General features: G+C 36.9%; 29 protein-coding genes, 1 long non-coding RNA gene and 1 pseudogene across 43 annotated transcripts in view; 14 read left to right on the top strand and 17 right to left on the bottom strand.

Annotated features, from left to right (window-relative positions):
• Positions 1 to 1824, top strand: part of LOC106407194 (L-ascorbate oxidase homolog) — a 2735-nt gene extending 911 nt beyond the window's left edge. The window contains exons 3-7 of the mRNA XM_013848013.3: positions 1 to 81; positions 180 to 285; positions 379 to 1105; positions 1215 to 1293; positions 1386 to 1824. The exon at positions 1 to 81 is cut by the window's left edge and continues 193 nt beyond it. Of these exons, the coding sequence (XP_013703467.1) occupies positions 1 to 81; positions 180 to 285; positions 379 to 1105; positions 1215 to 1293; positions 1386 to 1604 (1212 nt within the window). The 3' untranslated portion in view covers positions 1605 to 1824. The remainder of the gene's footprint in view (positions 82 to 179; positions 286 to 378; positions 1106 to 1214; positions 1294 to 1385) is intronic.
• Positions 1825 to 2417: 593 nt separating this feature from the next.
• LOC106410556 (probable hexosyltransferase MUCI70) lies at positions 2418 to 4818 on the top strand. Its single transcript, XM_022706076.2, has 7 exons — positions 2418 to 2618; positions 2710 to 2898; positions 3001 to 3072; positions 3151 to 3347; positions 3410 to 3825; positions 3961 to 4145; positions 4242 to 4818. Exons 1-7 carry the CDS (start codon positions 2543 to 2545, stop codon positions 4613 to 4615), a joined length of 1509 nt encoding a protein of 502 aa, XP_022561797.1. The 5' UTR covers positions 2418 to 2542; the 3' UTR covers positions 4616 to 4818.
• On the bottom strand, positions 4742 to 6970 carry LOC106410557 (probable protein phosphatase 2C 64). Of its 2 annotated transcripts, none has more exons than XM_022706078.2 (5): positions 6609 to 6970; positions 6106 to 6508; positions 5574 to 5950; positions 5265 to 5501; positions 4742 to 5183 (listed from the first exon to the last, which is right to left on the bottom strand). In XM_022706078.2, the coding sequence occupies exons 2-5, from the start codon at positions 6398 to 6400 to the stop codon at positions 4929 to 4931; spliced, it is 1164 nt and encodes a 387-aa protein (XP_022561799.2). In that variant the 5' UTR covers positions 6401 to 6508; positions 6609 to 6970; the 3' UTR covers positions 4742 to 4928. The 2 variants fall into 2 exon arrangements, with proteins under 2 accessions (XP_022561799.2, XP_022561798.2); XM_022706077.2 differs by having other exon boundaries at positions 6110 to 6508; positions 6609 to 6951.
• Positions 6971 to 17975: 11005 nt separating this feature from the next.
• Positions 17976 to 20411, top strand: LOC106411102 (phosphoinositide phospholipase C 3). Its single transcript, XM_013851787.3, has 7 exons — positions 17976 to 18333; positions 18430 to 18626; positions 18738 to 18873; positions 18971 to 19156; positions 19232 to 19461; positions 19535 to 19652; positions 19736 to 20411. The coding sequence occupies exons 1-7, from the start codon at positions 18025 to 18027 to the stop codon at positions 20273 to 20275; spliced, it is 1716 nt and encodes a 571-aa protein (XP_013707241.1). The 5' UTR covers positions 17976 to 18024; the 3' UTR covers positions 20276 to 20411.
• A 107-nt stretch (positions 20412 to 20518) lies between these two features.
• LOC106411104 (monooxygenase 2) lies at positions 20519 to 22381 on the top strand. 2 transcript variants are annotated; one of them, XM_013851789.3, is made up of 6 exons: positions 20519 to 20700; positions 20782 to 20928; positions 21025 to 21087; positions 21185 to 21347; positions 21431 to 21647; positions 21725 to 22381. In XM_013851789.3, the coding sequence occupies exons 1-6, from the start codon at positions 20621 to 20623 to the stop codon at positions 22255 to 22257; spliced, it is 1203 nt and encodes a 400-aa protein (XP_013707243.1). In that variant the 5' UTR covers positions 20519 to 20620; the 3' UTR covers positions 22258 to 22381. The 2 variants fall into 2 exon arrangements, with proteins under 2 accessions (XP_013707243.1, XP_013707242.1); XM_013851788.3 differs by having other exon boundaries at positions 21431 to 21659.
• LOC106411105 (trafficking protein particle complex subunit 2-like protein) lies at positions 22349 to 23310 on the bottom strand. The gene is made up of 5 exons (XM_013851790.3): positions 23164 to 23310; positions 22963 to 23059; positions 22794 to 22872; positions 22639 to 22720; positions 22349 to 22566 (listed from the first exon to the last, which is right to left on the bottom strand). The coding sequence occupies exons 1-5, from the start codon at positions 23194 to 23196 to the stop codon at positions 22435 to 22437; spliced, it is 423 nt and encodes a 140-aa protein (XP_013707244.1). The 5' UTR covers positions 23197 to 23310; the 3' UTR covers positions 22349 to 22434.
• A 214-nt stretch (positions 23311 to 23524) lies between these two features.
• LOC106407592 (heavy metal-associated isoprenylated plant protein 26-like) lies at positions 23525 to 25037 on the top strand. Its single transcript, XM_013848468.3, has 3 exons — positions 23525 to 23837; positions 24327 to 24496; positions 24679 to 25037. Exons 1-3 carry the CDS (start codon positions 23760 to 23762, stop codon positions 24890 to 24892), a joined length of 462 nt encoding a protein of 153 aa, XP_013703922.1. The 5' UTR covers positions 23525 to 23759; the 3' UTR covers positions 24893 to 25037.
• A 730-nt stretch (positions 25038 to 25767) lies between these two features.
• Positions 25768 to 30799, top strand: LOC106409655 (annotated as a pseudogene).
• Positions 30800 to 30897: 98 nt separating this feature from the next.
• Positions 30898 to 32814, bottom strand: LOC106409673 (E3 ubiquitin-protein ligase UPL3-like). 7 transcript variants are annotated; one of them, XR_002659843.2, is made up of 6 exons: positions 32466 to 32803; positions 32267 to 32386; positions 32043 to 32126; positions 31811 to 31973; positions 31109 to 31500; positions 30898 to 31015 (listed from the first exon to the last, which is right to left on the bottom strand). XR_002659843.2 is itself a non-coding variant. In XM_013850256.3 (6 exons), exons 2-6 carry the CDS (start codon positions 32357 to 32359, stop codon positions 30971 to 30973), a joined length of 597 nt encoding a protein of 198 aa, XP_013705710.1. In that variant the 5' UTR covers positions 32360 to 32386; positions 32466 to 32800; the 3' UTR covers positions 30898 to 30970. The 7 variants fall into 7 exon arrangements, 2 of the variants coding, with proteins under 2 accessions (XP_013705710.1, XP_022561502.1); XR_002659844.2 differs by having other exon boundaries at positions 31109 to 31348; positions 32043 to 32130; positions 32466 to 32800; XR_002659845.2 differs by having other exon boundaries at positions 31109 to 31348; positions 31811 to 31941; positions 32466 to 32800.
• Positions 32815 to 40376: 7562 nt separating this feature from the next.
• Positions 40377 to 42022, top strand: LOC106408957 (transcription repressor MYB4). Its single transcript, XM_013849650.3, has 2 exons — positions 40377 to 40680; positions 40810 to 42022. Exons 1-2 carry the CDS (start codon positions 40418 to 40420, stop codon positions 41429 to 41431), a joined length of 885 nt encoding a protein of 294 aa, XP_013705104.2. The 5' UTR covers positions 40377 to 40417; the 3' UTR covers positions 41432 to 42022.
• A 926-nt stretch (positions 42023 to 42948) lies between these two features.
• Positions 42949 to 43534, bottom strand: LOC125590195. Its single transcript, XR_007326399.1, has 2 exons — positions 43362 to 43534; positions 42949 to 43253 (listed from the first exon to the last, which is right to left on the bottom strand). It is a non-coding gene; the product is annotated as an uncharacterized LOC125590195 (long non-coding RNA).
• Positions 43535 to 59664: 16130 nt separating this feature from the next.
• Positions 59665 to 62221, bottom strand: LOC106410132 (26S proteasome non-ATPase regulatory subunit 4 homolog). Its single transcript, XM_013850619.3, has 10 exons — positions 61986 to 62221; positions 61787 to 61900; positions 61592 to 61697; positions 61395 to 61509; positions 61106 to 61318; positions 60686 to 60950; positions 60480 to 60576; positions 60272 to 60369; positions 60116 to 60184; positions 59665 to 60031 (listed from the first exon to the last, which is right to left on the bottom strand). Exons 1-10 carry the CDS (start codon positions 61995 to 61997, stop codon positions 59981 to 59983), a joined length of 1140 nt encoding a protein of 379 aa, XP_013706073.1. The 5' UTR covers positions 61998 to 62221; the 3' UTR covers positions 59665 to 59980.
• Positions 62222 to 62350: 129 nt separating this feature from the next.
• LOC106410133 (peptidyl-prolyl cis-trans isomerase CYP18-3-like) lies at positions 62351 to 63292 on the bottom strand. The gene has a single exon (XM_013850621.3). It carries the CDS (start codon positions 63062 to 63064, stop codon positions 62546 to 62548), a length of 519 nt encoding a protein of 172 aa, XP_013706075.1. The 5' UTR covers positions 63065 to 63292; the 3' UTR covers positions 62351 to 62545.
• Positions 63293 to 63413: 121 nt separating this feature from the next.
• On the bottom strand, positions 63414 to 73575 carry LOC106410131. The gene is made up of 32 exons (XM_013850618.3): positions 73347 to 73575; positions 73095 to 73268; positions 72909 to 73004; positions 72705 to 72774; positions 72492 to 72616; positions 72232 to 72372; positions 71996 to 72153; positions 71686 to 71854; positions 71506 to 71604; positions 71217 to 71294; positions 71077 to 71136; positions 70838 to 70995; positions 70433 to 70634; positions 70199 to 70318; positions 69876 to 69961; positions 69686 to 69790; positions 69419 to 69517; positions 69033 to 69121; positions 68770 to 68918; positions 68508 to 68651; positions 68312 to 68419; positions 67911 to 68021; positions 67727 to 67834; positions 67524 to 67634; positions 67269 to 67432; positions 66689 to 67160; positions 66445 to 66552; positions 66284 to 66342; positions 65764 to 66148; positions 64029 to 65567; positions 63726 to 63927; positions 63414 to 63622 (listed from the first exon to the last, which is right to left on the bottom strand). The coding sequence occupies exons 1-32, from the start codon at positions 73452 to 73454 to the stop codon at positions 63540 to 63542; spliced, it is 5880 nt and encodes a 1959-aa protein (XP_013706072.2). The 5' UTR covers positions 73455 to 73575; the 3' UTR covers positions 63414 to 63539.
• A 2048-nt stretch (positions 73576 to 75623) lies between these two features.
• LOC106410452 (ER lumen protein-retaining receptor erd-2.2) lies at positions 75624 to 77135 on the top strand. 2 transcript variants are annotated; one of them, XM_013850946.2, is made up of 6 exons: positions 75624 to 75915; positions 76020 to 76219; positions 76307 to 76447; positions 76532 to 76612; positions 76712 to 76836; positions 76923 to 77135. In XM_013850946.2, the coding sequence occupies exons 1-6, from the start codon at positions 75690 to 75692 to the stop codon at positions 76969 to 76971; spliced, it is 822 nt and encodes a 273-aa protein (XP_013706400.1). In that variant the 5' UTR covers positions 75624 to 75689; the 3' UTR covers positions 76972 to 77135. The 2 variants fall into 2 exon arrangements, with proteins under 2 accessions (XP_013706400.1, XP_013706399.1); XM_013850945.2 differs by having other exon boundaries at positions 76532 to 76836.
• A 90-nt stretch (positions 77136 to 77225) lies between these two features.
• On the bottom strand, positions 77226 to 78572 carry LOC106410453 (5'-methylthioadenosine nucleosidase). Its single transcript, XM_013850947.3, has 4 exons — positions 78053 to 78572; positions 77835 to 77957; positions 77621 to 77722; positions 77226 to 77521 (listed from the first exon to the last, which is right to left on the bottom strand). The coding sequence occupies exons 1-4, from the start codon at positions 78125 to 78127 to the stop codon at positions 77306 to 77308; spliced, it is 516 nt and encodes a 171-aa protein (XP_013706401.1). The 5' UTR covers positions 78128 to 78572; the 3' UTR covers positions 77226 to 77305.
• A 196-nt stretch (positions 78573 to 78768) lies between these two features.
• LOC106410451 lies at positions 78769 to 82892 on the bottom strand. The gene is made up of 5 exons (XM_013850944.3): positions 82392 to 82892; positions 80908 to 81207; positions 80461 to 80685; positions 80241 to 80369; positions 78769 to 79277 (listed from the first exon to the last, which is right to left on the bottom strand). Exons 1-5 carry the CDS (start codon positions 82638 to 82640, stop codon positions 79050 to 79052), a joined length of 1131 nt encoding a protein of 376 aa, XP_013706398.1. The 5' UTR covers positions 82641 to 82892; the 3' UTR covers positions 78769 to 79049.
• A 1336-nt stretch (positions 82893 to 84228) lies between these two features.
• LOC106407134 (cysteine-rich receptor-like protein kinase 26) lies at positions 84229 to 89321 on the top strand. Its single transcript, XM_013847935.3, is given in 8 exon segments — positions 84229 to 85873; positions 85992 to 86010; positions 86012 to 86139; positions 86317 to 86426; positions 86512 to 86722; positions 86812 to 87052; positions 87123 to 87279; positions 87282 to 89321. Coding segments are annotated over 8 exon segments (1998 nt in total). The 5' UTR covers positions 84229 to 85056; the 3' UTR covers positions 87597 to 89321.
• LOC106408637 (auxin-induced protein X15) lies at positions 87604 to 88103 on the bottom strand (the record flags this gene model as incomplete). Its single annotated transcript, XM_013849370.3, has 1 exon — positions 87604 to 88103. A coding segment is annotated over one exon (333 nt), but the record flags the coding sequence as incomplete, so codon positions are not given.
• Positions 88843 to 89321, top strand: LOC106409242 (auxin-responsive protein SAUR15). The gene is given in 2 exon segments (XM_013849900.3): positions 88843 to 89053; positions 89094 to 89321. Coding segments are annotated over 2 exon segments (279 nt in total). The 3' UTR covers positions 89162 to 89321.
• An 8701-nt stretch (positions 89322 to 98022) lies between these two features.
• LOC106408977 (auxin-responsive protein SAUR50-like) lies at positions 98023 to 98926 on the top strand. The gene has a single exon (XM_013849669.3). It carries the CDS (start codon positions 98303 to 98305, stop codon positions 98615 to 98617), a length of 315 nt encoding a protein of 104 aa, XP_013705123.1. The 5' UTR covers positions 98023 to 98302; the 3' UTR covers positions 98618 to 98926.
• A 1880-nt stretch (positions 98927 to 100806) lies between these two features.
• On the bottom strand, positions 100807 to 103191 carry LOC106411291 (bZIP transcription factor 29). 2 transcript variants are annotated; one of them, XM_013852032.3, is made up of 5 exons: positions 102934 to 103191; positions 101886 to 102856; positions 101676 to 101808; positions 101513 to 101597; positions 100807 to 101335 (listed from the first exon to the last, which is right to left on the bottom strand). In XM_013852032.3, exons 2-5 carry the CDS (start codon positions 102773 to 102775, stop codon positions 101118 to 101120), a joined length of 1326 nt encoding a protein of 441 aa, XP_013707486.2. In that variant the 5' UTR covers positions 102776 to 102856; positions 102934 to 103191; the 3' UTR covers positions 100807 to 101117. The 2 variants fall into 2 exon arrangements, with proteins under 2 accessions (XP_013707486.2, XP_013707485.2); XM_013852031.3 differs by having other exon boundaries at positions 101886 to 102860; positions 102934 to 103176.
• A 2732-nt stretch (positions 103192 to 105923) lies between these two features.
• LOC106410750 (protein BASIC PENTACYSTEINE5) lies at positions 105924 to 107806 on the bottom strand. Of its 4 annotated transcripts, none has more exons than XM_013851344.3 (3): positions 107596 to 107708; positions 107306 to 107458; positions 105924 to 107020 (listed from the first exon to the last, which is right to left on the bottom strand). In XM_013851344.3, exons 2-3 carry the CDS (start codon positions 107321 to 107323, stop codon positions 106190 to 106192), a joined length of 849 nt encoding a protein of 282 aa, XP_013706798.1. In that variant the 5' UTR covers positions 107324 to 107458; positions 107596 to 107708; the 3' UTR covers positions 105924 to 106189. The 4 variants fall into 4 exon arrangements, with proteins under 4 accessions (XP_013706798.1, XP_013706800.1, XP_048619425.1 ...); XM_013851346.3 differs by having other exon boundaries at positions 107280 to 107458; positions 107596 to 107701; XM_048763468.1 differs by having other exon boundaries at positions 107320 to 107458; positions 107596 to 107701.
• An 8-nt stretch (positions 107807 to 107814) lies between these two features.
• Positions 107815 to 109141, top strand: LOC106410751 (V-type proton ATPase subunit c1). Its single transcript, XM_013851347.3, has 3 exons — positions 107815 to 108030; positions 108381 to 108666; positions 108786 to 109141. Exons 1-3 carry the CDS (start codon positions 107955 to 107957, stop codon positions 108916 to 108918), a joined length of 495 nt encoding a protein of 164 aa, XP_013706801.1. The 5' UTR covers positions 107815 to 107954; the 3' UTR covers positions 108919 to 109141.
• Positions 109142 to 109147: 6 nt separating this feature from the next.
• LOC106410749 (F-box/kelch-repeat protein At4g38940) lies at positions 109148 to 110736 on the top strand. Its single transcript, XM_013851343.3, has one exon. The coding sequence runs from the start codon at positions 109363 to 109365 to the stop codon at positions 110542 to 110544; it is 1182 nt and encodes a 393-aa protein (XP_013706797.1). The 5' UTR covers positions 109148 to 109362; the 3' UTR covers positions 110545 to 110736.
• A 152-nt stretch (positions 110737 to 110888) lies between these two features.
• On the bottom strand, positions 110889 to 111530 carry LOC125590194 (defensin-like protein 90). The gene is made up of 2 exons (XM_048763470.1): positions 111238 to 111530; positions 110889 to 111115 (listed from the first exon to the last, which is right to left on the bottom strand). Exons 1-2 carry the CDS (start codon positions 111314 to 111316, stop codon positions 110922 to 110924), a joined length of 273 nt encoding a protein of 90 aa, XP_048619427.1. The 5' UTR covers positions 111317 to 111530; the 3' UTR covers positions 110889 to 110921.
• A 658-nt stretch (positions 111531 to 112188) lies between these two features.
• LOC125590193 (kinesin-like protein KIN-7F) lies at positions 112189 to 114765 on the bottom strand. The gene has a single exon (XM_048763469.1). It carries the CDS (start codon positions 112983 to 112985, stop codon positions 112392 to 112394), a length of 594 nt encoding a protein of 197 aa, XP_048619426.1. The 5' UTR covers positions 112986 to 114765; the 3' UTR covers positions 112189 to 112391.
• LOC106408636 (kinesin-like protein KIN-7F) lies at positions 113025 to 115015 on the bottom strand. The gene is made up of 9 exons (XM_048764383.1): positions 114844 to 115015; positions 114532 to 114621; positions 114348 to 114448; positions 114145 to 114258; positions 113971 to 114052; positions 113779 to 113846; positions 113600 to 113665; positions 113400 to 113515; positions 113025 to 113304 (listed from the first exon to the last, which is right to left on the bottom strand). The coding sequence occupies exons 1-9, from the start codon at positions 115013 to 115015 to the stop codon at positions 113025 to 113027; spliced, it is 1089 nt and encodes a 362-aa protein (XP_048620340.1).
• LOC106409900 (kinesin-like protein KIN-7F) lies at positions 114801 to 119266 on the bottom strand. Its single transcript, XM_013850444.3, has 6 exons — positions 117818 to 119266; positions 117594 to 117695; positions 117366 to 117467; positions 116728 to 117270; positions 116378 to 116646; positions 114801 to 116293 (listed from the first exon to the last, which is right to left on the bottom strand). Exons 2-6 carry the CDS (start codon positions 117657 to 117659, stop codon positions 115966 to 115968), a joined length of 1308 nt encoding a protein of 435 aa, XP_013705898.1. The 5' UTR covers positions 117660 to 117695; positions 117818 to 119266; the 3' UTR covers positions 114801 to 115965.
• Positions 119267 to 119462: 196 nt separating this feature from the next.
• On the top strand, positions 119463 to 121542 carry LOC106409082 (B-box zinc finger protein 19). The gene is made up of 6 exons (XM_013849765.3): positions 119463 to 120229; positions 120589 to 120685; positions 120759 to 120874; positions 120981 to 121139; positions 121213 to 121292; positions 121373 to 121542. The coding sequence occupies exons 1-5, from the start codon at positions 120137 to 120139 to the stop codon at positions 121285 to 121287; spliced, it is 540 nt and encodes a 179-aa protein (XP_013705219.1). The 5' UTR covers positions 119463 to 120136; the 3' UTR covers positions 121288 to 121292; positions 121373 to 121542.
• Positions 121543 to 122498: 956 nt separating this feature from the next.
• Positions 122499 to 124876, bottom strand: LOC106410387 (fructose-bisphosphate aldolase 2, chloroplastic-like). The gene is made up of 6 exons (XM_013850881.2): positions 124477 to 124876; positions 123792 to 124061; positions 123574 to 123683; positions 123402 to 123492; positions 123041 to 123310; positions 122499 to 122944 (listed from the first exon to the last, which is right to left on the bottom strand). The coding sequence occupies exons 1-6, from the start codon at positions 124651 to 124653 to the stop codon at positions 122666 to 122668; spliced, it is 1197 nt and encodes a 398-aa protein (XP_013706335.1). The 5' UTR covers positions 124654 to 124876; the 3' UTR covers positions 122499 to 122665.
• Positions 124877 to 133881: the final 9005 nt, after the last annotated feature.

Genomic DNA, 133881 nt, shown 5'->3' with positions numbered 1-133881 from the left:
CGCATCCCCGTCCCTTTCCCTGAACCCGCCGGAGATTTCACCTTCCTCATCGGCGATTGGTACTCTCACCATGACCACAAGGTATACATACATTCTCTTAACTTGTTATATATTGCATTACTTGTCATATATATGATGATATGATTCCCATAAATAAATATCAAATGCACACAATTCAGAATTTGAAGGCACTTTTGGATAGAGGTCACAGGCTACCCTTGCCTGATAAGGTTTTGATCAATGGGAATGGTGTCAACTTTTCTTCTTCTCTCACCGTTGACAAAGGTTCATCTTAATAAAATTAAATACACACAAATTAACTTTAATATGAAGAATTAATTCTCCATCTCATCACTTTTTGTGGACATATTTGATCAGGTAAAACGTACAGATTCAGAATATCGAATGTTGGGCTTCAACACTCGCTAAATTTCAAAATAGTAGACCATCAGATGAAGCTCGTTGAGGTTGAGGGAACCCACACGATCCAGTCCATGTATTCCTCACTCGACATTCACGTTGGTCAGTCTTACTCTGTCCTGGTCACCATGGACCAGCCTGAGAAAGACTATTCCATCGTAGTTGCCACTAGATTTGCCGCCAAGAAGATCCTGGTCGGATCTACTCTTCACTACTCCAACTCCAGACAAAGCCTCTCTTCTGCTTCTCTCTCTGCTATGGGGCCTGCCGATGAACTAGACTGGTCTATCAAACAAGCTCGATCCATTAGGACCAACCTGACAGCGTCCGGGCCAAGGCCCAACCCTCAGGGCTCGTACCATTATGGACTAATCAATATCTCTAGGACTTTAGTACTAGAAAGCTCAGCAGCCCTCGTGAAGAGGAAGCAACGCTATGCCATAAACGGCGTGTCGTTTGTGCATTCGGACACTCCGCTGAAGCTGGCGGATTACTTTAACATCAGAGGTGTTTTCAAAGTGGGAAGCATCCCTGACCAGCCGAGAAGAGGAGGAGGAGGGGGGATAAGGCTGGACACGGCAGTGATGGGAGCAAACCACAGGGAGTTTATTGAGATTGTCTTTCAAAACCGCGAGAAGATCGTTCAGAGTTACCACCTAGATGGATACAGCTTCTGGGTTGTTGGGTGAGAACTATAGCTAAATGATCATACTATATGATGTGGAGATTAATCATATACACATCTAATACTTATGTGAAAGTTGTCGAATATAACCTATGTGACTTGTCCACAGAATGGATAGAGGAACATGGTCACATGCGAGCAGACGAGAGTATAACCTCATGGATGCTGTTTCTCGCTCAACTACTCAGGTACCTAAACATTTTCTGTATATATATATATATATATATGAACCGCAAATCAAATTGAAATGTGTGTGTTTAATTTTTAAAATTTATTGTAGGTGTATCCAGAATCATGGACAGCCGTATATGTGGCATTGGATAATGTGGGGATGTGGAATCTAAGGAGCGAGTTCTGGGCGAGACAATACTTAGGTCAACAGTTGTATCTACGAGTTTACTCTTCGGTTCACTCTCTCAGAGATGAATATCTTGTGCCCAAGAATGCTTTATTGTGTGGTCGAGCCTCCAACATGCAGAGACCCATCATCACTCCGTAGATCACATTTATATTACGTACTTCATCCACACCAATCTATAATAGAGTTGATTAACCACTATCATTTAGATATATATTCTGTTTGGAAATAAATGACAAGTTATGCTTAATTCTTTACCAAATAGCTCTATTTGTATTATTTAAATAGTATATACTTGAAATTCATTCATTTCAAAATGTATTCTTACATCAAATAACACAAAACCTTATTAAGTTCAAAATATTGTACAAATTAATTTATTATCACATTTTTAAAAACGGGCAATTAGCCAAAATAACTTAAAACTAGTATTCGAGTGCAAATCTATAATCAAATACAAAATAACATAAAATGTAGTAAAATTACAATTGTCCTCTAATGACTAAACAAAAAAGTGCATATAATCCTGGGAAGTTTTGTCATGTATTTAATCTTAAATTTAACTTGTAAAATTTTGAGAGAATATTTTAAACATATTTGGATATGTAGATTTTAGTGAGTACTATATATCACACTTTATCAGAAGCTTTCTCAAACAAACTTTTCGAGCAACTTTCACCAATAAAATCTGCTAAACTAATATTTAAACGAGAAATTAAATGCTTCAATGAAATTTGACCGTGAAAGCAAATTTCTCTAATTTTTTTCTAATTTGTAGTCAAATTTCAATAAAATTTTAAAGTAGTTTTTACTTTTTGGAGTTGGTTTGAAATATTCGTATACCAAATTTTTAGATCTACTCTTGGTTCGGTAGAAGATGGGATTTGGTTTGGTTTTCCAATTTGGGATATTTTGGCGTGTATGTATGTGGGATTTATAACCGGCCCGGTTCGGTATTGCGAAATTAGTAAACCAAAGCTAAAGTCGGCAATAGAAAGAAAGAGTGCGAGATCCAGAGTGATGGATGAATCATCATCATCCGATTATTAGGAGAGGGAGATCTGGGGGCTGTGGTGAAGATGATGAGTGATTTTCAGAGATCACTTTCGGTGCGGTTGAGCCGCCGAGGAGAAAGGAGTAATCAATCTAATAAAGGTCTGCCCTTTCTTTTTTTTCTTATTGGAATATATACTACATTTACAAGAAGAGGAAGCTAAATGGGGGAAGTGGTTTGTGTGTGTAACAGAGGAGGGTGGAGGTGGTGCGTTGTTCTCTCCCAGTAGTAGATTGCATTCTGATTACGGAATAAAAACAATATGGAAGGCAGGGTTCCTTCGTCTGCTTCTAGTTGGAGGCATTCTGTGGATGCTTCTCATTCTTCTTGCCCTCCTCTTTCATGTTTGGTCTTGTCAATCTTCCCTTTCCTTCTTCTCTGGTATTATTATTGCTATGATCCTTTTCATTCTTTCTTGTTTCTTCTTTTGAAAAAAATTGGTTCAATTGATGAATGTTTTTGGGGTTATTATTCACTTGGCAGCCATTTGCAACAAAGAAGGTAGACTCTATGTCGTCTTAGACACCATTGGCTTTGTACCTAAACCCCAGCACCGTAAGTCACTTTTTCTTTTTCTTTTTCTTTTTTTACCTTCTGTAACACTCTCTCTCTCTCTCTCTCTTTATTTCTTAGGATGCCCCATTCCGGTAGCCTATGACCCTGATAAGGTGCTCCTTCCCACTTCTATAACCCCTGATTCTATTGTCACCAACCTGACCTACATTACAGAGGATGATCATCTTTCCTCCAACTCTCCCTTTCCTCTCTTTGGTGGCAACATTAGCTGGTCTCAACGTCAAGAAAGCTTTATACTCAAACCCCAGATGAAGGTCTGCCCTATCCATTCTTCCCACTATTTACTTCCAAGTTTTGATTATTAATTCCCTTTCAGGTCCATTGCGGTTTCATGCCAGGTGGTGGCGCTGAAATGTCGTCTCTGGACAAACACTACGTTCAGAAATGTAAATTTGTGGTTGCCACTGGGATTTTCGATGCTTATGATCAACCCCACCAGCCCTCTAACATTAGTGAGCGTTCCAAGAACCTCTTCTGTTTCCTTATGGTGGTTGACGAGCTCTCTCTCGTTTTCCTGAGGTCTAACGCTACTGTGAGGCAAGATTCCCAAGGAGGCGATTGGGTTGGCATTTGGCGTCTTATTCTACTGAAAACTCCTCCTTATGATGAACCTCGGAGGAACGGTAAAGTCCCCAAAATCTTAACTCACAGGTTGTTCCCTCAAGCTCGCTACAGCATTTGGATTGATGCCAAAATGGAGCTTATCGTTGATCCCTTGCTTATTTTAGAAAGGTTTAATAATTAACTACATCCAATTTTTTTTTTTTTAATTAGGAAGGAGTAGCTAGCAGACTAGGATGGATTGATATTCACTTTCACTTTACAATAAATTGCTAAAATATATATATGCATGTTCCGGATTTGCAGGTATTTGTGGCGTGGGAAGCATACCTTTGCCATTGCTCAACACAAACATCACCGAAACATATATGAGGAAGCTGATGCGTGCAAGAGGAGAAAGCGATATGCCCGACCTCTGGTTGATCTTCAGATGAAAATATATCGGTACGAGGGCTTAGAACCATGGAGCATCAAGAAGAGCACTGTTAGTGGTAATTTACATAAACAAAACAATGTCCTCATCAATGTCTCCTTATTGATAATAATAATAATACTAAGACCATTCCCTTGTTTTGCGTTACACACAGATGTTCCAGAGGGAGCGGTGATAATAAGAGAACACACTGCAATGAACAATCTGTTCAGCTGCCTGTGGTTCAACGAGGTACACCTGTTAACACCGAGGGACCAGCTTAGCTTTGGCTACGTAGTGGACAGACTAAAAGGAGCCTTCAAGGTGTTCATGTTTCAGAACTGTGAATACAACTCTCTGTTTGAACTGCACCCTCACATCAGAGAACATTCCTCAAAGATAGAGTGGGTCAAGAGTCTAAAGGAACTGAAAGGGAAAGGAGAGAGTATGAAGGAGAGCAGAGGAGGCTTTGGGCTGTGGACTCCATACCCTGGGGATCTGGATTCCGTTGAGCTGCCAAAGGTAGTAAGAACTTCTAAAGCTGGTTGAGGCAAGAAACGGTTGTGCTTCTCTGGGGATGGATGGGGTTTAGATTCCAAGTTTTACAACCTTGTCAAGCTAAGAATGCACTTACTTCTTTCTAAAACATTTTTGTAAAAGAAAACATGATCAGCATAGCTCAAGGGGTTTAATACATTAAGGCAAAAAAACAGATGTATATATATTTTTTAAGACTAACAAAACTACCACTAGATGATCCCTTCCCCAATCAACAACAATAAACAATAATTAAATATATATATATATAGATAAATAGTTTACAAAGCAGCACATCATCATCTTGTATGGAAATAATTGAGGGTCAGGAGGCGCCAGCGGTGGTGCAAGGCGCCAAGCTGTTGTGAGGAAGGTTCACTCCCGCTCCTCTCACTGACACCGCCGGCCCTCTCGCTCTGCTCACAACTAGGCTTGTGTCGAAGAAGACAACTATGACTGTTATGTCATCGTGGAAATGCCTTCGTACCCCCCTGTCTATCTTTTTGAGGTCTGAGTACCTCATCTCTCTCTTCTTCGCCGCTTCTTTAAGCGCCATTTTCACCAGCCTCTTTGCTATCCCCTGCCACAACCACAACAAGTGTTACTACTACCTTACAACATCAACATTGTAATAATGAGTGTTGTGTGTTCTTCTTCTCACGTTACGCGGATGAGTATGGACTATCTCTACAGCTTCTTGGTTGCTCATATGTTCCCATAGTCCATCGGAGGCACATATTATAAACTGGTCATGGGGCTGCAGTGCATGCACCGTGATCGACGGCTCTGCACTCAGCAACGGCCTGCTGAAGGGGGCCCTCAGTCTGAATTTTGCATACAGTGGCTCCCTGTTGAACTCGGACCGTTTCAGATACACATCCCCTATGGATCTTGAAACCTATTTGATTAACCAAACACCATCTCATCAGACCAAGTAAAAAACTATGATTATTTATTCATTATTATTCACCTGAATGATTCCTTTGACTCTCCAAACGTTATGTTTAAGAAGCACGATATCAGGATGGTCGGGATGCAGGGCGTGGAGTTCCCGTCGCACAGACTCAATGGAGGCATTGTGCTCAGCAGAGAGCTGAGTGGCGTGAACATCCCCCAAAGCAGGAGTTGACTTGAAGAATTGTCCGAGGACGGCACGTGAGTCGCCAGCATTGGCAACGTAGAGAGTGCCATCGGAGATGACGCAAACAAGGCAGCAAGAGCCAACGGTGGCTAGTTGAGGCGTGGTTTGGAATTGATTGGAAACTAAGGAAAGGAAACCTTCTTCAGTAGCTTGGAAGGCTTTCTTTATCACATCAGCCGACATACACTCTTGCTCCGCAGCAAATCCTAGTGGTGGTGGCCCAACCCAAAGTGACTTAAGACTTTATTTTCAAAATTCCTTTTGTAATAAACAACAAGTTGTAGCTATATTACCCTGTAATAACTAGTCTCCGAAAGGAAGGAAATGAGTAGAGCAAAGCAATATAGGGTTGATTACTAACTCACTCTTGAGATGGAGGAAGAGATGATGGTTGATGAAGCGGGAAGTCTCAGGGCCGCCGTGACCATCGTAGACGCCAAGAAAGGTGCCGTAAGGAGGAGCAGAGGAGGAGGAGGAAAGAGAACCAGACTCGAGCTGGCTCTGGTCCTCGAGCAAGTTGTTGGCTTGAACGACGGCCATGGAGAAGTCACCAAAGACGTGGTGACCCGAGTCTCGGAACCACAAGAGCCCATCTTGACGGCCTCCACCTCCATCTTGGTGGTGGTGGTCAGAGCGAGTAGGCCAGAGACAGGCATTGAGAAAGTTCATCAAGGCAGAGAGCATCTCTCATCTCTCATCTCTCATCTCATATCACAATAGGATATCCCACTCTACTCAACAACATAACAATGAAATGGGGCCAACTGCACAAGAATCAAATAATATCAGAAAGTCAAAGCCAATCGAGAGAAACAGTACAAACTACAAAGTGGCGCTGATTTCATTCAAAAATGGAAACTTTACCTTTTGGTAAGATGGGAATCTTGTCCAAGGAAGGAAGATGTGGGCTTGTGGAATTTCTCAGTTGCAGATCTACGGATGGATCACCCACACTAATCCAATAATAATAATAATATTACCTACCCTTTTTCTTAATAATAATAATAAAGCAAGTTATCTATGAGGAAGAAGAAGAAGACCAATTTAATATATTAACCAAAAAAAAAAAGAAGGGACTTGTCGTTGGCAAAGTAGAGAGAACTTTCTTCTATGTATGAGAACAGTGAGCGATGAAGAAAGGGAGATAAGATATAGATAGCATTTTGGTCAAGTCGCCGAACGATACGTCTCTCTCATCCCTTCTCTCTTCTATTAGCAACAACAGTAGAAAATATTTTTATCTTCCACTCCACTACTCTCTCTTTGGTAAATTCTCTACCAGACAAGACCCATAAAAGACCAACGAACCATTGCAAGGTCGGAGCCAGCACATGAAAGGTCCCCCCCACCCCCCTTAGCTTTTTGGGCTCCACAACTCTCGTCCTTTTGCCCCTTATTACAAACAGAAAGAGAGAGAGAGAAGCGATGGCCAAATCCCCCCCCCCCCCCCCCCTATAACAGTAAAAGAGAGAGAGAGACCAAGTATGACTTTTTTTTTCTGGGTCAAAAAACCAAATATGACTTTAGACACGATTATTAATTATTCATCCAGTCTCTCTCTCTCTCTCTCTCTCTTTGATATTCAAAGTTTTAGTTTGGACATTTTCACATAGTCTTGGGTCAATTTTCTTCTTCCCATAAACATAAATAATTGACAAAATCAAACAAGAGGAGAATGATCGGGGGGCCTTTAGACATATATATGGTCTTGTGTCCTGCCCCGGCGGAGGGGGTTGTTTATTAGACCATCCACAACGGCGATCCGTAGTGAATCCTTAGCACGAAAACATATGAGTTTTTGGTTTCAAAATTAAAAAAAAAGGAGAAAAGGTAAGGATCAATTCTTACATAAGGGTTTTAAGGACCGGGTCCGTATCGACGTGGCGCGCAACGATTGGAAGAGTGGGGACAAGTACCAATGAAGTCGATAATGAGGCGACCGTTTGAGAAACGGCCCGTGGGATGGTGGAAGAATGTGTCTCCGTATGGACGGAACGCAACGTGAGGAAGATCGTTAGGATCAGAGAGGTCGAGCAAGTTTCCTGTGTCGGCAATGGAGTCGCAGAAGCTGATGATCAACTTGAAACGCCGGCACTACGTTTCAGAGTTCGCGGTGGTGAGAAACAGAGTAGATAAGATGAAGGTCACGAGCTTCTTCATTAAGAGATGAGAAGAGGGAGACGCCATGTGAGAAGCTCCAAGGTCTCTGGTCTCCGTCGTCCCTTCCGATTTTGAATCTCATTTATTTGTGAATATAAGGACTCCTCAATGGAGTCCACCATTGGACTCACTTTTTGAGTTAAAGTCTTTAACTATTCGATTAAAAAAAAAATAGTAAAATAATGGCTAAGGACTCCTTAATGGAATCCACCATTGTGGATGCCCTTAGACGTCGTTTTACAGCTCTATATGTATGATATATATCCTATGTATGGCTCATGGAACCCACGAGAGTCTTTTGTTGGCTTATCATACTCTTATCCACCACCGACCCTTTGTTTCTACCAACTAAACTATACTCTCTCCTAACCATTTGCCTGACCCTTTGTTTCTACCAACTAAAATATACTCTCTCTTAACCATTTGCCTCCTGCATTACCAATAATTTTGCATATCTCTACTCACGATATATTTTTATTTCCGTATCAATATTGTATACTTGTAGAGTTTAGGAATAAACAGATACAATCAGCTCTTACTCGCTTTTGGTGGGATTCAAACCAGGACCAGCGGAAAATGTCTTGGATTTCTTGGGGGACGATGACAAAGACAAAGAGAGATGGCGGGTTAGGTTTCCGAGACATACAATGTTTCAACAACACTCTGCTTAGGAAACTCAGTTGGCGCCTGATGTCCAACCCGGATGGGTTGCTTGCAAGAATCCTAACATGAAAATATTGCAAGTACAACTCAATATATGAGGTACATGCGACATCAAACTGCTCCCATGGGTGGAGGAGCGTTCTCATAGGACGAGAACTAGTCACGAAGCACCTTGGTTGGGCAATAGGGAATGGAGAAGCGGTTAGAGTCAGGTCTGACCCATGGTTATCAACGACTCAGATGGAGCAACCCATGGGACCGGCGACAGAATCCACAAAGGATGCACTTGTTAAAGACTTGTTTTCAGGATAATATGTGTAGATGGAGCACGGAAAAGATAGAAGCACTGTTCCCAGAACTTGCGACACAAATCTTAAGCATCAAAACAAGTAGAGAGGGTGGACCTGATAAACGAATCTGGCTCAAGCACGTGTCTGGCGTGTACACTACGAAATCAGGCTATCACGCTGCATTGGAGGGTAGAGTAACCGGAGCGGAAAACAGAGAAAGACCTGAGTTCCAATGGGCGAAAAAGGTCTGGGAAGTAAACGCCGCTATGAAGATCAAGTTGCTGATTTGGAAAGCTATACATGGGGGTTTACATGTCAATGAGCGACTAGCGAGTAGAAAGATCATCCCAAGCCCAAATTGTGTAAGGTGCGAAGAGGTAGAAACAATCACGCAAGTCTTCTTCACCTGCCCTTTTGCACAAGAAACGTGGAGAAAAGTACCCTTTAAGAAGGAGCTGACGCTGGGTGGATTACACCAGTTCTCGGAAGGTTGGAGCCGTGTTCAAGCAGAGGTGTGCTTGCCACCGACGGGAGTTAACGCTGGTTCCCTAGCGGCATGGGTCATTTGGAGTCTGTGGATCACCAGAAACTATCGAATCTTTCAAGACAAAACGTTTGTGGAACAAGAAGTGGTAACTAAAGCGATAGTTGATGGCAAGGAATGGAGTGCAGCTCAGCCCCTGAAACCGGATCTGACGACTACAAGAGTAATGAAAGGGGAGGACTATCGTTCCGAGACAATCTGTCAATCTGATGCTGCTTGGAATAAAGAAAGTCTAACTGCAGGAGCAGCTTGGAAGTTTTCAAGACCTAGAGAGGTTCTCAATAGGTCGACATCGATGATTTTCACGTTTGTGAAATCACCCCTCGTGGCGGAGGGTCTAGCCTTGCGTTCAGCAATGGAGCAAGCAATTTTACTGGATTACAAACAAATCTCCTTTGAATCGGACACAAAGATATTGGTGACAGCAATACTTGAAGGTTCAGCCATATCAGATTTGCATGGAATCATGTTGGATATCAGGTCGTTGGCGGAGGATTTAATGCATAGTTGACAAAAAATATGGAGTTTTACGTTAAATGCTCTATATACTGAAACTTATACTTTTTATTGCTGTTCTAAATTTTCTAACAACATTATTATTAATGTATGTTAAACTCTCTTTTATGGTATATGAGAATCGTTCTAATTTTTTTTATCAATTAATTAGTAAAACTTCATAATACTATCTAAATCAGTGGAACGATTCTCATATACCATAAAAGTTTCCTAGCCTCTTTGACCATCATCTTATGTTAGTTTAGGATGCAATTATGTATTAAAACAATATTGTTATATTTTGATTTTTTTTCAAAATCTACGTATAAACCCATACGAAATATTGAGTTTTACGTTAAACGTTCAATATACTGAAGCCCAAATTTTTTAGTGTTGTTTTAAAATTCTAAATACATTCTACATTTGTATTAATGTATGTTAAACTCTCTTTCATGGTACATGAGTAACGTTCAATTTTTGTTTATAAATTAATTTAGTAAAACTTCATATATTTCTTAACAAAGGTTTCATACCTCTTTGACCATCATCATATATTAGTACACGAGGCAACTACACATTAAAGCAATATCTTTATATTTTTTGATTTTTTTCTCAAAATTACGAAAATATTGAGTTTTACGTTAAACGCTCTATATACTTAAACTTATACTTTTTATTGTTGTTCTAAATTTTCTAACGACATTCTAAATTTTTATTAATGTATGTTAAACTCTCTTTCAATGTATATGAGAATCGTTCTAATTTTTAATCAATTAATTAGTAAAATTTCATAGTACTATCTAAATAAGTGGAATAACCACTATAAAATCTTTATTCTCTTGGGTAACATAGACAACAAAGGTTCCAAACCTCTTTGAACATCATAATATGTTAGTGTAGGATGCAACTATCTATTAAAAAATATTGTCATATTTTTTGAATTTTTAACAAAATATATGTATAAATCGCTATGAATATATTGAGTTTTACGTTAAACGCTCTATATACTGAAGCTTATATTTTTAGTGTTGTTTTAAAATTTCTAACCACATTCTACATTTGTATTAATGTATTTTAAACTCTCTTTCATGGTACATGAACATTTTTCTAATTTTTTATCAATTAATTTAGTAAATTTCATATAATCCCTAAATTAGTGGACTAACCATTATAAAATCACTATTTTTTAGAGAAACATAGACAACAAAGGTTCCAAGCCTCTTTGATCATCATCATATGTTAGTTTAGGATGAAAATATGTATTAAAGCAATATTTTTATATTTTTTTAATTTTCTCAAAATCTACGTGTTAACCCTACGAAAGTATTGAGTTTTACGTTAATCGCTCTATATACTGCAACTTATACTTTTTACTGTTGTTCAAAATTTTATAACGACATTCTAAATTTTTATTAATGTATGTTAAACTCTCTTTCAAGGTATATGAGAATCGTTCTAATTTTTTATCAATTAATTAGTAAGACTTCATAATACTATCTAAATCAGTGGAATAACAACTACAAAATCGTTATTCTCTTGTGTAACAGAGACAACAAAGGTTCCAAACCTCTTTAAACATCATCATATGTTAGTGCAGGATGCAACTATCCATTAAAAAATATTGTCATATTTTTTGAATTTTTAACCAAATCTACGTACAAATCGCTATGAATATATTGAGTTTTACGTTAAACGCTCTATATACCGAAGCTTATATTTTTAGTGTTGTTTTAAAATATGTAACCACATTATACATTTGTATTAGTGTATTTTAAACTCTATTTCATGGTACATGAACATCTTTCTAATTTTTTATCAATTAATTTAGTAAATTTCATATAATCCATAAATTATTGGACTAACCATTATAAAATCACTATTTTCTAAGGAAACATAGACAACAAACGTTCCAAGCCTCTTTGACCATCATCATATGTTAGTTTAGGATGAAACTATGTATTAAAACAATATTGTTATATTTTTGATTCTTTTCAAAATCTATTTATAAACTCATACGAAATATTGAGTTTTACGTTAAACGCTCTATATACTGAAGCCCAAACTTTCTAGTGTTGTTTTAAAATTTCTAACAATATTCTACATCTGTATTAATATATGTTAAACTCTGTTTCATGGTTTATGGGAATTATTATAATTTTTTTATCAATCAATTTAGTAAAACTTCATAATACTCCATAAATCGGTGAAATAACCAACTATAAGATCGATATTTTCTTTAAAAAGGGAGACAACAAAGGCTTCAGACCTCTTTCAACATCATCATATGTTAGTGCAGGACGCAACTATGCATTAAAGCAATATTTTTATTTTTTTGAAATTTTCTCAAAATCTATGTGTTAAACCCCTACAAAAATATTGAAATTCGGTAAATGTTTTATATAGCAAAGTCTATAATATTTAGTGTTGTTTTAAAATTTCTAACCACATTCTACATTTGTATAAATGTATGCTAAACTCTCTTTCATGGTACATGCACATCGTTTAATTTTTTATAAATTAATTTAGTAAAACTTCATATACTCCCTAAATTAGTAGACTTAACCATTATAAAATCGCTATTCTCAAGATAAATGAAGACAACAAAAGTTCCAAACCTCTTTGACCATCATTATATATTAGTACAAGAGGCAACTACGCATTAAAGCAATATTTTTATATTTTTGGAATTTTTCTCAAAATCTATGTGTTAACCCCTACGAAATTATTGAGTTTAACGTTAAACTCTCTAGATACTGAAACTTATACTTTTAATTGTTGTTCTAAATTTTCTAACGACATTCTAAATTTTTATTAATGTATGTTAAACTTTTTTTCAATGTATATGAGAACCGTTCTAATTTTTTATCAATTAATTAGTAAAACTTCATAATACTATCTAAATCAGTGGAATAACCAATACAAAATCGTTATTCTCTTGGGTAACAGAAACAACAAAGGTTCCAAACCTCTTTGAATATCATCATATGTTAGTGCAGGATGAAACTATCCATCAAAAAATATTGTCATATTTTTTGAAGTTTTAACCAAATCTATGTATAAGTCGCTATGAATATATTGAGTTTTACGTTAAACGCTCTATATACTGAAGCTTATATTTTTAGTGTTATTTTAAAATTTCGAACCACATTATACATTTATATTAATGTATTTTAAACTATCTTTCATGGTACATGAACATCTTTCTAATTTTTTATCAATTAATTTAGTAAATTTCATATAATCCCTAAATTAGTGGACTAACTATTATAAAATCGCTATTTTCTGAAGAAACATAGACAACAAACGTTCCAAGCCTCTTTGACCATAATCATATGTTAGTTTAGGATGAAACTATGTATTAAAATAATATTTTTATATTTTTGATTCTTTTCAAAATCAATTTATAAACTCATACAAAATATTGAGTTTTACGTTAAACGCTCTACATACTGAAGCCCAAACTTTTTAGTGTTGTTTTAAAAATTTTAAATATATTCTACATTTGTATTAATGTATGTTAAACTCTCTTTCATGGTTTATGGAAATTGTTATAATTTTTTATCAATGAATTTAGTAAAATTCATAATACTCCCAAAATCTGTGAAATAACCAACTATAAGATCGCTATTTCTTTAAAAAAGAAGACAACAAAGGCTTCAAACATCTTTCAACATCATCATATGTTAGTGCAGGACGCAACAATGCATTAAAACAATACTGTCATATTTTTTGAAATTTTCTCAAAATCTATGTGTTCACCCCTACAAAAGATTGAATTTTGGTAAATGCTTTATATACTGAAGCCTATAATCTTTAGTGTTGTTTAAAATTTCTAACCACATTCTACATCTGTATTAATGTATGCTAAACCCTCTTTCATGATACATGAGCATCGTTCAATTTTTTTTTATAAATTAATTTAGTAAAACTTCATATACTCCTTAAATTAGTGGACAAACCATTATAAAATCGATATTCTCTAGAGAAATTGAGACAACAAAGGTTCCAAACATATTTGACCATCATCATATGTTAGTACATGAGGCAACTACGCATTAAAATAATTTTTTTATATTTTTTGAATTTTTCTCAAAATATGTGTGTTAACCCCGACGAAAGTTTTGAGTTTTACATTAAACGCTCTATATATTGAAACTTATATTTTTTATTGTCGTTCTAAATTTTCTAACGACATTCTAAATTTTTATTAATGTATCTTAAACTCTCTTTCAAGGTATATGAGAACTGTTCTAATTTTTTATCAATTAATTAGTAAAACTTCATAATACTATCTAAATCAGTGAAATAACCAATATAAAATTGTTATTCTCTTGGGTAACAGAGACAACAAAAGTTTCAAACCTCTTTGAACATCATCATGTGTTAGTGCAGGATGAAACAATCCATTAAAAAATATTGTCATATTTTTTGAATTTTTAACCAAATCTATGTATAAATTGCTATGAATATATTTAGTTTTACGTTAAACGCTCTATATACTGAAGTTTATATTTTTTAGTGTTCTTTTAAAATTTTGAACCACATTATACATTTGTATTAATGTATTTTAAACTATCTTTACATGGACATCTTTCTAATTTTATATCAATTAATTTAGTAAATTTCGTATAATTCCTAAATTAGTGGACTAACCATTATAAAATCGCTATTTTGTAAAGAAACATAAACAACAAATGTTCCAAGCCTCTTTGACCATCATTATATGTTAGTTTAGGATGAAACTATGTATTAAAACAATATTGTTATATTTTTGATTCTTTTCAAAATCTATTTATAAACTCATACGAAATATTGAGTTTTACGTTAAACGCTCTACATACTGAAGCTCAAACTTTTTAGTGTTGTTTTAAAATTTCTAACCATATTCTACATTTAGTAAATTTCATATAATCCCTAAATTAGTGGATTAACCATTATAAAATCGTTATTTTCTAGAGAAACATAGACAACAAAGGTTCCAAGCCTCTTTGACCATCATCATATGTTAGTTTAGGATGCAACTATGTATTAAAATAATATTGTTATATTTTTTCAAATCTATGTATAAACCTATACGGAATATTGAGTTTTACGTTAAACGCTTTATATACTGAAGCCCAAACTTTTTAGTGTTGTTTTAAAATTTCTAACCACATTCTAAATTTGTATTAATGTATGTTAAATTCTCTTTCATGGTTTATGGGAATCCTTATAATTTTTTATCAATTAATATAGTAAAACTTCATAATACTCCCTAAATCGGTGAAATAACCACTATAAAATCGTTATTTTCTTTAAATAGAAGACAACAAAGGCTCCAAACTTCTTTCAACATCATCATATGCTAGTTCAGGATGCAACTATGCATTAAAACAATATTGTCATATTTTTTGAAATTTTCTCAAAATTTATGTGTTTAACCCCTACAAAGATATTGAATTTTGGTAAATGTTTTATATATAGAAGCATATAATCTTTAGTGTTGTTTTAAAATTTATAACCACATTCTACATTTGTATTAATGTATGCTAAACTCTCTTTCATGGTACATGAGCATCGTGCAATTTTTTTTTATAAATTAATTTAGTGAAACTTCATATACTCCCTAAATTAGTGGACTAACCATTATAAAATCGTTATTCTCTAGAGAAATGGAGACAACAAAGATTTCAAACTTCTTTGACCATCATCATATATTAGTACATGAGGAAACTATGCATTAAAGCAATATTGTTATATTTTTTGAATTTTTCTCAAAATCTATGTGTTAACCCGTACGAAGATATTGAGTTCTACGTTAAACGCTCTATATACTGAAACTTATACTTTTTTATTTTTGTTCTAAATTTTCTAACGACATTCTAATTTTTTATTAATGTATGTTAAACTCTCTTTCAAGGTATATGGTAATCGTTATATTTTTTTATCAATTAATTAGTAAAATTTCATATATAATATTATCTAAATCAGTGGAATAACCACTATAAAATCGTTATTCTCTTGGGAAACAGAGACAACAAATGTTTCAAACCTTTTTCAACAGCATTACATGTTAGTGCATGATGAAACTATCCATTAAAAAATATTTTCATATTTTTTGAATTTTTAACCAAATTTATGTATAAATAGCTATGAATATATTGAGTTTTACGTTAAACGCTTTATATACTGAAGCTTATACTTGTTAGTGTTGTTTTAAAATTTCTAACCACATTCTACATTTGTATTAATGTATTTCAAACTCTCTTTCATGATACATGGACATCTTTCTAATTTTTTATTAATTAATTTAGCAAATTTCATATAATCCCTAAATTAGTGGACTAACCCTTATAAAATCGCTATTCTTTAGATAAATGGAGACAACAAAGGTTCCAAACTTCTTTGACCATCATCATATATTAGTACAAGAGGCAACTATGCATTAAAGCAATATTTTTATATTTTTTTAAAATTTTCCAAAATCTATGTATTAACCTATTCGAAAATATTGAATTTTATGTTAAACGCTCTATGTACTGAAACTTATATTTTTTATTGTTGTTCTAAATTTTCTAACGAAATTCTAAATTTTTATTAATGTATATTGGGACACGAAAGGGATTGGGATAAAGTGAGATATGTCACTTTACCTAACATTATTTAATTCTTATTATTAATATATGTGCCTCTAAATTTTGCCCCCATCGACTCTTTCTAGTTATTTATACCTTTGTAGTGCCAATAATAGAAGTAGAACAAGCAACTATAAAAACTTCAGCAAAAGAAAAGTAAAAGCAAACAAAACCTATTTTAATGAAATTGAACATTTTGTTTCTAAATCTATAACTTATGTGCAACTTATTCGATATATGGTTTCGTGTGAACTAATTAAGAGAGGTAGATGATAAATGGAGATCCATGATGGAGCTATACTAGCTGCATTGCAAATTTCAGAATCTAAAATGGGATAAATAAGCCATTTCTTAGCCAACAAATGAATGATTTTTTTTTTTTTTTTTATAATCTGGGGTATCCCAGATTCTCGGAGAGGCCCAGACTAATCCCCAAAGAGAGGTGCAGTCCACGGATATACCCTCTCTCCGGGTATTCAAATGGGCCCTAAAGCATAGACCCATATCCGTGTGGGTGATATGGATGGGCAGTTCGCCTCCGCCTAACGTCGAACCCGTGAGCATGACAATTGGCTCCCAATGTCCTAACCAAGCGGGCTACCTCACCCCGTCAACAAATGAATGATGCGAGAGCACAAGTACTTAGATTGTGAATAATCCCTTGGCCGATGCTCTCTGCATGTGAACTTATATAGCCAAGAGAAAATTAAGCGATGTACGTATACAGAGAGACAAATGAACGATAATAATGGGAAGTCATTTAGTTAATTTCTCACATAAATTAATCGATGTACGTATATTTTCTTTTTTTCAAACACATCTGAAAAAAAATGATTTGTGTAGAATATATTTGATGCTTCTGGTAGTGCTCTCTTTTTATTCGCACCTCGAAAAAGCTAGGCTGGCAGTATATATGCCCATCTAAATTAGAAGACGTAATTACAAGAGCCTTAACATCTATCATTAACCCCGGTCTCTTAACTTGGGTTTTTAGTTTCAGCTAAAAAATGGTTCTTAGATTTTAACTAAGAAAACGTAAAAATCGTTCCTTAAATAAGAAATATAAAAGTCGTCTCTTATCCGAAAAATGTAATAAAAAAAAGAATTTTTTTTTAATCAAATTGTGAGTTAAGAACTCCGCTAAGAGACCGGGTTAATCATCCTCTAACGGGGGTTCTTAGAGTGAGATTCTTATCGGTATATAAGAAATCGTCTTTTAATTTTTAACTAAAAAAACTAAGAGCCGGTTTTTAAATATTATTCATCCGACCCATGCATGAATATAATAAGGTTTTCATAACCACGAATAACATTACTTTTAAGAATGATAGTAGTAATTAATTAATGCGAATAGCGAGACACGTTCCTTTGAAGAGATGATAATTGATACGAGCATATATTCCTTTTTATCACTTTTAAATCAGTGCCTATCATAATATTCGTATATATATATGTGTCTATGTTGCTGAACAAGTAAGAAGTATAGCTAGTAAGAAGAAGAAGATATAATAAAAATGTCGGAGACTTTCAAAGTGTGCTTCTGTTGTAGCAGGAGCTTCAAGGAGAAAACGAGGCAGCCACCAGGAAGCATCAAGAGACTCTTCGAAGCTTACTCAAGAAACGGCAAGATGTCTTCGGATGACCTTTTAAGGTTTGTGAGTGAAGTCCAAGGAGAAGGGCACGCAGGGATGGACTACGTGCAGGGTATCTTCAACAGCGTTAAACACCACAACGTTTTCCATATACATGGTTTTGTTCATCTAAACGCCTTCTATCGCTACCTCTTTAGCGATACAAACTCTCCTCTTCCCTTGTCTCGCCAGGTACGTAAAAGATTAAAGATGTTCATCATTTACTTTTCTTTCACAACACATTAATTAACTGACAGTACTTGTGGGTTACTTTTTTTAAAAAAAAAGGTGCATCATGATATGAAGGCCCCGTTAGCGCATTACTTTGTGTACACGGGACACAACTCTTACTTGACTGGGAATCAAGTGAACAGCAGAAGCAGCGTAGAGCCGATCGTGCAGTCTCTGAGAAAAGGTGTAAAAGTGATCGAGCTTGATTTATGGCCTAATCCTTCTGGAAACGCTGCTGAAGTTCGTCATGGCGGGTTGGTACCCCACTAACACACTATTATTATGCTATTCAAAAAAAAAAATTATTTTCTTTAAAAAGAGTTGATATATATATATATATATATGTTTTTGGTGCTCATCATCAGGACGCTTACCTCGCATGAGGATTTGCAGAAATGTCTCAACGCCATAAAGGAAAATGCGTTTTATGTGTCTGATTATCCAGTCATAGTCACTCTCGAAGATCATTTGCCACCCAATCTTCAAGGGAAAGTTGCTAAGGTGAGACGTATCTTCTTCTCCTTTGCTCAGAACAGAGGAGCTTTACAAGTTTTAACTGATTTTTATTTTATTTTATTTGGGTAATGTGTTGTTGTAGATGTTAACTAGAACATTCAGAGGGATGCTGTTTCGTTCTGACTCAGAGAGTTGTAAGAACTTTCCATCACCAGAAGAGCTTAAGAAGAAGATTCTTATTTCTACAAAGCCTCCAAAGGAGTATCTTGAGAGCCAAGCTATTCAGTCCTCAAGAAGAACTCCAGTAGATAGAGCCACTTCCTGGAGCGTAAGAACTGATCATATGACGCAAATATTTTGAATTGACTTTGTAAACATTCTCAGCGTTTCTTCGTTGTCATAGGGCACTACTAATATGTCATGGAGAGGAGAAAACAAGATTCCTGAAGAAGATGAAGAAGACGAAGAGAGTGAAGCTGTTGGATATAGAGACTTGATAGCGATTCACGCTGGAAATTGCAAAAGTGGTTTGGAGGATTGCTTGAGAGATGATCCAGAGAAGCCTCGAAGGATAAGCGTGAATGAGCAGTGGGTAGAGAATGTGGTTAGAACCAGAGGAAGCGATGTTGTAAGGTAAATAAAATTATATATATATATATATATAGAGTGAGATGTGATGAACAAAACGTATTGAAGCATTGAACAGGTTTACACAGAGGAATCTAGTGAGGATATATCCAAAGGGAACAAGGGTGGACTCATCAAATTACGACCCTCATGTAGGATGGACACACGGTGCTCAAATGGTTGCTTTTAACATGCAAGTAAGTAGAGCTCTGTTCATTCATGGAATGGTGCAGATCTTGTTTTAATAATATAAATATTTTTTAAAAAATGGGTTGAAAAGGGACATGGGAAGCAACTATGGACAATGCAAGGAATGTTCAAAGCCAATGGTGGATGTGGCTACGTTAAAAAGCCTCGCATTTTGCTAGACGCGCAGAGACTCTTTGACCCATGCAAAAGGCTTCCCATCAAGACCACTCTTAAGGTGAAAATCTTCACAGGGGAAGGGTGGGATTTGGATTTCCCTCAGACACACTTCGATCAGTACTCTCCTCCTGATTTCTTCGTCAAGATTGGAATTGCAGGAGTTCCCAGGGACACGGTCTCTTACAGAACCGAGACAGCAGTTGATCAGTGGTTTCCTATATGGAAGCAAGAGTTCCTGTTTCAGCTCTCTGTACCAGAATTGGCACTTGTGTGGTTCAGAGTCCAAGATTACGACAATGACACCCACAATGATTTCGCAGGACAGACATGTCTTCCACTCCCGGAACTCAAGTCCGGAATCAGAGCCGTCCGGCTTCATGATCGAGCAGGAAAGCCTTACAAGAACTCTAGACTTCTCGTCAGCTTCTACTTTGACCCTCCTTACACGTTTTGACTTGTTCTTTCTTTCTTTCTTTCTTTCTTAAATCAATTTCTTCAAATAAGCAGCTAGCAGCTACTTGCATTTGTCTGTAATAAAGTTTAGAGAAATAATGTGATGGTTTCCTTTTATAATACGCGCTTGTCTCCTCCTTTCACTACTACGAATAAGTAGGGCTCTTCTTCATAATAATAATAATTTAATAGAGTATTAAAATTCGATTTTAATTATTGTATAGCCGCCTGCCTAGAACTGGGTGCCTTTGTTTGACTTGCCATCTTCCTCCACAATCTTGTATATAAAAATATAAACAACAGGGGAATAAACGCCGAGCTTCCTAAGATCATCAATCAGCGCACCATGGAAGTACTTGGCACCCTAGATATTGTCATCGTTGGCGCCGGAATCTCCGGCCTTTCAACCGCCGTTGGACTCCATAGGTTTGTGTTTGTGAAAGTAGCTCTTCCTTCCTTTGAGTTAGTTAGAAGCAGAGTAACGTTAATCAAAGTGGTGTCACACAGGCTTGGGATTAGAAGCATGGTGCTGGAATCTTCAGATAAGCTGAGAGCCACAGGATTCGCATTTACTACTTGGTTCAACGCTTGGAAGGCTATGGAAGCTCTCGGCGTTTCTCAGCATGTTCGTGATCTCCATGATCTCCTTCAAGGGTATCTATCGTCAGGCTAACAGTATTGTTCATATCAACTCTGTGACTAGACAACTTTATCTTTGATCTTCTTCTTCTTGAATCTTGATGCATGCAGATGGGTGGTGGGACACATCTCCCCAGGAAATCCTTCCAAGGAAATGCTCTTTCCAAAATCCGAGTATCTTTCTTCCTTCTTCTTCACAAAATATATGAATGCTATTTTTTTGTTGAAAAAAAGGAAGAAAACTTTAAAACCTGTTTAATTGTTTTGTCAGAGAATACGAGTCTCGATGCGTACAGAGGAAGGTCCTGTTAGAGGCTCTAGCGGATGAGTTGCCTCAAGGGACCATAAGGTTTTCGTCTAAGGTTGTTCATATCGAATTGTCTGGATACTACAAGATGGTTCATCTCTCTGATGGCACTATTCTCAAAACCAAGGTACACTTGTCCTCTCTGTAAATAATCCAAGGACAGGCTGGTCCTGTTGTGAAAATGTGGGGTTTCTGAACCACATTCTTCAGGTTTTGGTAGGGTGTGATGGTGTGAAGTCAGTGGTTGGTAAGTGGCTAGGCTTCAAGAATCCGGCTACAACTTCCCGGTTAGCAATCCGAGGGCTCACACATTTTCCACAAGGCCATGGATTTGGGAAAAAGTTCTTCCAGTTTTATGGCAACGGTGTTCGCTCGGGTTTTATCCCCTGTGACCACAACACTGTCTACTGGTTCCTAACCCACACTGGTATTGAATTAGGTAAACCGAACTCTTCCTGATATCCTCCTCTGCTGTCACTGACTCTTTTCCTTGCGCTTGGTTAGATGAGGAGACAAGTCCCGAAAACATCAAAGAATTTGTGCTGAACAAGATCAAAGACTTGCCTGAAAACATTAAGAGTGTGGTGGAGACCACCGATCTTGATAGCATGGTGATGTCTCGACTCAAGTACCGACCCCCATGGGAACTCTTATGGGCAAACATCGCAAAGGACAACGTATGCGTTGCAGGGGATGCACTTCACCCAATGACTCCAGATATAGGACAGGGCGGTTGCTCAGCCATGGAGGATGGAGTTATCCTGGCTCGTTGTCTCGGTGAAGCTATAAAAGCTAAAGGTGAAACAGAGGATGAAGGGGAGAGATATAAGCGGATTGAACAAGGTCTGAAGAAGTACGCAGGAGAAAGGAAATGGAGAAGCATAGATCTGATAACAACGTCATATACAGTAGGATTCATACAGCAGAGCACAGGGAAGTGGATGAACCTGTTGAGAGACAAGTTCTTGTCCTCTTTCCTTTCTTGGTTGCTGCTGAAAAAGTCTCATTTCGACTGCGGAAGCCTCGTCCCCACATGAGCAAGCAGAATGCTGGAGCTTTCAAGAGTAAAGATAACTGTGTGTTTTGTTTATATCCATTTTCAAATAGAATAATACTCGCAATAACTAATAAAGTCGCAAGGCAAGGTTCCCATTTCAGAAATAGAAAAGAGAAGACATTTATTTCAATGAAACAAAGACATATATATAAAACAATCAGTTGAAAGAGTAAGAGCTAACAATGTTGGTAACGGATTCGGAGAAGGTTCGGGAAGTGATCTTTTTGCCAGGAACATGGAAAGGGTTTGAGACGGCATCGACGTATGCGGCATGGAACTTCCTGAAGAACTGTAAGTGCACAAGAGAAATAAGAGGAAAACAAAAAAGAATTCACCAAATTTTGGAAGATAAAAAGCATACACTTCGGACATCGGTGTCTCGGACATCCAAATCAGAAGTGACCATGATGAACTTCACTTTTGTGTTAGTCAAGTAACCATACCTAATAGAGTTTTGGGCAATGAGAAAGGATGTTGAGTGAAAAAACAAAAAAAAAGGAATCTAAACTTACTTACACTTTGTAGTTGAGTGCTGGGTATAGCAGACCTAGAAATGCCTCGTTCATTGTCGTTCCTGACTTGCTCGGATTGTTCACTGTTAGCAACAACAAAAAAAAAATTGGAATTCAATAACAACAATCAATCAAAGTGAATTTCATTTCAGATAGATAGATAGAAGAAGAACCTCGCTCATCTATGACATCGAGGGAGCAGTGGACGATGTGGTGGAGCTTTAGCGCATCTTCAGCTTCCGTAAAGCTCTGAATGTAAAGCGGATTGTTCTGTTCCAAATTATAAGAAAATGGACGCAGAGTGAGAAAGGATCGAATCGGATCGGATCGAATCAGATCTGGATCAATATCAAATCAAAGCAAAATGGAAAAACCTGGTGGCCGACGACGGCGACGCAGACGATCATCTTTCTCCGAGATTGTTTTGGAGAATCCCGACGCGGTCTGTTGCCAGAAGAGTTGTTCAATCGCGTCAGTTGGGCTTGGATGGATTTTCATTAATTATCCTATGCTTTGGGCCTTTGCAAAAGTGGACCTAATAAGGATCCATTAGAGGCCCAATAGTCGATTGAGACCAAATAAACAAAGACTGGTCATGGTCGGTTACGTTGTCGGTGTGAGTTGTTGCGAGTCATCATCGGTTAATCCAAAAATATAACAATTACTCTGTTTCCCATTACGTCGACTGCATTGTGGACCAGGAGAGAAAGGACACCCATCATCCCTTCTTTTCATTTCTTTTTTTTTTTTTAAACAACTTTTAGTGAGTAGTATTTTACTAATTATTGTCTTTATATTCCTTCCTTCCCCCTCCCCTCATTTCATTGCTATCATTTAATTCCTCCCCATCACTGTGCTGTGTGCATCTCATTTAGACTCTCTCCTTCCTTCTCCCTAAAGTTTTCCTTCTAAAAGTCTTCTTCCTTTGATATCTCTCAGGTTTTTTTTCTAGTTTTGTTAAAAAGAAAATATGGGTGTTCTGGATCATGTCTCTGAAATGTTTGATTGCTCTCATGGACACAAGATTAAAAAGCGCAGACAGTTGCAGGTATCCCCCACACCTCCTTTCTTTTCTCAATCTATTCTATAAACTAGATTCGATGTGAAACAAAGTTTGAGTCCCGAGATGTGACTGTTACTTTTTGTAGATCTCCTCCTTGATTACAGCTCTATCAGTCTTCACTATGCTTTCCATTATTATTGTTGTTATAACTATTGTGAATTCTCTAGGACACTCAATTTCTGTTTTTTTTTGTTTTGAGTTAATTGTTTATAACTCCGACCAAATAGATTCGTTTTTATTAATCTGGAAATAAGTTGCAGCCATAGATTTTACACCGGGATACGTTGTACTTTTATTATATTCGCTGTCGGAATATATTGTTATTTCTTTTTATTTATTTTTCCTTAAAAATACAAATAAACTCGTAGAAATCACATGAATTTATTAACTCTTACTATATTTCTTAGATATTTTTTGTTTCTCGTGTTGTTCACATCCTAAATTAACTAATTAATTAATGAATGATGAGGATAGACGGTGGAGATCAAAGTGACGATGGACTGCGAAGGCTGCGAGCGTAAAGTGCGGCGGTCCGTGGAAGGAATGAAGGGTGTATCCTCTGTCTCGCTGGAGCCCAAAGCTCACAAAGTCACTGTGGTCGGCTACGTCGATCCCAACAAGGTGGTGTCCCATATGGCTCACAGGCAGGGCCGGCCCTGAAAGTTTGGAGGCCCAAGACCATTTAGTAAAGATTTAAAAAATTTGGGCGCCTAAAAATTTTTTTTTTACAAATTGATGACCTATTTACGTATAAAAATTTTCAAAAATTTTGGGGGCCAAAGCGAATGTTTCATTGGGCTTGGCCCAGGACCGGCCCTGTTCACAGGACCGGCAAGAAGGTCGAGCTCTGGCCCTATGTGCCTTACGACGTCGTGGCTCATCCTTACGCTGCTGGAGTCTACGACAAGAAGGCTCCCTCCGGTTATGTGCGAAGAGCCGATGACCCTGGAGTCTCGCAGCTAGCTCGTGCTAGCTCCACCGAGGTCCGCTACACTACCGCTTTTAGTGATGAGAATCCAGCAGCTTGTGTGCTCATGTGATATATGGACCGTTTCAGTTTGTTATTGATTATTGTTTCTGTATATTAATGTTACATATGGTAGGTTTCTTGTTCTGGTTTTACTGCTTTGCTACTCGTAACACTTTTGATGGTAAATTTGTAATATTTCTACTCCGTTTTTTTTTTTTGTTTGCTCCAATCCTATGTCGATCGACATTGAATCTTTTTTTTATCATAAACGTAAGTGTGACTTTTCAGCAAAGTGTTTTAAATATACATACAAAAGCCGAACAACTGGATAGCGAATCCATCTTGTTAAGCCTGCTGGTTACACGATTCCATTCCATCCATGCTGAACAAGGGTTTTAAATGGTTTTTGATTCGTAGATAGTTAAAGAAAGAGAATTTTGTCATTAAACCAAATGCTTTTTGTCCAGATTATAGAGTTAAAAGCAAATGTCTAAATTTCAAAGGAGGAGAAAACTGATGTTGAGCATAATCGTTGTGGTTACAAGAGGTTGTGCTCCAAGTTTTTTTTTTTTAACTCAAATTGTCAAAGCTTAGAACAATGAAATTTATATGTATAAATTAAACATAAGAATTCAAAAGGACTAGAAATAGACTACTGTACTTTATAAAGAGACACACACATATACTGCGATAATAATACTTTATTTAAGACTATTTTTTTGGTGAGTGAAGTAGTCCAAAAAATGCGGATTAATTAGCAGTTAAGAAAGAGCAGTAGTAATCAATTAAATGAGAGAGAGAGAGAGAGAGAGAGAGAGAGAGAGAGAGAGAGAGAGAGAGAGAGAGAGAGAGAGAGAGAGAGACTTGTTCAGCAAAGTTTCCGAGCTTCCCTCTATAACCATGGAAATCCTCCAAACATGAGAGCATTCCTATATTACGAGTTTCAATCTTCATTACACAAAACAAAAAGATTTTAAAAAAATAAATAATAAGAATGAAGTCAAGAACAATATATTTGATAGGGATTCTGCTTCTAATTTCGCTTTGTTTAAAGGCAGGCTATGCAAAAGAAGAAAAAGATGATGATGAGAATAATAAGAAGACGAATAAGAAAGGAGTAACATACGATGGAACTTCGTTAATTATAAATGGAAAAAGAGAGCTTCTGTACTCTGGCTCTGTTCATTACCCTCGAAGCACACCAGATGTAAGCAGAGAGCTAATCATATTTATGTCTTCTATTGCCCAACAGCACACTTTATATCATCGATCTGAATTTATTTTTGTTTCAGATGTGGCCCAGTATAATAGAAAAAGCTAGAGTTGGGAGACTAAACACCATCCAAACTTATGTTTTCTGGAATGTGCACGAGCCTGAACAAGGAAAGGTTATCATAAAAAATTATTAGTTATTTTTATGGTTGATTTTTTAAATCATTGTGCTTAAATGGGATAAGTTATAATGGGTTCCAGTGGGATTTCAAAGGGAGGTTCGATCTGGTGAAGTTCATCAAGCTGATCCATGAGAAAGGTCTCTATGTTACTATCAGACTTGGACCCTTTATCCAAGCCGAATGGAACCACGGGTGTGAAACAAGGATTCAAACCAAAAATGATACGTAATCTTTTCTTTCTTTCTTGAACTCATTTATTAAATTTTCAGAGGGTTGCCGGTTTGGCTACGCGAGGTTCCGGATGTTTACTTCCGTACATATAATGAACCTTTCAAGGTAAAAATATATTAACCATATATAAAGGCTTTAATGTAGTAATTTTTCTGAAATCTGATGATATTGAGTGGAAATGAAGGAGCACACAGAGAGATATGTGAGGAAAATACTTGGGATATTGAAAGAAGAGAAGCTGTTCGCTTCACAAGGAGGTCCCATCATCTTAGGACAGGTATATATAGAGCAAAAAAGTGATGTTAAGAAAAACATTGAGCAAACTCAAAGCGTCTCTATAAAATTAAATGGCAGATAGAGAACGAGTACAATGCGGTAAGGCTAGCATACAAGGAGAATGGAGAGAGATATATAAAATGGGCAGCGAATTTGGTGGAGTCGATGAATCTGGGAATCCCATGGGTTATGTGCAAACAAGACAATGCTCCTGGCAATATTATTAATGCTTGTAATGGAAGGCATTGCGGAGACACTTTCCCTGGACCAAAAAGACCCGATATGCCTTCCCTTTGGACCGAGAACTGGACTACTCAGTACGTATTCATGCATGCATGCATGCAATGCTCTTCAGTTCATCTCTCTCATCAACTCAAAACTATATAATCTGTTATATTTCTCCAGGTTTCGAGTTTTTGGGGATCCTACAACAAATAGAAGATCGGAGGATATTGCCTTTGCAGTTTCTAGATTCTTCTCTAAGAATGGATCTCATGTCAACTACTACATGGTACGTACGTTAACCTCACCTAAATATATACATGTGAGAGTGAGACACCTCTGTTTCTGTGTGCAGTACCATGGTGGAACCAACTTCGGACGCACGTCGGCTCATTTCGTTACCACTCGTTACTACGACCATGCCCCACTTGACGAATACGGTAAATTTTACAGACCCTCTCACTGAAAAACTTTAAGGCCAACCCCCAATAAAGCTCTTTTTGGTTAGGTATGGAGAAGGATCCCAAATACGGTCACCTGAAACATGTGCACAGAGCACTTGAACTGTGCAAGAAGGCACTCTTGTGGGGTCACCCTCGTTTCAAGAAACTTGGTCCCGACACCGAGGTCAGGTTACCCTTAACACCACCCCCCCCCCCCTCATTAAATCTCTCTCTATCCGGTTATCATGGGACCTTACCGGTCTGATTTTGGGTTTTGTGCAGGTTAGGTACTACGAGCAGCCAGGGACAAATGTGTGTGCGGCTTTCTTAGCAAACAACAACACAAGAGAACCCAATACTGTCAAATTCAAAGGTCAGAAGTTCGTTTTACCATCTCGTTCAATCAGCATCTTACCTGACTGTAAAACCGTCGTCTACAACACTGCGCAGGTAAGCTCCGGTCCAAGTTCGTTTTAATTAGGGACAACCAGAATATATTATATGGGGTGGGCGTTCGGTTCGGATTGGGTATTTCAGATTTTCGGGTATTTTGGTATAGGAGTATAGAATCCGTTCGGGTATTTCGATATTTCAGGTCGGGTTCGGATATTTTTAGGTCGGGTTTCAGTTATTTCGGGTCGGGATTTCGGATATTTAGATTTTGGAAAGAAAAAAAAAATTCTTCATTTCTCATGGTTTTTTGTATTTAAAAATATAACTTTCACTTAACTGATTTTTATTTTTATAGATTGAATGATTAATAGATTTGAAAATAACATTATAAAATAAAAGTCACTAATTTGATTATTGTTTTTAAATTTTAGATGTAACTTTTGTTAATGCATAAAACAAAAATTTTGACATGCATTTTAAGAATTTTAAGTGAGTAAAATTCACTTTTCTTGCAATTATACGTATATTATCTAATTTTCAACCATGTGCGTAATCAATATAAATATTTTGAACAAAATTAGAGAACTAAACTAGGAATATAGGATTAAGGATACATATGTTCGGTTATCTTCGGATATCTATTCGGGTTCGGGAATTACCCGTTCGGATTCAGATATCCAATCTCTCCTAATTCAATACCCATTCGGCTATTTTCCTACTTCTGTTCGAATTTCGGTTCGGGTTCGGATACGGGTTCAAATTATCGGGTAAAATATCCAGCCTATATTAAAGAAATACTGGTATTATAATTGTTCTGAAACAGATAGTGGCCCAGCACAGCTGGAGAAATTTTGTAAAGTCGGAGAAGAACAGCAAAGGTCTAAAGTTTGACATGTATAGTGAGAATGTTCCTTCCAAACTCGAAGGTAATACCTTGATTCCTGGGGAGCTTTATTACTTAACCAAGGACAAAACTGATTATGCTTGGTACACCACCAGGTAGGTAACTTTTTTCACAAGCAACATATTTTTCTTTTTATTTTATTTCATGCCTTTTGATTCCATGAATGAATGAATACAGCATAAAGATTAAAGAAGATGACTTGCCAGACAAGAAAGGTGTTAAGACTATACTGAGAGTAGCGAGTCTTGGTCACGCGGCTATCGTTTACGTTAATGGAGAATACGTAGGGAATAAGCATGGAAGCCATGAAATGAAGAGCTTCGTATTCAAAAAAACCGGTTAAACTTAAACCTGGAGATAACCACATTTCTATCTTGGGTGTACTAACCGGATTCCCTGTGAGTATTTATTTATAGGAAACATTATTCAAGATTGAGAGAGAGTATACATGTTGATGTTGGGACACCAAATATGGATTGTTAAAAAAAAAAAAAAATACAGGACAGCGGATCATACATGGAGAAGAGGTTTGCCGGTCCACGTGGTGCTTCCATCAAAGGTTTGAAGTCGGGAGAGCGTGATTTAACCGAGAACAATCACTGGGGACATCTGGTACGTACGTGTATGCATGATCAAAATGATAGTATTGTATTTGTGACAAAAGACAACGTCTTGGTTTTGATGATGTAATGAATACTTATATATATATGTTGAAGGCGGGTTTAGAAGGTGAAAAGAAAGAGGTGTACACAGAACAAGGATCCAAGAAAGTCAAATGGGTGAAAAACGGCGAACGCAAGCCTCTTACGTGGTACAAGGTAACACACACATGTCAACTTGGAAAACATTAATTGTCTTGTAACTAAACATTAATAATCCTTTATTATAAATAAATGGATTTATTATTGTTTACAGACTTACTTTGAGACACCAGAGGGAGAGAACACGGTTGCGATTAGGATGAACGGAATGGGAAAAGGATTGATTTGGGTGAACGGGATTGGGATAGGCAGATACTGGATGTCTTTCCTTTCTCCTACTGGACAGCCAACTCAATCCGAGTATGTTCTCTAGACCTGTTACTTTCTATAGAGAAAAGAAACACACCTATTTATCTGATGGAACTTAATTACTCTATATACAGGTATCATATACCAAGAACTTTCATGAAGAAAAAGGAGAAGAATATGCTTGTCATTTTCGAAGAAGAACCAGGGGTGAAACTTGAAGCTATTGATTTCGTGTTAGTGAATAGAGACACGATATGTAGTTTTGTGGAAGAGAATTATCCAGCGTCCGTTAAATATTGGAAGAGACAAGGGCCTAATATAGTTCCAAGAAACAAAGATATGAGGTTGAAGTCACTCATCAAGTGTCCACCTGGGAAACAGATTGTATCCATAGAATTTGCAAGTTTTGGAGATCCCACAGGAACTTGTGGAAATTTCACAATGGGAAAGTGCTCTGCATCCAAGTCCAAAGAAGTGGTGGAAAAGGTAACGTGGTGATTAACTGACTGAGTGAGTTTTAAGATATATATTTTTGGTTGATTAACTAAGTGAGTTTTTTTTTGTCACAGAAATGTTTGGGAAAGAGCCGTTGTTCAATAGTAGTAGAAAGAGAGACATTTGAAGACAAAAAGTGTCAAGATATAGTTAAGACGCTGGCAGTGCAAGTGAAGTGTGAGAAGAAACAGGGAAATGAGCAGAAACATAAGAGAGAAGATGCTGAAGAGGAAGACGATGATGAAGAAGAAGAAGAAGAAGAAGAAAAGGAAAGAGAGGGAAACAATCAAGATTTAAAAGATAGGGTAAAGCGAAAACAAGATCATTAAACAAGAGTTGGTATCTATCTAAATAAAATTTCACTTTGTGAAGCAAGCATGAAATGTTGAGTGTTGACATGGTATTGTGGTCCAATTTATTAGAAAGAATTGTTTTCTTCTATTTATATTTTATAGCTTGTGTTTTTGTTTCTTTTGTTGGCGTCTCTATTTTGTTTCTGCGTAGTGTGACTAGCTATTAGGTATAAGTCTTTTCGTTTTAAAGAATGAAGAGCCACAACTCTGAAATTGAAGACAACCATAATACCACAATTGTTTCTTGATTAGTCAATTTATGTTTTGCTTTTAACTTTACAGCCAAAGAGACTCTGATTTATGATGGGAGAGGAAGCAAATGATGAAGACACTGAAAAACATTGAAGCTAACTTTTATAACTCAATAGTTAAATGAAAATTAACATTTAGGGTGACGACCAAATGAAATCTAAAGGGGGAATGGAACTCAAGTATCCATAGTATTTGAACCATTGACGCTAGAACCATGAATCTATTGGAAAGAAAAAAAGAGAAAGAAAGGATAGTTAAACATACAACAGATAGTATGCATATTACTTTTTGTAGCAAATGCAACAAAAATTACCTGCACTAAAACTGGAAGAAGATCCAATCCAAATTGCTGCAGAAGTTCAGGTTGATCACTAAGCAAATTTTGTCTAGGTGAAACTTTGAGAGAATCTTCTCGTTTTCCTGAGGTACTTGGAGAAGGGTTTTTTTGGCCTGAACTTTTCACCAAAGTGTTTGTGCCAGCAGTAGGAAGGGAGATAACGCCTTGTGGCAATGGAGGGAGGAGCTCGTTCGCTAGGTAGACAATCTCAAAAATCTAAGATACAAAACAAAAGTTATAAAGCTCAAAACATTTCTGAAAAAAAAAGACCTCGCATCGTCATGTGTAAGAAGCAGCGAACCACGGGCTAGAAAAAACAAGTAAGCCAGAAAAAGAACATTGATGAACCGCTTCTCTGTATACCACCTCTAACATAAGACCAGAAAACAAGTATATGTAAATTGAGGCATCTGCTTCCACATAAATAAATTAAGCTCAAAAGACCTGTACATATATTATGATCTATACACTATTCAAAACACCTAAGCAAATTACGGCAAACAAATAAAAATGAAGAGACTAAAGCTGATATAGAGAGTTGATCCTAAACTCAAGTGATCGACTTGTAGGTGTTTCCCCTAACCATCTCACTGTATGCCAGTTATTTTAAAAGCTAACATTATTTAATAACGTATTCACAAAAGAAAATTTGTGATATCAATAAGTAAAATACAATACCTGATCAGCAGGCCTGCTCAGTGCTGGGGGATACAGATGCATAAGCAGAGACAGCAGAACCCAATAGAATATCCTTAAGAATGCTACTAATACCCAGAAGAAGTAATGTCCTGGATCCAAGAGGTGACCCGCTGGCACAGGTGGAAAGTAATAGGATTAAGCCCTGTGCAAATATGGTGAAAATGTCATCTTGCGAAAGGTAAAGAGAGAACACAAAAGAATTTACTCATACCGAGAGATGCTTGCCCACGTCCTGAATTGGTAGTGGAAAGAAGAGACGCAGCTTGAGTGACCAGGCCGTGGTTGCATAATTCATCTAACTTGACAGGGTATGATGCAAATGCTTCAGCAATCCGAGTAAGACAGATAGAGGCATATTCTAAAACAATGGAGGAAACTGGGAAAAAAGAGTGGAACTAGTCAGTGCCATATGATGACAAAGAGAAGGTCAATTACCTTGGAATCATGATACTGGAGAAGGTTTGTCAGTAAAGGTACAGCTCCCAATAACATAATCAGATGCATCAGAAGGTAATATTTCATGCACATATTTGCAGCAGTAGATAGTGCTAGACGCTACAAGAAGCCAAGTAAAAAGTGCATTAGATACCAGTGGAGAAGAAATCAAGAAATGAGAGGACAGCCATTAAAGCACCAGCTCGCAAACAGAAGAAGAGGGGTAAGAGCCCTGGCAGCGAGAAGCATAATGTCGGGATTGGATTCATGGTTAAGAAGAGAAAGAAGAAGGAATCAAGAGAGATGGTGGGTAAGGAGTGTTCGGAGGCAATGGATAACATGTGGCAGAGGTGGGGTGGGGGGGGTTAAAGCCTCGATCTCTTCACCTTGGGAGCGCAAGCCAGAGAGAATCTTCTTCTTCGTTTCAGTGACACGCCCATGCTTTCCTTTTATTTTTTGTTTTGTTTTGTTTTAACTACTAAGAGCAACTGCAACGGTGATTTTAGATGACTCCTTACACTTAATCCTTACCATTATTTCAATATAATATTATTATTTTGGCTTAATTAGCTAGGGATCAATCGTTCAAGTAGGGATCAATCCTTCAAGAGGGATTGGAAGGACTCAATCCTTAACACACGTGTCTCTCTCTATCTCTCCTCCCACGCTCTCTCTCGATCTCTCCTCGCTCCATCATCTCCCACCATGATCCTTATCGAAACCTTTTCGAAAAATCCTCTTCTCCCTTTTCGTTTTTTCCCCGTATGACTCAATCCTTAGGATTTTTAGCTACGCTATTGGGGATATCGTGTTTTGTGTGTGTTGAATTGGCAGGAGGGTACTCTGACTTTGGTTGAAATTTTCATATGTGGTCTTGTTTTGTTTTCTCTTCATAAAGTTTTGTCCTTTCTATGGTGAACGTGAAGCTCTTTTTCTGTTTTATCTGGATTCTGTTATCGGTCAAAAATCTCATGAAATGAAATTGCATAAATCTTATTAGTTGTTTGAAAAAGCTTGAATCTTTTATGTGTTGTTCCTTGGAGTTAGGTTGTTAAAGAAATTAGAATTTTTGCTAAGGTTTATTTTTTTTTTAAATGACTTGTTTGTGTCTGGCAGGGGAAGTGAAATGGCTCTTATCAATTTGGAAGCTCATGTGTTGCTGCTCAGTGGGGGATTCGTCGTCCTCATGTTGCAGTCAAAGCTTCTTTTTATCCAACCAGATTGGAATCTCACCATGACAAGTAAGAGTCTTTAACTTTACCATGCCTTAATTTGTTGAGATTGCTTCTTCCCATTGCATATAATTGCTGTAAAGTGTTTAGTCTTACTGCTTTGTAAAGTTTCATGTATCTGAGAGGCTAATGAAGTTGTCTTTATTTTGATATAACCTTCAGCAGTTGCATCAGCCAAATAAATTGTTTGGGAGCTTCACAGTCGAGTATGTTTTCACATGGCTCCTTGCCCTTCTTGTCACTTGTAATGGGACAGTCCCGTAATTCACATTCTCGTAGAGGAGCTCGCTTCACCGTTAGGCCTTAGGTTGAGTAAACAAAATATACTTTTGAGTTTATGTCGTGGATCCCAATAACTGTCGGAACGTTACAGATGCAGTGGAAGTGAATGGAGGGATTATTGTGTCGGTGGTGAAGGAGGAAGATTGGTTTAAGAAGCATAGGAGCCGAGTGAAAGTGATTGACTATGGCGAAGCTGTCATCATGCCTGGTCTTGTTGATGTGTAATTTTGATCTTAAACCACATCACCAAGGACTCGGTTCTGTGTAGTTTCTGCTTCCTTCTGGAACAATGGTTGCTGCTGCTGGTAATCAAATCATGTTTCAATTACTTTGAGTTTCGGTACTTAAACATTGGCTCTTTCTTTGAAAGTTAATTTCCTAGTAAAGTTGGCTCTTTCCTTGACCAATGAAACATGAACTCTCTCTTTTTTTTTTGAACTTCATGAATACAAAACGCTAATGACTCTAATTCAAGTAACACCAATGGACTTGATTCTTTTGATTAAGTCCTTAACTATTCAAAAAAAAAAAACCAAAAAAATTAATGTTTTAATAATGCTAAGGACTCTAATTAGAGTAACACCATTGCATATGCTATAAGGTATGTCGTCGGGCCCGTCCAGCAATTATAAAGATCTGCAAGAATGCATGGGTTTAACTAAAACCCCACTAAAATGTATAGGCCTTCCCTTTCTCACGAAAACATGTCACTACTAGCCAACTGACCCATGAAAAGAAAACTTCAGTACAAATAATTGAACTATCAATCATATAAACTGCATGCAGACCCTTGTAATTTGCTCCTATCTTTCCAAACTATTTGCTTATCCTAATATGGATTTCCTTCACATGTGTTGCCTCTTTTTGACATGAGGATACGATCATTTCGTTATAGAAAATGGACTTTTTTCAACAGTACTCTGTATATACATACAGATTGCACGGTGAGCAATTCTCCGCTATACTCAACAATCTCATCTCATCTCCTCCAAAACTTTGTCATAATTGATTTCCTGTGTATTTTCTAATCTTTTCTTTTCTGTAAAATAATGGTTTTTATTATATATTTTCATCACTGCCGTAGTAACTATAGATATAAGTAAATCTTAACATATTCTATAATTTCTATTTTATCTATTCTTATTTATATAAGTAGATGTGTGATTGCTGAGACCATTTTTTGTATCCTTTACCGTCACCAACTATCCAACTTATTTTCACGTCTTTGCAAGGGCATATCATAGTAACGTAGAACTTTTACCGGAAAAAAAAACACAGATCATAGTAGTATCTTACGCTGCTCAAAATAAAATCCCATATTAGTAGTTTACCGTGAGATAATGCAGCGTTGGAATTAAAACACTTTAAAACAAATAACAACAAAAAGTGGAAGGTGAACCAAATCCCACGTCCTCAGTCACAAATGAACCCTAAATAATACTAGTATTTAATAATTATCCAACTCATAGCCATATCACTTACGCTAAGAAAATGACAAATTAATTAGTAATAGTACTTTATATTATTATAGGGCATCTGTACTTCTGTAGTATGCTTGGCAAAAGGAAAATACAATTCTTATATCATCATCACACACCGCTATTTCATTCACGGCATCATTTACAATCTCATTAGATAAACAAACGTTAATTATTTATACAAATATAAAGAATAATTCAGCAGAACTTAGCTGTTTTTACTTAAATATATATTTCCATGATGTTTAAAACGCTCTTTATAAGTAGTGTTTTTTTGGTTAGTTAGTGGTTGTGCAATATTCTGGTTAGGCTCTTTTAGTAAATTACAAAGAAAGTAGAACAAGAAATCAATTAATTAGAGTATTTGGTGAATTTTAAAAAGTGATTTGAGGTTTGATTTGATCAAATGTAAATGAATATATCTTCTGTTGCTGATCTGAAGAATCTTGGGCTCTAGCTGAGAACCTGGCCTTCTAGAAGAGCGCCATCATCATGCATGAAATGAGTGGTTGTATACCAGTAGATTAAAAATTGAATTCAACAACTCTCTCTTTTTCGTTTTTTCCATCTTTTTCAATAAACCATTATTTATTCAAATGTTCTCAAATTTTCCACCTAACTTACCAAATTTCACAATTTAGTTCAACTTTATGTTTAAACGCATATATATATACAGGTACACAAACATACAAGATAACTAATGTATTCTTCTCCTACCTACTGCCAATGTTCAAGTATGTTTCTTGCATCATAATGAGGGCCGTCCCTGCCATAAGGCGTCTCTGCCATAAGGCCAGTGAGGCAACAATAGCTTTAGGTCACAAATTTTCTTACAATTTTAGAGGCCACATTTTTTTTTGAAAGTGATTATGGTCAAGTGGTTAAAAACATTATTTTCACTTTTTGTTTGAGTTGGAGTTTGCACCTTCAACGTTATGGTTTATGTTAGACTTGTAATTTTTTTTTTTTTTTGGTCACAAACTAAACTTCATTGAAAGATTAAATTGGGTTCATTACAAGGTTTCTTAACACCTGTTTGGCTATGCCATCCACGTTAGAAACTAAGGATCTACTGACCCAATAAAAGGAAACTGAAACGAAAGCTAAAGATAGAGAGTTGATGTCGCTGAGGATTCCGTGCAAATCTGAAACATTTGAGCCATCCTTGATTGCCGTCATCAGTTTACTTGAATCAGACTCGAAAGAGATATGTTTGAAATCCAACGAAATCGCTGCCTCCATCGCTGCCAGTAACGTCAACCCCTCCGCCACAAAGGGTGATTTAACATTTGCAAAAGTTTGGGACCCTGAACAGAGGTGTTCCTTCCCAATGCCTACAAACTCCCACGCCACACCCGCGTGGTGCCCTTCCCTGCTCCACGCCGCATCTGACCTACAGATAATCTCGTTTCTTGGTCCTTTCCAATCAGACTTGTAATGTTTCCTTCTTTTTTTTTACATGTGCATTCTTCTTTTAGTTTGATTTTTATTTTATTTTTGAAACAACCTCCTTTTAGTTGAAATAATTTATTTGTTATCTATGTGTTTCTATTTTTTTTTTGTTATTTAGGATTACAATAATAATAGTTCAAACAAACTAGTGGTTTTTATTTTACTAAAGTATCTACTAATTATCTGATATTAATCTGACATAACTAACCTACTATATCATTTTATATTTCAAACAGAAAATATAATACATATATATATATATTTATTTATTTATTTATATTGTATAAATATATGATATTGTATATAAATATGTTTTAGGCCACCAAATTTACCGGGACGGCGCTGATCATAATCACATCATTTGTTACAAAAATACGATGGAAACGAATACTCTTATCACTTTATCATATTTTACAGAAAAAATATACGTGACATATACGGTTAGCGCTATAATAACACTGTTATTATATCCCGTCCAGTTAAGAGGTTAAAACCCTTCCTAAAATATTTATTTGTAAGTCTTGGTTTCAAGTCTGGCTAGTTAAAATAATAATAGGAGTCTGGTTTAAGAAAACCATGCTAAGTCAAGGTTCTAGAAGGCACATTCTTATTATATCCAAAAGCTTTATTATATTATATACACGCATATCCTGTTTGGTGGTTCTTGTTGTATATTGGTTTTTGTATACATATAGAAGAAGCATGACCATTATCACAATGGCCATCATTTGACAGAGATATTTAAAACAATATATTTATGCAAGTTATACCATACCCACACATAATAATTAGTTATTTGGTAATGCTGTGTTTAGCGAGTGATTGTATGTATGATTATATTATGAATTAGAAGAGTTTACATAATATATTAGGGCTAAGACATATGTATTATTAATTTCAAACAATAATTAGCCTGATGCAGTCTATATACTAGAGAATAAGCTGTTGACCAGTATAAACCACGCCTATAGTTGACCTGCACTTGTACAAAATCACTCATTAGAACATGTTTATCTTTATGGGTTTCTTAGATTTTTTTTGTCTAAAAAAAAAATTAAAAAGCAAACCAATCGCGTGCCGCCACGAATCAGTGGGGCCTGCGAACAGTATAAGAAACTCACAAGAATCGATTCTTAATTAGTAATTTTTGCTTAAAGGTTTTACGTACTAAAAACATCACTAAAGACTCCGGATAAACATGATGTAACTTTACCACCAACCTCCCCAACTAAAATTTTCCCTTCTCTTCATTATTGATTCCAGTTTATATTATAATAATAGAGTAGATTAAGGCCAATTCTGGCAGTAAAAGCCATTAACAAACTTTTTTTTTACTTTCAGTTTACTGAATTTCAGATTTTCTATATATATAATTATTTCGTAGCATAAGATATGAAAATTGTTTTAAATGCAAATGAAAAATAAAAGAAAAAATTGTTCAGTCTTATTGAAAATATTTAAACGTATTATAAAGTAGAGAGTATGTACAAATAAGATACTTTTAAGTTTTATCTCTTTTAAATTGTTGTCATGTTTATTAAAAATAAAATAAATCAAAAGACCATGATGCCACCATATATGTCAACCTTCTCACTTATTGAACCAAAACGAAAGGCCACCATACACTACTACTCATTCAAATCCTTCCCACCAACTCACATCTAGAAGCAATTATAAGTTCAACTCTCCTTCTCTCTCTCTAACATCTAGAAGCAATTGTATATATGTGTATCTATGTGTATATATATACCTCTCTAGCTTTATGTCAAAACCTTATATAAAACTATGTATAAGTAGAGAATACGATAAAATGTAGAGAGAGAATTCTCTCTGCAGATCTTAGATCTAGATTCAAATTTTGAATTTTTTTCTCCTTGTTTTTTCATCTGAGCAATGTATGGAACACAAGAAGATCTCCTATCTTGAAGCCACCGTATGCGCTCGTCCGTCTTGTTACTCCATTCTAAGTCTCGTATGAAGCAGCTCAACCTTCTCATGGCTCCTTTGGTGATTTCGTCTTTTCAGTCGCAACTCCGCCCTCCGTCTCGACTCCGCACTCCGTCTCCTCCGTCCGTCTCGACTCCGCCCTCCGTGTCCTTTGTTTCCACTCCGCCCTCCGACTCGGAGTCGCGACTCCACCCTCCGACTCCTCTGTTTCGACTCCGCAATCTGTCTCCTCCGTCTCGACTCCGCCCTGCGTCTCATCTGTCTCGACTCCGCCTTACGCCTCCTCCGTCGCAACTCCAAGTCCGTCCTCCTCCGTCGCAACTCCAAGTCCGTCCTCCTCCTGATCCGCCACCGTGTACGTATCTCCCTGTGCTACCTGAAGCTTGCTCTCCGCCAAAACCACCGGATCCTCCTGACGTACCGTTCAATCTCGTGCTTCTTCTTCTGATGTTCGACACAGTCTCTTCTCAACTGGTTTCAAAAACTCCTGATTTGAAATCCCTTTTGCTGAATCTGGTGCTTGTGTTCAGTGATGGTGTTATTTCTCTGGTGTATGTTGATGACACATGTTTTGTCTCAAAGTGTTTGTCTCCTGCAGTATGCAGTGTGTTCCTTTACTGGTACGTTGATTGGAGTCTTCACCGTTTTTCTCCCATAGATTTCATATATCCTCCTCTCCAGTTCATTATGCTTGTCATAGTGTTTGTTGATTCAACAATGGGTTGCCCCATCCCCATCCCCATCCCCAACTCCATCTCCGTCTCTCTTCCTCTTCCATTAATCCAGGTGTTATCTCAGAGATTTTTTAACTTAATATTAGGTGATGAGTTGATATCATTGGTTTGGTATATTGAACTCTCCTTTGATCTATCTCTGTTTCTCGCCTTGGTGCGGCCCTTTACTGCAGTATGCAGTCCCTTTACTGCAGTATGCAGTTCTATCTTTGTGGTATTCGAGTCCTTATGTGCTCAGTTTCAGCTTAATGGATTGATGCCTCACATATCCACTCATCATGTGAATCGGATCGTTTACTGTCCGGTTTCCGCTTTTATGGAATTTGTTCTTCTCCCAATTTCATCATCTACTTTATGTGGTTTTGGTGTAGGGAATGTATTGTTGAAGATTAGAGATACTTCTAACACTGAAGTTCTAATCAACGGCTTTCTAGCCATGTTGAAGATTGTTGATTGTGCACTTGTTGCTGCTTCAATCTTGGGATTTATATCACTGATCGTGGTCACTAATTTCCAAGGCTTCATCTTACTTTACAGCTCGATAGTCGCTGAGATTAGAGGACTTCTCGACATCATTAGTTGTTTAAGTGTTTTGTATGCCCATATCTTTCTATGTTGCATTTGCTTCCTTGTAATAGCTGTTTGTTGTTTGCCATGGATGGCTTCGTCTTCGTGTACACACACTTTCTCCATTTATGGAGAGTAAGACTTTTATAAAAGTAAGGTTTGATCAAAAAAAAAAAATATAAAACTATGCAACGAAGCTTTGAACCTTCAACCTAAACCCAAAATCCAAGTGCCCCACCAAATGCTTCTATCTTCTTCCACTACACAAAAAAAAACAACTTACTCCCTTTATACCCTTTTAGCCTAAACCCTCGCTAAAAGCCAATCCTCAATATATATATAATAACAAGAACAGACTTGATTAATTCATATATCTTGTATATATATATGTAACATTTTCATATCAAGACATCAAGAAATAAAGATCTAACCCACAAAACATAAATAAGTAAAAAAGGCATGGGAAGGTCACCGTGTTGTGAGAAAGCTCACACAAACAAAGGAGCATGGACAAAAGAAGAGGACGAGAGGCTCATAGCTTACATTAAAGCTCATGGCGAAGGCTGCTGGAGATCTCTCCCCAAAGCCGCCGGCCTTCTCCGGTGTGGCAAAAGCTGCCGTCTCCGGTGGATCAACTATCTCCGGCCTGACCTTAAGCGTGGAAACTTCACTGAAGAAGAGGACGAGCTCATCATCAAGCTCCATAGCCTTCTTGGCAACAAGTGAGTACTTAACTAATATGCAGTCTCTAGAGATATATTGTAGTTCATGCAAAAAAATAAAATAATAATAATAACTTGGAATTTCGATGTCTAAGCTTGTAGATATATTATTTTTGTTGATATATATAGATGGTCGCTTATCGCTGGGAGATTACCGGGAAGAACAGATAACGAGATAAAGAACTATTGGAACACACATATACGAAGAAAACTTATAAACCGAGGGATTGATCCAACAACTCATAGACCAATCCAAGAATCGTCAGCTTCTCAGGATTCTAAACCTACACACCTAGAAGCAATCACGAGTAACACCATTAATATCTCCTTCGCTTCTTCCTCCTCTACTCCGAAGATGGAAATATTCCAGGAAAGCACAAGTTTTCCTGGAAAACAAGAGAAAATCTCAATGGTTACGTTCAAAGAAGAAAAAGACGAGTGTCCAGTTGAAGAGAACTTTCCAGATTTGAATCTTGAGCTCAGAATCAGTCTTCCTGATGTTGTTGATCATCGTCATCAAGGCTTGGTCGGAGAGGGAAAGACAACAACACCACGACGTTGTTTCAAGTGCAGTTTAGGGACGATAAACGGGATGGAGTGCAGATGCGGAAGAATGAGATGCGATGTTGTTGGAGGTAGCAACGGCAGTGGCAAGGGGAGTGACATGAGCAACGGGTTCGATTTTTTAGGGTTGGCAAAGAAAGAGACCAACACTTGTCTTTTTGGTTTTAGAAGCTTGGAGATGAAATAATAATGATTGTTAAATTTAGCTAAGGCGCGTAACTGTACAAACTCTTTTTGTGCCTAGAGAATTGATTCCATGGTAAATTCTTCATCCCTTTGTATGACAAATTTACTGTTGGATTTTATATATAGTCTTGCTGAACAATTTTTTGAGATCGTATAGTATAATTTGTAAACATTCAATGATTTGCAGATCAGATTTTCACAGAGAAATCAACTAGAATTTGAGTTTCATAGTTTGAGACGAGACGAATAGGGACTGTAGATCGATCTCTACTTTATATGAGAGTATAATTTCTTATGGTTGAGATTAGTTTATGTGGTACGTAAGAGGTTCGTTGCCCAAAAACAACTCATTATCCTATGTTGGAGATAAGCCAAATAAGGAGAAAAAGATTATTAGTAAAATGCTTTCATCACATAATAATTGGATTATAAAGAGATGATATTTTGTTAAGCTGTCTAATAAAAGATGAACGATACTTAGGTTTTACCTTTTGGTGAATGGTTAAATTCACCACACTCTTTATAACAAATTAAAGTGTCATATATGAGTAATTAAAAAAGATAATAAAAAAAAAAAAACTGAAAAAAAAAATACTGACATTAATTAACTCCGTCTGCAAAATTCTGAAAACCTAAACTCTAAAACCATGAATCCTAAATCCGAAACACTAAACCATAAATCTCAATCCTAAAATCTAAACCCTAAATCTTAAACTTTAAACCCAAACTCTAAACAATAAACCCTAAATCTTAAAATCTAAACCCTAAAGCCTAAACCCAAAACTCTAAACCATAAATCTTAAATCCTAAAATCTAAAATCTAAACCCTAAATCCTAAACCCTAAACTCTAAATCCTAAACTCTAAACCCAAAAATCCAAATCTTAAACCCTAAACTCTAAATCCTAAACCGTAAACCCAAACCTCTAGGTAATAAGATTAAGGTTTACGGTTTAGAGGTTTGGGTTTAGGGTTTTGGGTTTAGGATTTAGAGTTTGGATTTAAGATTCAGAGTTTTGGGTTTAGGGTAGAGGATTTAGAGTTTAGGGTCTGAGATTTAGAGTTTATGGTCGAGAGTTTTGGGTTTAGGCTTTAGGGTTTAGATTTTAGGGTTTATTGTTTAGAATTTGGGTTTACGGTTTAAGATTTAGAATTTAGATTTTAGGATTGGATTTTATGGTTTAGTGTTTTAGATTTAGGGTTTATGGTTTTAGAGTATAGTTTTTTAGAATTTAGAATTTTGGAGACGGCGTTAACTAATGTGGATGTTGTTTTTTTTTTTCAGTTATTTAATTTTTTATTTTTTATTGTTTTTTTAACTATTTTTACATGTCACTTTGGTTGACTATGAAGAGTGTGGTGAATTTAACCAATTACCATAAGAGTGAATCCAAGTATTGTTGGTAAAAGATTACGTCCGAAGAAAATGGAATGGAAATAAATCCAAGTGAGGTTTGCAGATAAGTTATAGGAGAAAAATTAATGTTAGATATAAAAGGAAAATAAATAAAAGTTATACTTTTTTTTTTTTTTGTCATCAAAAGCTTTATTTCAAACTTAAACCGGTCCTATCGTACTAGCCTCGTGAGCTAGCGGAATAGAGACCATACTGTCAACCAACATGTAGTGTAAATCACGTGATCGGGCCTCTTTTGCAAGAGCATCCGCACGGAAATTCAAAGAACGAGGTATAAAACTCAGCGAAAAGGAAATAAAAGAAGTTCTCAGTGCCTCAATGGCATCAAGCTCTGGATCAAGTGCTGGCCACTTCTTAGAGAAGTTGATGATGTGTACCAGCTGTTGACAGTCTGATTCCAAGCGTACCTGCTGGAACCCACGGCTACTAAGCTCCTCCATAGCCCACACTAAACTCTCCGCTTCCGCATGTAGTGGGGATGGGACGTTGATTAGTTTCCTTTGCCCTCGCATTACCTCCATGTCGCCATCGAACACAATAAAACTCAGCCCCACTCCAGTATCTTCTAGGACCCAAGACGCGTCGAGCTGGCATCTCCATCGTCCCACCCTTTCTTGTTCCTCCACTTCCGCTATCCTCTCATTCCCGTCGTCTGCTGCTTCCAAGATGTCCGGCAGGATCTGCGCTAGCTTCCATGTTGTAGCTTCCGAAACCGCTAGTTGCAGGGTATCCACAGGTGATGTATCCTTGTTATTAAAACATTTATCGTTTCGTGCCTTCCATAAGTACCAGATCAACCATGGAAAGAAGGCCGTGCTCTCAGCTCTGCTAGGATCTGTTTGCAAATTCAGTAGCATATCAAAGTTAACAAAGATTGAGGAACTCGGGAAGACCCCCGGAGACGTCGGGACTGTCGATAATGCCCAACTTTGAATCGCTGGCGGGCATTCAAAGATGATATGGTTAATCGTTTCATTCTCCGCACCACAGCGTTGACAGACCGAGTCGTTACCGCAATGTCTTTCTTTTAGCTTGCTCGCTGAGGCGACATATCCAGACAGAGCTTGCCACAGAAAATGCTTGATTTTCCGCGGCGCCTTAAGTCTCCAAACCTTCTTCTTTAAACCATTGCAACTCGGTCCCAGGCTTATGTCCCCACGCAGCTTTTTCCGTTGTTCAACTGCAATGGTGTACCCAGACCTCACTGTGTATACCCCCGACTTTGTATGCTTCCAGCTGTAGCCGTCCTTGCGTCCCGTTTTGCTGATCCTAAGTGTGAGAATACGAGATACATCATCGGCAGCAATAAATTCATTTATAACGCCAACATTCCATTCAGCCTTGTCGACATCAATAAGGTGGTGGACTTTAAGATCAGTATCCATGATCACTGTCTTTGGTTTCGCCGCGCGAGCAGGTTCCGTAGGGATCCATGCGTCTTCCCAAACTTTCGTGTCTGCCCCTGTTCCTATCGTCCTCTTGATTCCACCGATGAGAATCGGTCTAGCTGCCATCAAGCTGTTCCACCCAAAAGATGGGGAATTTGCTTTACCTATTACAAGTGGATTCGAGTGTCTGTAGTATCTACCTTTAAGAACTCTTGCTAGAAGGGACTCGGGATGTGTAAGCAGACGCCATACTTGTTTAGCGAGAAGGGCCAGGTTGAAATCTCGGAAATCTCGGAAGCCCAAGCCTCCTTCCTCTACTGGTACACAGATTTTGTCCCATGCCACCCAATGCATCCCCCGATTGTTATTGCTTGTACTCCACCAGAAACGCGCCACTGCGGCGGATAGTTTGTTACAGATCTCTAAAGGTATCAAGTAACACGACATCACATAAGTCGGTACTGACTGGGCCACTGATTTGATTTGCACCTCTTTACCACCCTTTGATAATAGTTTACCTGACCAAGAGTTGATCTTTCCATTCATCCTCTCTTGAACGAAAGAAAAAACTTGTTTCTTTGATCCACAAATCTTTTCCGGCATTCCCAGGTACATTCCCATTCCTCCTTCGTTGTTAATATTGAGTGATCTTTTCAGATCGGTTTTTGTGGACGCTATGACCTTAGAACCGAACAGAACTGAAGATTTAGACTTGTTCAGTTGTTGTCCTGAGGCTTTCCCATAGACGTCAATGATGCGAACCAGTTCCCTGCATTGAGATTGCTCCGCTTTGCAGAAGAAGAGGCTGTCATCGGCGAAGAGTAAATGAGAGATGGCGGGGCTCCCTCTAGCAATCTTGATACCCGTAATAGTTTGATCTCTCTCCGCTTGTTTTATATGCGAGATCAGAACTTCCGTGCATAAAATAAATAGGAACGGAGACAGCGGATCGCCCTGTCGGAGACCCCGGGACGGCACGATCCTCCCTTTGGCCTCTCCGTTTATCAAGACTTGGTACGAGACGGAGGTAATGCATTTCATTATCCTTGCCACCCATATATGATCGAAGCCAAATTTTAGAAGTAGGGCTTCCATAAACCTCCATTCTACGCGATCGTAAGCTTTACTCATATCAGTTTTGATCGCCACGAACTTCCCTTTGCAGCTAGGATTTGTACGAAGCGCGTGAAACATTTCTTGGGCCACAAGGATATTATCAGTGATGAGCCTCTCTGCCACAAACGCAGATTGCGTCTCTGAAATGATCTTCGGCAGGATACTTTTCAGCCTAGATGATAAGATTTTTGAGATGATCTTATATCCCACATTGCAGAGACTGATCGGCCTAAATTCAGTCATCGCCTCCGGTCTTTCAGTCTTTGGTATTAGACATATATTAGTCATGTTTAGTCTCTCATCAAGCTCCCCCGTATCAAAGAAACCCCTGACCATATTGCAGACATCCTTCCCAACCGAGCTCCAAAAGCGTTGGTAAAAGAGGCTAGTCATGCCGTCTGGACCAGGCGCCTTCTCCGGGTTAATCGCAAAAGTAGCATTTTTAATCTCCTCATCTTGAGGGATACGAAGTAGATTCTGATTCATGTCCTCTGAGACTGTCGCGGTAATAAACCGGAGGGATTCTTCAATGGTGTCTGGGTTTGTCGTAGTGAACAACGTCTGGAAATAGTCAACAGCGACTGCCTCTATATCGTCCTCTTTGTAAACCCATTGATTCATCGAGTTTCTCAGGCGAGTAATTCTGTTGCGTGCTCGTCTTTGTTTGGTCTTCGCATGAAAATATCTTGTGTTCCTATCTCCTTCTCGCAGCCATATAACTCGACTTTTCTGCTTCCAATAAAGCTCCTCTTCCCTATATGCTTCACAGAGTTTCCACTTCAATTCCAGTTCTTCTTCGCTTGAGATCATCTCGTCGTTTTGCACTTGATCTAGTTTTTGCTTTAAGCTTTCAATAAGCTTTGCGCTGTTGGTGGGATTCCGTTTCTTCCACCTTGAGATGGACCTGCGAGTCCTACAGATTTTGTCATAAAGCTCCAGGTCGGGTTCCATCTTTAGTGCCTCCCATTCTCCCTTAACAGTGTCGATGAAACCTTCTTTACCAAACCAGTTACGGTCGAAACGAAAGTTTCTTTTTCCGCGAGCCCCTCTGTTTTGAAACCTCGCTAAGATGGGCCGGTGGTCAGATCCCCAGCGCAACAAATACTCCACATAAGTGTGGGAAAATACATTATGCCAATCTTCATTTCCGACGGCTCTGTCCAGCCTACATTGCACCCGTCCTGCTCTGGTTCTTCCTGCCCATGAAAAAATGTTCCCTTTAGATGGAAACTCAATCATCCCGCACCCTGCAAGCATGTTTTTAAACGGCAGGAAAGAGCTTTCTGGTCGTTTTCGCCCCCCTCTTTTCTCCAAATTGCTTGTGATCTCATTGAAATCCCCCATCAAGAGCCATGCTCCTGTCCTGTTTGCACTCATCCGCAGCAACCTTTCCCATACATACTCACGGTATTCCACCACCGGATCTCCATACAAGAACGTGATAAACACTTCCTGTCCGTCTATCTGCGCTTTTATATCAATCATACGATCATTATAGAAAATAATATCCACCGCAGAGTCCTCCATGTAAAACAAAGCCAATCCACCGCCCCTACCAACAGGGTCCACGGTGAACAATTTATCATAACCAAATTCAAACTTAAAGTCTTGCATAAAAGAAAAATTGTTTTTTGTTTCTGAAAGAAAAAGAAAGCTAGGTTTAAAACAGCGATGCAACTCCCGGAGGTGTTGCTTGGTCAGGTAGGCTCCGGCCCCCTGACAGTTCCAGGCGATTGCACTCATATCTGAGTACTGGGTGGTTTCTGGGACCCCACCGAACCTGATGCAGCAGTAGATTTTCGGCCTTTGGTAACCGAAGGATACACCTCAACACGAGGGACCACCTTTGAGCCTGGGTCTTTCGTCATGAAGAGACGCCCCTGTTTGGCCAGCTTGCCTTTTGGTGATGCTCGACCTCTATTCGCAAGCTTCCTGGATGCAGCTAAACCTTTTGTGTCTGGGCTTCGCGTACCCCTGCGCTTATTTAAGTTTGCCGGGGGGAGAGGGTTCTTTTGCATCCTCCTGCCCTGTTCCGACATCCTTCTTGGAGGTAGGTTGTTCCTACTTTGTTCTCTTTTCTCTTTTCCCTCTCCTCCTAAGACTCTTCCATCTTCGTGTTGTTTCTCCAAGTTTTTAGTACCTGCGGTTTGATATTCTGGAGCCATCGTCTCTTCCACCATCGTCTCTTCCACCCTAGTTTCATCAAGCAGGTCATCATTGTCTAACATTTCCTCATCCATTTCAAGTTGTACGCTGGCATATTGTTCCTCAAATTCTTTCAACTCCTCCTCCGTCATCTCCTGCTCATTATCTGTTGGCTTGTCCAGTTCTTCTAGATTTGGCCTGTTAAGGGATGGAGCACCCGTCTCAATAGGACTTCGCAATGATATCACTCTTTCTGGAGAGGTCACAAATTCCTTTTCTTTCTCCGTAATCACCTGATTACCAGGGAACTCAGTTTGAACTGTATCAAAAATCTTCAAGATTCCACTTGCCGCACGGACTGTATCCAGATTTGTTTCTTTATCTCCTGCGTTCGCTTCAATAGCCTTCCCCTTAAGCATGCGTCTTCTTTCATCTTCGGTTTCCCTTGCTATCTCTCTCACATTCCTTTGGTTAGGGGAGAGAGCCATTTGTTCATCTCTCCTTTTCCCTGGCTCTCGAGTCGGTCGCCATTCCATTCGCGGCTGCTGTCTAGGCGAGTGGTATCGTCTTCCTGCGCCATCCCCTCTGTCATATCTATGACTTTCAGAGATAGTCCTCTGGGAATCTGGTGAGTTCCTAGTTGATTTTGATGAGAGATCCATTCTTCTGTGCTCATAATGCTGGTCTTTATTCGTTTGGTCCAGGTTGCGACCCCTGGTGTCAGGACTGGAACCTTTAATTCTCCAGCTCGAGGATGAGACCGAGTCACCGTGGTGGCCCCTCACAGAACGATTTCCAGAATCTCTGCTGCTGTGCTTCGACTCCTCATATTTATCCCTGTTGTAAGGATGATATCTCTCCCGATCACGGGGATTTCTTCCTCCATAGCTATGATCAATTCTATTCCAAACATTCTTTGCAATGTCTTCTCTTTTGCTTAGAATCTTTGATCTTAAATCACCATGCTCTGTCCTCTGTGCTTGTCCTGGTCTGGCTCGCTCCTCTCTTCTTTGTGGGTGTTCCTGACGTCTCTTATCTGATTCCATCTCACGGGAAAATCTAGGATGGTTGTCGGTGTTCCACGCGTGGTTCTCGAAACCCCTGTGCAGATCGCGGCCTCTAAATGGTGCAGAGAAAGCTTCTCTGGCCGCCAGCTCCTCTTTCTCCTTACTTTCCAAACGAACTAAACGGTTAGCTTCTCTTTGTTCTGGGGACAGCTCAGGGCATGTACCTTCTTCATGCGATATTCTTTTGCAGGTAAAGCAATATCGGTGTAGCTCTTCATAAGACAAAGATACTTTGATGATATCACCATTCGCATATCCAGCCTTCCTCTCAAATTGCAAAGGTTCATCAGCATTAACAACAACTCGAACCCTTCCATTTTCGACATCTACCGTATCCACCTCTCCCAAAGCCCGGCCAATGCTCCTATATGATTCATCTTTTTTGTAATGTGTCGGTACTCCGGTGATATTCACCCACAAGAGTAAGGAGTTTGGATAGTCCTCCTTTATCGTTGGTATCCACCTTTCTAAGGAGAAGGTCCACTTATTAAAATGACATGGTCTACGGAGAAGTACTTTTTGGAGATCCTCCTCCTTATCGAAATCAAATTGGAATTTGTTATTCCCAAGGTTTGTTCCTCGTACCCTGCCTTCCACGTCCCAGATACTTCGTTTCGGCATATGTTTGATTAAAGCATCAACACTTCTACCATCCCGATGGAACATCCTTCCAACAAGGGATAGTTTATACTTCTCGACAAGATCAGTGTAATCGAATTCTGGAACTTTTATGATCTCTTCCTTGTCTTGGCTACGTCTGCGGTCATGTCGAGTACTCCCGACTCTGGTTCGATCCTTCCTTTCCCGATACATCGAAACAGCGGGGACCGGTAAGGATGAGACAGCGCCCTATTAGAGGGGAATAGAACTATTAACGTAATGTCGTTTACTTGATGCTCACGAAACCGGGAACCAAGGTATTACGCTACGAAAACAGAAGATAAAACACTGCAAGGGGCAGGAAAATTTAGGAACGAGAGGAGTGTGGTGTAGTCTCCCTCTCTCCTAGACCGCCGGTAAGAAACTAGGTCCTCCGCCTGAGACGGGGTTCAGATCTCGAAATCGCCTTGTCGTCGCCAAAACCCTAGCCGCCTCGTTTAAATAGATAACTGTTTAAGGAAGAGTTGCTATTATATTTTTTTTAAGTTATGAAAAGGTAAATAAAAGTTATACGAACAAAGAAAAGAAACCATAAATGAAGCAACAACCAATGGAGACCCTTTCTTCTACCAAACTCTATTTATTTCTCACTACCCATCTGCTTACCAACCTATATACCAACCTTTCCTCATCTTTTGTCCACTTGCGATGCACATACACATACTGAACATACATATCCATATGCATGCATATGATATACACACAGGCAGTATATACACATACATGGATGCATGAATACGGAAAGGAATATACGAGTTTCATTGAATGTAGCCTCATGCTTGAAATTAGAAATTTAAGAATGGCTCGTAAAATAAAACTTCGATAGAACCCTCTACTACTATCTCCTCTCAGCTCCCAAAATAATAGACACTCCCTATATTGTTTTTTTGTTGTTGTTGTTGTTGTTTGTTATAAATATGGTTTACCGTTTACGTGATCGGTAAGTTGCTGACAAATACATATAACCATATTTGCTAGGGAATTAAAACGGATTAGCGATAGCTGCAATCTGTAGTTAATATTTTGGTGAAAATTGAAGTTGTACGGCACCAGATCCATTGTTCTACAAAAACAAATTGAGGTATGTGTTTAAGTTTGACCAATTGGCTGTAATTCTCTAGTCGTGTAATAGGTCAAATATCGGTATGATCTCAGCCAATAAGATATCTTTAAAAGTTATGTATGATTACCAATTACAAATTGTGATGACTTTACTTGCACTGGCGATTAAGCATGCATGCATGTGATATATCATTCTGGTGACGAGACGAACTTAACGCTGATGGTATAAATAAATACTAGGTTAAGACCCATCAACATTATATATTTAAATTATTTTATGTATTAAATATTTTTACATATTATGAAATAATAAATATATATTAAATAATTAAAAGTCAGCAACTATTAAATATATAATTAAATTGGTGCGAACATATAAATCAATTTTATTAATCTAAAAAATATTTTTTTTATATTTGATAGGATATATAATTAAATTTAAATGATAATAACATAGATAATATATTTTAGTATATTTTTAATATCAATGTCTATTAAATGATGATTTCTACTCATATAGCTTTTTTTTATCATTTGTATCTTTTATAGAAAAAAAATTACATTACTGATAACAAAATTTTCAATGTGAGATTAATGGTTTTAATAATTTATAATTTTTTTAAAAAAATAAGTTGTCAATGATCGTTCAAAACTTTTATCAAAAAAATTGTTCAAAGTAAATTTGAAACTAAAATATTGTATTTTATATGGTTTATAATTTAATTTAAAACGATATATATATTAATCTTAATAATTAATTAAATTAGACTTTTACTTATATAATTTTTGTAATCATTTGTATTTTGCCATAACAAAAATTTTAAACCATGGATCATAAAATTCGAGTATGAGACTTTTAACAGTTTTAGTAATTTATAGCCGTTTGTAAAAATTCAAAATATAACATATACATAAAAATCTAAATTTTTATTATATGGTTATTGTGGTTGTTTAATTTATTTAATAGTTTAAAATTAAACAAATACGATAGAAGATATACTATTTTTATCAAATCTTTATTATTTAAAATCATTAATTGCCATATATAATTTAGCCACATTAGGTAATTCCGTAAATTTTATTTAAGGAAATAATAAAGTACATTAATGATGAATTTATTGTTAGTTTAATAAAAAATTTATTATATAATTAGATGGACCAACATATTTCTCTAATGATTCTAAAAATCATTTTATTAATGACATGTGGCTACAAAAACAAGTTGTAATGCTTCTCAAATAATATATAGGGGATTCTCCGATTACAACAATAAATGAACCAAACCAAGTTTTGGTTGAGCGATTACATTTCTAAGTTACAATCATCAATCTATAACTCGATAGGAGATATTGAAAAAAAAAAAAAGATATTGAGAAATGAACGAAATGGAAGAGAGAAGTGGTGAGAATTGAGGATAAGGAAAAAGGGTAAAAGGACAAAACAAATGACCACACAAGTAGTGAAGAAGACCGCACCTGCCTCTTCTTCTTCTTTTTAAAAAAGCTTATATTTAATCATCTTTTTCAAAGGTGGTAGGTAGATGCAATAGAAGCTTCTATTAAATTATTTTATTTTATTAAATTAAAGAAGCTTTTATTAAATTATTTTATTTTTTATATATATGTCGATATAATTAAACAAAGTTCTGATCAAAAATAATTATTTTGAAAAAAACAACTCTATCTAATATATTTTTACATGGAAAATAATATGCATCTAATCTTAGTCAATTTTATTAATGAATTTACACAAATACTTTTGCTTTTAAATATATGGAGCAAGCTTAGACCTATGTTACATGAAAACGGAAGCGGGTACGCAGAAACGGGTACGTATATATTAACATCGGAACCCTATGCAAGCATAGAATCAAGATTTAAAAAAAATTTAGGAAGCGTCTGTATATCCAAATATATATATATATAAACATAAAAAATATTTTATAAAACTTAAGACTAAAGATATATGATTCAAAATAAAAAGTCACTTATTCAATTTTAATAATTTTCCATTTAGTTGACTTCATATTTTAATTATAAAAGTCCTAACAGATTAAGCTTATAAAAAATTATCAAACTAAATATTTTTAATAGTTCAAAAATATATGTCACAATATATTTGAATATATATATATGCACTATCTCTTATACAAATTATTATGCACAAAGATAATTTATAGTATTAGTTCTGATATTTGCATATTTTGTTTTTTATTTTAATACTATTAATTTTGGATTTTATATACAATAAAAACATAATTTTATATTTTATATTTATTCATGACACTGAATTTTAAAATGGAAGCATAATTCTTAAACAGAAAATGTAAGTTTTCAACGTGTTTTTAAAAAGATATTTTTGGAAGCGCGAATCTCACACTGTCAAAATTCTTTTGTAAAAACCAAAACATATTTATTTCTAAAACGAAGACTAACCAGTCTCAGCTATTCCAAGTTTTGCTATGGCTAGCTTCCGGCTCCCCAAAACTCTTCTCAAAAAACTAGCGAGCATCATGGCAAATTTCTGGTGGAGCTCAGACCCTAACCAAAGGAAAATCCATTGGGTATCATGGGAGAAGTTATGCCTACCAAAGAATCTGGGGGGAATGGGGTTCAGAGAGCTTGAATGTTTCAACCAGGCCATGTTAGCCAAACAGGGATGGAATATGATCACTCAACCGGAAGGACTCTTGCAGTCCTTTCTAAAGAGCAGGTACTTCCCAACTGGTGATTTTCTATATGCAGCAGAAGGGATTAGACCTTCTTTTGGCTGGCGTAGTCTATTACATGGAAGGGCCTTGCTGATCAAGGGATTGCAAAAGAGAATTGGCAACGGTGAGAACACTTGTGTATGGACGGACCGATGGGTGAATGACCCGGTTGAGGGGCTGAGAGCTCCTTGGATGATGAACAATCACTTTGAGGTTAATCATAAGGTAGCTTCTCTTATTGATAACACTTCGAAGAGGTGGAATGTGGAGGCTCTACTTCAGGTCTTTGCGATAGGAGACATAGAAATCCTTTTGAGGAACCAGCCGGCTGTAAACAGAGAGGATTTCTATGCTTGGAAATTCAATAAATCAGGAAAATTCTCTGTGAAATCAGCTTACTGGCTCGCATGTGATACCAAGACCAGGGAGAATTGCCCAGAGATGCTAGCTCTTCCCTCTTTGAACCCTCTCAAGGACTCTATATGGAAGGTACTCACTGCTCCGAAAATTAGGATCTTCATATGGAAATCCTTGAGTGATGCAATCTCAGTAGCGGATTTGCTCAGCTCGAGAGGGGTGAAGATGGATAGTCGATGTCAAATTTGTGGGAATGAGGGAGAATCGATTAATCACTTGTTGTTTCAGTGCACCCTTTCTCGTCAAGTGTGGGCTGAAGCAGGCATTCCACAACCTGAATTTGGCTTTCATGAAACGTCTATCTACCAGAACATCTCGTACCTGGTGGACTTGAAAAAGAGACGGTTGGGAGTGAATGAGAACAAAAGAGCTTGGCCTTGGATAATATGGAGGATTTGGAAGAGCAGGAATGAATTTCTATTCAAAGGGTATGAGTGGTCTGCAAAGGAGATAGCTCAAAAGGCCTTTGAGGATTCGGAAGAGTGGTTTTTGGCTCTGACTATGGAGGAAGAAATAACAAAAGCAGAACCTACTCAGGAGAAGAGAGAAAACTTGAAATGGAGTCCTCCACCAAAGGACTGGACCATGTGCAATATTGGATATGATTGGAACAAACATTCTCGAATCTTGGGTGTGGCCTGGGTAGTAAGGAACCACAGAGGGGTGGTTTTATTTCACAGTAGAAGTTCCTTTGCTCAAATCCCAAACAAGGAAGAGGCTAGACTTCAAGCCATTCTATGGGCAGTGGAGAGTATGGCTAGTCTCAAACTTAGCAAGGTGGTTTTTGCAGGTCAATTTAAGGAGGAATTTGAAGCGGTGATGAAACCTATGGACTGGCCATTGTATGCGTTTCAGAGCGGGGAGATCTCAAAGGCTTTACTGGCGGTGAAGGATGCTCAACTATTGGTAGTTTATCGAAATTCTAATAGATGTGCATCCCTCATTGCTACAAGTGTAACCAGAGAAAATCGTCACCAATCCTATGTGGCTTCGGGTCCTCCTTGTTGGCTTTTTGAGTTGTTCGTGAATGAGAGCAGGTTTTTGTAATCTTGATTGTCTTGGGGTTGAAGTTTGGAGAGATCAAGATTTCTAGTTGTTTTGGGATGGGGTTTGTTGGTGTTGTAGTTCGATGTTGTATCGTTCCCTTCCTTTGAGAGGGTCCATATCTGTGACTTTTTATATATAATCAAAACCAGTGTTAAAAAAAAAAAAAACGAAGACTAACCAGTCTACTAGGTTAATAGTCATATGACTCGTATCTAATAAATTTAAACAGTCACATCCATTTATTATTGAAAAAAAAGCAAAATAAAAGAATAACCTTCGATTGATAATTTATTTACGTATATGACATTTTGTATACGTGTCAACTTGACAGTTCACCTCAGCTGTCATTTAAATCTACCCTTTAGTATCTAGAATAATTACAATGAGATGCCATTGGATTTACTTCCATCCCTTATATATTATTTGAGAAATATTACAACTTCTTTTTGTAAACACATGTCATCACTAAAATGATTCTTAGAATTATTAGAGAAATTTATTGGTCTATCTAATTATATAATAATTTTTTTACTAAACTAACAATAAATTCATCATTAATGTACTTTATTATTTCCTTAAATAAAATTTACGGAATTGCCTAATGTGGCTAAAGTATATATGACAATTAATTATTTTGAATAATAAAGATTTGATTAAAAAAATAGTGTATCTTCTATCATATTTGTTTAATTTTAAACTATTAAATAAATTAAACAACCATAATAACCATATAATAAAAAAAACTAAATATGTATATGTTATATTTTGAATTTTTACAAACGGCTACAAATTACTAAAATTGTTAAAAGTCTCACATTCAAATTTTATGATCCATGGTTTAAAATTTTTGTTATGACAAAATACCAATGATTACAAAAATTGTGTAAGTAAAAAGTCTAATTTAATTAATTATTAAGATTAATATATATGTCGTTTTAAATTAAACTATAAACCATATAAAATATAATATTTTAGTTTCAAAATTTACTTTGAACAATTTTTTTGATAAAAGTTTTGAACGATCATTGGCAACTTATTTTTTTTTAAATTATAAATTACTAAAACTATTAATCCCACAATGAAAATTTTGTTATCAGTAATTTAATTTTTTTTTATAAAAGATACAAATGATCAAAATATATATATGAGTAGAAATCATCATTTAATAGAAATTAATATTAAAAATATACTAAAATATATTATCTATGTTAGCATCATTTAAATTTAATTACATATCCTATCAAATATAAAAAAAATATTTTTTTGGATTAATAAAATTGATTTATATATTCGCACCAATTTAATTATATATTTAATAGTTACTGACTTTTAATTATCTTATATATATATATTATTTTATAATATGTAAAAATATTTAATACAAAAAATAATTTATATATATAATGTTAATTCAGCGCAATGCACGTATCTTAATCTAGTTACTATTATTTTGCGACATACATATTTTTCGTATGGTTTTAACGTTTTCTCTGTGGACCCTTACCTTCAGCAATCAATTTCAACAAGTTAATGGGTTTGTTCGTGAGAATGAAACGATCCAATGTTGTGACTTCTCTCCACAACAAGAGATCATAAACTGCTCCCTTCTTTTATGTTCCAAACATATTTAATTAACGTTCTACACATTTTATAATCAGGCAAAGCTTTTAGCAATACAAAATATTTAGCATATATATGGACACCAAATAATATAAGATATATATATATATATATATAATATATGTATGTATCTACATACGTTTTTAAAGTGGACCGGACTTCCATCTATATGTAGACCGGACCAAACAATCCACCTCTAACCTGATTAATTTTCACATTTCACTTTCAATTTATATGGCAACTAAAGATACCCAACGCTGAATAATTAAGTGATGGGTTATATATATTCAAAATCGTGTTAGAAGTATAGTTAATAGGGTCTCCAAAAATTTAAATTAGGTAATTAATCAATGTCAAAATATGATTCATATAGAAAATTTGACATTTGTCTTAATGTAAAGATCTAACATATATATAGATATAAAATTAGACATATGGTATTTTAGATTTATTGGTATATATATAGATTCCTTAAATATTGTCCTATTTAATTCGTATGCCAAAATTTATGCTAAATTATAAATATAACATATTTAAGTGTTAAGTCATGCGCAAGAATAAATCTAAACTAATCTTTGTTGTTATGTTAATAATGTAATCATAGCAACTCAAATGGAAATACAAATCAAAAGTTTACTTATATAAATTCATTATTGACTAATCACACAATCACGGAATTTGCAATATCATCGCCATCAATATGTAGCTCGTGCCTTCACCCTATAAAAAGACACGAATGATGTGATACAAACTATACTTCTCCTCAGAGAAAACATTTTCTACATTTCTTAAGGTTCGTGAATAGATATGACTGAAGAAAAAAACCTAATCTCCTTTTCCTATATTTTGATGTCGATAAGTTCTGAATTTTAACATATATATATTTTCTAAATTATTTTATTCTGCGCAAAGCGCGTATCTATAGCTAGTATATATTATTTTAGTGTCCTAGTTGTGAATCCGCGACTCTTTTGTCTTTCACTATCTTGCTCTAAAAGGGAAGAAATCAAATTCGTGTTAAAACTTAATTGGTCAAAAAGTCTAACGATGGCACTGGTCTACTTGATAGTTCATTTTTCTATGCAATATTTTTGGCAATTCCATTAGTAGTGTACTTTACATATACGTGAATGGTAAGGTTTGCAACTAGAATACTAATATCAACATTTAAACGAGATTACCAAAAAAACGAGTGAACAATAGGGCGGATGAGTTTTTAGTTTTCTTTTGGTCAACTAAAGGTAGGAGTGGGCAAAAAAACCGAACCGAACTGAGTTAAACTGATTCAAACCAAACCAAAGTCTATTTCAAACGATTCAGTTGAATATTTTCCCAACCCGAATGGTTCGGATGTGTTTTTGTAATTATTTAAATTAAAAATATTAGTAATACCAATATACTAAAATTCTAATACTAAACCACATATTTTCTATTTTTTATTGATTAACGTATATTCTTCTAACTTAATATGTAATCATCAAAATATTTCCTTTAAAATATGTCATTCATTGGATGCTTTTTAATTTTAATGATGTTTTTTTTTTTTACTTTAGTTAACTTTCATTTGTTTTAATTCTTATATATACTCTTTGTGACTTTTTAATGGTTTTTGTTTGAATTTTATATTGAATTTAGTTCACATAGTTTATGTTTATATAATTTATGTTGTAAAACATAATTTCTCAAGAAGAATCTAACTAAACTGATCCAAAAAATAAATCGAACCGAATACAAATCAAACAGAATACAAACCGAACCGAACACAAACCGAATCTAACCGAACCGAATCCGAACCGAGAAAATAACCGAAGTGTCCACCCCTAACTATAGGGCAGAAGAATTAAGAATAGTAGAATACTAATATCAATGTTTAAAATAATGAGAATTCGGCCAAAAAAAACCTTAACTTTCCACGAATTGCCAAAAGAAACATGAACTTTTGGACTGACCAAAAAAACACCAAACTTTCATTGACTTTAGAATTAATTAACAATGTTTTCGCTGACTTGCCAATTTAGCACCCCGTCAACAAATTTAACAGAAATATTTAACTTCGTTTATTGTTGGCGTTAAGTGAAACGGCGTCGTTTTCAAATGAGATGAAACGACGTCGTTTTACATGATTTGAAATTAAAAATATGTAGACCCCTGGATTCGAACCCAGGTTGTTTGGTCAAATAGCAAGGTCTTTTACCACTAGGCTAGTGGAACTTTCAATGTACTTACTAACATGTTTACTTTTATTTGATACTGATTGAATATAAAAAAATTCCCTAAAAACTTAAAAAGATCTTTAAAATTCCAAAAAATTGAAAAATAAGAATTTTTTTATAAAATCAATTTTGAAATTAAAATTGAAAATAAATTTTATTTTTCTTTTTAAAAAATAAAAACTCTTCCAAAATTTTCTATAAAATTAAAACGAACTTTAAATTCCAAAAAAATTGAAAAAAATAAAGAATTTTTTTATAAAATTAATTTTGAAATTAAAATTGAAAATAAAATTTTATTTTTCTTTAAAAAAATAAAATTTTATATTTCTTAAAAAAGAAAAATCTCCCAAAATTTTCATAAAATTAATTTTGAATTAAAATTAAAATATTTTTTTCTTTAAAAAGTCAAAAAGTTTCCAAAAATTTCATTTTTTAAAAAAAAATCTAAATTTTTTAAAAATTATAATAAAATGCAAAAAATTAAAGTTACAATTATCAACTTTTTATGTGTGTATAATTGATTTCAACTTTTAGCAAATGTATTAAAAAATTGAAAATTTTGGAAGATTTTTTATTTTATGAAAAGAAAAAATAAAATTTTATTTTCTATTTTAATTTCAAAATTAATTTTATAAAAAAATTCTTTATTTTTTCAATTTTTTTGGAATTTTAAAGATCTTTTTAAGTTTTTAGAAAATTTTGGAAGAGTTTTTATTTTTTAAAAAGAAAAATAAAATTTATTTTTTAGAAAGAAAAATAAAATTTATTTTTTAGAAAGAAAAATAAAATTTTATTTTTTAGAAAGAAAAATAATTTTTTTTATAAAAATCTTCTTTATTTTTTATTTTTTTGGAATTTTAAAGATCTTATTAAGTTTTTAGAGAATTTTTTATAATTAATATGTACCAAATAAAAGTAAACATGTTAGTAAGTACATTGAAAGTGTGAGTAGCCTAGTGGTAAAATACCTTGCCATTTGACCAACCAACCTGGGTTCGAATCCAGGGGTCTACATATTTTTAATTTCAAATCATATAAAACGACGTCGTTTCACTTAACGCCAACAATAAACGATGTCAAATATTTCTGTTAAATTTGTTGACGGCGTGCTAAATTGGCAAGTCAACGAAAACATTGTTAATTAATTATAAAGTCAATGAAAGTTTGGTGTTTTTTTTGTCAGCTCAAAAGTTCATGTTTCTTTTGGTAATTCGTACAAAGTTTTTTTTGGCCGAATTTTCAAAATAATAGATTAAAAATCTATATTATTGTATAGGGCCACGAAATTGGTTGAGGCGATCCTGCTAGTAGGGTCTTTAAACTTGGCTTCAGGCTTCTTTATCCCAATGGGTGGTTGTGTGTTACCTTAAGTGGGTTTACAAAATATCTTCACTGAAATTGTATGTACCTCTTGCCGATTTGGCTGGTTTAAAATCTGTTTCTACGACTAGACCGACTTGATTCAACGATTTGTCCAAGGTTCATGACTAACTAAGCCACCGAATTTTTTGAACCAACTAATAACACTAATGAAAAAGCGAGAGAACAAACAAGGTCACAAGGCAGAGAGATTAATAATACAAGAGTTCTTCATCAGTCCCAATATGATCTCTCTATCAAAACCAAACCAAACCAAAGAGATAAACAGGAATTTTATTGAGAGCCATCATGATACGTCTCGTCTCCTCTTCACTTCTTCTCATCCTCACCTTTGCTACTACTCTCTTCCTCCTCGTTACGCTGCAAATTTTAACATATTACATAATCACAGAAATCTTTGTTTTATCGACCGACGAAAGATGTTCAAACCAATGTAAGACGCACCTTTGATTCGTCTGGCAGAGACGCTAGCAGCGCTTGAACCGCTGGATCATTTGGATCCACCCCTGGAAGCTGTGTGTTCACAAACTATTAGGACCAATCCACTTTTCTCTTACATTTTGTTTGTAAAAATCTTGACTTTATCAAAGTAACGCTTACCGATGAGAGAACAGATGATATGAAAGCTTGATCTCCTAAGAGGTTTCCAGCACCCATAGCTTCATTTGACTCCTCCCCACTCATTGACATTTGAAGAGCTGCACAAGGTTCATCACAAATATAAGGATCACCCAAATGAACCGAATCAATCTTCCGAACGATCCATTTACAAGCCACAAATATGATTTTACCACACAAGTCTACTCACCTAAAGCCAAGTCCTGGTCCTCATTCGCCGCTTCTGACATGTTTACATCACCTACGGACATAGCAATTGCCTGATTTAGCAATGCGTTGTCCTCATCCTGCCACAATTTTTTTGATAACAAAAGAAGTGTATGATAAACAATGTGCCTAAATAAATAATAGTGCTTTACAGAGAAGGCAAGGCACACGAAAAGGCTAACATCTAACCATTGGTTCAGCGTTCTTCTCAGTTGTCCTAGCAACCGTCTCCTGCGAAGCAGAAGCCCCATCTTGGTCTTTCTGACCTGCCTCATCAGCTGCCTTCTTAGCAGCAGCCTCTTGCCTTGCTCTCTCCTCCTCCATGGAGACCCGAAGGGCAAGAGCAAGCTCTGGATCGATATTTGGATCAACACCAAAGTCAAAGTCACCACCGGCTGCAGCTGCAGCAGAAACATACCCAGCTGCACCCTCATCACCAGTGAATACAGGTGTGCTGCAAGCAAAATTAAGAGTTACAGATCAGGAAGATAATTCCACTAGTAAAACCATGATAACAACACTTGTCAACTCTACATAAAAACAACTAGATCAAAACAAAGACCTAAAGCAAACCACAATGTTTGAAGTCGAGGCAAGGAAGAGGGGTACCTGAGGAGGACATCGGAGAGAGCATTGGCAGCAGAAGGAACATGAACAATGTGGCTACCATCGTTGTTATTGACAGCAGAAAGGAGGGCCTCCAGTTTCAGAGGCTTATCCTGATCGTCATCTTCACCAAAATTGACAATGTCAAGAGAGACACTATTCTTTTTGAGCCTTTTGCCAACAACCTCCAAGGCCTTCTTTTCATACTTGATTGGGCTAAAAAAATGCAGAAGCACAACACAAACATGAGAAAACTATTACATACTATGCACAAAGACAAGAAAGAGAGTACCTTCCAGCGAAAACAATAATCCGTTGGCGTTGATTCTTGTTTTGGCGATGCTTAAGAGCAAGCTGAGCAATCTGGATGGCTGCCGTTAAGTTAATCTCTCCTCCAACATCGAGGCCTAAAAATAAAAAAAGTGTCAACACAAATTGATTCCTTGTAGAAAAGCAACCAAACCAACTTCCAATGGCTTTGATACATACCGTGCATACAGGCCAGAATCTTGCCAAGATCAGAGGTAGGCGTCGTCAAAACTCTAACTCCTTTCCCTGCCATTGTCAAGATCCCCACCGTGTTCTCTGGATTCGACTGCGATTGCGAAACGAAAGATCCCCCCCCACCCCACCAAATCAGCACAATCTAAACAAACCCTAATCGAATCCAGCGTTTAATATTACCTGGGTTTTGGCACCGCAGAGAAGATTGACAGCTTCGGTTTGAGCTTGTAACCTAGAGGGTGAGTAATCTCCGTTTCTCATCCACTCGGAGTTGTCGATGCATATCATTGTCGCCTACGCACCAAATCAAAACATTCAAACACAGTGATCTAAGTAAGAATCAAACAAGGAGATCAACGAACGAAGAAATCCAAATCACCTCCAGAACCATCTTGAGAAGCTTTTTTTTCTTCTTCAAATTGTGTCGTAGAGAGAAAGTCAGGAGGCACACTTCTTAGATTTGGACCCGACCCGACCGATAAGCACTAAATACCCCCCTTCCTTCCTTTTCTAACTTCATTTATACAAATAATTGTGGGTTTGAGGCCTGTATTTACGGGCCGAATAGGCTTTAGGTAGATTGCTTAGTTTCAAAACTAAGACAATCATCTCTCTGCAACACCCATTTCATTTAAGCCCATATCACACCCGGGGTAGATTAAGAAATGATATGATTAGGCCTGGCCTGGACCCAGAAACCCGAACCGGCCCGAAAATAAATCAGATTTATTGCAAGATGTTCAATATTTGTAAAGCTCTTTATTTATGGTAGTAGGTAATTAGGGTGACGAGTTTCTCTCTAGCAATCCAAAAGACTGCCATGAGAACACACACCAAGCTTATATGATGACTACACATACAAACGAGACACCAAACATATATAACATAGGACAAGGACGCTGACGCTATACTTATAATGAGGGATGGATGAGAGATCATCTAAGAGAGCTGTCCACAATCGGCGATAACCACCGGCTTCGACGGCTTTCCAGACGACGATCCCACCTTCTCGATCGCCTTCACCACGTCTAACCCTTCCACCACCTGCCCGAACACCACGTGCTTACCGTCAAGCCAATCTGTTTTTACGGTGCAGATGAAGAACTGAGATCCGTTGGTGTTAGCTCCGGCGTTCGCCATGGAAAGGTTACCGGGACCGGTGTGCTTCCTCTCAAAGTTCTCGTCCTCGAACTTATCACCGTAGATGGACTCACCTCCTGTCCCGTTCCCGGCGGTGAAATCACCTCCCTGGCACATGAAATTGGGGATCACTCGGTGGAAGGAGGATCCCTTGAAGTGAAGGGGTTTTCCCTTACGCCCCACTCCCTTCTCTCCAGTGCACAGAGCTCTGAAATTCTCAGCCGTCTTCGGAGTCTTATCCGTATACAACTCCATCACGATCCTTCCCGCTGCCTGGCCGTTTATGCTTATATCGAAGAAAACCTTTGGGAACGCCATTGTCGATTAGATCAAAAACGCAAGCTTTGTGGATGAATCAGCGACGAGGTCCTGATTTATAGTGGGAGAGTGGCCACGAGATTGATACACGTGGAAAGATCTCAACAGCTGCTAAAGACTTAACCGTGGTTAAGTTACACATCACGAGAATTTACAACCAGAAAGATGGATAACAATGATTTATCAAAAGCTGAGCATATAGAATAAGAAGAAGGATTATTCGGGAGTGCACTTTCTGTGGTCTATAATGAGAGAACCAATCAAAAGAATTTGTTGAGAGGTAAAAGCGAATAAAAAATGAATGCAACAGCGTTACGTGACGAACGGCCCAAAATGAGTGGTCAGCATGAGCCCAACATTAAAGTTTATACATGCATAGCATCTAATATCTTGACTTACATATGGTCAATGCTCCAATAATACAGTCACACTGAAGAACAAACAAGCCTCCATGTTAAAAAAAAAAATCTCGTACCTATAGCAATCCAGGATACAGAAACACAGCTATTTTCTTCAGTGAATCCATAGACGGTTCCAAGTACGCATGCGCTTCTGCAGCTGCTCATTAGAAATAAGCATATGTTAAAAAACACCAGCCATTTTTCTACACCTTGCTACTAAATTGATCGTGCATTTCTAAAAATCAATTGATTGTTACCACCTTTCACTAGCTTTTTGAAGTCTTTTGAGAAGTTATCCACACGGCCAAAGACTTGATGGATCCTGCAAACCTGAACTACACAGAGTTCCAAATATAACGACTTCTCTGTTATTTGGAGCAACAGGAGGCACAGCTTCTTGACTTCATTAGGAACCTCTTTGTAATTATCACAAAGCTCAGCGACAATCGCTGTGGCTTGGTCCTGCATTTTAAAATACAATATTGTAGTACTAGTCGTAGAAAAAAAGGGTTAAAACAAGGGTAAAAACAGAAACACCGTGCTTGTCCTCTGAGTTATCATACCTGTAGACCGTGCAAAATCTCCGGCTCTGGAAGCTCAGGGAAATGAGCAAGATCTACATATCCCACTTCATCTGCCCGTTTAACTACACCTTCTGCTTGTAAACATAGAAAATTCAACAAGAGAGAAGCCACTCTATAAATCTGTACCGCAACCGAGTCTGTAAAGTGTGACTGAGGAACAGATCCAGGTTGCTCTGTCGTTTGCCCCCTAACAACTAGAGCAGTCGAGATTGATACAGCACCGAGCTTGGGTTTCCCGACACAGACTAACGGTGCTAGAGCAAACCATCCGTGTTTGCTGTTGATAACCGACTGTCTTTTGCAGGAATCAAACTCTTCTTTCACTACTGGAGGGCATAACAGATGAGATGTTATGATATGAGACTCTCTCAGGCGTTGACCGCCTTTGCTGATAAAGGCCAAGAGATGTATAGTCATTTCTCTTAATGGAGAATCCATCTCCTTCATAATCTTAACCCATGATCTCCAATGGCTTGCTAATGCACACATCAGAAGGAGAGTATGCTCGGTTTCTCTCAGATAAGCAAGGGATGTCCATGTCCGTTGAGTTCTTGCTCTCACTTTTTCACGATCATCAGAAGGGAAATCCGGCGCAGACAGATAATAAGAGATCATGTAACCTTTCTCTGAGAAAAAGTAAGATATTACACTCTCCACGATATCCGCACCCACAGAAACGGATCCTAGAGAATTAACAATCGCCGTAACCACAGCTAAACCGAGTCCCCACATATGCTGCGGTTTTTCTTTCTTATCTAGCAGCCCGCCCTTTTCATCGTCAGATACCAAAGTAGATATTCCATCTGGCAAGTCAATGAACAAAGCTCTTAGAGTCGAGAAAAATCCGGAATTAAGAAGCATCTGAGCACCGTCATGAACTTGAGCAATAGTTAAGAAAAACTTCATTATTGCTGAAACGGATGCCGAGGATTTCTTATCCTGAAGCTGCAGTATAACATGCTGCAAGCGGAGATGACTCTGTATAATTGGGAACCATGTCTCTGGCGTCAAAAAATCTCTGAGAATCAAGTCTACCGTGGTCAGGCAGAGAGTCAAGTACTCGGGATTCCCCATGAAGTTGCAGAGAAGGGGTAATAATCCAATTGTCGCATCAGATATTTCTGCAAGATCTCTGGCTGCCATATGTCCCATCTCACTTGAGTTTGAGCTGTCTGAACCAGAACCCACAACCAGAAGCAGCACCTCAAGCAGGAGGTTTACCGTCTTCTTTAATATAGCATTTGAATGCCTCAAACTACCGAGGATTTTAAGGCCTGGCCCAACATTTCTCAGGACAAGTGCACAAACAGATGATGGCAGATTTTTCTTTCCCGATTTCAAAAGGCGGGATAGCAAGTCTGCTTGTGCTGTGAGTATATCGAACACAATCTTGGGGGCGTCCCAGAGAGAGGCAAGTGAATCAACCCTGGAGGAGAATTTTTCGCACACTTCATCAATGCTTGAAAGAGTGACCCGAGCAGGGACTTTCCTTTCTACAGCCACACTGTCTTCAAGAGACTGCACAAAAGGTGTAGGGTTTATAAGTTTCTAAAGCATGAATTAAGACATGCAACTTTTCTAGGGTCTACTGCGTTTGGTTTAGTTATCAACTAATATGTTAAATGGAAGGACAATCCAAAGCCATGAATGTACATGGGACAAGTCATATTAAAGAAAGGGTCGCAGCATCGCTATTTAGAACAAAGAAACTTACATTATCCTCGTAAAGAATCAAGACGGATATCAGTGCATGCAAAGCAGAGACCTGCGAAGTTGAGATTAAAACCATCGAGTTTGCTCTCTGCATGTAACTCAGCATTTCCTCTGTCGTTGCTTTAGATGTCTTCCACTCGGAAAAATCCCAAATAGCAGTACCTAATTCTGTTCGTATGTGCTGAATGTCAAACAAAATATTGTCCCCCAAAGCCATATTTTTGTCTATATCAGTACTCTGTTTGTATTTCTCCCAAAATCCCGACTCAACTAGAAACTGGAAAAGCTCTTTGAATGGACCAGTTGGGATATCACGACCCTCAAGTTTCCCTTGCAGATGACAGTATAGGTCGCTGAGAATCATAGGCATCAGCTCCTTCCCTCCACTAGCAATAGAACCCAAAAGATGATAAGTTGATAATATAATAACAGGAGAACGAATGGTTAAATATCACAAGGAGTAGCATGGTTCCCCTCGTAGAATTCTTAAATTTAGTAACAACGTATAAAACAATTCTTACCTATAACCAAGCTTTGAATATTGTGCTAACAACTCAGAAAAAGCAGGTTGGGCACAAAGCTGTCAACAGATTGTTACACAAGAGAATCCGATTAGACAAGGCCTTCAAAATTATGTCGAAGAGACCAACAATATAATTTGATTCAAAAGAGAGGAACATACCATTTCTGAAATGACTTTGATCTTCCCAACTAAAGACATAGACAATGCTCCTGCGCCAGATGTTTCCAGTTTCACAATCAAATGCACAATAAGTAAAACGGCGGCAACCTATCATTGCAGAAATGAGCAACTTAGAATCACTATTTCTGAAAGGTGGAGCACCTAAACGAACGCTGCGAAGTGTGACAAAACTCTACCTACTGTTGTTGTGCTAAGTAAAGGATATGCCAGAAAGAAGACGAACCTTTGATTGTACGTTTATTTCAATTTCACCATCTAAAGATGAAACTGACTGGATAAGGCCATCTAAAACAGACACATCACACCATTTTGAAAAGATATCCTTGGGATCTGAAGCAGCTGTCAGAGATAATTTGGATGGTGAGACAGCTTTATTTGTCTTCTCTTTCTGCTCCAACCATGATTTTTTAAGTGACTCCGCAAACAACAATTTCTTGTTCAAAAACATGTTGCACGCCAGAATTTCCAAAACAGAAGACTGACACTGATATTTCACATACAACTTAGAGATTTCTTCCTTGCCTAATCTTCCAACTGACGAATCCTTTAGCTTAGACACCTGGGATATGATGTTGGAAAATTCCTGCCACAACCTTTTTGACGCCTTGAATGGTTCCAACAAATTCGCGTATTGGCCAGCCTCTTGCCAAAGGGTTTTGAGAAAACCAAGTAAACTCAGTAATATATCCGGGTATCTGGAGTACGGGAGACCATCAGCATAAGTATGTCAGGAATACATGTATCTTATAGAAACTCGGTGTAACTAGATAACAGATTGAAATATATTTCATCCTTTAACGTACCTATTGACAAAATCAGTTGCTCTCTCAACATGCTGCAGGATAATGTGCAATAATCGAGATTTACAAGCCAATTCAGGACCTGAGGAAGTCTCTTTGTCTGACTGTTTTAATTTACCAGCATCTGAGTCTTCGCTTGAATCAAATAGGGCAACTAAAAGAGCAGGCTGAAAAGAAAGAAACTCAGTATGATGACACAAACAGAGATTTAAATAACCCCTAAGGCTTTTAACAAGAAAATCAAGAATTGGAAGTAACCTGATATCTTGCCGCAACAGTTAGTAGTTTCATCGTGGCAATGACTAGATCTTCATTTGGTTCCGATGGATCAAGTATGATCTGGCTAACCGAAGTTCTTAAATCTGTGATCTAAAAAAAGCTAGAAATTGATCTATATGTATATACAGCAGAACATAGTAACATACCAAATGAACGAAATAACAGAGAGATGCAATTCTAACCTGTTTATCGTCTAGACCAAAGCCTGCTTTGCTTATTATATAGAGTTGTGATGATTCTGCCATGGCATATAACTTTGAAAGCACTTTAGCAGCACAAATCTGGATAGTCTGCAGGAAACATTTGATATTTAGACATGTAATTGAGCAAAGTATCAACTTCTGCGAATTTGGATGAAGTTCATACAGGATTCCGGAAGTAAGATATAAACGATGTGATAGCTGCCACGACTGGGATTGGTTTAGATGTAGAAGACAGCATAGTTTGATGAAACACGGGAAGACCAGAATCTGTACTCTGCAACAATTAATAGCAAAATATCAACTTCCACAATGCCTGGAAGGGAACAAGTATAACCAACCACATACATTTCAGTGAGAAAAAATACATTCCAAAAACTATAGCTGACCGAAGCAAAATTCAATGTATATGAGTTAAATTTGCAAAACTAAAATAGTAAGAGTTTACTCAAGATCACCTTGAAGAAATCTTTCGAGCGTACTTGTAAAGTAAACAGTTGCTATTGTCTGTTATAGGATGTACTTGTAAAGGTTTTAACAAGCCTAGAGACGAGACAACACTTTTACCTGAGAAGATTGGGAGAGCGTGATGTCTAAAACATCCAAAACAGAGACTATCGAAAGTTGCCATCCTTCAATCTCTGCTGGTTCAATAAAACGGTGTACACGAAGGTTCTGTTGCAATGATGCGGAAAAGGAAATCAATTAAAGCATCTTAGACTAGAACTGTAGAAAAAAAGTTTAATCCAGAGCATATCCAAACCTCTAAAGTATGTGCAGTCGTACAAATGATTCGGAAGAGAGCGTTGTGAACAGAGGCATCGTTAAGCAAGATATCAAGGAGAACATCCTTCAGCTTGGCGGAGAATTTACTGAATCTGAGACACGTTTTCATCACTTCAATGACCTGGAGTACCCGACCCAAAAAAAGAGAAGATATCATAAGAAATTAGCTAGGAAGCCATTGACTCCAATAATATGCCCGGTAGGTAGTAGAAGAGCGGGGCGGGTAATTAGCAAGGTACCTTTAGTGTCACATTCCAACGTATATGCCCATGATTGTATTTCCAAGACTCATGACTAACAAGAACATACTGCAACGAGAAAACAATTAGAGCAAGTACTACGTCATTCTCCACTCCCCCCTCCACAAGCTGCATGGTGAATTCCAGAACTGCAATATACAGAAACAAATAACGTTAAGTAATAACGGCGACAGTTTAAATAAACAGAGAACCGAGACACTCATGCAGATAACACATCCAACAATATTCTACGACAAACTTGCCTGATATGACCAATGGGCAGCTTGTATCATTCTTCTCGCAATCAATCAAGATCATTTTTGCCAGTTTCCCGGAGAGCGACCAAGATCCACTTTTTGTATGTACAACAACAGGAAGAGCAAAATGTTGTCATACCATCAGAAATTAGAATGCAGCCAGAGAACTCACAACATTATGGAGTAAAAAAAAAGTAAATTCATCCATCTACGCCTAGTTTCTATGGAGAGTGTAACACTCAGGAAAAAAAAACTAGTACTTTTCAATAGTGAGCCTCTTATAAATTAAATAAGTATGGTAAACTTCCATGGGTACGGCCTATAACTGGGTACATTTGAAAAATCAACAAAATTATAAAATAGGACATTGTATGTGATATTTGTGGTCCAACCTCAAAGAAATATTGTATCCACTGTCTGGGACGCCTGGCCCTGAAGTCATGTCAAATATATTTGCCTTTAAAACCATGGGAGCAACATTTGATGGGGAACTGTTCAAAGAGAAAATCAAGTTAGCTAGCAAAGTTCCCATAGAGCTTATACCAAATTCTAACGAACATTATATGACAAGATGCTGTACATGACGGTTAATAGTAAGGCAGATATTTGATAAAAAGGCATATTAGAGAATTTTTTTGATAACCAAGACAAGTAATTACCATCGCAACAGCTTAGCTAAGATATCAATAGCCATTGCCATCATAGCTGCACCGCTAGAGTCAAAAGTCAAGCTTCTGACTGAATTGCAAATTATGTCAACCACTCTGTAAAAATCACAGAGAGCACTCTCTTTTAAAGCATCCAAAGAACATAGCGTATTAGGAAAGAAATAAAATGCAAGTACTTCACCTCACATCACTTTCCAGCTTCTCATTCATGTAAGATTCATTAACATGAAAGAAGTGACTGATATTCAGTAAGGAGAAACATACGGCCTGACATCAATTAATAAAACATGGTCATGGTCAGAGAAGGAAAAACAAGGACGCATATCTTTTGATAGATAAACATACAGCCGTAGGGCCTTTGATTTAAATTTTAAGAAAATGCTCCGAGAAGAATTGATTCAAAGCAAGATAAGGCCACAGTCTATGTCATGGTGTACAAATACTACAGCAATCCATACTTCATAAACCTCGATTAAAGAAAATAGGATGGAGCAATGCAGTTACCTTGTTAAATGTTACCATTCGACGAACCAGCTCGAGAATCACAAAAGCTTCACTATTGTTACCAGTGTAGAGTACATTGGCCAAATGGATGATCAACAGTGTAGCGCCGGAGAGTGAATACTTGGAAAAGAAAATGTATTTCATGAATCAATATTTCTCAAAATAAACCATTTAATAGCACTAACACCAAAAAAGAGAGAACACTGGAGAATTTGTCTTTGAGATATCATTTACCTCCCACCGCACAAGGCCAGTGTTTTCATTGATTACTCTCAAAATTCGCCCACGGGTATTGCTGGGAATAACTAAACCTTCAAGACCTGGAATTTGCAACGGCTGGGAAGTTTCAACAAACTGGGAAGCACCATCTACTACAGAGTCACTAGTAATATCAAATAAGGTTGATATCCCGACTGATTTATCCAGAAAGTTGTATCTGCACAGAGAAAGCATAGCAGATTACAGCAGGATGATGGTTGGAAACCGTAAATAAGAAAGTCTTTTGTGAGGCAACAAGGGAAGCTTAGATGATGTGTACAGAGTATCCTGCCTTTATGCAGAACATTGCTTTCGTCCAAAAAGAAAAGTTCCAGAAAAAGTACATAGGTGCACATAGTATATTGTCAGATTACTACTTACACACATTCGGCAGGCCAACTTCCTTCACTCAGGGACGACAAGAGACGAATGAATTCCACACTTCTGAACGGGAATTCACTCTCCAAATCAAAGAGAAGACACCGGATAGGGCCATCAACAGAACTTTTTCGATCCCAAAACTGACTACAGAGGGACTCCTGAAAAATGGAGGCACACGATAAGCATTTATGGATGGGTACCATAGAGGAAAACTTTAAGATAACATGCGAAAACCAGACCTCTCCTTGATAAACCTTGCAAAGGATTTCCAGTATTAACTCCAGATTGGCATCTTCCAGCTGCCAGAATGTTGAGATGAGTAAGATTCTGAAACAGTCTACAAATATATAATTCATTATCCACAGTGATGGAGTTATACCTGAATATTGATCTCATAAGACGCAATAAATGATGAAATAAAAGTCCTCAAGACACTACGAAAGCCAGAGATTGGTCCCTGAGAAAGGTTTAAAATAATGATGAATCAGCATAGGGAAGGATGACATGAACAAAGTTTGAAGAGGCTAAGTAACATAAAACATTATTTAAAATATAAATAAATGCCGAAAAGGAAAAATGCCAATGCTGAAAAGGAAAATGCCAATGACAAAAAAGTAGAAAACACACTAAGCCACGCTCGGTAACTGAAATTTAATCTCTCAACTTACATCGAAATCATTCAACACATTACTTTGAAGAACGCCAAGGAAATAGCTCAATGATGCTGCCTCAAAAGCTTGATGAACATAGCTCACGTGATCTATCTCCTGGTTGTGAAGAAAAACTAATTATATACATGAACTACGTGTGTCCTCTGAATGGAAAATGGAACTTTCTCACTTTCATACCATCAGGAAAGGAATTTCCTCCTTCCCAGGAAGTGATGAAATAAGACACAGAAATACTGCCCATGCAAGGACTAGAGGTCCTGCTTCTTTTACTTCGAGAGTGTTGAGGCTAGAGATTGTTGCATCCATCTCTTGGACATCAATAATGGAAAAAACACAAGGGCCAGACCTTATAAGAAAAATATAAACTTTAGGCCATATCGATAGATATTCAGGGGAAAGTAGGATAAGGGAAATCGCTGGTTATGTATCATGTTTGAAGAAAGTTAGCTTTCTCGTGCAGTGTTCATGAAGAGTTAGATAAACAAACCTGAAAGGCAATCCGTCATGAACCATTTGTAACAAATTCTCCATATCCAGCGTGTCGATAAGAATCATCAACAACTGAATTTTTACACGGCATGCAGAATGCTGTGCTTCAGCTGACACCGCCAGCTTCCAAAAGCTATAGGAGCCCAAAAGAATTCCCTGTAGCACAGCACTTATGAGTTAACAAGGTTGGTTACTGAAAGCGGCCTTGACCATGTGGCAAATGAAACAAGATACCTTGTATAAGGAACACAGAGTTCTCCATCTTTCTCCATTACAAGTGTGAAATGATTCATGGTAAAGAAGGAAAAGAATATCCAACACCAAATTGTCCTCAATCAGTGTCTCCTCCGACCACAAAGTAAATAGATTGACATCCTACAAAAGTTTTTGTTTGTAAATAAAATCTCATTTGGACCGGCAGTGGTAATTGGAATAACAGAATTAGAGCCCAAAATCAGTAGAATCCAAATAATAAGCTTGATCTGAAGACATACCATGTGCTGTGGAAAAGAAGAGGAGAAAAGGTTGTCAAGAACTGACGATTGTTGTTTTTCAAGCCCATCCGAGATAAGCTTAACAGCTGCGTCCCTAATAGTACTTTCCTCTCTTGATGTATATACTATACAAAAAGCCACAATCAGTAATGACCATATTTGTTAGGAAATATGAAACTAGGAAAGATATTGCATTCCAGCGGAAGAACTTACAAGCATGGGTGAGAATACGCTTTGTACACTTGAGTAGGCACTGGCGCTCGATGTAATACTGAAGCAAAATCTTCAAAAAAATAGAATTGGAACAGAAGGAAAGCAAAGGTGTTAGCAAGAAAGATGAAGATATAAGGGGGTGCAATCCTAACAGCTTACAAAATGATAAGTTTGAAAAGGAAGTAGTAGTAGTAAGGTGGTAACCATGTCAACGAGATCTTGAGATACAGAGTCAGTTGTTCCATATTCCTGCTCCGTACATCTTTCCACGAGGATGTATGATTGGATTTCATCTAGATTCTGTCACATTTTTCAGAACCATATCAGATTTACTTATCTAATCATATGCCATTTTACGGAACGATATGTATAATTTTCGTAGGAGCTAACCAGATGAGAGCTGATTCGAAGGGCTTTTTGTTTGAGGTGGGGCTTAATCACCAAACGGTGCTCCTTGATCTTGACTACATCCGAATCCAAAGCGTCTTTTGATTTCCCACTCGGTGGTTTGAACATGGACAGAGTGTTAACGAACCACGCGTGGTTTTCCTCCAACTTCTCCGCCTGAATTTGAGATATCAAACCAATTTAGCACACAAAGAATCGCATACATGAAGGGGGGAAGGAAGAGAGATGTTTTACGATGGGCTGTGGAAGTTCATCAGAGAGAGATGCATTCTCCAGCGAGCTCAGAAGAGATCCAAACGAATCCCACCATAGGGACGGATCGACCGATTTAGGGTTCGCCATTGAAACAAACACCACTCCGCCAGCCTGCTTAAACCCTAGAGAGAGAGAGAGAGAGAAAAGTTGAACAATTGAGATTTTTAGATTTTCGTTTTTTTCTTTTTCTTTTTCGCGCTTTTCAGACGTTGTTTTGTGAGAAATTAAAATAAAATATCACACACTTTGGGCCCTGAATTATATCACTATAAAGGCCTAAACCCCCATTTGAATGTTTTCCTAGAAACCCATATACAGTTTTTTTTCTTGTTTTGGATTTTTATATCCTAAAAATATTACTACCATACATATATTTTCAAAATTAAGTAAATTTTTATAGTTTCACTTTTCTTCCTAGCTAGATCATTTATTCAAAATCTAAACGTTTCAATTTCCATTATCCAAAACGTAAAATTATAAATTTATATTATTCTCAAACAACAAAAAATGCGAAATTACAAATGCATGCTAAAACCACTCATTTGATTTCGTTTCTTCCCCCCCCCCCCCCCCCCCAAAAAAAAAACTTTTAGTTTTTATATGCTGATGAGTGATGTGATACTATTTCAAAATAATTAAAATTCTATTTATATGTACTGAGTTTCGAATAACTACACTGATGATCACCTTAAGCTGATCATCTTCATCGTCACATAATAAAAGAGAAAGGAATCATTACCATATTATTGCTGGAACACATGTATAACTCGAGAGAAAGTTAAAAATACTAAACATGCACGATAATACTGGAAAAGAAAAACACGTAGATTACATATGAATGAATATACGTATTAATATCTCAAGGGTGTGTCGGTAACGGAGGCCATTTGCCGAACTTGGGGTGGTGAATGTATTTAGGAGGAAGAGGCGGAATCTTTGGAAGTGTTGGAAGTGTTGGAAGTGGTGGACATGCATGGCTTCTTTGGAATCACCACCGGCGGCACGTAGATTGGTACCGGTGGAGGACACAGCTTCTTCGGGATCACCGGTGGTATATAGATTGGTGGACGCTCTACTTTTTTTAAATTCTAATATACTAATAGACGGGTTCAAGGAAGCCGGTTAATGATGCTCTTAGGTGAAATACATAAATATGTGAACTGTATATGGCCACCGTGGGCGTGGTTCTTCTCGTTAGCTATTTCTTTTACGGTTCTTTTTTTGGCTTTGCTAGTTCCGGTCTAGGTGTTTTCTTAGGTATGAGCTTGTTCGTATCATGAATTGTGTTTCATGTAAGTTTTTCTCCACTATAAGACTGCATAGTCTTATCTTGTAAACGTTTGTTTTAATTTAAATTTGAAAGCCCTTTTTTTTAAAAAAAAGTATATGGTTCCACATTGATTGAGCAATCATAAACTGTTTTATGTGTAGTATATATATAAAAATAAGGGGAAAAAATCAAACTAATTAATTGTTTTATAAATTTGAGACGTATGCAAGAAAACATCCTTATTCAAGTAAAAAAATGCAAGAAACATTCAGATCAGGCTGGATGTTCCGAGTAAACAAATAGCGTACATAGTTTATATTAAAAAAAAACTCACAGATATGTCATATATGTTATAGTAGAAGTAAATACACAAAGAAAGGTTGATGAAGTCTTTGCTCAAAAAAAGAAAAGAAAGGTTGATAAAGTCCAAATCAAATTATACGCATGGTTTGATATGAGGTGAACAAGTAGTATCAGTGTTACGCTTAACAAAAGGAAAACAATCTCATTTGATAATTTGTGAATTGGTTTCTGACAATCAATGATGGATGTCTCTATGCGTGCAACAAATTCACTGCCCACGTCTGAAGCTAACCTTATAGGGGCATGATTATTGGGATCCTTGCTCTTAAATCCTTAATACACATATATTTATATGTATATATTATATATGAGTATATAATTGCGGGGTAAAGACTTTACGGAAACACAAACAAAATTCCTTAATCAAGAACCCAAATGGGTTCTAAGGGTTAATGCTGCTCTAACCTTATAATGACCATGCATGAGACTTGACTCGAAACCAAAAAAAATTATAATGACCAAACTCAAGCATGTATGTGGTATACGACCCGGGCCTGGAGAATATCTAAATATAAGATCATAAGTACGGGCCTAGAGTTAACAATGATGGGCCTATAGTAATGGATTCAGTGAGGGTCCATGAGTATCTAAGGATAAGAAACTTGAAAGCAAAAAGTCAACGAAAAGCAGACTTTTTTTAATAATATAACACAAGACAAGACGGAAGTAGAGAAAGGAAAAAAGAGAGAATGAAGGGGGGCACGAAAAGTCCGATCCAGGCGGTGTGGTCATGGGTGAGGAGGCAACCACCGAAGGTGAAGGCTTTTCTGGCGGTGGTCTCAGGCATGGCGGCTTTGGTTCTGCTGAGATTCATAGTCCACGATCACGACAATCTGTTCGTGGCCGCGGAAGCTGTTCACTCAATCGGGATCTGTGTTCTCATCTACAAACTCATGAAAGAAAAGACTTGCGCCGGTAGGATTTTAGGGGTTTTGAAGTAGCTAAGCTTTTGTAGAAACAAACATCATTTGTGAGCTTAGCAATACCAAAAGTGTATTTACCTTTTTTTGTCTGTGCAGGATTGTCACTGAAATCTCAGGAGCTTACGGCGATCTTTCTAGCAGTTAGGCTGTATTGTAGCTTTGTAATGGAATATGATATACACACCATCCTCGATCTGGCTACTCTTGGAACAACTCTCTGGGTTATTTTTATGATCCGTTTTAAGTTGAGGGCTAGTTTCATGGAGGACAAAGACAACTTTGCTCTCTATTATGTGGTAACGACGTCTGTTTCTTTTTGTTTCTCTTAAGATTTTTTCTTGTCAGTTACTGAAACTCTTTCTTTCTTTTCAAATTGGTTGCAGCTTGTGCCGTGTGTTGTGTTAGCTGTGTTGATCCATCCATCGACCTCTCACAACATATTAAACAGGATTTCTTGGGCTTTGTGTGTGTACCTTGAAGCTGTTTCTGTGCTGCCTCAGCTGCGCGTGATGCAGAACACCAAGGTCATTTCACAATCGAAATTTTGACAACTGAGTTATTAGACATATTCACAATCTCTGCATCTATGTTTTTTCTTGCTGTGTCAGATTGTTGAACCGTTCACGGCGCATTATGTCTTTGCACTTGGAGTAGCAAGGTTCCTTAGCTGTGCACACTGGGTTTTACAGGTTAGTTTTCAATCATCATCAAGATTGGTTAAGCCAATTGCAATCCTTTCGAATGCTGAAAGATGTTTAAAAAAAATGTTGTATGTGTTGAAAAACAAGGTTGTGGACACGAGGGGAAGATTGCTGGTGGCATTGGGATATGGATTGTGGCCATCAATGGTTCTCATCTCTGAGATTGTTCAAACTTTCATTCTTGCTGATTTCTGTTACTACTACGTCAAAAGGTACGCCCACCGTACCACTTTTATAAAAGTTATTTTACGTCTATATTTGTATAAACCTGAAAGAGTTTATTTGAATCATGTGACAGTGTATTCGGAGGGCAGCTTGTTCTCCGGCTTCCGTCTGGAGTAGTATAAGTTTTAAAAAAGAAAGATAGAAAATACTCCAATGATGATGTAAGGTCCGATGAGCTTGCCTAAGTCAGGAAAGGCTGCTCTATTTTCTCTTTACCCTCCTCCGGAACGAATTAATTTTACTGTGTTGTATATTTTTGACTATTAAAGTTGGTTTCAACGTCTTTCTTGATGCTTGTTTCCTTTGACACGGTAATGGTGATTGAGAATTAAAAAGCAAGCAAATAGCGAACCTAAAAGATGGCCTAATTGAAACATCACAAAAACTGAAGTCGCTATTGGATCACCAGATACGAAATGATGTTGGAACACAAGGCAAAGAATCAAGGACAGTTTGTCAAGTAGATATGATAGTTAAAGGTCTGAAAGGGTTTTTCCCGTTGATGAAGTTGGTCACTTTAGTGGCAGTTTCCTCAAGAGCAGAGGTCACAAGTGACAAGTTCTGCAAGAATTCTTGTGCCGTGGGTTTATCCCCGTCGATCAGGTCGGTCACTGCTTTTAAGAACATTACTGGTACTTTCAGAAGCTCAGCAACATACGCCACAGCAGAACCCTGAACAAATTCCAGAGCCACGACTTCAATTTTTTAAAAAAATATATATATTCTTTGCTAGATTCAGTAACAAGAGAGAGGTGTTAACATCACATATACCTCCATGTCATTGAGCGTTGCATCATTGGCAATGATGAGTGATTCATCTTGTGTAGACATATCCAAGGCCTGACGAAGACCAACTCCATACAGATCAAACATCTAAAAAGAGATGCACAATGCGAGATCAAAATGGGGGGGGGGGGGGGGGGGGGGGGGGGAAAGAATCAGTAGAGAGATTAAAAAAAAGGACCAAGGTAACAAACTAACTAACGGGGATCAACGATGATGACAGACTTTTGTTGCTTTGAAGTAAATCCGAGGGAGAGAAAGGACTTATTAACGCACGGAGGAGAATCAGAGAGTCCGACCAAAGGTTGAGCCTCCGCTTGCATCGCTTCACAACCCAAACAAGACAAGGAAGATATGATGAAATTTGATCCATAATCAAGGAAGGAAGGTCGGTCGAGTGTAGATAAAAGAGTAAAGTACCGATGACGAAGACGACCGTGGAGATACGTCGACGAAGACTCTTCTCCAATTCGATGTCAGTCGCTTCATCTCCATCACTACCCATTTACCTCCCTCTCTCTCTGTCTCGTTATGCGTTTTGATTCTTCTCAGAAAGCCGCCTCCCTCTAATACGATACGATACGATTGTTATTCCAATCCCTTTTGGGTCCTCTCTCTTGCGTGTTACCACGGACCTTGTACCAAATACATACTCCTGTCTCTGTGCTTGCTACCTAATGACATTAATCTTAGCAAATTTTACCATTAATTTAAAAACCCACTTGAATCTCTTTCATTTTCCAAACCTTTAATCCTTCCTTTTAGCTCAAATACATTTCTATAATGTCCACACCCATTCTAGCTAACGTCCGTTTCTCTCCTTCAAGCTAATTACTTTTTTTTCTTTTACTTTCTTAAACTCGCGGTTGTACTTCTTCTACACCCAAACCTTTTGCATTACCATAACATATAACATATTTCTGGCTAGTCGCATGATCGTATCCAATTAAAACTCTTTGTTTTTTTTTTTTTTTTTGCCATTGATCTGCATGTGAATGAACATGATAAATGACATATATAATGGTGAATGCTTTAAAATTATAAAAACTCAAGAGTAAAAGATTATTGCCCGCTACCCATGACAGAGTCAACGTAATTAAGATGCATGATTCAAGACAGAAAATAAAATTAAAAAAAACATACTAAAACATTGCATTCCATGATGAAAATAAAGACAAAGCCACATGAGCATAATCACCACTCCCATACGATGAAACCACAATCTTTGAATGTATTCAGTACTAAAAACGCCCATTTCTCTTTTATCATCCGAAAGAAATGAAGAGAGGCTTTTTTTTTTCTTACACATCCCAAAGTAAGCTGGTTTTCCTCAAATATTTAAATACTCAAAGGGGGGTAAAAACTCATAACCGTAACCATTTTTGTTCTTGTTTCTCCCCACTTAAAACGACTCTAGTTAATTAGAAGGCTCATCTGCTTCAGCCGGAGGCGCCGGCAGGAAGGTGGCGGAGGTGAGCGGCTCGTGAACCACTGAGTTAGAGGAGACCGATATGGGACTACCCTCAAGCTGCAACATTATACTTCCCAATATCTCCGCCATTGTTTTCTTAAACTCCTCTTCCTTCACCATCTTTCCATCATCTCCATTCACCATCTTCAGCGCTTCCCTTATCATATCATCCATCTTCAAACAAAAACACACAACAAAATATCTTATCAATTTCGCTGAAATAAAAACACTCAAGACTAAACATAATTATATCGTTACAAATTTTAACTTATCTATGCATTTACATAGGGCTGTACAAAAAATCCAAATCCGAAAGAACCGAATCGAACCCGACCCAAAAAAAGTAATACTGGACCCGAGCCGAAATTGATTAAATATCCTAACGGGTTCAAAATTTTGGTATCTAAAGAACCGGAACCGAACCCGACCCGAATTGAAGTATTCCGGGTACCCGAATGTGTCCAAAATTGATTTCTATACCCCTTATATAAATATATTTTAGATTTAATGTCTATTAATTAAAAACATCCAAAATATATAAGATTTTTAAATTGTCCAAAATACTTGAAAATATATACTAATAGTCAAAAGTAAATGTCTAAAATAGCTAAAATATACTCAAAACACCAAAAATATTTAAAATATTTATTGATTATCTATCCAAATATTCAATCCAAATCAAATTATATGTTAAGTTTAGGAATTTTGACATATGTTATTCAAATTTGTATGTAATATAATATTTTGTTTATAGATTTTGAAAAATTTAAAGTATATAATGAATTTTAAAATTTTAAAAATAATTTTAATAGGTTATCCGAAACCGCAAAGATCCGAACCGAAGCCGAACCGAAACTTAGAAATATTCGAATGGGGCTAAAATCTTTGATCCCGAAAACCCGAAACTCTAATAGACCCGAACCGAATCCGAACGATTTACACGCTAGAAGACCCGCAATTACAACTAAAAGAATAACTGATAAAAAGCATCTCCTACCAGTAACACAAATTCACTTAAACATTAGTTGTGATTTCAATTTAAAAAGTAATAGAAGCCCATAACATGCAAACATGAACGTTCACGCACAAAAACAATCCACAAGTCCAAAACATTTGGAGGGGGTATATATTGTTTACCTGGGACACTGCACCTAATGGTGGTAAAGTCGCAGATGGTGCAACAGTGTCGAGCACAGCTCGTAGATACTCTTTGGATACCTTACCATGACGGTCTTTTGGGATTATCTCCAACGCAACGTTTAATGCCTACGTACAACCAAAACATTCCGGGTTATGGCTTGTGATATCATCATTTCAAGACTTCTCTTCTTGTTCATATATATGTATGAAAGTTTACCTTGTCGAATTCGAATTTATTGGACAGGAGCCTCCTGATGCCGCTCCCATCGAAGGTGTTTTCGCTGTGGGCCACGATCACGGGCTGTTCATTGAGACGTTGAGCCACTCTCTCTACGACTCTCTTGAATGCTTCCAAGAATCTCTCCTGGGACACACACTTCTCTCTCTTATCTTCCTCATCAAGACAAGATTCAACGATCGGTTCGACAATGTTGCTTATTACCTGAAACATTAACTTGGCTTTTTAGACAAGCTCATTGGTCTCAATATACGTTGCTTATTTTATATTAATTTGGGATTTTGGGTGAATCAAGTATTTTTATGCTAAATATACGTTGTAAATTTAAAAGTATATGAAAAAAGGAGTTGAAACCATAGTTTTTTTTTTTGACATCGAAGTTAAAACCACAGTTAGTTCAAAAAATATATAAAATAAAGTAAGTACCCATGGATCGTTAGGAGGCATTCCATGATCAACAGAAAGTGACTGGAGAGCTTTGGCGATGCAATCACGGAGCGATGCTTCCTCGCAGCCAGACAGCGCTGAGCAGTAGATGGAGACGATCTCAGCTTCGTATCCAGGGCTGTGAATGAACTCCGACAGATCCTCGCCGTCCATCCTGAGGATGACGATGGGGTCGCGTTTTAGACCAGCAGCCATGCCCAACAAAATATCTGACAACACTTCTTTGAACTCTGTCTTGCTCACTTTCTCTTGACTTCCATGAGTGAATTCGTTTAAGACCTGTAGTAGTTTATTATAACGTTACAAAATGATGAAAATAAATGTACGGACGAGACAGATAGAAGGTTAATGGTTTGATCTCGTTGTCTGCTCTTTAAATACACCAAAAACAAAACCTAACAATAAATAATTGAGTATTGATCTAAATCCAATGAGAGAAAGATTCGTATTTGGATTTACTCGGATATGTGTTTTCAAAGTTAGTGAATGAAACTGAACTACACAATTATGTATTTATTCAAAGCCCTCTTTGGTCTAATGGATTAATCAACGTGATTCATGCGAAACACGAGGTAGGTTTACCATATTTAATGTAGGTTCAAGATTCCATGTCGGTAAATAGAAGTTATCTTTTTGGTTTTGGTTCACACCCAAAATTTGTAGTCTTTATAGAAAACAAGGGTCTGTATTTTTCTTCTTCCGTGTTATTGAATTATTTGGAACACGGGAAAATTGATATAAACTAGGGTTTTCGTTATTAAAAAGCTGTATTTGAATTTTTTTACGAAATGTCAGTCGAAAAAAAATTGGTGACACGAACGAAAGCTTCTATATGACGTATCAAATACGCAATATATTATAACAGCCAGTTGATTAATGTTTAATACAGTAGTAAAGAATAAGTAGGTGAGGATTCATAAAGCGATGTTCCTAGCATGAGACGGCAGCGAGGAGAGCGACACGAGGGGCTAACTTGAGATATGATCTAGGATAAGGTCACCGACCAAAGTAATTTACCATTAATTAAAACATCTGGTTTTATTTATTTTTTCACCTGTCACTGAAAGCAAAAATAAAATAAAATGCAACCACCAAACCCTACACATATATCAAGAAGATAACTTATACAACTATAGTAAAATTCTGAGATTCCATTTAAACTTTGTCAGTAATATAATAGTCTACGTAATAAGTATGACAATTCCAAGACAATAAAGAAACTAAATGGCTATTAGATGTAACATTTTAAGTTGTAAGCGGCCCAAGAAAAGAAACCATATTTAGTTGTATAAAATATACGATTGTCGGATAAAATCAAAGATTGCACGATCAAACTACGAGCAAGATCAACAACATAGAGAAAGATAACAACTACTGAATTAATGTCAGTTATGTGCAAATTAGCCGGACCATATGTCACGAATATTAAAACTTTATAGACCGAGAAATTATAAATGGTTCACCTCTGAGTAGATGTGATCGGAATCAGGAGAAGTGCCCTGCGCAGGCAAACCAAGAGCGGCGCCGATATCAGCAACGGCAGGCTGTAGCTCTTTCACGGAGAGCTTACCATCTTCGTCTTGATCCAACTGTTGAAACTTTTGTTCCACAAAATTCTCGAAGACTTTTTCGTTTTCGACCAGCTCGACTATGTCCGACCCATCAAGTACCTGTTGCTGTTGTTGCTGGTGGTTGTTGCTTCTCATGTCCATTTATGGATTCCTCTTTTTCTTTACCTTTTTCTTTTCTATTATTTTAACGCGAGAGTCTTGTGAAAGATCTCGTGAGGAAAGCACGAGAAAGGAAGAAGAGAAAATTGGCACACGAAAAGAAGAACTCTTTTTCTTTAACCCCAAGTGTGCTGTGTTCTGCTTTGGCTCGGACTTGCCTGTTCTTTATATGCGAAAAATATTACTAGTTATTAATTGATAAATCTAATACATAATTTTAAAAAATCCTTGCTATTTATGACTTGATTTATATAATGTGTGGGTCACTTTATATTGTGGATTCGTCGTCACCACTAAACATATATTAACCATACATCCCTAGCTAGATTATATAACTCTGAAATCGTTTTGGCTTTTTTCCCCCACCTTAGAGTATTAACATTTTATTAAAGGCTAACTAATATCCATTGAACTTCCGTTTGCATTTGTCCTTTCTTGCAACATGGTTGTATTTATTCTTATGATTAAAAAGAGAATATAGTCGAAATAAGTCTAAACACAACATCCTTGAATGTAATACATTGGTTTGGATGAATTAAAATTTAGTTACCCATGGGGCATGTTAGGTTCGGAATTTGACTTCAGTAACCGACAAGAAGATCATAAAGAAGACGATGTTTAGTCATAATGCTTGCGTCTTTTTAATCAATAGTCGGTTCCTTTTTGTTAGCTTTTTCAAACTAATATTTGGCTATATGAACTTTTATTTTATTTAGAGGACTTGTAATTAATTATATTAGCTGAAAAAAAATGTGATAGCGTCTCAACAATAGGTCAAAAAATCATTAGAATACCCGATCATGACGTATTGTACATAGTGACCGACGAACTACGCAAACCCCGTAAAGCAGAAGTGGAACATCAAACAATCTCGACCACCTAATCTACTATGTGGTCCGTATCATACGGGCAATAATATTTTTGTGAAAGCATGCCGGCCTATTATTATTGGGATTAAAAATGTTATCACTTATCAGTAACCAGGTCGTGATATAATTTCGCAAAAATGGTTGAAGAGAAGACCCTTTCCGTACTGATAAACCACTGTAAATCCAACACGTGGCACATATCTGATGGATCTAAATATTCTGACAAGAGTCCCTCAGCCTTTAGATCTGTGATGACGTGGCTGTCATATGAAAGTCATGGGGACACTTGTTGATAATATATCTTTATGTGTTCTTGCGTCATTGGTCGGCGTCTCTGTGCTGGCGCAAAACTCCAGGACGGTGCCATTTGGCCACCACCAAGTCAAAGCCGGCTGGCTATAGTTCGTTTATCTACGGATTAGGCGGCTCCATTTACATGTATACACACTATTCATCATAAACCTAAACATTGTCATTATCTTTGATTTCACCAAACATATAAAAACTTAATATAACCTTTTGTAAAATAGATGTAAACCTCAAATCATTTCGCCTTAGATCCTTCAACTAGATGTAGATGTAGACCTAATAGTTAGAAGTTGGGGAGAGTTGTTACAATACACTTTCTCGGATGTATGATAGATTCGTAATAATCTTAACAAGAAAGCAAAGGTAAAAAGGACATAATCCCTAACATCTTCCTTTTTGGTACGAACTACAAAAAGTGACTACACCATCTTTTACAAAAGGAGAGGAAAAGAGAACTTAAAGATAGCAAATTCTAGAACTTATGTATTAAAATGTATATTTCGTTCCAACTATTCACACATGGGATTTCAAAAGTTCATGGGATAAAATTGCATGTTACTTATTTACTTTGCACAATGAATGAATCTGAGAACAATTATTTCGGGGAAATTCAAGATAAATGAACTCTACGCAGTTTGCGCCGCAAAAGAGAGAAACATCGTGTTTATTAAAGTTAGAAACGGCACGATGTGCAGCTACGCCACACAGTAACACAGAGAATGGACCCTGTATCTCTTTGCAGACATCTCATTCTCAACAATATGCAGGATAACGCTATTGGGTTTATACGAAGGCCCCTCTCACAAAATAAGCCCAAAAGTCTCTTCGATACAAATTCACATGGCCGTAGGGTTTAGTCAGAAGAGTTTTGTGTAGTCACTAGGCTTCTTCTGTCTATGATACTGTGCCTGAATCCTGAACTATTTTCTTTTCAACATTGCAATTCAGGGGAACTTTCACAACATGTTATTTAACAAGTAATTTTTATTTGTTGACCAAATCAAATACCATACAATATATCCTCTCCATGACATTGTCACAGGCAACTAAATTCGACAAACAATCCCATAATTCTATGAATAACTGTCACATTTCATAACAGCCTAGCTTACAATAAACCAAAATAATAAAAAAATCTAAGAAATTAACATAATCAAGGTCAACGCATAAAGGCGTGTTAACTCCCTTCTAACAATCTAAGACAAATGATTTAACAGAAAATGATCCAAATATTCTCTCTTTTTTTTCTTCCTCTGATCTCAGTCTTAATCCAAATCCAATGCCTCACTGTTCAGTCACAACCGGTGCCGTTAAAACAAATCTGCTCAAACGTCACAGGCAACTTCACTGTTAACACCCCTTACGCCGTCAACCTCGACCGTCTCATCTCTTCTCTATCATCTCTCCGGCAGAACGACAAGGGATTCTACAACATCTCACTCGGAGACTCAGATGGAAAAGTCAACTCAATCTTACATTGTAGAGGCGATGTCAAACCCGAAGACTGCACCAACTGTCTCTCAATGGCTGGAAAAAGACTTATCACATTGTGTCCGGTTCAGAAAGAGGCGGTTATCTGGTACGATAAATGTACGGTTAGGTACTCGAACCGGACGCTTTTCAACAGACTTGAGATTTATCCTCAAACAAGCATCTCCGGGACAAGAAACTTCACCGGAGATCGCGACGGCTGGGAGAAATCATTAAGGGGTTTACTCGAAGGGCTTAAAGACAGAGTACCCGTGGTTGGTCGGAGAAGGAAGAACTTTGTGGTCGGAGAAACGAGCGGGCCGTCGTTTCAGACATTGTACGGGATGGTCCAGTGCACGGCGGATATATCGGAACAGGATTGCACGTATTGTTTGTCACAGGGTATTGCAAAGATTCCGAGCTGTTGTGATATGAAAATGGGTAGTTATGTCTTGTCTCCTAGCTGTATGGTGGCTTATGCTCCATGGAGATTCTATGATCCAGTGGACACCACTAATGAGCCAAGCTCAGTGCCTCAACGGAATGAGACGAGAAGTGTTGAACAATGCATGTCACTTTTTTTTTAATGAATTTGTACTCTAGGAGATATGAGTTCGTTACAGTAAGCCAAATTTTTGATTATTTTAGCTAATTAACCATTCTTTTTTTGTTTTCCTTTGTTCAGGGGATCAAAACAGAGGTGTACGCTTTGATCTTTGCTGCTGTTTCAGCTGCTGCTGTTGTCTTATTTATCGCATTTTTAGTCGTTTACCTAAGATCGAGGAAGAAGAAATTAAAGAGGAGGACAACTAGCGAAGAACCAAACCTTGAAGGTAAAGCTAAGAATAGGGGATATTATTTTTGTGCTCTGTTTACTCTGTTTTGTTTGTTCTCTCTGTTTCTTTCAAATTTACTGTGAATGTTTGGCTTCTTTCTCAAAAAAAAAAAAATGTTTGGCTTCTTTCTAACCTGGAGTTTTTTTTTCCTGACATCACATACATATGAAGAAGACATTAGCAAAGATTCAATGAGATTTGATTTCACTATGTTACAAGAAGCCACAAGTCAATTTTCAGTGGAAAATAAACTTGGAGAAGGAGGATTTGGCGCAGTTTACAAGGTGTTTTAAGAAGAAGAAGAAACTATTATCATATACATTTTAGTAAGTCTAGCTATCATCATTATTATTTTTTTAAAATCATTAGGGTGTGCTTTCGGATGGACAAGAAATAGCGGTGAAAAGGTTGTCGCAAAATGCACAACAAGGTGAAATCGAATTCAAGAACGAGTTCTTATTGGTGGCAAAGCTTCAACATCGTAACCTCGTCAAGCTCTTAGGCTACTCAATAGATGGAACTGAAAGGCTTCTCGTCTACGAGTACCTCCCACACACCAGCCTCGACAAGTTCATCTTCGGTACCAAATTTATTCACTATCACCAATTTCTTGGAAACCACTCTACTGTTATTCTTGTTTGTTTCTGACGTGTTTGAGTATGTTTACAGATCCTATCCATGGTAACGAATTGGATTGGGAAACTAGATACAGAATTATAGGGGGTGTTGCTAGGGGTCTTCTTTATCTTCATCAAGATTCTCGTCTCCGGATCATTCACCGTGATCTTAAAGCTAGTAACATACTGCTAGACGAGGAAATGACCCCGAAAATCGCAGACTTCGGACTGGCAAGGCTATTTGATATCGACCACACTACTCAACGCTACACGAATAGGGTCGTAGGGACTTTGTAAGTATAATAAAAAAGCATTTCAACACATTAAACTCGATTCTGATTTAAGTCATTTGGTTTTAAACAGCGGATATATGGCTCCGGAGTATGTAATGCACGGACAGTTCTCGTTTAAAACAGATGTTTACAGTTTCGGTGTTTTGGTTCTTGAGATCATAAGTGGTAAGAAAAACAGCTGTTTCAGCGATGAGGACAGCATGGAAGGCCTCCTTACCTTCGTAAGTATGCATGGAGAAATTGGAAGGAAGGTATTGCCTTGAATCTTGTGGACAAGGTTTTGATGACAATGTCAAGTTATTCATCGAACATGATCCTGAGATGCATAAACATTGGTCTTCTTTGTGTCCAAGATAAAGTTTCAGAGAGGCCAAGCATGGCTTCGGTTCTTCTGATGTTAGATGGACATACTCTTGCTCTTTCAGAACCTTCAAGGCCTACGTTTTTCACACACAGTACAATGGTTTCAGATAGTTCCTCTTCTTTAGGACATATTGCAAAAACTTCAAATTATAATTCCAACACTGAGTTGTATCCTCGGTGAACTTGTCTGAAAGCTGAAATTAATATTTGATTAGATTTGAGTCAACTCACTTTTTAAGTGAGGAAAAAAGAGTGTTACAATGTCTCTGTTTCACTTTCAAGGAGAGATGTCATCCTCATCTCATCTCTTGAAGAAAACTAATATCAGAAAGAAAAAAAAATGTACAAATCCAAATCAGTTGAGGCGAGAAGCAAGATTGATAAAGGTTTCTTCACTGCAAGGAATAGTGAGGCCACCCATTGGATGATCAAATCCAAATTCTTCCTCTGCCCTTCTTAGAAGATCTTGAAATGAAGGTTGGTTCAAGTACGAGATGGGAACTACAAATCTCTTCATCTTTCTTTCTCCTACGTAAACCGCTAAGTAGCCTTTTGGAACTTCAAGATAGCTAGAGGAAGAGGAAGAAGATGAGAACATTTTTGCTTGACGGAGAATCTGCTTCGATGATTGTAGCATGCGAGGAACCCTGATCGCAATGGATTGTCTTTGTTTCTTTGTATTGAAGTTTTAATGCTTTACTGCAGAACGTGAGAACTTGCTGAGCATAGAGGACCCAGTGATGAGTATATATTTATAGATAAGAGCATTATGAGAAGATAACCGTTTATTGGATTAGAGAAGTTTCAACTCATAGATTTAACACCAACAAGCACATGGCTTTGCCGGACCACTGCATCATACCTAAGGGACCGCTGGTGATCAGATTCATGATTCTGATGTGAAGACACAAATCAACATGACCACTTGTTAGTTAGATAGACATTATAACTAGTCAAATTTTCAATTCCTGCCACATAAAATTTTGAAGACTTTTTGTGATTTTGGCTTGTATATAACAAAGTCATATGGTCCTGTCTTTTTGATATCATTATGAAGAAGTTATGAATTGATCAGTGATAGAGACTTATGGTTCTTTAGGTACACAACTTCCAGTCCCTACATAATCTATAGAGAGATTTGGCATGTGACATCCTTGAGACAAATACGTCCCAATGAAGTCATCATGTAAGACATCATTAGACGCTAACTTCTCAGACACCAGTTATTGATTTATTCTTGGTTTAGTATCTTGAATCCAAAGCCATGTGCTTTGTAATGAGAAAACCCTCTTAAAATAAAGAAAAAAGACTTAATTTCTGATAATTTCTTTTGTATATTCGTTTATATAATAAGTAACAGATAATCCTTCTGATACACAAACTAAAATAAAAATCTATATACATTCTCAAAGCACATAACTCACAAAATGGCTTTTCTGAGAAGTTTCTTGGGTGGTAAGCAAGCAATGCGGAGTAAATAATCTTCGACACCAAGAGGATTCATGGCGGTTTATGTTGGAGAGAATGATGACACGAAGAAGAGATACGTTCTCCCAGTTTCATATTTGAACCAGCCTTTGTTTCAAGAACTGCTGAGTAAATCAGAGGAAGAGTTTGGGTATGATCATCCTATGGGTGGCTTAACCCATGCAAATGTGCCTTGTGCACGTGGCAAGAGCCGGCACTGGCTTAACCATACTGTGCCATGAATCTTTGTTCTTCACCGTCACATCTCAGATTCGATGAATTTCAAAAAATGGCAGGGTGTGCGTTGAGTATAATCAGTCTTTTGTAGTACAAGGCTCCCATTACTCAAAGAAATAGTAGAAAAAAATCGGATTTGATTTGATTTTTTTTTTTACTTCGTTCGTAAAAAATCTATACTAAAGCAGAATTTTTCTTAGTATTATGCCTCTAACTTAAATTTCCATTACTTTTTTCGATTGTTTTTAATGATTTTCGGAAATTAAAAGCCCAACAAATTAGAAAATAACATGTTTCTGTCCAACTAAACAAAACATCTCAATAATTTAAACAATTTATCCATCGTTTTTAAACTCATTTCGTGTATGTTTAACTCATCCATATTCGTTTGTGTTCTAACCCTATACCTTAAAACTCTATTCAAACCCTAACTCTATTCAAACCCTATTAACACCATCAAAAACCTATTGTCCAAAAAACTATACCAAATATATCAGAGTTTATTATAATGCATATGTCTTATTTAAAATTTTCTTATATGAAGTTGCCGAAATATATTAAATATTATCTTTCAGTAATATTAATATACTATTATAGTATAGGGTTAGCATATTTCGAAATCATTGGTTTTCAATGTTATTGACCTTTTAAACAACCAATAATATTTAAATAATTAAATATTTATATTTACCAAATTTGGTATATAAATATAAATATAAAACGTAATAAATAGAAACTCATAAATTTTCGGATTCAAATCAAATAAATTCCAAAAATATTCTCTATAACATCCATTTTCGTAATTGCTACATACAATAAATTTAAAAGATAATATATAGAAACAAGATATTCCGATTTAACTAAATTAACTTGATGAACACACAAAGAATATATTATGTTTGACATGGTAACTGAATTTTTCGAATACTAATCTTAAAAGATAGAGATATTCTATAATAAAGAGAAAATCCTCCAACTTTGTCCTCAAGTTTCTCCTAAAACCTAAGCATTCTCTTTTGACGGTTTTAGGATACTTAAATCTGTTTTGGGTTGGGTTATAGAAAACAAAAGTTGGTCGTTGATTTGTAAGCTCAATTTACCAGTAACCCTTCATGTAATTTTTGATCCAATAGACTTTAAAGCTCAGTTTTTACTTTTTTATATTCGTTAACATAAACATGGATAATTTTGTTCTTATTAAAAATTGTTATTTTTATGAATTAATTTTCAAATGGTTCTTATTTTGTATTATAAATGTTAATTTTAAAATAAAAAATCTTAATAGTTTTCGGGTAGTTATTATATATTGTAAGAGTTTTAAATATAATTTATTTTCATTATTAAAATCAACTTCAATATAAATAGATTTATAAAAGATAAGAAATACTACTATGTAAGATACGGATTTCTCAATACAACGAAATCACAAAAATATTATATGCTAAATATTTAAATTTACCCGTTTTTGTTCTAAGAATACAAAAATGTGATTTTTAACCGTATTATCCAAAAAAATAGGTACCGAACCAGCACCAAATTAAACTCGAAACTTTATCGAGTTTTTAATATTTTTATCCCAATCAAGCTGAGAGCTAAACTAATTAATCCGAAACCAAACTTAAATTCACAAATAATCAAACGGTCCATGTTTTCTTAATTCAAAAAAAACAAAATCACAACCGAACCAAAAAAAAAAAAACAAATTACAGTCAAACTGAAAATTGAACACACGTGCCTAAACATATTAGTGAACAGATAGATGGATTAATAAATTTTTCAACCGCATATATCCCGCCTTTTCAAAGCGAAGATCAAAAATCTAGTAAACAATTAATGATACACACTCGTGATTATATAGGCCCAGACGTATTTTAAATAGAAGCCCAAGCCCATAAATTCAACGCCTCTATCCCTGACATGCGCTCCTTATGCTTCTTTTTCGCCCTTTTTGTTGTTGACAAAAAAAAAATACATCACTCTTGGTTTTCCTTCCGACAACGACAGTTAGTTGTGTCACTAGAGACGTGTAAATGGGCTAAGATGGGCGGGTGTAGACCTGCTTAAGTATAGATTAATGTATTCTAGTCCTTATTTGATTTATATTATTGAACTTTTACGTCTTATTAATCATAGACTTGTCATAGACTTGTGTCTTGCGCATGGTGAGTTTATTTGTATATATTATCGATAAATTTTTTATATATTTGATCATTTTATTTATATATATAATGTTTTTTGTTGTTATTATATAATTTCTTTTCGATGACCGGATCAATTTTTATTAAAAATTGTGAAACTAAACTATAATTAATATATCATGTCTTGATTGGATTGGACATTAAACAAATTATGACACAAAATTTTTATTTTTTCCATCCAACACATTCTTGAAAAAAATCAATAGTATTGTTTCCACAGTTGAATTATTTTAACATTTATCTTCCATATTGTTTTGAAAGGTTTCAGATCAACCATCGAATTGATACATGTCATTTTAATGTCTTTAGTCGTATTCTTAAGGAAAACTAACATTTTTGTAATTTAAAATCGTTTTAAAAAATTCAAAGAAAAAATCTAACATATAAGAAAAGTATAACATATAAGGTTTATTCATTTTTGTAATATAAAGTCGTTTTAAGAATTTAAAATATAACATATAAGATTTCTTCATTTTTTGTAATTTAAAACCATTTTAGAAAATTCAAAATATAACATATGAAAAAAAAATCTAACTTTTTATTATATGGTTAATGTCACTGTTTATTGTTTTTTAATAATATAAAATTAAACAAAAATTTAGAATGATACAAAAATTGTTATCAAATCTTTATTATTCATAGTCATTAATTGCCATATATATGTTAATCATATTAGGTAATTCTGTAGCTTTTATTTAAGGAAATAATATATGCTTCTTATATTTTGGGTTAATATAATGTTTTCTCGTAATTGGATTTGGACCAACATTTTTTCAATTAGTTTTTAAGCTGTTACATAAGTTAAATTATTATCCTAATTAAATGATACCTAATCAGAGTTTTTTTTTAATTAGTACAAACTTAAAGTTACAACTTTTTAAATAATCTTTAATTAATATATTGGGAAAACTAAAAAAGCGTGTTATATAACTACCGAGATATTTGATCGGTAATAATTACATGATTTTAAAACAAAAATTCACTAGAACAAACTGAAGAAGGACCCCCCAACCATTCATGCAGACAGGGGCGAAGCCACGTGATAGGGAAGGGGTGCGCAAGCACACATATTTTTTTTAAAAAATAGTGTAAATGCTAAGTAATTTTATACGTGGACCCATTAGAATTTATAATTGTGCACCCATTAGAATTTAGATTAAGGGCAAATGAAAAACAAAACAAACTAAATTCCAAAAAAAAAGAATAGCTTAGCCCACAAAAAATAAAAGAAACTTTTAAAGCCAAATTATAGTTTTCACTTTCTTTTGCTAAAATCATAAATCTCTAACTAGTAGTAACTAGTAACTATTAACGTGACATGCAAAAAACTTTAAAAATATATTTTTATTTCCAAAATTTCTTTTAGAAAATATTTTGATTTGTTTCCACTAAGATCTGTAATTATTCGAATGGTATTGAATTTTACACAAAATTTCTAAAGTTTTAAACAATGACTAATTTGACTTTAGATAAATTTTGTTTTTTATCGACGATGAAAAAGTAATTTAGTTGTTTAATTACATATCTTTTAATTTGTAAACTTTTGAAATTGGTTTTGAATTTACCTGTTACTTGTTACTGGTGCAAGTCATGAAAAAATGTTTTTATGCAATGAAATTAGTGGAAACCACCCTATCCAAACGAATGTGAGATCATTTTAAGTGTATCTCATTTTGATTTACCAAACAATTGCTTGAAAATATCACAAACTAAGAAGTGATACCTTACTTCAAGCAATGATTAATTTATAATGTATTAATATCAATATTTTATTACATTTATTTTCATATTATATCTTATTTTAATTTTAAATAATATTTTTAAAAATTATTTAATATTTTAATTTTAATTTAGTAGTGCATCCACCAGAAAAATTTCCTGGCTTCGCCCCTGCATGCAGACAGACATAGTTATGACCCTTTAAACAATATCATAGTACAGATTATAAAGTTTTTTATCAAGTGGCTAATTTTTCCTGGTTAAACCACATTTGCTACATATACAATATAATTAATAAAGTTAATATGAGAAAATCAGGAAGATTAACTGAAACTTGTGTAGCATAGTTCTATTACAGTGGCGAATGTTCTTATTAATCAAGGTAGATAATATTAACTGACGATAATGTTCCTGTCAATAATTTTTGTAAGTGATGTAGGTCTGTTTATTTTCGTACATAATGCATAGAAAATTACATGCTCTATTTTCTACAAACTTGAAGTAAAATGAGAACATTTGATAGTTATCCCCTATAAAATGTATTAGTAGACGTTATTAAATAGTTATGCTTACATGATAAGAAAAACGTATACAATAAATAATACTGATTGATTACACTATGGTTTGACATAGCATAGGCGCACATGCCGTTTTATTTTTAGACTATGTATATGTGACCGTAGAAAATTGTATTTCGTTAGGGAGTTAATTTATAAACTATGATATTTCTTAGTGTGTTATAATTCTGCCCCGTCAGACTTTAGAAGGCTTAAACATCTCTCACATAGAATGGGGTCTTTTTTTAATTTTTATAAAATTCAGGTTATAACTTTTGAAAAGATCCTCAATTAACATGGATTATTAACATACTTTAAACATTATTTTTAACTTGTATATAACGAATAGCGTTAACCGTGTTATTCCTTTTTTTATAATAATGTCACTCGACTCTGCGTTTAATGAACTTTCATTAATATGATATTTACCTTTTAGCAAAAAAACAAAAAAATCTTCGTTTAAAATTAAAAAGGACTAGTTTGTTTTTAACCTTGCTAGTTGTGAATCTATTTTTAATGTCATTCAAACCATAAAATTTCTGATTAACAACTCACATAAATTGACCTTTTAAAAAAATTAGACATTTTCTTACATTCATTGGATTTTATACATTTTTCCATGTGAAACTGTTAACGTCCAGTTTGTCGTTTAATTATTTGTCCTCTAAATAGTAAAAAGATTCAAATGTTGCAAATGGGGGGCCTGGACTTGAAGGAAAAATTAAGCCTCATTAAAAAAGATATACAAGTATGAATCCTCACATGCCGAATTAAGTTGGAATACGACCTCAAAACCCTACCTCAACTCCCATTTAGTAGACAAATGAATCGATGGCTAATGAAAGCTTTAGTCATATCTTTTGCCATCTCGATCGTTTTCTCTAGGTGCCACTCTGTCTTTCTTTTTCCCTGATGGTAATCCTTTTGAAAATCAACTGTCGATCATCGTACAAGAAAATTAAGCCAATATGATCACACATAATTTCTTATCTCTCCAGGGTCCAAGTTTGCTGCAGCCCATGTGATGAAAAGACCCTACATTTCACTTCAGATCTTGCCACCTTTGTTTTTCTTGACTTAGAAACATAGCTCATGGTTTCTCTTTCACGTGAAAATAGAAATTAGATTCAGTCACTTCCTAAACAAAAACGTACATCGAACTTTCTTTCTCATTACTTGATTTGACATAATTTTGAGTAAATATGCACTAAAAGTGTGTTTAAACAGAGCTGTATATTCAGTTTTTTAGAGTTCATTTATTTATATTATGCAGACGACAATAAAAATTTTGGGTTTGAGAAAATTAGAAATAAAGTGTTTTTGAACAAGCTATAGCACCCGGGACATTGGAAAGAAAAGCAAGAGAGTTGTACAAACAGGACAGCTTTTAAAGGGTTCTCGATTTCTGGCCGCAAAAGTAGAAAATGGAGATTCAGGAATTTCCTAAAGTGAGCAGACAGATTTAGTTCTAAGTAAAATCAGTAATAAAGAAAGGTGCATGACTCTGTAAAAACGGAAAGTTGTACAAAAGAGGACAGTTTTAGGGAAGGAGGAGGAGCCAAGAGTAACATGGGGGCTTTCATGTGCTTGGTCGAGACGAAAGACATGTCCTTTTCATTCCGTATAGGGCGAAATTGTCCCTTCAAAGATTCGTAAATTTTCTCTCCAATCCTCCTCTCCTTCTTTCTCACTCAAACTTTTTTCCCAACAAATCACGTTCGCAGAACATGCTAGCCTCTCTCCCTGACAACGACCCCGGTCTCTCTCTTCTCTCCATTTCTGTGGTTGATAAGAGGCAAAACCATTATTCTGTTTCACTTGTTGCTTGATGTGATACATTTCGGATGCAACTCCCAATAATCATCTCCAGATCAAATACTAACTTTGTAGTGTTGCAGAGTTACGTATGACTCAAGTAATTAGCGTTGCTTAAAATACTATCATGCTAGGTACTACTACTAATGTATTAAATGACCATGACCATAAAAAAAAATACATTAGGTAAATGACTGAATTTTGTTTAGTTGCAAGTACCATAAAAGTACGTACAATTTGTTCTAAACAGCATACTTTTAATTATCAAATATCACAAATACTTGAAATAACATGTTCATTTAGAGAAATAGTACCCCAAATAAGTGCTTCGCTTTTTACCAATAAAAAACGTTTGTCATTCACTTTATTATCTTACTAGATTAAGATCCGCGCAATTGCGCGGAGTGAACATTATATATAATAATAATTTTTATATATTGTTATTTGTTTTGTGTTTATTTATGTATATAATTAAATTATAGTAATCACATAAATAAAAATAATACCTCTTGTTTATTTAATATATTTTTTTGGTAAATAAATCAAAACAATCATTTTATTTATTTTTTATGGTATATAACTAAATTTCAATTACATGGACATAGATATATAGTATATTTTAATATAAATATTTATTATTGAGAATTCATACTCATACGATAAATAAAAAATTTCTAATGTGCGATGCAAATTTCAAAATTAAAAATATTAAGGTTTCAATACTTTTTCAACACAAATTTAGAAATTAACATATTTATGTATTTTTATATATTACATAGTTTAATTTTAAACTATATTAACATTTAACAAGAATGTCTATTAAATGAGATTTCATATTCATACGATTTATGATTATGTTTATCTTGTTAATAGAAAAAAATTAAAACATTGATTACAAAATTTTAGTATGAGACATTTAACGATTTTAATAATTTATAGTCGTTTTTAAAAATATCAAAATATAACATATTAGAAAATTTTAATTCTTATTATATGGTTAATGTGATTGTTTAATATCTTTTAATAATATAAAATTAAACAAAAAAAAGCTAAGATACAAAAACTATTATCAAATATTTATTATTCAAATCATTAATTGTCATATATATGTTAATCATATTAGGTAATTCCGTAGTTTTTATTTAAGGAAAGTGCAAGAATATTCTTTTGTACACTATTTATCAATGCGATAGTTAGTTTAATAAAAAGTATAATATAAATTAAGATGGACCAATCTATTTTTCTAAGTATTCTGAATTTCATTCTCATATTGACACGTGGCTACAAAACAATGTTGTAATGTTTCTCAATTAATATATAAGAGATTATTTATATATATAACTATTCTGCATTATGGCCGACCCCATGAATTACGAAGAGTAACGTCAAAAGTTAACAAAGATGGGAAGCTCAAGATCGTGAGACTTTTTTTAACAAAAAAAAAAATGAACGATCGTGAGACTTAACATGTTCTTTGTCCCTAACCTTTTACGACCAAGAACAAAGGTCTAATAAATGCCCATTGTCTATAAGCATATAACTATATATCGAACATGGTCAATAAGTATTGTAAGCAAATACGGTCACTTGCAGACAAGAGTCATTTTTTGTAGTTTTCTGTATGCATTTGTTACAATGTGTTCTCTTAAATAGATATTTTGTAACCAAATGGCTGTAATTAATCAAATAGTTTTGTAATTTCTATTACTGCAATTATATTTATTTCTATTTGTTACATTTTTGGTTGTTTTGGGAGTTCATCACATGACAGTTGTGAATCTAGCAATTTGTCTACCATTAGGTCCTATATATTAAAACCTATTGCAAAACATATATGGTACTTTCAAATCGCGTGATTAGCCTACATATTTTAGGTTAAAGAGATCAAGAGACATTAAATTTTTTGTTTCTAGTAGATCTGTATTATAGTCCGGTGATATAGTAATGTTGGTGTACACAATCAACTTAAGAGTTTACATTGTGGCTGCTAGTTTGTGATTAGTCAGAAACTCAGAATACCCACGACCGTTGAAGATTACCAACAAAAGTTATCATATGTAAACTAGAGGTAATTAAGTAAACATTTAACCAAACAGACTAAGGAGTACATACAACTTGTACTTATAGTACATATTCACATACCTCTTCGTACGTAGTTATGAAATATAGTTACCACATTGATATTTTTCTTGTTTATGATGATAACTAATGAAAGAGAGGGAGAGGAGGGACCATGGTGTCTTGGGGAGGACCAACAATGAAATTTAATTGCAATGGGTTTGGATCCCACACTGTCACATGCGTCTCTGTATCACTCTTCCTGCTTTTCTTCTCCTCCTTAAAAATAAAACTCTATATCCAAAACTATATTATATATAACGTTACAATATTACTAGTTATTCATAATATGCATATGAAAATATTGGAATATTTTTACTAATATTTAAAACAAATAAATTTCCTCATACTTCTTAGAGAAAGCTGCTCTAAATTCACATTTTTGTGATTTCCATTTTTCTATACTTCATATATACTATATGATAATTCACTCAAAATAAGTGAATTTATCCAGTTGAGGCACGAACCATTAGCTGTTTTGCTGAATTTTTCATTCGAAATGTATAATTATTTTGGAAGAGTCTTAGAAGACGGCACTAACCAAAATTTTAGATTATTGATAATCATTTGATCATATATTAATATAAAATCTGTATGAGATAATCAAAAAGAAATTAAAATAACTATTGCTTAGCATCCTATCCTCATCCTCGTCCTCCATAAATAACCCCCTTTCGCCACCTCTTTCTCACTAAACAACTCTCCTTTCTCCTTCAAACTCTCTCCTCACTCCCTCACTCGATCTCATCAAAAAATTTAACACTAAAATTAAAATAATGGCGGCAAAGAGATCTTCGAAGCTAACACAAACAGCGATGCTAAAGCAAATCATAAAGAGATGCTCGAGCTTAGGCAAGAAACAATGCTACGACGAGGAAGGTCTCCCTCTTGACGTACCAAAGGGACATTTTCCGGTTTACGTAGGGGAAAATCGTACGAGGTACATCGTACCAATCACCTTCTTGTCTCATCCCGAATTTCTGATCCTACTTCAACAAGCAGAGGAAGAGTTCGGTTTCCACCACATGGGAGGACTCACTATCCCTTGTGAAGAAGTCGTTTTTCTCTCCCTAACATCCATGATCCGATGAGATTGGAGAGAGTTTACATTATGATGAGGACTAAGATTTTTTTCTTTTTTTTTTGCCTTTGGATAAAGATTTGCTATCCAAATGTTTTTTTTTTCTGGACTAAAAACCTGTAAGATCCACATGTAGAAGATCATTCTCTACACGGATCATGTAAATATGGGGGGTTTTAGTCCGTTAGGTCGCCCTAAATGGGGTTCGTATTCGATAGAATATTGATGTTTTTAATGAAGTGGTGGCTTGTTTTTTTGTTTCATCTAAAAAATTCAGAGATGTAATGAGTCCTTTTAATAAAAATTGCTATCTCACTTATTATGTAATTAAGCAAACAACACAAAAGGGGACAAATCGATATGAAATAGTGGTATTCATCTATCATTTATTATTTATGTATGTTATATAAATCTGATTTGATTTCTCGAATCGTTTTATATGCTTATATTTGTTGGAAAGTGGTGATTTGCGCTTATAGATGATGACTGCAAGTTGAATATTGACCAGCATTTTTTGGGGTTCGAATCTTATGAACGTTCGAGTTCTTAATTTGAAACTAATTAGAATTGTTTGATCTTTGTATGAGCCTTCTTTTTTAGGTTTTGTTCACGGTCACGGGTATGAGTAAGTTTGTATTCGAGTAATGTATAAATAAAATTTCCATCCGATTCTCTTCCCTATATAGAGAATCATACTTATTAAAAACATCTGAACATTATACAAATAGATTACAATATATTATCAACGAGAAACAACAAATAAATCGATCCCACCCGTAACACTAAAGAGCGTCATAGACAACTCAATACGCAAAGCTTAAATGCATGCATTACAATGCATACTAAATTAAAAAAAAAAATACCACTCTAATAAGCAATTGTTTGTTCCCTTTCTAAATTAGGTTTATATTGCGACTTTGTGTTTTGACTATAAAAGTATAGTACGCACACAGATTATGAGTGGATTACTTCTTTAGGCGAAGCACAAGCATGTTTGTCTCTAGTAATTATAAGTTGGGGTCCTATATATATGATATTAATATATATGCATTTTAGGTTAACAAATTGAATGCACTTCTCTCTTTTCGTTTTTCTCTACGAGCCACAAATCGTATATGATAGCAACTACTCTTCCTGACGCACATACCTTTTTGGTTTTTTCGCCTACATACAACTGTTGTTTTCATCTGAAAGTTATATATATATATATATATATTATAATAGAACATTATGCTATATTTGTTGGAGAAAAGATCCACATCTAAAGTTTGGGTGATATATAAATAATAATCAGGTCATGATCATTAATTTTAAGATAAAAGTCTATAATAAATCCCAATTTAACATGGTATCAGAGTAGATCCAAATCCTACACTATTAATCCGGTCTAGAAAAGTGGTTATAAACACTATTATCTCTAGAGAATGTGTTAGAGAAAAAAATTCACATTCAAAAGTTTGATGAAACATAAGCAATTTATACAAGATTTGAATCAATCCGAGATTGATTTTATGTTGGAAACTATGATTGTCAAATTTAATAGTATTTTAAAACGATTTGTGTGCTGCGGGAAAACGTGAAGCCTTCCGGAACCTTTCCAAGCAGCAATTCCGGTATCCGCACCTGCTCATTCATATACATAGTACATTCCAAACTAAGAAGGCCGAATGAAGCGATTCAGTCAAACACGGGAGTGGGCCGAATCTTGTAATGGGCCTCACATCTCAGCTGATTTTTTTTGGCTTGGGTCAGAGAGTTTGCCAACTGAGCCAGCAACTTGTATATAACCGAATTCGGTTACAACTTACAAGGGTCCAAAAGGTTGTTGTATCATCTTCGTCTTCAACACTGCGATTTACAGAGGGGAGAGAGAGAATGAGAGTAGACACTTAGCTCATAGTGTTCTCACTGTCAAGGATCGGAAGTGATTTATCGTTCTAGACCTTGTAACTTGTATCAAAACTTGATTGATTTGATACTCTTTATACATTTGAGTGTATTTCGAGTTAAAGAAAAGTTATAGTGAGCTTGAGAGATACCGATCCTTCCCCAATGAGTAGTTACATTGGTGAACACAGGGGTGACCAGTTCTCTTGTGTTTTTTTTTTTTTGCGCTTTGATTCATCATCAACCAGCATTTCTCTTTTGTATTTAACGTCCGTCTACTAGACATGTAAATATATAGGAGAACAAACAACATAGAGACAACAATCAAAACTCAATAAAACAGCAAACAGAGAATCTCTCTGGCTGATGCTCAATCTCCATTACAACCATATTTTATCTACCATAAATTTTTTCGTTTTCTAAAATAATAATACTGTAAAATTAAACTTCTTGGACTTATGATATATATGTAAAAATAAATTCAACAGACTCTGCACATAAAATAGATAAGATATATGATATGTTTGACTGATTGATATGTAACTTAGAAAGAAAAAAAAAAAAAAAAACTAAAAGACTCCAATTCTTTGATCCAGCCAGCAACCTCAACAACTTGTCTGCTCCTATTCATTCGATTCAGGTTTTGTCGACATGGTTCCATTCTGCTGAGACTGGGACTGAGACTGAGGCTGCTGCTGTCTTAACTGGCTGATGTTGAGTTGCTGGAACATCTCTGCGTTGAGTGATTGCATCTTTGATCTGTCAGCCTCGTTGTTGTGGCTGCTCTCACCAATTGCCAGTTTCAGTCGCTGGACTTCCCCATTCAATGCTTCGTTCAGAGCTGCCACGGAAAAAAAAACAATCATTCTCTCTCTCACATAGATTGGAGATTTTTCAAACATAATGTGATATAGTTAGTAGTTGTTCTTACTAAGCTTCAAGAATATAGAAACTGAGATATGAGTAAGATCCATGAAGGATGAAATTGGTATAAAAATGAAGAGAAATGCATTATTACCATCGCGAAGCCGCGCTTGCTGCTCCATAGCTTGAAGACGAAACTTGAGCTCATTGTTCTGGTTTGTCAACCCCATCATATCTCTCTGGATCAAAAAAGATGGTTAAAAAAAAAAAAGAGAGACTAATCTAGGCGCTAAAACAAAATGTAGACAAAAAGGCACCTGCAAAAGGGTGAGCTGAGCAGACAAAGTAGTAGCCTCGGTCTGAAGAGTCTGCACTTTGTGTTCCAATTCCACTATGTACCGCATCTTCCTCTCCTTTGACCGCGCTGCTGACTGACGGTTGGCCAAGATTCTGAAAGAAAAACGAGAGAATCAAATTGCATAAACTAAGCTCATTAAAAAGTTAAAAAAAAAAAAAAAAAAGGGTACCTTTTGACACGCTTAGGGTCAGAGATGGCCATCTCAGCAAGTTTATCATTGGCCATGATCTTCTTCATCTCAGCTGCAGTGAACTCGCCGTTGTTAAACTCGATGCTAAATGCAGGAGCACGATCAACCGAATTGGTGGGGGAAACTTGCTTGAGGGAGTCATCAGCAAAAGAGAGCTTGTCCATGAAACAACTGTCGACAGAAACACTCCTGTAATGTCTGGAGGTAGGAGCAATGTCTCCTCCACCGGCTCTTCTCTTCAAGTTATTGTTGTTAAGATCGCCGCCGCCGCTCTCATTGACACTGCTGCTATCTCCCTCGGTGTCGCTATTAGTCTTGGTGCCGCTCGCTCTGCTGCTCTCCATATCATCCCGAGAAAGATTATCGGAGGCATCGATGTTGTCGAGATTCATGTAGGCAGAGAAGAGATCATCCATGTCTTCCTTCTTGACGAAAGGATTGGTCGAACGCTCCAAAGGTGTAGGAGGGATGGGAGACAAGCCGGTGGGGATATCGCTGTTGGAGCGCCGGTGAGATTTTCTGGGAGGCAGACACTCCCCGACGAGTCTGGTGAACAAGGAAGAAGGGTGGTCGTGATCGCGGAAGGGAGAAGGGCTCAAGGGAGGCAAGGAATCGAAGGAGAAGAAAGAGGAAGGCTGTGACATTGACCGTGAGTGGATCTGAGAGTAGGGAGATGTCGGAGGAACCCCCACTCGTTTCGAATTCGAATTGCCACTCTCACTGGAGAATTGAGCTGCTGCTGATGAGCGGATTAGATTATTAGGGTTTATTTCCACCTCCTGCTGCTGCTGCTGCTGCTTCGGAATTGAACATGAGCCCAATGATGAATGGTGTCTGTGGATCATCATATCAGTGTCTGTTTCTCCCATCTTCTCTTCTTCAAGATCCCAACAACGGTTAATGCTGTCCAATTTTCACCACTCCGAAAAAGATCCAAAGCTTTTTAAAACCTATCTATCATCACCAAACAACAAGAGAGGCTGATGAATCCTCATCACAAAAGAGAGCGAAATGCAAGTGGGCTTACCTCCTCAACTTCAACGCACTTCGCTTGAGATTCAATCAATCAATCAATCAATGGGCGCAAATGGCGAGAACCTCGAAATTAAAGAAGAAAATTGGGAAATCACAGGAGGGTCTATTTGTTTTTTCTTTTCTTTTCCTCCGCGATTTTCTCTCCCTTTAATTTTCTCGATAAGATGGTTAAAAAAGAAAAAACGAAAGAAAGAGACCACGACTTTTTGGACACGAGAGAGCAGCAAGATGTGAGACTAAAAAGAAGACACGGATGTCCTGAGTGAGTAAAATATTTTTACTTATCCATTCTGTCTTTTTATTTTTGTTAAGTTTTTACCCATTTATGTCAACTGTATCATTTTCTTCTCACCATAATCAGTATCGAATATCTCCATTACTAAATGTCAAGCTAATATATCTTATTTTTGAATATATTTTCATTATTTGATTACGGATTCTATTCCGATTTCCGACCATCTTTGACATTTTTTGCTTACACAGAAAGATTCTGTCATATGTATGCCGCATCATGTAAAAGCCATTCTTTCTATGTATTTCCTTACTTATTCTGCCTCTTTACAATGTATAGTATTAAAAAAAATAATACGTTATTGTAAGATTCGTTCCGGATTTATTTCGAGTCAAACTTACTGCTGCATCTAAAAGGAACATTCAAATTCCAATCCAACACAAACGACGCACAAAAAATGTTGGCAACCACCCCTAAATAATCTTCTTACCTATAGAGTATTTTTCAGAGTCTAACTAAGATCCGTTCACCGTGTTAAGGGTTGTTTTACAAAAATTATTGTTACAAAATAATTACTAGTTCTGATTTAAATTTGGCCGAACAATACAATTATATTCATAAGCCTTAAATTGCATGAACCCCACCACACAACAAATATTGACTCTTTTAACCCACCTCTCTCCATGTTTCTTATAAATATCTTCATATCGCCAATTATTTGATTCCAAGAAGACTATAGTATTTTAAGGGTTGCACCAAAAAAAAAAGAAAGACTAGTATCTTACTCATCGATGTACAAATAATAGTACAAACAAAATACGAACCAGCGTTGAAAAAAATGTTTCATCTCTCTGCGGGAGACCCATCATTTGTAAATAATCTCTTCCAGCACACATCAAATCTGAGAGATAGACGTAACTTAAACGATTAACATAGCCTATGTTTTTAGACAAAAAAAACTAGCGTTGAAAAACAATGTACAATATGCTCGAGTTTTTCGTCTGAATGATATTTTGGTTAACAATAGACGTAATTATAGCCGATGTTTTTAGAACAAATAATGAAATGTCTTTTTTTCTTGCTGATTATAAATCACAGAAAACGAAAACGTGTTAGTTGATTCATAATATTATTTGTGCAAAACAAATGTTACAATATATAGATGCTAGCTCGTGGGAATTGGTCAATTAATTGGATAATGGAAAGGCGTAACTGAGGGTGTAAATCACGTGGATTAAGTCTTTTTCATATTAGAAGCGGTCGTGTTTCCACTTATTAACGGTAACTGAACAACGCCTAATATATATGAACCGAAACTTAATTAGGTTGCGAATTCTAACATGATTCGTATATAAAACGGTATGACTTATGTTTAAAAATATGGGTATACATGACCATCTAATATAATAATATTTTGTATATGGAAATGTTTCCACTGATCTAAATGTGTGTCAAACATATTTACCAGAGTAATACCAAGTGGAACTTTGTTCTTCAACACACGTTAACTAATTTCACAAACAATCCTGCCAGGATTATCCTGGATCATAAATTAAGGGGTAAGACTAATGTTTTTTTTTGCTTGCGAGGTATTGGTGCATGATATATCCTAACATAATGTGCGTTCTTGATATTAGTTTGGCAAATGCAAATGCCGTTGGTCGCACGTCTAAACTTTGGAATATTAACTTTTGTATAAAAATGAGCACACTCTTTGGTGAGTCCACCTAATATTAACTTTGTAGTGAATATGTTCAACAACTCTGAAAAAAGAAAACGAAAAGAAAAATTTCAACAACGAATTTAGCCAGACACATATTTACCGAGTAAATGTAAATCTAATATCCGAAGAAAAAGTTGTACATATTTACAAATTAACAGTGCAAAAGATTAATTAAATTTGTTTGGCAAAAGAGAGAGAAAATAATGAAATTTGTAGGTTTCACTAAACCACATTATACAAATATTTTTGGATAGGTCAAAGCGGACCCCATATCTCTCTCGCTTATCTTTGAATTTAAATACAAAAAATTAGATGTAGCGACAATTCCGCCGATGGTAGCACGTGGTTTCTAGTACATCCGTTAGATGATAAGACAGATACATATGGGGACCCAGTTATATTATTTCATTATTGGACTCACTACGATACGTGGCGAATTCTATGAATTAAAGAGAGAGAGGTCATATCTGACGAGATCGAATTTGGACATGTAGGGAACAATGTATATTACTCCTTTTAACAACAAGCTTACAAGTGCAGATAAATAATCAAAACCTCACTAGGAGGATGGGTGATCGACATGATCGTACTTTGGTTATGCAATGAGAATGAAACTGTGCATTTTAGCTTTCTGGTAAGTATCCTGTGCACTTTTTCTTATTATTATTATTATTATTATCTAGATCAACCATAATCAAGAATTTTCACAAGACCTCCTTCCACAGACTAGCTAGCAACTTGCATGGAAGAAACAGCTATGATGATACATAGACCGAGCAAGATGAGAATACATGTAGAAAGATTAGAGACAAACGTTGTAATAAATGGATCCATTGGACTCTGGTATCGTTCCTGCCGTGAAATGCCATTCAAAGACAAAGGAATGCCTGAGCAAAACGTGCCAAAGCTGCTCAACGATTCTTGGGTGGGAGAGAGAGAGAGAGAGAGGATAGACTGAAGAATTTGTTAATGCCATTCGACAGGATCATATAAAAAAACATCCTGTTTTTAGTTGCAGAGTTGCGAGTTGTGATCAATCAGTTGAGACTTTGCTAAAATAAAATATGACATCATTCACTGGACTGTTTACAATTACATAAACACGAAACCAAGCCAAAACAATACTACTAAACATTTGGCATTAGCTGAACTATATAGACAACAAAAACAAAAATGAGTCTAAGCTTCATTCTTTCATCCCACTTTTGAACCTAATTGTTAAAAAAACGAAGAAGAAAATAGGGATGAAGAGAGAAACACACCTGATAAAACATAGTGGTTCATCAATCTTGGCTACTTGATAATGATGTAGCGATTCGTGCCATGCCTAGCCCAATAGTCCTTGAGATCAACCGGAGAGGAGAGGTCGTGCCCTTCACCAGCTAAACGGCTAAGTAACCTGGAGAAGACGTTTCCACTCATTTTCCTACCGCCTATTCGAGAATGCCGCTTGTTTGGCATCTGCGGGAGCGGATACTGAGACAAAGTGGTTGTGCAGCAAGACGATTGCCACCCGCCATTCCCCCATTTGTAACACTGACGAGCAGTCCCGGTGCAAGTGCACATGGGCACTGGCATTGTCGTCTCATCGAACGTGACAAGGTTTAAACCCACATCGTTACAGTCCCAATCCTTTCTGCATTTCTTCCCAGGAGAAGCAAGCTGACGGTTCAGATCTTCGCCGCCAGATTTCTTTCTCTTTGACCGGGCCGTTTCCTGTTTGCGATCTTTTTTCGTTTTGGTGTTGGGTGGTTCATGTGGAATGGTTGACAATGGGGAAGGGTTGGGCAAGTGGGTTTCTTCAGTGAAACAGGTTTGGTAGCCACCACGCTTTGCACAATCCAAAATGTAGTTGAGATGGTTTTCACGGTGTTGAAGAGCAGTTAAGGCATTTTCCCTCTCCATGATAGCATTATCTCTCTCAGAGATAGCCAAGTCACGTTGCTGAAGGGCTTCATCCCGAGCGGCTAAAGCTTCCTGCTTAGCAGCCAGGGCTTCGTTTCTTTCCTTGACGGCAGCGTCCCTCTCGGCAAGGATGGACATGATCTTCTTATTCATCACGAGAGCATTATGTTGCTCCTTGATCTGATGCTGAGGCATCATATTCCCACTGCAGCTTAGCTCCTGAGGGATAAGAAGAACAATAGGAGCAAAAAAAACGATATCAAACATTGAGAATAGGGTGAATGAAGAGTAAAAAGACAATGAAAAGATATCAATAACAGAAAGCAGCAGAGCAGTAATGAAGAATGCTATTAACGCATGTAGGGGAAGGTGGTTTTGCAGGATGAGAGGTCACAGTCGTTTACTAAGTGGAAAAGCAAAAGAATCCAAATGTAGACTTGAATCTAAGCACTTTACATCAATAACCATAGTTGAGCACCTGATTAGAATGTAATGTAGTATTACCAAAAAATCCTCACTCATCACTATAGTCGTAGCAGCTATCGAATCAATTCACTATTACAATTGAAAATCACCCCAAGTGAGTCACTCTCCCTCCAGGATATATGAGCAGCAGCAAATAGTTCGAATTTCAAATTGAGAGCTCCCAGAATAACCCTAATTCGAAGAAAAACAAAAGTTGGGGGGGGGGGGGGAAATCAAATTCGAACCCTATAATGTGTTCGATCTCAATCATCAAGCAGTACGTAACAAGCCTGAAAAATAAATAGTAAGAAAACGGATCGAAAGCTTACGGATTTCGCAGGAGAAACGAGTAAAGGCAAATCGAGAAAGATCTCGGGAGAGCCCAAGGAGGAGGAGGGGGAAGAAGAAGATAGCTCCACACTTAATTGACAGATATACCCTTTTAGCAGTTTCTAAACAGATACAAGAAGGAAAGGTTATTATCGTCTGTCTACAACGTGGGCCGAATAATGAATGAAGCCCATCTTCAGATCCCGACCCGACGTGTGGGCTTCTTCTTCGCTGGGTTTTGTAAATATATCATCGTCACCAATCGTAATTCAATCTGAGAGAAGAGGAGGAAGATCAGATTCCAGATTCCAGATTCCAGATTCCTGAGCGTCATCACTAAGATCGAGAATCGTCGGAAATGTCAACGTTCAGTGGCGATGAGACAGCTCCTTTCTTCGGCTTCCTTGGCGCTGCCGCAGCCCTCGTCTTCTCCTGTACATTCCATTCTCTTCTCTTTTTATTATTTTTTTTTTTTGTCTCATCTTTGCGCTTTGGATATCTCTCTCGAAGTTTTCGTTGTGGAGCGGCCCGATAAAGTTAACCGATCTGCCTATTCCTCTTCTTTTTCCCCTTGGATTTTGATTTGACTTAGCTATATTCAATGACTATCTGTTTCTTTCTCGGATTCTGGTTTAGGCATTGGATCAGATTCTTGTGATCTGATTTGCTTAGTTTTGTAAAATTCATATTGCTCATTGCCGTGGCTGGGAATAATAGATTTACTCAGTTACCCATCAAATTGGCTGACTTTCTTTCATCCTTTGTCAATTACTGTTTTGACTAGGCATGGGAGCTGCATATGGGACTGCCAAGAGTGGTGTCGGAGTGGCATCTATGGGTGTTATGAGACCAGAGTTGGTGATGAAGTCTATTGTCCCCGTTGTTATGGCTGGTGTCTTGGGTATCTATGGTTTGATTATTGCTGTTATCATCAGTACCGGTATTAACCCCAAGGCTAAATCTTACTACCTCTTCGACGGATATGCCCATCTCTCTTCTGGTCTCGCTTGTGGACTTGCTGGTCTTTCTGCTGGAATGGCCATTGGTATTGTTGGTGATGCTGGTGTTAGGTAATCATGTTACATCCCATCCTTTCCAGATTCACGACTTGTATGGCCTTCTCTCTTTGATAGTTCATAGCTTATGTGAGATGTCTCACTTTGCTAAGCAGCTTTGTTTTGATGGCCAGGGCCAATGCTCAACAGCCAAAGCTTTTCGTTGGTATGATTCTTATCCTCATTTTCGCTGAAGCTCTGGCTCTCTACGGTCTCATCGTCGGTATCATCTTGTCCTCTCGAGCTGGTCAATCCAGAGCCGAGTGAGAAAAGATACTGCGGTTCTTCTTGGATTCTGCGTTGATTCTTTCTTTGCTTTTTTCGCTCGTCTTATATTATTTCTCAGGTTAGTAGAGGGCCCCCCAGTGGTTTTGCTACTTGTTAAAAACGTACTGTCTGCACGAAACAAAAACCACCCTTGTGTTATGTTTGTAATATTCACTCTTATTTATATATTTTTGTCAGTCTAATAAAATCATAGAAAACTCAATTTGATTTCTTTATAAAACTCTTCTCTTCAGTTAACGTGTGTGAGCACATGTATTGAAATCTGGAGCCCAGGCCCATATTAGTTAGTCCACAACACCGACCGTATACAGTGATGACAAGCGTCGAAACCGTCTATCAGAGAAACTGAATCGAAAAGCGTTTCAGAAACTCTCGATTTCCTTCCCCTACAAGCCAAAGTCCGATCACACATATAAAATATAGATGATCAGCATCCTGAAAAAGCTAGGGTTTTATTGGAGCTTTGGCCGATTGTATGATACTTCGAGTATCAATCGAGACATGTCTTCTTCCGAAATTAGGGCGCAGAAGAAGCAACCGCCGTCTCCGATCTCTTCCCTCCCGGAAGAAATCTTCGTCGACATCGTAGCGCGCGTCTCTCGATCCTATTACCCGACTCTCTCCCAAGTCTCCAGGCGTTTCCGATCGCTCGTCGCTTCCCCGGAGCTTTACGCGAGACGATCCGTCTTGGGGCGCACGGAGCAATGCATCTACGTCGCCATCTCCAAGGATCAGACCTCTGACATCCACTGGTTCACTCTCTGCATCAAACCTAACGGAGAAGGAGCCTCCGGCGGCGGAGCGAGTGATCATCGACTGGTGCATATCCCCTCGCTCCCTCCGATGCCTCTGCAAGGAAGCTACGTCGCCGTTGGCTCTAACATCTTCGTGATGGGCGGATTTCAAGATTGGAGCATCACCTCGAGTGTCTCGCTCATCGACTGTCGATCTCACACGGCTCAGCCTCTCGCCGACATGCCCAAGGCGGTCGCTGGCTCCGTCGCGCAGGTCATCGACGGCAAGATTTATGTGATCGGAGGAGCAAATGGTCACTCGCCGATGAAGTCTAGGTCGAGAACGATGATGGTGTTTGATACAGAGACGGAGGTTTGGAAGCTGAAGTCGAGGCCAGATTGGGAGCAAGGCAAAGTGTGGTTTAGTAGTGTGGCGATGGGAGGTAAGATTTACATGAGGACTTGCTACAATAGCTTCGTTTACGATCCCGTTACCAGTACAGATTATTTCGTGGGAGATGAGGTTCTGCACTCCAAGGAGTGGTTGGGTTCCTGTGTCATAGACGATGTCTTGTATTACTATGACGTTCGTGGCAAGTGTTTGAGAGCTTATGATCCTAAGCTCAGATCTTGGGGAGTTGTTAAAGGTTTGGAAGGTCTATTGCCTCGGGGCTGTTCATGGTCGAAAGCCGCTAGTTATGGAGGTGGGAAAATGGTTCTCTTCATGCAGACGGAAGAGATCTGGTGTGCTGAGATTGCCGTAGAGAGACGCCAAGGAGGAGAGATTTGGGGTACAGTTGAGTGGTGTGAGGTTGTGCTGGGTGGCAACTTTCGCATTATGGATTGTGTACCTGTAGCTGTTCTGCTCTGATGTTCTTCTTTCTTGTGTATACAAAAAGGATACTAGTATAGTAGTCTCTTGGTGCTTGTATGAATGTGTGCTTTAAAACCTCCCTTGGGATGTGTTTCTCAGACGTGTCAATGTTTGTGTCTGGTGGGCCTATTTTACATTTGTGAATTCACTGAATCTAATCCTCATCATCATGATGTGTTCTTGTGTGCTTATGAGTTCTACTGAATCTTATACCGAGTGATTCAATGCTTATTTGGGGTTTATTTTCACACCAACTTTGACAACATATGGTGAATGAAAATCGCTAAGACATGATCAGGTAGAAGAGATGAACTTTTTAATACTGTTTGGATGAGACAGACGTAAATAGTTTATTGTAAAATTCAAGTATTTGTTTATGTAATCATATAAAAATGAAGATTGGATATGAAAGGATGTTGACATGCTTTAGAACTGCATTCGCAGCAACAAGCACCGCCATAACTATATGCTCGACAAACCCCTCCTTTGGGGAACCCCATAGACTTGCATTTTGCATCGCACACCAATGTGTTTGTACACCCGTCCTTGTTACATTTGTAATATTGTCCTAATTGTTACATAAACACACATTATCAATACATTTACATACCAAAATCACCAATTTAAGTATACAAAATGAAATTTTGGGACGTTCGAGACAATCAAACGTTAAACAAATAGATACGTCACCTGAAATCATAGGCAAAAGGATGAGAGCAAACACCACTAAGAAGGGTAATTGAAGAAATGAGAACTTCTTTGCTGCCATTATTTGTTTTCTGTTTTATGAAAAATGTTGGGAAAAAACTTGTAAGCAATTGCTTTGTGAAGAGAACTAACCTCGTATATATATACAAATAAATATCCATGTTATGTAATGGGTTTTTCCATAACAGAAGCTTGACTGTTAACTTTTTTTTATTTGACTGTAAAATTGGTCAACAGATTTCATTAGATGTTTCCGTTTTAGATTGTGTTTACATGTTAATTTTAAGTTATTTTTCTATAACAACATAATTTACGGATACTAATATTGACTGATAGATACATCAATTACACAACGTTGACTCCTTCAAAATCAAAAAAAAAGGAAAAAGAGAAGACATAAAAGAAGATATACACACAGCTAGCCTACAAGAAACCGAAAAGTATTAATAATGTCAATGCCGAAAACAGATGGTTAGAAAAGTGAAGGCATGCTTTTCTCCAACTATGCTATTTCTGAGCTGTAAGAAGGAAGGAGGCGTGAAGGCCAGACCAAACATCTCCTTCATGACTCTGCTTTGTTCAGTGAAGCTCACAAGCTTGGATACAACATCTGCGCTTTCCGCAACATGAGTCATGTCTTTAGGATTGCTCCACAGCTCATTCACAAGTTGTAAGCGTCTGCGTTTGGTGTTAACCGATATTCCAAACTTGTGATAGATTCTTGTCCTCTCTTCCTCTGAAAACCTTTTACTCACAAGCTTGCTCAGCATCTTTCTCTCCCTGTGAAGCGCCTTCCGGCTTTACCAAAACCATTAAACAAAACTGAAACAACCAAACAAATGCTCAAACGCTCACCAAAAACATATTCTAACCTTGAAGCCAATGTTAAGGATTCTCCTCCTTCCGAGGCTTGGTGTCCCTTAGAGAAACGGTCTTTAATAAACAAAAGTCTTCTTAGCTCAACTCCAATGTAGATTGAATCAGCATCATCATCTCCTTTGAAGAGCAAGTAGAAGTATGTTCTATGCACCAAAGAGACGTTACAGGTTTGCCATAGCACCTGAATCTCTTTCCGCTGCATCTCAAAATCCTCGTCCACACCAAGGTCCCTCCCCATTGTACCAGAAGCCTCAGCATTAGAGACCTAAAATGAAAACAAAAACTTGAAAACATGATCCAAGAAGAATCCATTTAGAATATGTTATTGGGAACATTACCTGGGCGCCATGAAGATCTGCCATCTCCTGAAGACCATTAAAGAAAGTACGGATGCTCGTGATACCTCCCTCTTCTCTCAAGGGAATGCTCTGAACCCCTGTGGAACTGCTCCCACAAGAAGAAGACATAGAAGAATCATTCTCTAAATCAGGCAACACAATCTCATGTCTCTCTGGTCCAGGTGGAGTGCTCTTGCTTGGAGCGGTAGCTATGTGGTTCAGCCTTCTCAACTTCACGTTTTGGCCTACACTCGTTTCACCATTACCGTTATCACAACGGCTTAAAACGTTTTTTGGTTCTGCTGCTCTCTCCTCTTTGTGGTTGTTATTATCATAATCTGTAGCTGATTCCTCGATCTCAATGCATTGGACTTCTCTGTAATATCCATCTGATGGATCTTCTGAACGCATAGGCAGAACATCATCGTCAGAGTGAGGCCGAACAGAAGCAATATCCTTTGAGGCCTGAGCAAGATCCCTCTGTATTCTCAACTCTTCAATCTGTTTTTCCATCTGCAGTCACATTGAACCTTCATTTTCATGAAGTTATAATTAACCCATCACACAGTTACAAAACCAAACCTTTTGTATCTGAATATCTTTCTTCATCGCACAGTCACAGTTTGAGGTAGCGTTTCTGAGCTCGGTCTCAAGCCTCGCAAGCTCACATTGTAGTTGCTTCAGAAGAGCCTTGTCTGACATGACAACGTTGATGTGCGCCTTTGTGGTAACTTCCTTTGCACAGGAGGCAAACGAGAGAGTGTTCTTGGTCAGCTCTACGTGACTCCTCGCGGGGCTCAGAGTGCAGATGTGCCCTCCTTGTCTTCCCTTACTAGATAGATCACCACCCAGTGGTTTGAGATCATTAATAATAAGTATGCGAAAGAGAACAATGTATTAAGAAAGGATTGTATTTGTATTACAAACCTCAGTTTACGGATAACAGTTCCAAGAGCAAGCAAACTTTGATTGATATGGCAGCCTTCCTTGAGTCTTGACATCGTCTGTGATGCACGCTCGCTTCCCGCCAGATCTATGAAACTCTGCATGCCCACACAAAAGGAAGATGTACATGACCTCAGGATCGATCCCACGTAAAAGAAGGTGTTGTATAGCTTTTAACATACCACACTAGCCATGAGGGTGGTGGAGTTGTCTTTGCCTAACAACTCACATGCACAACTTTCAACTGTCTATAAAATTAACAATACAGTTAAGGGCCAAGCTAAGTAAGAGAGAGAGAGAGAGAGAGAGAGAGAGAGAGAATATTTTGTAGCTTAAATCCAGTGATAGATAGGAGTTTAACCAGTTTGATAATTTGATGAGATCTGGAGCTTCTCTCATTCAACGATGTTTCACCAATCTTACGCTGTGCTGCTAAGACACCATGTAAGTTCACTTTTCAGACAACATCGTTTTTTTTTTTTCAAGTCATATGGCTACTTTCATAGTATCTTGATTAATAACAAAGTGATTTTTTTTTTTTGAGTTTTAAAACCTGCACAAACAGATAGAAGCTCCTTGAAATGGTTCCAGTCTCGCAGAGTTTCCTCTCTGGCTTTTTCAACCACTGTCCCTTTCTATGAGAAAGAACAAGGAGAATCTGATAAGTTTACAAACTAAAAAAGCGTTCTGTTCAGTACCCTAAAGAATAATGAACATTCAATATTACCTCAGGATCATCTCGTAGCCTCAGGGATGTACCATCAGAGCTAAGCAGATCACGTATGGTCTCATTGTAGATCTCTATAGCTGAAAATTTCACTGAAAAGGCCCTTTCTTCATGCTACAGACAGCATCCATATCCAGTTAGTATTATTGGCGCAACAAATATCTTGGTTAATACGAAAAAATAAAATAAACTGATGCATTTACCTGAAAAATATAGTCAAAAATGTCAGCCACAGCAAATTCAGTAATAGCAGTCATGGTGTATGTCTTTCCACTACTCGTCTGGCCGTATGCGAAAATACTACCTGCACCAGTCATTTCAAGAACTGAGCATATGGGTTCACACTTCACAGATGTGTGCATGCATCGGCAAAACAATGAAGCTCACAATTGATTCCTTTGACAACCGATAGTGCGATTTCCTTGGTTCCATCCTCGTAAACTTGCCTGGTGGGACATTCACCTCCGTATACTCTATCTTATCACCCCCAAAAAAATGAACACGAAATGGTTATTTCAGTCAACATAACAGATGAAAGGTCAGGTTATATTTAAGTTCATATAAACGGCTGTGATGCTGCTACCTCTTTGTTTGTAGAACAAGTAAGAGAGAGAGAGAGAGAGAGAGAGAGAGAGAGAGAGAGAGAGAGAGAGAGAGAGAGAGAGAGAGAGAGAGAGAGTAGGCTATTGTTCTAGTTACCAAATGAATATGCAGATGGAATATTTGAGCCTTGGCGCAAGGTGTTTCTGTACAAGATGGTGGTATCATTGATACATTCCCAATCCGTAGCTTCTTTAGCTGCAATCTCTTTCTTGTTTAGGGGCCTCAATCTCACCATAACCAGTATCTTCTCTTCTCGGTCGACATACATGTGTGTCTTTTCCATCTTCTTCAGCAAGTGCTAGTATATGATGATCACCATTGGTTTTGATTTCAGTGTGTAACCAGAATACTTTTGAGATAAACACCAGATGGGGGCCCTTATTTTTGGTAACCAAAACAAGAGCATAAATAATCGGCAAAACTCAGTGATTAAAACATGAAACATGCCTTACAAAATAAAAAGAAAAGCCTTATTTTGTTGTGCTTAAAGAGAAAGAAAGAAAAAAACTGAAGGCATTCAATGAACCAAACACAAGAAATAAGAGAAGACTTTCTTTGTTTATTACAAAATACAGTTTACTTTCTGTTATGGTCACCCTCTAACTATGCTTGAAGACTAAAGTCACGTTTTATCAGTCTAAAACATTGTTTTTAATCGAAAAATACCCAACAAAACAAAAACAAAAAACACATGTCTCTCTTTATCTCTAAAATGCATATGTTCCAGAGATAAACGAGGACAACTACTTATTGTTCTGTATTCACCAACTCATAGTTCTAGACTTTTAGAATGTTGCCTACTTCAGTAAGAAACTTCTAACCACTCTTGAAACAAATAAATAAATTGTAAGCAACTAAACATTACTTATAGCCACATTTAAGAGAGCTAACCACATATATATAAATACAAATAGTCAATAGATCTCCCATATTATCTAATGAGGTTTTCCATAACAGAAATTTGACTGTAACTTTTTTTTTCTTAATTTGAGTGTAACTTTGGTCAACAAATTTCATTAGATGGTGGGACATTCAAACGAATAGGTATGCATGCTCCTTCAAAATCAACAGATTCCATTTGACTGTAAAACAATGTTGGCTGGCACCTTCAAAATCAAAAGACAAACAAATGAAAAAGAAAGGACACGAAGAAGACATACACACTGCTACAAGAAACACAAGAGTATAATAATGTCAGTGCCAAAAAAACACAGATGGTTAGAAAAGTGGAGGCAAGCTTTTTTTCCAACCATGCGCTTTCTGAGCTGTCAAGAAAGGAGGAGGAGTGGAAGCCAGACCAAACATCTCCTTCATGGTTTTGCCTTGTTCAGTTAACTTCACAAGCTTGGATACAACATCTGCACTTTCCGCAACCTGAGTCATGTCCTTGGGATTGCTCCACAGCTTGTTCACAAGTTGTAAACGCCTGCGCTTGGAGTTAACCGCAATCCCAAACTTGTGATAGATTCTTGTCATCTCTTCTTCTGAAAACCTTTTCCTCACAAGCTTGCTCAGCATCTTTCTCTCCTTGTGAAGCGCCTTCAGGCTTTACCAAAACCGCAAAAATAAAAGAATAGTCCCTTTAAACAAAACAGCAACAACCAACAAAATGCCAAAAGAAGTATCTAACCTTGAAGACAATGTTAAGGTTTCTCCTCCATCCGAGGCTTGTTTTCCCTGAGAGAAGCGATCTTTAATAAACAAAAGTCTTCTGAGCTCAACTCCAATGTAGACTGAATCAGCCTCATCTCCTTTCAAGAGCAAGTGAAAGTATGTTCGACGCACTAAAGAGACGTTACAGCTTTGCCATAGCTCCAGAATCTCTTGCCGCTTTCTCTCAAAGTCCCCGTCCACACCAAGGTCCCTTTCCATTTTACTAGAAGCCTCAGCATTAGAGACCTAAAATGAAAACCAAAAAATTGAAAATAAATCGTAAGAATAAATCGATTAGTATTTATTTATATATGTTTATGAAGTTACCTCTTGATGACGCTTAGACATCTCCTTAAGCCCATCAACGAAAGTCTGGAAGGTAGAGATACCTCCTTCTTCTCCCAATGGCGTTGGGATGCCAGTGGAATTGCTCCCGTAAGAAGAAGACATAGAATCACTCCTCAACACACTAGAACCCAACTCTAACTCAGGAAACACAATCTCTTGTCTTTCTGCCCCTTGCATGGTATCTCTGTGGTTCACGTTTTGGACTACACTCGTTTCATCATTAGCATGATCCTCACTGTGGCCTACAACGTTTTTAGTTTCTTCTTTCTCGTCTTCGTGGTTGTTATTCCTAAAGACTGTGGCTGTTTCCTCAATCTCAATGCACTGGACTTCTCTACAGTATTCATCTGATGGATCTTGTGAACGCATAGGCAGCTCTTCATTGATATCATCATCATCATCATCATCATCGTCAGATATGAAACTCCTTGTGTCTAATAAATTGACCACGCCTGATGTGTCTGATACTGAACCATCATCCTTCCACTTGTCTGTGTGGTTGCCAAAGTAGGGAGTTCCAGACTTTCAAACAGAAGCAAGCACATTTTAGCTGAAATGCCGTTTAGAATCCTAACGTACGTAGCTTAATGTGTGGGGAAGAGCCAAGAGATAGATACCTTTAAAGCCTGATGATGGTGTTCAATCATTCTCATGAAATCTTCAAGCCTGGACTCAGCAATATCCCTCTGCTTTCTCAACTTTGCCATCTTCTTTTCCATCTGCAATCACATATTAAATCCTTCATTAGTATTATCAACCCTAAAACCCCACAGTTAGAAAACCCATCCAATGTCATACCTCTGAAAGGGAAATCAAATAATGAAAGCCATTTCTGAGTCACAAACCTTTTGTATCTGAACATCTTTCTTCCTCATTGTTATCGCACAATCACATTTTGAGGCATGTGACATGGCAAGGTTACCTTTCTTCAGCAAAGCCTTGTTTTCCTGAAACAGTTCAAACTTTAGACCTCTGAAGATTGGAGTCTGTACTTAAAGAAGTTCAAATACAGCAGAATACTTTTGAGAAGAGACCAAAAGGGTCCTTAAATAATTGGCAAAATTTATACCTGTGAGAGATCTTCACCCAAACCAAAACTAAGAGATTAAAACATGAAAGATGGGCTATATGTAAAAGGAAAAGCTACAAGTTGTTCTGCTGAAAGAGAGAATAAAATGAACTGGAATCATTCAATCAAACAAACACACGAGATAAGAAGAGAAGACTTTGCTTGTTATTATAATAGTAGAGGTTTATACGTGACAGTTCACTTAGGAGGTGGTTAACCGACCTTTTCTGTAATATATATATGGTCACCCATTACGCTTCCAAGAAAGACTAAGCCACGTTTTTACCAATCTTTACATTGTTTAATCGAAAAAGTGGTCAGACAACACACCAAGTCATAGCCACACCTCCTTCTCACTCTCCCAAATGCATATATTCTAGGACACGTTTCATAGTCTTGTATTTGTAATTGTAAATGCGCGCTTAAGGTATATGAGAGGGACTTCCACGTTAGTGCAAAAAACGCAGCGAAAATGTCAATTGCACCAACAGCATGTCATTTAGCTTAGGGGTGACTACTTAATGATTGATTTGCCCTTAAAATTTTATTGGGATAGCTTAAACACCTTACCATCATGTGGGCCTCTCTACTTTTATGCGCAAAGCCCATCTATCCAGTGACATTTCTGTTCGGCCAAGACTACCCACTAATGTTATAATGAGCTTACTTATCTGGAATTTGTCCGTTACTAAAATTGGGCTTACTTATCTTTTATTTAAGGTTGGGCGAGATATCCGCAACCGAAGAAACCGATCCGAAAATCATGATTCCGAACCTGATCGAACCCGGGGTAAATAACCGAATGGATCCTAAATTAATTTATCTGAAGAACCGGTATCCAACCCGATCCGAACCGAAAACCGAATGAGTATCCAAAAATATCTGAAATGTAAATATATATTTATAAATATTATTTATAATTTTATGTATAATAATTTTAATAATTAAAATTAAAATTAAAAATTAAATGTATTAGTTATTCTCAATACTTTTGGGTATTTTCGGATAAAATATTATGTTTGGATAGAAATACTAAAACAAAATTGTATCTAATGAGTATTTTTGGTTATTTTTGATACATTTGGATAGTTTGGATACAAAATACCCGAAACGAATCGGATAATATGGTTAGTTTGGGTACTATTATCCGAATCCGTTTCGGATACATTAGTTGTTCGGTTATTTTCAAGTTCCTTTGCATCAGTAGTTTATATAACGATGTTCGCAAATCGCAATTACCGTGAGGCCTTTTTGTATATACCAATTGAATGCGTCGATGTAAACCTAAGAACATAAAAATCGATATATTATGGAGATTCACTGGGGGAAAAAATTGATAAAGAAGTGAGAAAAAAATCTGAAGCAAATCTAACATAACTATTAATAGATCAAAGCCAAATCCGAATATAGGTAAAAGGAGAACTTTAAAGGAAGACCACAAGAAGAGTTATGAGAGTTGCTTTCAACTACTTCTCGACCACCAATTTTTCAAAATGGCTGGTGACATCTGGCCCACCCACCTTCTTGTCCTTTTTTTTTTCATTTCCTCTTGTGGCTCTCATTTTTTTGTATTTTATAAACTTGTTAAAGAAATTAGCCACAAGTCGTAAATATATTGCACCACCGTTACCTTTTAACACAAGTTGAGATCAAATATCCATCATTCACGTAATAATAATAATAATGAATGGCAATATGAGAGAGAGAGAGAGAGACCTAAAAAGAAGGAAACACGAGGAGGAGTTTGATGAAGGGAGACACATCAATGACCTTGCAAGACTAGTCTTCTGTGTTAACGATTAGGGTCCGCGTCTAGCTATAGTCGACATCATTATCTCTGTCTTTTAAATGGAATTTCATTAGTATTAAAAATTGAAAGACATATACTATATCCATTCAAAAATACTATTACCACTATTTTGTGCTAACGAACATTTGTTGTTAAGAAGTTAGGCGGGCTTACTATTTATTTTTATAATGAGTCGAGAGGAGTAGTAAACAGTGATTAAAGAGCGAGTAAAGATATAACGGTGTAGGCGCGTGGGATTTGATTCGTCTCTCCTCCATCGTAGAAAAGATTTTAAAAGGAGTGAAAGAGGCATAATAAATAATCTTTTTCTTTCTTCATCTTCATCTTATTCCTTGATTGATTGATACCATTACCAACCCTTAATCTACACAAGGTTCTTAATTAATCAGATTTCTACTTAGTCAGTTGCAGTCTGGGTTCTGTATTGTATTGAAGGGTGTGGATTCATTAGAGTGAGAGAAAAAAAGAAACAGACTCTTTTTCTTTTAAAGATTGAAGGCTAAAAAAGGATGAGGATTTTGTGTGATGCGTGCGAGAACGCAGCTGCTATCGTCTTCTGCGCCGCCGATGAAGCTGCCCTTTGCCGCGCCTGTGATGAAAAAGTAAAGCCCCTTTTTTGTTGTATCTCTCTCTACTGATAGAAAAATCGAGTCTTTGTTAAGCTGGGATTTGCTCAATTGGTTCAGACTTTTTTATTTATATAATAAGACTCTCGTCTCAACGAGTGATTAAAGTATGCAACTTTTTTTTTGTGCTTAGATTTGCTTTGTTAATCAAATTGCTTTTCAAGTAGAATGGTGAGATGAATTCATGTTTTATTTATTACCATAGTGATTCCAAGTATTTGCTGTTTTTTTTTTTGTTTCCAAAGTTTTGCATTTAGCATTACTACTCTACTTGTGGAGAAACAAACATACTAATCAAAATTCGCGACTAATCTTTTACTCTGTTATGTTTACAGGTTCATATGTGCAATAAGCTAGCTAGTCGGCATGTACGTGTAGGTTTAGCTGAACCAAGCAATGCCCCTTGCTGCGATATTTGCGAAAATGCACCTGGTATCATGATCTATTTTTTCATTGAATTTGCCACATTCGATTTTCTTAATTTTTTTTTGTTTCTACTCGGCAGCCTTCTTTTACTGTGAGATAGATGGTAGTTCGCTTTGTCTGCAGTGTGACATGGTAGTTCATGTTGGTGGCAAGCGAACACACGGCCGCTTTCTTTTGCTCAGACAGAGAATTGAGGTTTTTCAATTTAACTTCTTTTTTATATATGTTTTAAGTTTCTCTCCCGCTAAACAAACACAATCAGTTTCTTTATAGAATGGTCATCTTCTTCTTCTTCATGTAGTTTCCAGGGGACGACAAGCCTAAACCAAACAATACGAGAGACAACTTGCAAAACCAAAGAGTCTCTGCAAGTGCCAACGGTGAAGCTAATGGCAAGACTACTGATGACGAAATGATTGATCTCAACTCTAACCCTCAGAGAGCATCATCAAATAACCATGTACTATTAATTTCTCCCAATGTATAATCATTTTCTTGTGTTGTGAATTTGTTTTTGTTTCTAAAATGAGCAGGGTATCGATGTACATAACACGAACAATCACGAGACTCCAGGTGTTGTACCCTTTAAACGAGAGCCTGAGAAGTGATAAAGGTGACACTGATAATCTGTTTATAGAAATGGGAAGCTCATGTTTTCTTTTCTTCTTTTTAATTCCGATTATTGTTATGCAGGGTCTGGTGTAAGCCCATGTTTTTATTGTTGAAGAAAGAAGAAAGGCTTGTTGTCTTTGTTTGTGCATTATCTCTTAGTTTACAGGAAAGAGCTCACTCGAATGTATAAGCTAACCTACCTGAAATTCTGAACAATTTCTTTCTATTTTTTTTTTAATAAAAATCCTTTCCAAAAAAATATATTCACAAACCCTGTCTATAAGGAAAAGTGCACAGAACTTAGGCCAGGAATGGAATAAAACCCATTCGTATGCAAAGGTCCATCGTTCGTATACAAGTCTTTCAAAAAAAAATCTCAAAATTATATTACTTTTGATTTTTTTTTTTATAAATAAGGGACACATAAGATTTTTTTTTTATAAATAAGGGACGCATAACTTTGTTAAAAAAAAGGGACACATAACTTTGATAGTCTAATTGAAGTTTGTAACTTTCTTTCTTTTTCTTTGGGATAAATTACTTTATTATTTTATAATTGATGATGCATTTTGTGGTTTAGACTTAGGCCATCTTCATTGGGAGGTTTTTAAGATGGGGTTATTAGCTTAATATAAAAACCGTCTCTTAACTTTAACTAATAAAAACTAAGAACCGTCTCTTAAAACTCTTATTTAATAGTTGGTTCTTAGTTTTTTTTAGTTAAAAGTTAAGAGACGGTTATTATATTCCGCTAGGCAGCCTTAGATCGTGGGTATATCAAGAGCCATTCCGCATTTCTTGACGATCCTTTCAATCCATTTCAGTTCCAGAAGTGTCATTTGCCTTCACGGATCATATCCAACACCCAGCTAAAGTGATCCTTCAATTCATGATGTATCATGTTTTATACCACCTTACAAGATCCATTCGGATATTTTTTACATTTCGGACCGGATACGGATCGAGTTTTTCAATTCGGGTTCGGTTCAGATTTCGGGTTACGGATATTATGCCCAGGCCTATATTACGCTAAGAACCCTAATAAACATGACCGAGCCGTGCAAACAACCAATTATGTAAGCAACCATGGTAACATTTTTAGAAATGAGTGTCTAGTCAGTGTAATGAACGTATAGTATGGAGAGGTGGCGAAGTGGATCTCAATCATAACGTGGACTATTTCTAGAGAATAATTTTCAATTGTAAATGATCAAAGATAGATAACTTCAATATATAAAAAACTTATTAAAAGGAGTAGGTAATGCAAATTCAGCAGAGAAAATAAGTGATTTGACATGATAATAACAACCATACTCAAAAACAAATGTAGTTAAAACACTTGCTTCGTCTCCTTTAACAGCAACATTGTTGTCTTCAGTAGGTGTAGCCTTTGACGAACATACCCTCCTTAGCCTCTTCAGACTCACCTTCTCCGGTGTATTTGCCGAGCTGAGCCAACGAATTGGCCTTGGCTCGAGTCAAGAGAGTGGTCTGAGCTGCGTTCACGTTCTCAGCTCTGCCTCCCCAGGTTTTCAGGCAAGTGTTCTGAAGAGCACGTGCGTAGGAGAAGGACACGTGCCACGGGTTTGGTGCCTGGTTCATGGCGTTCAGGTTCAACGTTGCCTCCAACTCAGACTGTCCTCCCGACAAGAACTGCAGAAAAAAAACACATAAAACTTAACTTTCACCTCAAACAACCAAGATCTAGGTTTTCCTCATAAAAAAAAAAAAAACTCATTTAAAGCTTGCCATGATTCCGGGGACGGCAGGAGGGATTCTGTTGCGGAGGAGCTTAAGGGTGTAGGAGGCAACTTGTTCAGGAGTAGCTCTGTCTTTAGACTCGGCTCCTGGAGTCACCATGCTCGGCTTCAGGAGGATACCTTCAAACATGACATTGTTCTGAGCAAGGTAAAAGAAAACCTCAGCCCAAACCTTCTCTGCTACTTCGTAAGTCCTGTCAATGTCGTGTTCTCCGTCCAACAATATCTCTGGCTCCACTATTGGAACCAATCCACTGTCCTGAAAAGATACACAATCCGAGTGTGAAATATCATCTAAAGAGAATCCAATTTAACCTGTTTCTTGAAGGAGAAGCAATGTGTGTTTTTACTTGTGAAATGGCAGCGTATCGAGCAAGGCCCCAAGCAGCTTCTTTCACAGCTAGAGCAGACGGACCGTTGGGAATGCTCACCACAGTACGCCTAAATCAAACCATCAAGACAAAAGTCAATAACAAATTCAACCCGAGAGAAAACATTTTGGGTAGGAAGAGAGAGTCCTACCATTTGGCGAAACGAGCACCATGTTGGTAGTAAGCAGCGGTCCGAGAGGATAGACCGTCGAGTCCTTGGCACCATGACTCATTGTTAGATCCAACAAGTGGCACCAGACCCTAGTTCCATAGATACAACTCATTTAGATTCTTCAAAGCAAGAACCACGTTTGGTATTATAACCTATATATATATATATATATATAATAGTATGCATTTTGGTTATACCTTGTCAACTTTGATACCGGGAACAATGTTTTGCTCGACGAGGACGTCGACCATTTTCTTGCCTTCGGTGGTAGACTGATACAGAGTCTCCTCGAACAGGATTGCACCGGAGATGTACTGTCCGAGACCTGGTGCAGAGACAAGCAGCGTCCGGTATGCTTGACGGTTTGCCTCAGTGTTCTCTAGCCCTATCGAGTCCAAACGCTTCCCGCATGTCGCGTTCGACTCGTCCATCGCCAAGATTCCTCGTCCAGGAGACGCAATTGTTTTCTGTTCCAACACCAAAAACAAATCATATCAAATTGCTTATTTTCCTTTTTCGCAACTATCACGTTGTATAAACTATATTGTTATTCGAGTTATTTAACTAGTTTTTTTTAATACAGTAACGAACATGAACTAAAATCAAAACCGAACTAATGAAATTATGAATCATATTTTAGCTCTCATTATTGTGTGCTATAATCTAAATCTAAACTTAAATTGGAAAGTGAAAATCTAAATGATAAAATAAATAAAAATAACAGAATCAAACCAAATAAAATCTAAAAGGTGAAAACAGAAAATGATTATAGTTAATTAGACATTCCAATTCAAAAGGTGAAAACGAGCAAAGGAACCTTTATGAATCATGCATATAAGACACGTGGCAAAGAAGAGAATATGTGTGTGGAGGAGTACTAACCGCTGTCTTAACGAGCTCATCGGCGTAGGAAGAAGCGGCGCGGACGGTAATGGAGGTGGCACGGTTGCGTAGGACGACTGCGGCGGAGGAAGGCTGACGGAAGAGAACACTTTGGCCCTTGACCCACTCAGATTTGTCCAACACTGGAGAAGCCTTGAGGAGTGAGGTTGATGCCATCTTTTGTTAAATGTTATCTCTTTTCTCTTCTCTCTGCCTTTGGTTTGTTTGAGAGACGCACAGTGAATGAGCTTATGATGACACACACCACCTTATCTCTGAGGAGGAGTAACCTCCCTCTCCCTCTTTTGGATTTATATTTCTCACTAGATCAGTTATCTGAGGTTCATGTAACCTTGCCAATTACACTCCGCCACGTGGACCGTAATCTTGTATTACTCACAATTCAAGAAAATGCCACGGAGTCGCTGCTCCTTTTATGCCATATACCCGTCCGTCTTTACATGTTTGCTTGTTTTTTTTGTTTGCTTATACAGAAAATAATCGAATGAGTAAAAGTAAAGATTCGTTCATGACACGATTGTGAAAAGAAAAAAATATGTTTTTGAAGTTAGCATGTAGAACAATATGTATAAAACCTTTAAATTTAATATGTAGCATAGCACTGTGGACCATAATTTATATATATCAGGTAATAATTAATGTATAACTTTTTTTTAAGTATGTATAATTTTTGTTTTTTTGAATTTTACGTCTCTTCTTGTATTACCACTTACTAGTCTATGCTCATGTTCTCATGATGTGGAGCTCGAAAAAGAAACGCTTCATATATATTTTAAATAAAAATATAGTGGTTGCAGCTCATGGATTTACAAAACAGGTGATTTGATTGGGGAAGAAAAAATCATGAGGTCCATATAGTTTTTAAATGAAATGAAACTAATACCCCAAATCTTTTCTTTTTAATACCCCAAATCTTGCTGATCATATTTACTGAAACGCCTCATATTTCAAGCTCACAATGTATAAGCAAAACACGACTAAATATCCCTTAATCCTTTTTTGTATTTCATTGTATGATATCAGTAATAAGTACATGCACATTCAAGCCCTAATATAAACAATCTGTTTTTGTTTGACAAATGACAGACGACCAATCATACTAATTTTTTTGTTGGCATTAAAATAAGCCAAAAGACCAACAAAAGGTGCGTTGATGTAAGTCGTCGGTTCCGTCTCACTAGCATTCTTCCGTCCTCCAACGAATTTATCATCTACATTAGGCCCGCCGACCACCGCACCTACTAACATGTTGGGGTCCGGTTTGGGTGATGCAAATATATTCCACCCTTCTAAACATGTGATGGCTTTGGGATGGGTTGCGATAGACGGCGAGGATGCGCCACGGTGGTGGATCTTTCGCGGATAATGGTTACCGTACCCGATCATGTAAGACATTTTCATTGGATTATCTCCCAAAATGTAATCCACCTAGACCAAAAAAGTCGTATATATATAATCACTAGATTCACTACTATCAAAATATATATATAGTCTAACACCATCTCCAATAGAACACTATATTTCAATTAGAGTAAACTATAGAGTTTCATTGGAAATGCTCTAATAGGATTCAAAATTAAAATCGATCGTAAACTTCTCAAACCCAACTATTTTTGTATTGCAGTATGTATATTAATCAACTAAGGACCTGTCGTTTGGCCAAGTGACGGAGAGACTCTGGATGGATCTTGACACTACCACAATGGAGTTGTTGAGACGATTTAGAGAGGTAACCGGCGTAGGTTAGGAGGAGAAAAGACAATGCCACGGTGTTTTGGAGGATGTTGCTGCCAGGTTCTGTAAAGAAGACCGCCAGGTGTGTAAGTCATGTGTGGACCGGCGGTTTCTGGAAAATATGCACACATCATTTGCTCCGCTGTATCTCTATACGGTGCAATCTCTGGCACATTCTTCTCAAATGCTTCCTATATCAAAAACAAGTTTATTCAAATTGCTTATAGCATATCTATTGTGTATAATTTTGTGCTACTGTACAATCATGAATTGGATATAACCTTGGCAACGAGAACATTGACGCCCCCAACTTTGTTATCCCATCCAAACTCGTAGTAATTGAAATCTGCACCTAAAGAATGGCGATTGTCCACTAAGTATTTAATGTAAGAAGCTTTACTGGTCGCCCTTCTTAGCCATGCAGCTCCCCATAATAACTCGTCCTATATAAAACAAATTAACAAGGTGATATAAATATAATTAGTAACAATCTGGATCGATTTAATTTTAAGTAAAGATATTCGAGAGAATGCAATATAATAATACCCCATATCCGTTGACACTACAATAAAACGGGCAAACAGCAAGTTTAACCCATGTATTATTGGTATAAGAGCCTCGATGTGAGTTCGCGTACTTGAAAGTTTTTAAAGCATTTTTAAGCAAACGTTGAGCATAACTAGGATCATATCGTTTGAATGCGATTGAAGCGGCCGCAAACGCAGCTGTGATTTCTCCAGCTAAATCAGAGGCCGGGTACTGCGTCTCGACAGCATAAGCTGTTCGTGGTGTGCCCATATCCTCCGGTCTCTGCCAGCACTGGTGATCCTTTTCTACTTCACCCACCTAGAATATTGTTACAAACATAATCAATTTATCAATACATGACGGTTAGTTTTTTTTTTTTTGTATTTATTTGTGACAAAATAAAACAAATAAACGAAGTAATAATTGGTACAAACATATAAAATGCATTAAGAGACTAACATCTAAAATCAGATGAAACCTAAAATAATTTATATAAGAAACTTTGACAAAACCAACCGTTATTTATTGGTCTTTTAGTTAGAAGTCATGGTTTGCCCAAAAAAAAAAAAGTTAGAAGTCATGCATCGAACTATATATCACATATGTAAATTAAAGACATGTGTTTGTTTTGGGTTAAATAAGTGACAATATGTTACGGCCACATACGTGAACGAAGATCCGATTACGAAGGTGCGAAACAGTCTTAAGGAGATAATCGGTTCCCCACCGGAGAGCGACAAGATTTTCCCGGAGATCTACCGGGGACATGTAACTTCCGAAGTCGACAGCGCTCCATGCTAGCATCGTAGCCGAAAACGCCATCGGAAAATGGAACTTCACGTTGTCGCCGGCGTCGTAGTAACCGCCAACGAGGTCAGCATTGAGGTTCTGCCCGTCGTTGAGTGCAGAGTCACGACGCAAGTTGATGGCTTCTGTTAGAAATTGAAGAACATAGTGAAGAACAAGAGAGAGATGTTTAATCTAGAAAGTAGAGAGAGATAGAGTAAATAAGGAGAATCTTATTTGCTTGATTAATTTGCTTATGGGAACATCCCATATATATAGGGGTTACAAGTATGGCAAATAGTAGATGAGATATGATAAACTAATAATCCATTGTCTTGAGACTTTAACCCACCATACATGCTTGTCCCTTGTAGTGACATCTCCATTGTCTTGAGACCTTAACCCACCATGCATGCTTGTCCCTTGTAGTGGCATCTCCATTGTCTTGAGACCTTAACCAACCATGCATGCTTGTCTCTTGTAGTGGTATCTCCATTGTCTTGAGACCTTAACCAACCATCTTGTTTCTTATTGCTTCATCTTCACACTCCCCCTCAAGCTTGACCATAGGGACTGGTCAAACTTGGAAACCATGAAGCATTCCCTCATTAAAACCTTTAGCTTGGAAAAACCTCATGGGATAAAAACCAAGCCAAGGAAAAAGAGTAGAACACTTCATGGCTAAGAGGATTAGTGTGATGAAAAATCTACGAGTCCTAACTTGGAATGTATGAACTCGCAAACCTTGGTGCTTGCAGCCTTGGTAAAGATGTCAGCTAGTTGATCCTCACTTCTTGTGTAGCAGGGTAAGATGATCCTTTGTTCCACTGCTTGCCTAACTTTATGACAATCCACCTCAATGTGTTTAGTCCTCTCATGGAACACACTGTTGGAAGCTATGTGTATTGCTGCTTGATTATCACAATGCATGGTGATTGGAGTTGATGTCTCTATACCCAAGTCTCGAAGTAGGTTTCTGATCCAAATCAACTCACTAGTGAGCTTCCTCATTGCCCTATATTCAGCTTCAGCACTTGAGCATGACACTATCTTCTGTTTCTTGCTCTTCCAAGTGACAAGATTGCCTCCAATAAATGTACAATAGCCGGTAGTGGATCTCCTATCCACTCTGTCTCCTGCCCAATCAGCATCACAATACCCAACTATCTCTGTATTTTTGTTGCATCCCATCCACACTCCTTGCCCTGGCGCCTCTCTTAGGTATCTTAGGATCCTTTCAACCATGTTCCAATGGTGTATCTTGGGAGCTTGCATATTCTGGCTTACTTGGTTAACTGCAAAGCATACATCAGGCCTGGTGATGGTGAGGTATATCAGCTTTCCTACAATTCTTCTATAGTGTTTAACGTCAGTATAGGGCTTGTCTTCAATCTCCCCCTCACGCAGCACCTTATACCCATCTTCTAGTGGAGTCTTGGCTACTTTCGCTCCAAGATTTCCTGCCTCATTCAAAAGATCAAGTGTGTACTTCCTTTGAGATAAGAAAAGCCCCTCTTTAGAGCGGCATATTTCTATCCCTAGAAAGTACTTTAGCTCACCCAAATCTTTAATATCAAAAGTAGACTTAAGAAAGACTTTGGTTGAGATAATACCTTCCTTGTCACTTCCTGTGATGATAATATCATCTACATAAATAAGAATCACCACAATTCCTTGCTTGCTTGTGAGTGTGAAGAGTGTATGATCAGCTTCTGACTTTACAAACCCTCTTCCATTGAGAGTTGTACTCAGTTTGTGGTACCAAGCCCTTGGTGACTGTTTTAACCCATATATTGCTTTCTTCAACCTTAGGACATTCCCTGGCTTGACCATGTCTTCCATACCCGGAGGTGGCCTCATGTAAACCTCATCCTCCAGCTCTCCTTGAAGAAAAGCATTTTTGACATCCATCTGCCATAAATCCCATTCCAAGTTCACTGCCAATGAGAGTAGAATTCTTATGGTGTGGAGTTTAGCTACTGGTGCAAATGTATCCAGATAGTCTTCTCCATAGACTTGGGTGTATCCTCTTGCAACTAGCCTTGTTTTCTTTCTTTCTGGTTTCCCATTGGCAAGGTACTTGATGGTGAAGAGTAGACGGCTTGTAACAGCTTTCTTTCCTTTGGGGAGCTCAGTTTCATACCAAGTATCATTCTTGATCATGGCACCAACTTCATCCCCAACTGACGCTCTCCACTCTTCATGCTTCATGGCTTCTTCATAAGTCTTTGGTACATACTCTTGATCTAGGTTGCTGATGAAGACTACATGCTCTTCAGATAGTCTCGCAAAAGAACATGTTGCTTGGATAGGATGAGCTACTGCATTGTTGTTGAAGTATACTTTGGTGTCCATCCACTGAGATGGTTTCTTCACCCTTGTACTCCTCCTTAATGGTTGAACTTCTTGTTGCATTCCATCTTGATCATTAACAACTTCTTCTTGGATAGCTTCTTCTTGGATAGCTTCCTCGTGGATAGCTTCGTCATGGATATCTTCTTCAGGGATAGCTTCCTCATGGATAACTTGCAAATTAGGTTGGTTTCCCCCCTCATGATCAGGATGGACTGCTTCTTCAATTGATGTAGCTTCATCCACAACTGGAGGTATATGTGAAGTGCTCGGTACGCCACTTGTTTGAGGCTGGCTGATGCCTAGGTTTTCCAGAATGATTCTCAAGTTGTTTGCCCTATCTGAAGATCCTTGTGAGAGATCCTGAAGGCTTTCCCAACTCTTCTCATCATAGTATCCCTTTGATTCCACAAACTTAACATCCCTTGAGACCATAACTCTTCTTGATTCAGGTATGTAGCACTTGTACCCCTTCTGCGCATGAGTATATCCTATGAACATGCCTTTGACACTCTTGGCTTCAAGCTTGTTTCTCTGTTCCCCTGGTATCAAGACATAGCACACACACCCAAAAACACGCAAGTGATCAATTGGAGGTTTTATTTTGTTTAATACCTGAAAGGGAGAGTTATCTTGGAGGACTTTGGTGGGGATCCTGTTGATCAAATAACATGCTGAGACCACAGCATCTCCCCAGAACCTCTTTGGAACATTGGTATGGAACATCATGCTCCTTGCAACCTCCATAAGATGGCGATTCTTCCTTTCAGCAACTCCATTTTGTTGTGGTGTGTATGGGCAACTTGTTTGATGGATTATGCCATGTTTTGCTAAGTGATGTTTGAAAGCAGTGCTTGTATATTCTCCGCCATTATCAGACCTAAAAATTTTGATCTTGGAATTGAAATGGTTAGATACATAGTTTTGGAAGTTAATAAAAGCTTCTAAAACTCTATCTTTAGTTTGAATCAAGGTGAGCCATGTATATTTTGATTTTTCATCTATGAATGTAACAAAATATTTATGGTTCTCCCTAGACATACAAGGTGCTGTCCAAACATCAGAGTGCACAAGATCAAAGCAATTTTCATAAATAGTCTTAGAATTAGGGAAAACAGATCTCTGATGTTTACCAAGAATACAAGCCTCACAACTTCCACTCTTTAAAGATAGATTAGGTAACATCAGTCCTAAGGCACGATAATGAGGATGACCTAATCTAGCATGCCATAAAACATCACTAGCTAACACAGAAGCAGAATTGAAAGCACAAGATAAATTTGAAAGCTTGGTGTTTTCAAGCAAGTAAAGCTCTCCCTTGCTCACACCCTTTCCCAGCATCTTCCTGGTCTTAATATCCTGAAAGCACACATCATTAGGACTGAAAATAACATTGCAATTTAGATCATTGGTTGCTCTCTTAACAGATAATAAGTTGGATGTGAAAGTAGGCATATAAAAAGCTTGAGACTCCTTATCAAACAGTTTCAAGTTTCCTACTCCTTCAATTGGAATTCTATCACCATTAGCAATCACTACACTCCCTAGAGCAGGTTTAACATCACTAATCAGTCTAGCATCCCTAATCATATGATGAGAAGCTCCTGAATCGATGATCAAAGGTCTAGTAGTATGTGAAGCACTGTGAATAGAATTTAAAGCATTGACACTGATGTTACCAGAGTTTGCATTGATAGCTTTGATAAGGGCTTCAATGTCTGACTTGCGGATGAAGGCATCATCAGGGGATGGCTGGGACATGGCATGGGATGTGGATCCACCAGTGTGGGTGGTTGAGATCATAGCTCTTCCATCTTCTCCTATGCGCATGGAGCCTGGTACTGTGGTTTCATGAGCTCTTGCTTCATGTGCTTTGGCCTGGTTGTATCTGTTGGTTGAAGCAGGTCTGAGGTGAGGATGGAGGATCCAACAATTGGTTTTGGAGTGGCCTAGATTCTTGCAGTGCTCACAAGTCACAGACTTGTCTCCTCCTCTTCTTGGTTTGAAGTGTGCTTTGTTGACTGAAGCACTCTCCATCTTCTCAGCTTTGTTTGCCATAGACAGTTCCCCTTTTCCACCAAAGAGACCATCTGAGCCTAGCTCCTTCCGAAGTTGAGCACACACATCATCATAGCTTGGAAGCTCTTTAGCTCTCAATATGTGTTTAAGTACATCATTGAAGCTTGGGTTGAGTGTGAGAAGCAATCCAAAGACCTTGTCTTGCTCACGCCTCTCTTCTAGTGTACTAGGATCAGTGGTACTTGGTCTCAGCATCTCAAGTTCAGACCACAGCTGGCTGTACTTCCCAAGGTGCTTGGTGAAGTCCATCTCCTCTTGCTGTAAGTTGTTGATTGCCCTCTTAACCTCAAAAATTCTGGTGAGGTTTGAAGTGTTGCCATATACCTTGTGTAAGGTATCCCATAGCTTCTTTGCAGTCTCACAATGTGAGTAAGACTCCATGATAGGAGTATCAAGTGAGCCTTGCAAGATAGACAGCACCATGAGATCCTCCTGACCCCATTTGCCTTCATCTACCACTACAACCTCCTTGCCATCTTCTCCTTGGGTGATTTGTCTTGGGGCCTCACTTGTGGTGATGTGCTCCCATAGACCTCTTCCTCCAAGAGCTGTCCTGGTCAATCTCGACCAGGTAATGTAGTTAGGACCTTTCAGGATGACTGGAATCCTAACTAGCTTGTGCTGCTCCATCTTTGCTTGCTATTGTCCAGCGGGTAAAAAATAAAAAATTTGCCAAGGAGAAATTTGAATTTCTGAGGCTAGGCAAGAGAGAAAACAAGGGAAGCCAAGATATGTTCTCTAGAAATGAAGAAAGTAAACCAAACAAGTGAAAGAGTAAGGTGAATAGAGTAAATTTGCGGAAGCAGTTTGGTGTTCAAGAGCTTGGATGCTCTGATACCATGTTAGAAATTGAAGAACATAGTGAAGAACAAGAGAGAGAGAGATGTTTAATCTAGAAAGTAGAGAGAGATAGAGTAAATAAGGAGAATCTTATTTGCTTGATTAATTTGCTTATGGGAACATCCCATATATATAGGGGTTACAAGTATGGCAAATAGTAGATGAGATATGATAAACTAATAATCCATTGTCTTGAGACTTTAACCCACCATACATGCTTGTCCCTTGTAGTGGCATCTCCATTGTCTTGAGACCTTAACCCACTATGCATGCTTGTCCCTTGTAGTGGCATCTCCATTGTCTTGAGACCTTAACCAACCATGCATGCTTGTCTCTTGTAGTGGTATCTCCATTGTCTTGAGACCTTAACCAACCATCTTGTTTCTTATTGCTTCATCTTCACAGCTTCATTGTTTTTTTTTTTCCTCTTCTTTTATGGTAAATATATTAGAAATGACTGAACAAGACGATTTATATAAGCTCCTTGAGGTCTTTGGTTATGGAATTTTCCTGCTTCTTGGTAAATAGTATTTTGTTTGAAAATGTTTACAACTTATATATCATAAACATTAAATCTTTGCTTCGTCAATTTCCCCCTTTCTAGTAATTTACTATACATTTAAGGAGGTTATTTTTAAATTTAATATCTAGATAATATTAAATTGGTAACAAAACTTTATTAAAGTATTAGTGTATTAGTGAAGAAAAAACGATGAAATATAAAAAATTGACTTAGCTCAGTGATATTATTCGCCATATTTAGTCAAAAACTATAAAATATTTTCACATATTTAATATAATAATTAAAAAGTTTGTTTAGTTCCGACAGATAACCAAAATATACAATATGTTTTTTTTTTTCAAATGTCACTTGTATTATTCGATTTTGAGAGTCTAGAGTTACGTATGATCTTCTCTAGTCGAGATTATCCTTCATATTTTTCATTGTTCTTCTTAAAAACGTAAAATAATTATTATAATGAAAATGTAAAATCAACGTATAGAGTTTAAAAACTTTTTGAAAGTACTATGTTACGATTGTGTATTGGAAAATGGAAATATAAC

Source organism: Brassica napus, chromosome C7 (assembly GCF_020379485.1).
Source record: "Brassica napus cultivar Da-Ae chromosome C7, Da-Ae, whole genome shotgun sequence".
NCBI classification, from domain to species: Eukaryota; Viridiplantae; Streptophyta; class Magnoliopsida; order Brassicales; family Brassicaceae; genus Brassica; species Brassica napus.
This window is presented reverse-complemented; position numbering and strand designations above follow the sequence as displayed.

Excerpts from the sequence above, each read along its gene's own strand:
- LOC106408636 (XM_048764383.1), bottom strand. The coding sequence starts at position 115,015 with ATGTATGTCGACCGAGAAGAGAAGATACTGGTTATGGTGAGATTGAGG. Across the intron at positions 114,259-114,347 it reads TTTTTGACTATATTTTTCAG|CATGAAGAAAGGGCCTTTTC; the intron begins GTAAATGCATCA and ends TGCTGTCTGTAG. Across the intron at positions 113,666-113,778 it reads CTCATCAAATTATCAAACTG|ACAGTTGAAAGTTGTGCATG; the intron begins GTTAAACTCCTA and ends TTAATTTTATAG.
- LOC125590193 (XM_048763469.1), bottom strand. The coding sequence starts at position 112,985 with ATGGAAAAACAGATTGAAGAGTTGAGAATACAGAGGGATCTTGCTCAG.
- LOC106407592 (XM_013848468.3), top strand. The coding sequence starts at position 23,760 with ATGGGTGTTCTGGATCATGTCTCTGAAATGTTTGATTGCTCTCATGGA. Across the intron at positions 23,838-24,326 it reads AAAAGCGCAGACAGTTGCAG|ACGGTGGAGATCAAAGTGAC; the intron begins GTATCCCCCACA and ends TGATGAGGATAG. Across the intron at positions 24,497-24,678 it reads GTGTCCCATATGGCTCACAG|GACCGGCAAGAAGGTCGAGC; the intron begins GCAGGGCCGGCC and ends CCCTGTTCACAG.
- LOC125590194 (XM_048763470.1), bottom strand. The coding sequence starts at position 111,316 with ATGGCAGCAAAGAAGTTCTCATTTCTTCAATTACCCTTCTTAGTGGTG. Across the intron at positions 111,116-111,237 it reads CCTTTTGCCTATGATTTCAG|GACAATATTACAAATGTAAC; the intron begins GTGACGTATCTA and ends TGTAACAATTAG.
- LOC106411105 (XM_013851790.3), bottom strand. The coding sequence starts at position 23,196 with ATGATCGTCTGCGTCGCCGTCGTCGGCCACCAG. Across the intron at positions 22,721-22,793 it reads CCAGCACTCAACTACAAAGT|GTATGGTTACTTGACTAACA; the intron begins GTAAGTAAGTTT and ends AAACTCTATTAG. Across the intron at positions 22,567-22,638 it reads GAGACACCGATGTCCGAAGT|TTCTTCAGGAAGTTCCATGC; the intron begins GTATGCTTTTTA and ends GTGCACTTACAG.
- LOC106410453 (XM_013850947.3), bottom strand. The coding sequence starts at position 78,127 with ATGGAGATGAAGCGACTGACATCGAATTGGAGAAGAGTCTTCGTCGAC. Across the intron at positions 77,958-78,052 it reads CACGGTCGTCTTCGTCATCG|CGATGCAAGCGGAGGCTCAA; the intron begins GTACTTTACTCT and ends TGGGTTGTGAAG. Across the intron at positions 77,723-77,834 it reads TGTCATCATCGTTGATCCCC|ATGTTTGATCTGTATGGAGT; the intron begins GTTAGTTAGTTT and ends ATCTCTTTTTAG.
- LOC106411291 (XM_013852032.3), bottom strand. The coding sequence starts at position 102,775 with ATGGGAGAAACAGACACTGATATGATGATCCACAGACACCATTCATCA. Across the intron at positions 101,809-101,885 it reads GACCCTAAGCGTGTCAAAAG|AATCTTGGCCAACCGTCAGT; the intron begins GTACCCTTTTTT and ends TTTTTCTTTCAG. Across the intron at positions 101,598-101,675 it reads CTCAGCTCACCCTTTTGCAG|AGAGATATGATGGGGTTGAC; the intron begins GTGCCTTTTTGT and ends TTTTTGATCCAG.
- LOC106411104 (XM_013851788.3), top strand. The coding sequence starts at position 20,621 with ATGGAAGTACTTGGCACCCTAGATATTGTCATCGTTGGCGCCGGAATC. Across the intron at positions 20,701-20,781 it reads ACCGCCGTTGGACTCCATAG|GCTTGGGATTAGAAGCATGG; the intron begins GTTTGTGTTTGT and ends GGTGTCACACAG. Across the intron at positions 21,660-21,724 it reads CCACACTGGTATTGAATTAG|ATGAGGAGACAAGTCCCGAA; the intron begins GTAAACCGAACT and ends GCGCTTGGTTAG.
- LOC106408977 (XM_013849669.3), top strand. The coding sequence starts at position 98,303 with ATGGCGGCAAAGAGATCTTCGAAGCTAACACAAACAGCGATGCTAAAG.
- LOC106410131 (XM_013850618.3), bottom strand. The coding sequence starts at position 73,454 with ATGGCGAACCCTAAATCGGTCGATCCGTCCCTATGGTGGGATTCGTTT. Across the intron at positions 68,022-68,311 it reads CGCTCTCCCAATCTTCTCAG|AGTACAGATTCTGGTCTTCC; the intron begins GTAAAAGTGTTG and ends TAATTGTTGCAG. Across the intron at positions 66,343-66,444 it reads TCAAAGTCATTTCAGAAATG|CTTTGTGCCCAACCTGCTTT; the intron begins GTATGTTCCTCT and ends ATCTGTTGACAG.
- LOC106410387 (XM_013850881.2), bottom strand. The coding sequence starts at position 124,653 with ATGGCATCAACCTCACTCCTCAAGGCTTCTCCAGTGTTGGACAAATCT. Across the intron at positions 123,311-123,401 it reads GATACGCTGCCATTTCACAA|GACAGTGGATTGGTTCCAAT; the intron begins GTAAAAACACAC and ends GTATCTTTTCAG. Across the intron at positions 122,945-123,040 it reads CTGCCGTCCCCGGAATCATG|TTCTTGTCGGGAGGACAGTC; the intron begins GCAAGCTTTAAA and ends TTTTTTCTGCAG.
- LOC106410749 (XM_013851343.3), top strand. The coding sequence starts at position 109,363 with ATGATCAGCATCCTGAAAAAGCTAGGGTTTTATTGGAGCTTTGGCCGA.
- LOC106409082 (XM_013849765.3), top strand. The coding sequence starts at position 120,137 with ATGAGGATTTTGTGTGATGCGTGCGAGAACGCAGCTGCTATCGTCTTC. Across the intron at positions 120,230-120,588 it reads GCCGCGCCTGTGATGAAAAA|GTTCATATGTGCAATAAGCT; the intron begins GTAAAGCCCCTT and ends TTATGTTTACAG. Across the intron at positions 120,686-120,758 it reads TATTTGCGAAAATGCACCTG|CCTTCTTTTACTGTGAGATA; the intron begins GTATCATGATCT and ends TCTACTCGGCAG.
- LOC106409900 (XM_013850444.3), bottom strand. The coding sequence starts at position 117,659 with ATGTCACATGCCTCAAAATGTGATTGTGCGATAACAATGAGGAAGAAA. Across the intron at positions 117,468-117,593 it reads AAGATGTTCAGATACAAAAG|ATGGAAAAGAAGATGGCAAA; the intron begins GTTTGTGACTCA and ends ATGTGATTGCAG. Across the intron at positions 116,294-116,377 it reads ACCTTAACATTGTCTTCAAG|CCTGAAGGCGCTTCACAAGG; the intron begins GTTAGATACTTC and ends GTTTTGGTAAAG.
- LOC106410133 (XM_013850621.3), bottom strand. The coding sequence starts at position 63,064 with ATGGCGTTCCCAAAGGTTTTCTTCGATATAAGCATAAACGGCCAGGCA.
- LOC106410751 (XM_013851347.3), top strand. The coding sequence starts at position 107,955 with ATGTCAACGTTCAGTGGCGATGAGACAGCTCCTTTCTTCGGCTTCCTT. Across the intron at positions 108,031-108,380 it reads CGCAGCCCTCGTCTTCTCCT|GCATGGGAGCTGCATATGGG; the intron begins GTACATTCCATT and ends TGTTTTGACTAG. Across the intron at positions 108,667-108,785 it reads GTTGGTGATGCTGGTGTTAG|GGCCAATGCTCAACAGCCAA; the intron begins GTAATCATGTTA and ends TTTGATGGCCAG.
- LOC106410452 (XM_013850945.2), top strand. The coding sequence starts at position 75,690 with ATGAAGGGGGGCACGAAAAGTCCGATCCAGGCGGTGTGGTCATGGGTG. Across the intron at positions 76,220-76,306 it reads ACTTTGCTCTCTATTATGTG|CTTGTGCCGTGTGTTGTGTT; the intron begins GTAACGACGTCT and ends AATTGGTTGCAG. Across the intron at positions 76,837-76,922 it reads TGTTACTACTACGTCAAAAG|TGTATTCGGAGGGCAGCTTG; the intron begins GTACGCCCACCG and ends ATCATGTGACAG.
- LOC106411102 (XM_013851787.3), top strand. The coding sequence starts at position 18,025 with ATGTCGGAGACTTTCAAAGTGTGCTTCTGTTGTAGCAGGAGCTTCAAG. Across the intron at positions 18,627-18,737 it reads GCTGAAGTTCGTCATGGCGG|GACGCTTACCTCGCATGAGG; the intron begins GTTGGTACCCCA and ends GCTCATCATCAG. Across the intron at positions 19,462-19,534 it reads AGAGGAAGCGATGTTGTAAG|GTTTACACAGAGGAATCTAG; the intron begins GTAAATAAAATT and ends AGCATTGAACAG.
- LOC106410556 (XM_022706076.2), top strand. The coding sequence starts at position 2,543 with ATGATGAGTGATTTTCAGAGATCACTTTCGGTGCGGTTGAGCCGCCGA. Across the intron at positions 2,899-3,000 it reads TTCCCTTTCCTTCTTCTCTG|CCATTTGCAACAAAGAAGGT; the intron begins GTATTATTATTG and ends TTCACTTGGCAG. Across the intron at positions 4,146-4,241 it reads CAAGAAGAGCACTGTTAGTG|ATGTTCCAGAGGGAGCGGTG; the intron begins GTAATTTACATA and ends CGTTACACACAG.
- LOC106410451 (XM_013850944.3), bottom strand. The coding sequence starts at position 82,640 with ATGGACATGAGAAGCAACAACCACCAGCAACAACAGCAACAGGTACTT. Across the intron at positions 81,208-82,391 it reads CCGATCACATCTACTCAGAG|GTCTTAAACGAATTCACTCA; the intron begins GTGAACCATTTA and ends AAACTACTACAG. Across the intron at positions 79,278-80,240 it reads CATTAGGTGCAGTGTCCCAG|ATGGATGATATGATAAGGGA; the intron begins GTAAACAATATA and ends TTTTGTTTGAAG.
- LOC106408957 (XM_013849650.3), top strand. The coding sequence starts at position 40,418 with ATGGGAAGGTCACCGTGTTGTGAGAAAGCTCACACAAACAAAGGAGCA. Across the intron at positions 40,681-40,809 it reads CATAGCCTTCTTGGCAACAA|ATGGTCGCTTATCGCTGGGA; the intron begins GTGAGTACTTAA and ends TGATATATATAG.
- LOC106410132 (XM_013850619.3), bottom strand. Across the intron at positions 61,698-61,786 it reads TCTGCGGTGCCAAAACCCAG|TCGAATCCAGAGAACACGGT; the intron begins GTAATATTAAAC and ends TCGCAATCGCAG. Across the intron at positions 60,032-60,115 it reads CTCTGCCAGACGAATCAAAG|CGTAACGAGGAGGAAGAGAG; the intron begins GTGCGTCTTACA and ends TAAAATTTGCAG.
- LOC106409673 (XM_022705781.2), bottom strand. The coding sequence starts at position 32,359 with ATGTGCATGAAATATTACCTTCTGATGCATCTGATTATGTTATTGGGA. Across the intron at positions 31,942-32,042 it reads ACGTGGGCAAGCATCTCTCG|CGGGTCACCTCTTGGATCCA; the intron begins GTATGAGTAAAT and ends CACCTGTGCCAG. Across the intron at positions 31,349-31,810 it reads TGAGCAGGCCTGCTGATCAG|ATTTTTGAGATTGTCTACCT; the intron begins GTATTGTATTTT and ends TTTGTATCTTAG.
- LOC106410557 (XM_022706077.2), bottom strand. The coding sequence starts at position 6,428 with ATGCTCTCTGCCTTGATGAACTTTCTCAATGCCTGTCTCTGGCCTACT. Across the intron at positions 5,502-5,573 it reads GAGTCAAAGGAATCATTCAG|GTTTCAAGATCCATAGGGGA; the intron begins GTGAATAATAAT and ends TTAATCAAATAG. Across the intron at positions 5,184-5,264 it reads TCCATACTCATCCGCGTAAC|GGGATAGCAAAGAGGCTGGT; the intron begins GTGAGAAGAAGA and ends TGGTTGTGGCAG.